Here is a 129,240-nt window from a genome sequence, read left to right as displayed (position 1 = left end):
TTTCACGCACAACCATTTCTAGGGTTTACAAAGAATGGTGTGAAAAGGGAAAAACATCCAGTATGTGGCAGTCCTGTGGGCAAAAATGCCTTATTGATGCTAGAGGTCAGAGGAGAATGGGCCGAGTGATTCAAGCTGATAGAAGAGCAACATTGACTGAAATAACCACTTGTTACAACCGAGTAATGCAGCAAAGCATTTGTGAAGCCACAACACGCACGACCTTGAGGCGGATGGGCTACAACAGCAGAAGACCCCACCGGGTACCACTCATCTCCACTACAAATAGGAAAAAGAGGCTACAATTTGCACGAGCTCACCAAAATTGGACAGTTGAAGACTGGAAAAATGTTGCCTGGTCTGATGAGTCTCGATTTCTGTTGAGACATTCAAATGGTAGAGTCAGAATTTGGCGTAAACAGAATGAGAACATGGATCCATCATGCCTTGTTACCACTGTGCAGGCTGGTGGTGGTGGTGTAATGGTGTGGGGGATGTTTTCTTGGCACACTTTAGGTCCCTTAATGCCAATTGGGCATCGTTTAAATGCCACAGGCTACCTGAACATTGTTTCTGACCATGTCCATCCCTTCATGACCACCATGTACCCATCCTCTGATGGCTACTTCCAGCAGGATAATGCACTATGTCATAAAGCTCGAATCATTTCAAATTGGTTTCTTGAACATGACAATGAGTTCACTGTACTACAGTGGCCCCCACAGTCACCAGATCTCAACCCGATAGAGCATCTTTGGGATGTGGTGGAACGGGAGCTTCGTGCCCTGGATGTGCATCCCACAAACCTCCATCAACTGCAAGATGCTCCTATCAATATGGGCCAACATTTTTAAAGAATGCTTTCAGCACCTTGTTGAATCAATGCCACGTAGAATTAAGGCAGTTCTGAAGGCGAAAGGGGGTCAAACACCGTACTAGTATGGTGTTCCTAATAATCCTTCAGGTGAGTGTAGAGCTGCTGAACTGGGCAGTACCTGTGGACTAAAGAAGAGAGTGATGGGGGAGGGGCATGGTCTGGAGGAACAGTGTGATTGGTCTAACAGGTATCCACACTTTAAACTTGACCGCAAAATAATTAAAGAAAACAACATAAACCGTTCACACAGAAACAGAAAATGAAAGACTAACTCACGTTGCTTATATACCCCCCCAACAGGAAGCGCCTCCCCCAGGTAAACACCATTTTCTCCACAGGTGCCATAGATTTTAACTTCGCCATAGAATTCAAGAACAAACTATGTACGGTTTAGGGCCTAAGTAACCAAAAGTGTTCAAAAATAAAACTATAACACTTAAACATTGAAACTAAATACACAGATATTGAAACAAAAACCTGTTCACCCCTCAACATGGTTTGACCTCACCCAAGGCTTTATAGATGGCCGACATAAGGCACGCCCACTCTTTGTCAGGACCGTGTGGAGACTCAGGTAAGAATAGATGAATGTGTTTAACTGAGATAAATAAGTTTTACCAAATACAATATCTAAAACAACTTGTGTGTGTGTGCCGTTTAACTGAATGGTGGACTATAACTAAAAAAAGACTAAACAAAACAAACCCGGGATAGTCATGTCTACTTGTTTAGATGAATATGGAAAAATTATGAGAAATTAAATTAACCAATATGTGAAATTAAATAAAATTATTGTAGGCTGGTCCAGTGTAGCAGTTTAGTTGACCCTTTATCTTGTACAGTTCGGAGAGGGTTTTTCTGTACTCCTCATAAACCTGTGTGACTGAGTCTGGAGAGACGGACATGCTGAGACCTTCAGTGAGGACAAACACCTCCAGCACACTCTGCTCCAGCCTCATGAGGTCCACTCTGTCTGTATGGGACAATCTTCGTAGCTCCTCACATGCGCTCTTCACCTTCTCCAATTCACGGTTTAGTAATGCAACCTTTCTCCTGAAGTCTTCAATGGATGATTTGGCTGTGCCCATGCTTTTTAGCCCATCTCCAAACAACATCAATATTCCAATGAAAGGAACGACAATGGCAAACATAGCCATTAACTTTATAGCAAAGGTACCCTGATCTAAAGCTATAGCAACAGCAACGATGACTGTCAATACTCCAAGCAACATGCTCAAACCTACACAGGCTTTGAGAGTGTATTGATGAAGTTTGACTCTTTCACTCATCCTTCCACAGCTCTGAAGACCTTCGACCATGCTCTGGTGATGTTGATTAAAAACTATGGTGAATAGTGATGCGTTAATATTCAGTTGTTTTATGGATTCTTCAGCTTGATCATAAGAAAACATTTTCTCCAAGATTCTTTCAAAGTTTAAACTTGGGGAAAAGTTGTGGCGGCTTGTGCTGTTGGTTAGATGACTGTGCTGGATCACATTATCTGCAACCACAAAACCACATTATTTTATTTGCATTTTGTTTTTCTAAACATGTCTGATGTTGAATTAGTACATTACCAAGAAATTGGTAGTAAAAATAAGGTTTTTAGAACTGCCAACTTCCCTGAATAGTCAGCACACAGCTGCACTGAGCCCTGACAGGCTCTGTAATTGTTAGACTGTCTTATAAAAGTGTTATAAATGTCTATAGGCTACTACAAAAACGGGATACTCTTATTAGTATAGACTATATAAAATGTGTGTGTGCGGTTCAGAACTTGCAGTGGGTGCTCTGTTCCATAGTGCTTTACTACTTGCTACTGGCCGCGGTCAGCCATTTCAAGGCAAATTTTATTATTGAAGCCCAGATAAACCCTTTTTTTTTAGCCATAACTCCATTTCCACTTTCCTTTAATTATTGAAATTCAGTTTCTCAATTCTGCATTTTATCCACCTTCTGCAGTTGTAACCTGTGTTTTAAGCACCATTCAGGTCACATGTGCATCCAGTCCATGTGCTCACCACAGCCTGCTGCTCCCATCTCTGTGGAGGTATTTGACTCCACCTTCAGCTACTAAAAACACAACACAGGTTTATAACTAGGACTGAGTAAGCAATTGAGCCATGTGTTGATCACTGACCATTACTAAAATGGCTGTTAGACTTTAATCTGAACCTTAACACAATTTGACCAGGAAGAGCTGACTTGGTGGGAACTACAACAGGTAAGTTGCGCTGTTAAACAAGTCTCCCACACAAGTTAGTCATTAGCTTGCCAGTATTAGCCAACAGTTTTTCATTTAGTCACTCATCTCATTTTTGTTGACCAACACCTAAACGGGGCCATGAACACTTTTTAAATGAAAAGTGAAAATGTGTGTGTTAAATCCAGTCTTAAACTGTTTCAGACTGTTTGTTATTGTGTGCATTGAGTCACCACGGGAACTGCTGAACTTTCTACCAGAGACATATATAGAGAACATCTCCAGCATGATGTCACTGCAAAGTATCAATATTTACAATTGTTTTAGAATGATTCATTTTAAACAAAGTCCTATATGATTTTTGATGGATTTAATTGGTTTATGGGCAATGGTAGAATCTATTCATTAAGGGGTTAAAATTTTAAGTTCTAAAATTGTAAATGATACCTATAACCACTGCTACTGTTTACTAGTTAGCTGCACCTCCACAATGATACCATGAGTAGCTGAGAGCGTCAACTTTACGTTAACAGCCCTTTAGCTTGGGAAAAAGAGTCACGTGCTCCCGGGCAATAAAATTAATATTTACAACAATAAAAACGGTGAATAGTTGTATAGATGAGTAATCTGGGAGTATCACGTCATCACATACTATAGAACCTCAAAACCACTGCTTGTCTCCATGGAGATAAAGGCCATCCAGGGTCCAGGTGACGGACCCTTCACTGAAAATGCAGTAGTAGTTAGGCTAAAATGTTATTAACTTCACAGCCTTAATGCCCCTCCCTTTGTCAGGCAAGAGGCAGACATCCCTATTTATAACATTGTAATTTACCTTGAAATATCTAAAAGTTAAATTAAAAAGTGTTGAAATACTTGATAGTTTCAGTAATGATTAGATTGATTAACTTATTGTATTAAAACAAAAATCTGTGTTTTAACTATATTCATTTTAGCTCCTCACCTTGCAGCTAACCATGCACACATGCTACATATTCAATAAATACATGTATTTAGCGTGTGAAGTGTAGTCTAATGGTGATTGTTTGGCTCCCTCAGGTGGAGACACTTGCCTAGGTGAACAAATCACATCAGCGGATTAAACCAGACTCTTATTTGGCCTGGAGTAGGGGTTTCTCCTGCTTCTCTCCATCGAAATGTTGTGCCTTTGGTTAGAATATTCTACAGTATGGCACAAAGCTCATATCTCTCCATCAAGAATGTTCTGAAGTATGGGTTTAACTTTCTATTTCCATGAAATCATACAGATGAGGTGTTTGGCAGCATTCCATATATGACCAGGAAATGCCCTATTTCCTATGTACTTATTTACCAATAAATAAAGCACATTTATGTATATACTCTTGAACAAATATATCAGTACATTTAGATGTCATTCAGATCAAGTATTTAAGCAGTTTTAGCTTAGTTTCTCTATTGAACTGCAAATGCCATCATTCGTTTATAGTCTAGCTTTAAATAATGAAATGATAACAGTATTTATTTTGGCTGCACACATATATATTAAATTTTATTGCTCTATACAATGTTGTGATACCATCTGAAACCAGCAATAATCCCTAATTTGATTCTGTGGGTGCTTTCTTTCCTGACAGAGTGAGAGCAGGTAGTGAGATTTAATGGTCATTGTGGTTCAGTCAGGACCATCTCAAATGGATGTCCTCAAGGGTCAGTGGTCTCTCCTGTCCTCTTTACATTAAACACAAACTGGACATACAATCTTTGAATTATGCAGAGGATACAGTAATTGTTGCCACAAGTAGCACTGACAGGCATCTACAAACATGCAGGATATTGCTGGCTGATGCAGGGAAAACCATATGGACTTGAATCTGACAGGTGTTTGGCAACATTCCGTATATATAAATAGGAATGTTTTTTCAGCAATAGTGTGTTACATCAGCTTTGTAGTATTTATTGAGTAGCACAGTCCCAGTTTGGACTTTTATTTACCAATAAATAAAACACATTCATATATATACTCTCAAATATTATATCAGTAAATTTAAATCAAGAGTCTCAAAAATGTCATTCAGATCAAGTATTTAAGCAGCTTTAGCTTTGTTTCTCTATGGGCCCCTACATCAATTGCAAATGTCATCATTAGTTTATAGGCTAGCTTTAAATCATGGACCTCACCATGCTCTCTTCTTATTCCTGTCTGCTGTTATTATATTTCTCTAAGGTGTCGCTTCGTGCCCGTTGTTGACACAGGAAAATAAGTTTGCTCATCTTTCATGAGCTTTAAGTACTTGTTATCTGAGGAGGAGGAGTCTGTAACCAATGAAAACTGTAGCGTACTTTAAAGGTACTGCACTTTCTAGATTTTCTGGAGGTGGAGCGACACCTGTTTGATTCCATGGAAATAGAAAGTTAAAACCATTCTTCAGAACATTTTCCATGAAAATAAGTTTTATGTCAAACAACATGTATTATGTATTGGTGGTTTTCAGATCCCAGAGTGTGATGCTGTCATTCTTCCAGATGGGGACAAGAGACAGATTTCCATATAGATAACATTGTACTTTGTCATGAAATATCTAAACGGTAAATACACAAATGTTTAACCTGGTCATTTCTTTGAGTAACAAAATGCAGGTAAATTCCTGTGTGTAAATGGGGCTTTAACCTCCTGAGACCTGGCATCCTCATATGTGGACAACGTGTTTTTGGCTTGTCTAAGCCACAGTGCAAATTATTAGATGAAGAATAACAGCAACAATGTAAATATATTATATATATTCATTTTTAACAGTTTAGAATATTTTATTTTATTTTGTTTTGTTTTGCTTCCTGCTCCTGTCAGCAGCTCTTCACATGAGACACATTGTTCCAAGAGGCACAATTGTTGTTTCTCATTTTGTTTTTACATTCAGGACAAATGTTGCTGTGTTCAGGGTCTTAATAAATAGGTTTTGCAAATCATTATTCAAATGTTTTATCAAAATGAGTAAAATGTCCACATATGAGGACATTTGATTTACATATTTTTTTCTCAGAAACACATAATGTAAAAATATAATTCTTTGTATTTAGACTCATCAGGTCCCAGCAAGCCCAAATAACAAAGAGAAATTAATAAAGCATGTCATGCAAGAGCTCGGGTCTCAGGAGGTTAATTTGTGTTTTGGCGTCATGGTGACAATTCCATCTGAAAGTTCATCAAATCTCAGGTGACAGTTTATATCTGTTATAGGATCAGGTCAGTCTGACAGTACAGTCTTATTTAGACATTTGTCTCTCTGTAGAAACTGAGAAAAATATCGATCTTTTCAAGACTTTTTAACACTTCCATATACTCCTGATGCACTTGGTTGATCGTTTGTAGAGTTGCTCTGTCTGGGAGAGCCACTAAGTCTTCGAGTAGGTATTTGATAGTGTCCTCAATCCTCTCCATGATGTCTTTTTCAACTCCATATTCCAAAGTCCTCTGGATGTCCTCACAGCGCTGCTTCAGTTTGCCCAGTTCAATGCCATATGAATAAACGCTCTTCCTAAATTCTTGAATGTTTAAGTTGATGCCATCTAGACATGATTTGTGTATAATTACCATTGCAACGACAAGGACAAAGGCTAAGCTAGATAATATATGCACCTGAACATATAAATCAAAACAAACACCCAGTACAAAAACAAGTACTGCTCCAAATACAAAGCCTCCAACAGCACAGTGAACATTTTCTATTCTATTTGTCATTAAATGACAGTTGTCCACATTTTTTTTCATCCCGTAGAAATCTGAATTGAGAAGCTTCATGAAGGCAGCTATGTTTACTCTGAGTGTGTTCATGATACGGTCGTTTTCTGCTTTCAAAAACATTTTTTGATCCTTTGTCAGTTGATGATGATAACAGCTGGGCCTTGTTGCCTCAAGTGAGATCTGTAAGTGCAAATCAAACGAAAAAGTTTCAGTGGACAAAATGTGACACGTTTGTAACTTAAAGACGGTGTGTTACACTGCTATGGGGTATTAATGATGGCTAACACATAACATATTTAGATCACCATCACCTTGCTATGGTATGGTATGGTATGCTTTTATTTGAAACATACTATCTATCTATCTATCTATCTATCTATCTATCTATCTATCTATCTATCTATCTATCTATCTATCTATCTATCTATCTATCTATCTATCTATCTATCTAATACTATCTTGTATTGCTTTGAAAATGAGTCCCCCCTCCCTTTGCTAAGTCACTCCCCCTTCAGAGAGCCATCACAACACAATAGGGAGAGCATCCTACTAATGAAACTACTGCACATCACATCAGGTTTTTGAAGTTGTAACACAGCGCTGCTTCAGTTTGCCCAGTTCAATGATCAGACAGAAAACAGACTTCCTAAAATCTCAAATATTTGAGTTTAACTTAATCTATATCTGAGTTATACTGTAATATGATTGCAAGAATGAGGAATCATGGCTAAAATAAATACTGAACAAATTAGTAAATGATTATCTGAACAAAATAAAGTAAAAACAAAAAATTCTTCAAGTATAACACCTGCTATTAAACAAATAAACTGCGCAATAAAACTGGAATAAATGTACCTTCAGTTGTAGTACTCTTGCGCTCAGTCCACAGTATCTCGAGACAAATGAGACTTTGCCCTTTATTTTATTTGATAAGTGCAGCTACCCCAGCAGAGGGTGGAGTAATGTAAGAGCAGCATTGAGGTTTGTCAAAGGTGAAGTGCCTAAGCAAACCAAAAAAAACAAAACACGGTGACACAGACAGATGTACTTCATCCTATTAACTAAAATACAGACTATTTTGTTTGTGAAAATGTGCAGAGAGAAGTGCTTTGTGCATTTGTGGACAAGGAAGATGTTTGAGCTTTTCTCTCAACTGGATGTAACAACAGAATTTTCAGCTTGTTCTGCTGTTGTGATGCTTTGACCATCAGCTTTAAATATTAGTCATGACAGTCTGTGTTTTCCCGACTGCTTTCAGCGAGGACCGTTCCAGAGTGATAAATGTGTAGAACTCATATCACATATCAATCTTATTTATAGATACCTATGCTATCTTCTAATTTAAAAAAAAAAATGACTTAAAACAAATATCACCCAGTGTATTGTAGATGTTGTCTATCTGCTTGTACACTTCTCTCTCAGAGTCTAATGTGGCAGTGTCTCTTAAGCTGTCCAAAAACAACTTTAGAATGTCCATTTCCAGATTCATCTATTTCTTCTGCTCATATCCGGTTGTGTGTTCTTGTAGTTCTTCACATAATCACTTCTCGTCCTTCAGCTTTCTGTCCAATCCTATACATCCCAGTTTCCATGTGTCCCAGTTGAAACCAGTTTGTTCCAGTTATCTGATCTCCTCAGACTCCACTCTCTGCCTCCATGACCAGTACAGACTGCTCTCACCTGGCAGGAGGTTCTCCTTTCTCGATCCCAGAACCAAGCAGCTTCAGTGTACTTACAGAAGTTGTTGTCACCTGATGAGCTCCAGTCCTCTGTTCCTTCTCACAGGACAGGTCTGTCTGATTAATGCAGTTATATTTAACTTGTGACATCATCTTATTACAAGCAATGGCATGTGGCCTAACCACCTGCTGGGCGTCCACACTGAGTTTTCAGTGGTATGTTTACACATAATTTAGTTATGTATTATATTTTTATTGCTAATTAAACACTCTCATTTGTGTGTTACCTGCTTAAACACATAGAAACATGAATTTATGTCATGAATTTCACAGTAATTGTAGGTCCGCTCCTTTACTCCTAACATTAGTCTATAATTAAGACTAGTGCACACTGTTTAGCTAGTCTCTCATCACTGAGCCTGGCAAAATACCAAATTCCTGTGGCTCCAATTTTTTTTAAGCAGGAACCTTTTTAGCCTTCTCATTTGGCTGTGTTTTCTTTGTCTTTCGCTTTATTTATACAGGGGAACTCAATGAGAGCACTTGGGTGCCCTGTTTAAAATATAATACAAAAACAAACAAAACAAATAAGTACATAAGTCCATATAAAACATTAAAAACAAGTGTAGGTGTGTGTATAAACGTTTGTTACCAGATTATTAAAATGAGACTGTCACCAGCGTATCCAGTTTTGCTTTTTATTGAACTGTATTCCTTGCTGTGCACAGGAAATATGTTCTTTTAATTGTTAATTTAAATGTTAATTGATATTTTGTTAAGGGAAGGTTTTAGTCAAAAATTACAATGCTTTCTTTGCTCATAATTGTCGTGCCAATAATAATGAAGGCCACTGCCATTACCTGTGTCAGAACTCACTGACTCTCAAACAGATCAGTGCTGCCATGATGGGCCCCTGCTTTGGGGCTTTTAAATGCAAAGGTTTGTCTTGGTAGTTTGCTAAAAGAGTGGAACTGAATTGACAACAAACTTTTCATAATGATACACCAAATGAACTACCGTACTTTATTAATTCTATAAGAACTGATAGATACAAGGAATGAAAATGTAGCACGTTCCTAGTACCAAAAAAATAACAAGAACAATCATTTTGAGACACATTGATTTATTTTACCTCAATCACACATACACTTATTTTAAAACAATCACACAATTTAGATATTTAAAATTGGACGTGTTGTAATAGCTTCATTTTAGCTCAGTGGCCTCATTTCACAAAGCATCTTCAACAGACTTAGAAACCATCTATCCATGATAAAAAGTAACTACAAGAGTGTACATATTTTTACCCCCATACTCCCATAGTGATTACCAAAGTGGGGTTTGGGGTGTTGTTAATGGGGCAGTTAAACGTTTGAAAAGAATTACAATGAATATTTTGATACTTGTTATGAATAAGGTTTGAGGTCATTTTAGCTGTGGTAATTGTTTGGATAAAGTTATTTTTTTAAGATACATCTAAAATTTCAGACGAACCTACAATATTCAGTTGAAATTAGGTGACATAACATAAAAAAAACACTACACATTGTTAGAGGAATTCCATTTCTGTGCTGTACTGAGGGCTCTCACTGCCAGCTCAGTCCTTGTTATCTAGGCCTGCATTATCAGAGGTATAATACTCCCTACAACGGAAGCATTGGCAGACTGGACTGTTCTAGACTAGAATGGACAACGTTATCACAATGTCTTGAGGGTTCATCCCTCCGGGTGCTGGGTCCCATACTGATGGTAAATAAACTTCTCTTGCGTAAAAACTCAAACGTCATGCCTCTTCTCTTCAACTCTCAGTCTGCTACATCTTATTCTACAACACATATGGCACTTGTAACTTGAGACAAAACAAACTGATATTAAAAACAAACATATACATAATTTAAACATTGAATGCAGCATTACTTGATTTGCATTTCTACTTGAAAAAAATCCCAGTACAACATAGAGAACTAAATTAAGGATTACAATTTTGAATATTAATCTTGATTCATTGGTTATTTGAATTGTTTCCATATTTTTCATTTCCTTCAATCAGCCATCAGTGTCAGTGAAGTTAGGAAATTACACTTGAAAATATAAATCTTGTTTCATTAGCACAAAAGTTTGAGAAAATACACAAACACAGAAAATTGCCCATTTAGTGAATGGTTGTCTCTGTGTTAATTGATACTTTGCAGCTGATGTCATCAACCTTCCCTGGGGGTGTGATGCTAACTGTTGGCACTGCTCTGTCTGAAGTTCTCTTACTCAAGTGAGACTGTAATCCGAGTTTTTTTTTTAACACAATCTGACCAGAAACAACTGAACTATAACAGGTGAGATTTTTGGACTGTTAAACCAGTCCCTATCGAATAACATTACAGTTACAGACCAACAGTTTCAGTCGGTCACTCCCGCCTTTTTTGTTGAAAATGAAACACATCAAGAGAATCATGAACGCTCGTATTGGTCATAGGCTCCCGTGTTGTTTAAATCAATTTTGTTTTTGTTTTTTCTTGAGTTTTCAGACACTTTAAAAACTTATTAGGCAGTGTTCACTAATGTGTGCATGCTGAACATTCCACCATAGACATGCAGGCAGAACACCCCCAATGTGATGTAACTGTCAACTTTGCAAGTGTTCATCCACTCACAAAAAATGTAGTGCTAATACTGTGCAGTCAAAAGTCTGTTTTTGCTGAAATGTGTGCAAAATATCCTATGAAAAAAAAAAAAAAAAAAACACAAACAAAACTGAACCATCTCCACAAGTGTGTTTTGTGGTAAAATTGTCCATATGCAAATAGCTTCAAAAGTGACACTGCATTTAGTAATACAGTTTTTGCAAACAAAAATAAAATTAAATCCAGCATTTGTCGTACTGTATAAAGGCATGACGGAAATTCCCTTTAAAAATGGAACATTATTCCTTAAAAATATTCACATTATGTTGACATTGAGCAGCACAAAAGTAAAAATACAAGCCTAAAAAAGGCTATGGCAAAGTTTATCGGCTGGTGTTGTTTAACCTGTGGCGAATGTGAATCTCCTCATCCTGAAAAATAAAAATAATAAACATTGATATTGACAATTCACAATTTGATTTTAATAATTTTATTTTGCTTTTGTTATTAATACAAATTTAACCCACAAAACAGTCAACAGTCTTTCTCCAAAGTCTTCTGTCTGCAGTTTGATTGTAGACCTCTCCATTAGACCTAAGACTGAATCTCAATCTTGCTTAAAATTCAATTAAAGGAACTGGAGGTAAGATTTAGATTATAAATTCCATAAAAAAGACATAACTCTGTCCCCAGATATGAGGTAAACATGTTCAAATGAAATTTTTTTTTTTTACTGATGACAAATGTAATGCTGATTTATTTTTAATTACAAAAATATTTGACAAGATGGCCAAGTCTGTGTTGGTGTTTTGGTTCAAGACAATTTTACAGCCAGAAAGCAGAATGAGTCTCATGAGTCTTTCATTTTGGTTGCCAGTTTCAGTGCTGAAATCCAGCTGGTTTCAGAGGACTCTGATCTGAATCCTCACTACCTAAACTCCAGCACGTGCAGCCAAGCTAAATTTATGTTTTGATTCTTTTAAAGACTATTAAATAAATAATAATATTAATAATTATGCAGTTTAGCCTAACATAACTCTGTCAAACTAAATAAAAACATCAACAAAATTCTTATTATAATACTAAACAATTATTATATATCATATTTTTTCTCATGTTGCACAGCCCAAATGCAAACGCCACACAAATAAAGCACTGTAGGTTCTTGGAATTGAACTTGAACCTGGGATCTTCCTGTTGTGAGGCGCTACCTGTGTTGTGTTTACTGTTCGGGAGAAATTAGTTGTTACTTACAGTTTCAGCAGTCTCCTCTCCCTCCGTGTGCTCGCTGCCCGCTGTAAAGGCCTCGTAATCGGACAGAGCGCTCTCCACAGTCTCCTCATCGTAGTCTGTCTGGTACTCATCTGATAGCTCCTCTACAACAGCAACAAGAGTGAGGTCACTATTTTATATAATATTTAGGCTCTGAGCACGAATGCAAGGGGCGAGTCAGTCCTATTGTATGTCTAAAATTTTGAGGAAAATCACAAAAATCAAACAGTAAACAATGACGTTGAATGATAATGGAAATAAAAGTTTAGTCCTCTAATTTCCAGTGAAAACCCAGATAAAAAATATTGAAAGACGTCTCAGTAGCGCCATCTCAACAATCGATTTACATTGCCCCAATGGGAGCCCAGCCCAGAAAAAATTCAACGCAAACAAATGAAATATAAAAAATAAATAATGTCAGGACATGTAAAGGCCCCTTCCTAAACCCTGCAGAAGTTGGCCATACTGGATCAAACCCGGGACTGACAAGATCACACATCATAATCTCCTCTAACTGTTTTCATCAAAAACACTTCAAAGGTCAAAAAGACATAAAACCCATGTGCAATGAAAGGTTATCAATTACATTTTAAATACTTTTTTTTGGCTTGGCCATGGTGATTTTTTTCACAAAATGTAAATTTTTGGAAAAAAAAAATAAAAATTGTACATGTACATTTCTGAGCTGGACGTAATAACATGCAAATTAGGGCTCTATAATTTAAGATGGCCAATGAAAGCTAATCTATTTGCTGTGGATTTGTGAAAGAATTTACAGAGGGGTTGTTCATAATTTCTTTCCGCCAAGTAAATCGACTCAAATTTAGGTTTATTTTTACCTTCTACGAGAACACTTTTCACCGGTTCAATTCTCGACACAATCTCTGCCAGGTCAGTGAAAGAGGCATTTGGACATGTCACCACCTGAAATATACACAAACAGCATTTTTAACCAAATACAACTTCACTCAAAGCTTCCATCAAAATACTCCAAATTTCCCTAAAGTTTGTAGACTAGTCCTAACACATTTGATGAAGATAAATAAACATAAAACTAGATTGCACTGCACTCACATGTCCAGTTTTGGTTTTGTGAAATTCCTCTTGATGCCTGTCTTTGAGCATGCTGTCGATCACTCCACTTCTCTGCCACACGTCGAATAGAGTCTTTCCGTGCTGGTACCCCACCTCCTACAACCACAACCACAACCACAACCACAACCAATCAAGCTAATGAGGCACATTTGCACTGTAGGAACAGCAATTCATCCCTGGTACTTTGTCTTCACAATAATGGGGACAGATACTGAAAGTGAGACCCACTTTCAGTCTTCACCTTTGCTTTGTAAATGAGAGCAAGGGCTTCAGGGTGGCTCCTCTGACTAAATAGAAATTGGTGGATTATAAGGCACTTAGTTCTTGGTACCTTTATGTGTGCAAACACCTACAGTAACTATCCATTTTCTTCCGTTTATCCAACTACTTCAGGTAGTTGATCTGCAGGAGGACAGCCCCACATCGCCAAGAGTAACTATGGGTTAATTTTTAAATTGTACTTTTAGTTCACCTATCCACCACAGAGTCTGACTGAGTATGTATGCATTACACCTACAAGTGCAATGCATCATTATATTTATTTAGAGGTGAGGAGAGTTATTTAGAGGGCAGTTAGTTTTGACTCACATAGTTTTGTTGGCATCATTTCCATCATCTGTGCTATAAATTAAGATTACCTAACCTAAATAAAACAGATGTAATAATGTCTGATGACTTACAGCGATCTCATCAAACTTGCCAAACTCCAGCGTGCCGTAGTGGTCAATGGGCGGGCGGATGTACTCGCAGTAGTCACTGTCCCTCACCAGTTCCAGTTGACGCACACAGCATACGTATGCCAGGCGGGTTTGGATCTCTGCCATGTTCAACACCTGCAGACAGAACAAAATAGTTTTGGTTAGTCTAATATTATTACTTGGTTGAGATGAGAGGGAGACAGTAAGGGCTGCATGATTTTGTCAAAAATGTAATTGCAAGTATGGCAAAAAAAAAAAAAAAGACAGGATATTGCCACCAAAAGACTTAGTTACAAGTATTAAAAGAAAAAAAAAATCACAATTTTACAATTATTGATGCCAATAAATTCCATATTAACTGTGACTGGCTTTATGGAATCCAACCTCCTGAATTAAATAGTATGCTAATTTAACCTAAACAGAAAAACAACTGATATTTAGCCTAATTAATACAACATAAAAGCTTAAATTACTCATTTATGCTTTTAATATGATCACAATTATATTTTAAGACTACTTATAATTATATTGTGACATAAATGCTCTTGACACACACCTACATTTAACATGATAAAAGTTCAGTATAATATTGTGTCTCTAATAAACTTTGAAGATGAGGTTTTGAACAAGACTTCTGAAATGGCTTCATGCGCACCTTGACTCTCTCAGCCAGAGGATTGAACCTCTTCCAGAGCAGCCACCATCCGTTCAGTGAGTCCCCGTAGTTTGTCAGGTCTGTTTCATCTCGGGTGCCCACATCGATGGCTATGACCACCTTCGCCCCCATGGAGCGAGCCACGTCAGCTACAAAACAAGTACCGGTATGTTAAAGAAATATGCATATTTGACCATTCTTAGCTGAGTGGTGTCAAAGTGTTAAGTTGGTGGTCAAACTCACCAGGCAGGTTGTTGATGTATCCCCCATCCATGAGTAAGTGTCCGTCTTTGGGGTCACAGAGAGGGGGCAGGTACCCGGACAGGGACATACTGGCTCGGACATACCTCCAAAGGGAACCTGGCAAAAGCATAAAATAATATTACATGAAAGATGTTGTCCAGGGAAGGGAGGAGCTAAGTACAACTCAATGTAGTAGTAACTTCCTCCACTTAAATATAAGGCAGTGCCCCATCAGCTCTTGACCAGAACTGAAGAAGCCACTTAGGTGAGTGGTGAAACATCTTCACTCTTAAACTTTTGCCCAGTAACAGAATTACATTTTCTAGTGCTATAATATTACATGATTCTTAAAAAATGTATTTGGTCATCAACATTAGAAATGAGTATTGTAGTGTACAAACCGTCAGTGTGCACTCTCATGGCAGAAGCAGTGATGTCAGTTGTGATATTAAAATAAGGCAGCCACAAATCCTAGAAAAGAAAATAGCTACTGATCAGGAAACATGTAAGATACAAGACAGATAGATGCCAAAATAACATGTATCTGCTACAGAAGTGGTGATGAACTGATTTAGAGAAAATTACATTTTCTAAAGGAATTCATCATAATCCAGATAAAATTATTTCCATTAACTAATTAGCCCCCAAAAAAGTAAAATCTAATAAACTGCAAACATATTATGCGATGCGGTATATCATCCCTTTAGAAAAATTAAGTTGCCTTACCTCATCTTAGAAGCCGAATTAGGGAAATGGTCTTACCTCTATTTGTTTTCCCTTGAAGACAGAGCTGACTCCAGAGTTAAAAGCGGCTCCAGAAAACATAGATGTGATCGGATATGTCAGGTCCACAATCTTTTTAAACAACGATGTCATGTCCTGAGAAACAAAGGGAAAAATCTGAATAATTAATGCTGTAAATGCTTATTGTACATTTGTCTAAATGTAATTCACTCTACTGCAAAGTTTTCTGACTTAGACCTTATTGTTAGCTTTGCTTTTAGAGCAAAGCGTCACTCTAAGAATGCTTATAATCTCTTCACGGTGAATTATTAGCAAACTGTTTTTTAAGACAGTAAAAATTAGGCAGAGCACCTTTAATACACTAGAGAGAAAAAATATGCAAAGAGCTTCTGCTGAATTTACAGAGGACATGCTAAAACTGTGAGGTTAGAGAAGTTAGGCACTGGTGGATTTGTACTCAAGCAACACATCTCGCACTCACCATGGACCACTCTCGTGCCCTGACCCTCATCCTGCTGCTGCTCTTCTCCTCTGCATACAGCGCCCCCATGAAGGAGCCAATGGAAGTGCCGCCCACCAGGTCAATGGGGATCCCTGCCTCGTTCAGCGCCCTCAGGATACCCACCTGAGAGCAGCCCCTGGTCACAGATACAGACAGAGCGGTAAGACCAATATGAAGAGAAAATATAAACCAAAATGAAATGCTAAAACATAGTTAACGTGATTATATGAAAGATACCAATAAGCAATATATTAGTTTTTGGTGAGATAATCCCATAAGTTACACAACAACTATACTGTAACAAGGGCAAAACTAGTCCAATAAATAAATAGTCACACATTGGCAAATAAAAATATATAACTACAGCAACAGCTAGAAAATCATGTTACTTGCTCCCGCATTTTGGATGAAATTTTGTGTGTTGATTTCATTTTCAAACTCAGCACTACTTTCTGTATTTTCACTTTTCTTCTTAAACTGCTACATGACTGGTGCAAAACTTTAAACTTTACTATCCCACCACACAAAGTAATAAGTAGATAAATATGAAAACATGTCATATGTATTTTAAACATAGCAGGTACAGCACACAGTTAGCACTCCACTAATGTATGTAAAGATTTAATTCGGAAAATAACAATTATGTGGCCAAATAATTTATCTAATATAATGACAATAATTTGATTTGATTAATAATTGGATAGGAAAGGACAAATAATACACAGACGATCTATAATCTAACATCTTCACTTGTAGTTGTTCACATTAAAGCCCTACCTGTGCCACTGCTGCAATAAAACAATAAAGAAAAACAAAAATCAGATTATAACAGACAATATCATGCTTTTGTCTATGTAAAAGTATATATATTTTTAAACCACAATTATCTCAATATTAATACAAGTTGCAGTACCTGGCACCGCCTCCTCCCAACACGAGGGCGATGCTGTTCCCGGTGAGGATTCTGGCTAATCGTGAAAAATCAGAGTGGCGGTCCGGACACTTTTCAAAAACACGCTGGTACAACTCCCTCTGTGCAAAAAATACAAAAATAAAACAATGACAACGGTCAGTTCAGTTGCTAATCACTGCACGACAACTGGTTTTAAGTCTTGGGTCTTGTGAGTAAGCTTGTACTGCATACAAGTTAGAGGAGTATTACTTTTGAAATGATGGATAAACTGTGCGGATATGCAGAAGGGGGGGAAACATTAATATTCCAATAGGGGGAGGATTATACAGGGGTATGTGAGTTAGGGCTGTAGTCCTTTAGTTGTTTAGGTGATTAATCGGTTGATGGTGTCTTAGTTGACCAAGTGTTTAATTAGTTGACATTATTATATGGATTTATATGCACAGCAGCAGAGAGGTGAAAGCATAGAATGAGTCTGAGAGTGACAGGACAGTTTAATTTGTCCATTCACTTATGAAGCTGCTGTGTATATTAGTACATCTCTGTATAGCGAGATAGTAATAATTTTGAGAGCTTCTGCAAGCCATTTCCCTGCTTTTAGTCGATTAATTGATGCAAAGGGGCTTTAGTCAACTACAGCCCTAATGTGAGTTAGTGTTAGTGGGGAAAGCTTTAAGTAAGAAGTATCACAGCTAACCAATTTGGGTAGACTGCGTCGAGAGAAAACCCTCCGAGGGCAGGACAGGTGATGGTGTCTAGAGATCCAGCTCCTCATGTTGAGCCACTCGGCTGTGCCTTTAGGAGGAGGCCCGTCCTCTCTGTGCAACAGAACCAACTGCTTCTGAGCACGTACTGCACTACCCTCCAGCATACGCTCCAACTGTAAGACACCACAGCCAATCAGAGAAGAGATACACACGATGACTGGAATCGCTAACTAACTACACTCATAACACTAATGTATGGCTACAACATTAAGTAGAGCTGATCAAGTGAGTTTATTTTGTTCTGATATTAAAAACATTGTGAACATAAAATTCCAATGTATTTTTTTTACTTACACATAATAAAAAAATAATTGCACTAATCCTTTTTTCGAAATATCAGGTAGTTTATAAGGTAGTTGTGTACTATAATAATTTAAACATGCATTATAATGTGAATATCATTATTAAATATGTCCAACCATAGATTTTTTTTGTTGAATTTTCTAAAAAAGGAAAAAAAAAAAAAAATCAAACTATTATTTTCTTGCACTGACCTCTCCCACAGTGGGCTCCTGCTCCCCTAGCCCCACGATGAGGATGCAGTCGGCCTGTCGGATACAGCGCTGGGTCCAGGGGGTCAGGCTGGGGTCAGACTGGTACAGAACAATACGGTGAATGTCCTCCTGCTGCCCCAACCAACTGGACAGCCGGTACTCATGCACACTAAACAGGAAAAATACAAAATTCAAAACAAATCAGTAAGATCAAGCATTGTTGATACCTTATTGTTAGAGTATCAGTGTTAATTTCTTTAACTGAACATAACTCAACATAGTTTTGGTCAATGTCATATTTATGCTAATTTAGATTAATAATAATAAGGGCTAGATTTACATACATTTGTGTTGACTAAACCTATGCCTAAACTAAGTTATGTTTTAAAAAAATTAAAAAAAAAATGAAAAGAACAAGTGGAGACCAGATCCAAGTTCCACTAGCCTCAAACTAGACCATAAACAAACTTGGTAGTCAGTACAATTTATCAAGTTAAAATTAGTTGTTGACAAAAGTTATTACATATTTATTCGACTAGATTAGCAAGATATTAATTCAGCACCTGTCCAAAGCTGCAGAGCCAAGTCGCTGTTTAATGTTGTCACTGGTCAGAAGAAGAATGGGACCTGCACACCAAAAATTTTATTAAAGATGATATTCCGCTATTTTCTGATCTGTGTTATAATGTTGTTCATCAGAAATACACCTAGTTTGTTTTGTTTCATTCACACATGTTTAACACAAAAACCCTTCATATTTAGGCTGAGTTCTTCTCTCAAATGGAAAACACTCTGTTCTATCTTGTGATGTCATGTGATAATACAAGTGCTTTTATTCACTGTGTTTTTCCACTCATTACACCTTCACCTTCTCTATTGAACTAAAAGTAAACGGTAATATAACAACATACTAACATAACTAACATTGTACATTGTGGCTTAAAGTTCACAAGAGTCAATTTTGTGTAATATAGGACCTTTAAGTGCTATTTTATAAGATACTCGCCATAAAAAGTGCTAGGCTAGCTATTTGTCAAAAAAATGCCAATTCAGGAAACCTAAAAAAGGTTCACTGACTACATTTAGTGTTGAGTAACAGTTAGGATAGTCATGATATATACTGTATATGACTTGAAAGCATTAAAATATGTGTGTGTGTTACCGATGCCACTGAGCGCGTGGTAGAGCTCCAGACTGAAGGCAGTGAGCGGGACCTCTTCAGACACAGGGAGGATGGTCACCGTGGACAGGTTTGAAGCTGGATTGCTACTGTCCCATTTACTGGACGGAGTATGGAGCCCCAAGCCACGAGCTGCAGGGACAAGAGCCACTGTTTCATAGACTAGATTTGTTCACATATATTGCCTACTTTTGCAGGTAGCATACATTCTTCAAAGATAAAGAAGTTCATGTTTTTCCAGCATTTGTGAAGTCATTCTGCAACTTTTTCTTGCCATTTTGGGCGCAATTAAGAGTACTCTTGACATTTTGTTTTGAATTGTTAATTAATATCGCAACAGTCCTATTTCTTATCACTTTGAAACCCATGGCATAATACAAAATACAGTACCTCTTATCTAACTGTAACACCTCTATAAGTTTTTATTTATTTATGAAAGTAACTCAAGTAAAACATATATGAGTACAATTAATAAAAATATAAACATTTTTTGGAAACCTAAAAGATACTCTCAGCAACCTATCCATGTTCTCTAGCCTACATGACCTACATTCAGGTATGTTTGGGTTTCAGCTTTCTGTTAATCAGGTGCTATTTTGAGGATTTTTCACCAATCAAAACATAGACCATTTTGTTTTGAATTTTTAATTAGTATGGCAACTGTGCTTATTTTTCATAAGTCTGACCCCCATGGATATCGTGATGGGAACAGTGTTTTTATTACCAGCCAGAGGTCCATTGACTTGCTGCATGTTCCCCAGGATCTTCTGGCCCAGTAGGTGGATGAGCCTGGTTACCACTTGGGGGTACCTGCGTTTGATGGAGTTCAGGGCTCCTTCGGGCAGTTTGGCCAGTTCAGAGTCCCGCACCGCATGGACTGTGGTGGCCCTGTTCATGTGGGTCAGAGCCTCCACCTGAAACCAGTATCCAACCACAAGTTGCTTTAAAATAAGGTTTGCCAGTTACAACATTTATTTTTGGATTCTTCTTTCAGGGTTCCTTACAAATGTTTTATATTATGGACATTCAAAAACAAATACAAATAAAAATAATTTAATAATGGAGATCTTCACATTTGTATTTTTTTGTGTTAAAGGAATCTACTGTAGTCAAAAAATCTGTACATTCTAAAAAAAATGATTTTGTACATTTGATATAATTATAAAAGACTTACAATGATTTATTTAATAAATTAAGACTTGCAGGGAGAGATGTTTAAGGCATTCCACTCACCACACCAATTAGATCCCCTCGACCGTACTCTCCCGCCAGCTCCTTTTTCCCATCATCCTTTGCAATGACCGATCGCAGCCGACCACTCAGAACAATGAAGGTGCTGTCAGACTTGTCCCCCTGTCTAAAAAAGGAAAAAAGATAAACAAATAAAAATTATATTATGGATACAAGAGTTTAAGATTTATTATGAAATATGTATATATATATAAAAAAAATATAATTTGCTCTAACACAAATCACATTAAATATACCGATAGTGTAGATAAATCTTCTCATAATAATGTGGTTAAAATGACCTGTACACAGCTCTTCCTGCCTCCAGTGCCATCCAGTCCAATGCAAAGTCAATCTGTCTGACAAATGGCGACACTCTTCTGACCACAGTGTGAGCTACGTTCAGCACCACTCTGGGCTCTTCACGCATGATCCTGAAAACATCAACACCATATCATGTCAAAACAATGAACCAAACACCAGTATAACAAAATAGTTAAAAGTAAAAAAAAATACAAAAAAATTTAAAGAAAAAAAATGAGGGAAAAATATTTAATTGGTTATCACTGTGGTCATGTAATTCAAACTAGGGCTACGCAAAAACACATTTAAATCAATCAATCTTTTTATTTGCTTGGATGTAACTTTAACTTAACTTTTTGACATATTGATTCAAGTTTGATAAATGCAGCTGACACCTGTTTTATGTGCTTGCTTTTTCTACAGAATATATTTTTTAAAATTTAAAACGGCGCTGCAAGTCTGCAAAGACTGCAAGAATTCACTTTCACTCACACAATAAATAATCACAAATATAAGGAGGAAAAAGCTACAATAAAATGATGCATACTCGTAGAAGTGAGCCTTGGAGATGGAGAGAAACGAGCAGTCTCGGTGTGCCTTGACGCTGAAGATGAGGGGCTCTCCAGTGAGAACAGCCAGATGCCCTACCATCTCCCCGGCATGAGCCACAAACAGCAGGGACTCCTTCTCTCGGTCAATCATCCTCTGGTACACGTGTAGTGAACCAGAGATCACAAACGCCACGCTCACATCCTGTTGACAAGACATTAAGCCAAATGTACTTTCCCACAGACCAGAGCGCAATTTAGGCTTTTGCTAAAAGCAGCAATGAGTTCACCGTTAGTGCACAGTGCTTTCAGTGGGGATCCATAGAACCGTAGTTACATTTGTAACTCTTATTTTAAGTTATACAGTTATTTCCTATATATCAAACATGTTGCAATTACATTTGCAATCTGTGTTTTAAAGTTAGTCTCTCAACGTGTGGACATGTTTAAACATGTACAATCTGAAATTAATCCTGATATGTTATAAACTGCTAACACTAATATCAAAACTAGATACTCACTTGAACAGGTATCAGGCCTTTTCCTTAGTATCAAAATCAAGCTTTTGTATTTTGTCATTTTTGTGACAATACTAGCACAAAACATTTTGACAGTATGCTATCCATGTGAGTGTTTGGAATCAATGGGAAAATATGCTAATTCCAAGAATATCTAGCTCCAAATTGCAAAAGTTTTCTTCTTGAGATTTTGCACTAAAAGTAACATTTATACATAGCTGTAAAAAGTGTGTAGGAAAAATTTGGGACATACCTGATCTCCTTGATGAGCTACAGTTGTCCCAGCCTTGACATGACGTAGATTGACTCTTCCCTCCAGTAAGTTGACATCCTGTTGACAGATAAGATACAAAGAATATTCAATTTTAGCTTGACCAGTCACACAAACAAACAACAAAACACTGTCCATGTACTTTTTATATCCCTGTATAGTTCATGGCTTGGTCAATGGTCAACAATATAAGTCTTCTATACTGAGACTTTGCAGCTGATGTCGTCAACATTCTCTGAGGGTGCGATGCTAACTGTAGGCACTGCTCTGTCAGAAGTGCTGTTAGACTTTAATCTGAGTTTTATTTGAACACAATCTGACCAGAAACAACTGACTTGGAATACAGCAGGAGATTATTTTATTTATTTATATTATATTTATTAAGTCTCTTGCATATAAAATTACAGTCACAAGCTAGCTAGCATTTTATTGAAAATCCAACATCTAAATGGGACCATGGAGGAAATATAAGGCGTGGGGGAAAGACGGATCCTAGGACAGCTGCAGGGGGTGGTAGAGAGATGTCCCTACCACTGCTCCACCACCTAGAAATATTCCAGGATTAAAGAAGTGAAACATCTGTGAAGGGTGGCTCCCGGCTGATGACCCTGCAGCTGGCCAAATGGCACTCCCAGTTTGATGTCAAGTCATGTCAATATCAGCTTTAAAGGGAAGATGATGGGAAGATATATATCACACTGTAGGGACGTAAATCTCCACACTTAATTCATGGTGAAAATATGTCCTTAGGATGTAATTCATTTATTATTACATCAGCAACATGATTTAAAGTTATGGGTTATCCTTGGTAAAAGTTAGGGCTTAGGTTAAGATTAGGTAAGTAGTAATTATGGTTAGGTCTACAGGAAATTAATGTAATTCACTGTTATGCATGCTCTGGTATATATTTGCTATAGTGTGTACACGATTGCAGTTTTGTACCTGTAATTGAATAACTTGGAGCAGGTCCTTTTTGGCAGCTTGGAAAATGGCACTAACTTTACTGTGTTGGCTGTGTCCCCCTCCACCCTCTGCGTAGTGGTACACAGCAGAGGGAGAGTGCACCATCGTCACGCTCTTCTTCAATATAGACTGAAGACAGAAAAGACAGAAAATCATTTACAACTACCACATTGGAGCAAATATAGTTTTTACTGATAACTAGTGTTGATGCAAAAATTTGAAACTAGAGTTCGATACTAAGGAATAGACTCGATGCACAATACAGATTCCAATATCACGATGATAGTTAAAAGATAATAGACAATGTAATTTTTAACATTAAATTGTTGTACTTCTTTATATTACCATGCCATCTTATATCTGTGTAATCCTCAGCGGTCCAGGTAGTGTATACTAGTCTATGTGTCTTATACTTGGTCTGACACAGTTCAAGATCATTCTAAATCTATTCAGGAAAGGTTCATTTCTGTTCAAGAATGCAACTTTTTGGTATCAATACTTGCTTAAATGAGTATCTTGTGTCGATTACTATCTGATTTTCAATTGCAATGTTGATTTATTTGTAATTATAAAAAAAAATTCCTCACTATCTAAACCCCAGTGGCTGCAGCCAATCATGAATCAGTGCTAGTGCAGCCTCTGCAGCTCAGGGAGTGAATTCTGGAGGTTTTGAGCTTTCGCAAGAAGCATGAGACCAGTAAGACAGCAGGATATATACCCTACCTTTAAGGTGGACATAAAATATGTATTAAAATTGGCAAGACCTTTAAGGGATTTGAAGCTGTGGTCTCATCTTTGGAGACTCGAGCACGTTCATACACTATGTTGAGTGTGGCGGACATGTCATCTGCAAGCACAATTAGGTTACTGAGATTGTAATGATTTTTGTCCTTATATTAAATACAAAAAGACAAGTTTGTGTACAAAAGTACCTGTAATAGCCATAGGTGTGGAGAGAGAGCGTGATTTTCTGTATTTTGTAGATCCCATTTCTGATCCGGACTTTTCTGTAAGAACAGCAATAATCTTTTAAAGGAGATTCTTGCTTTTATTTGTCTCCTTGGTCATCCCCAGTGTAAACGCCACTGCAGAGGCCCTTTTACTTCCAAATAATACTGTTCAAGTAGACGTAGACAGTAGTGGTCAACATTTACAAAAGTTTTAAAAAAGTATGAAAAACTACAATTCAGTTAGGAGTAACTGAACAATATAAACTACAATATAAACTACACTATGGAAATGTTTCAAACCTGAGTCACTCTTCTCGGTCCCCGTGTCATCTTGTTGTGACGGCTGACGACGCAGCCCTTTGTGTGGGTGAGTCTCGCCCAGGACATGGGCCACGGACACCAGTGAAATGGCTTGACTTTCCTTTGACAGAAATAATTTATTTAAAAGGTGCACAATGTACCCTTTTGTATCCATCACCAGCTTCTTTCCATGGGTAAAATATTGCTCTGTCAGGAAGTTCTACAGTATGACATAAAACATATCCTAGGCAGGTAACACCACCAAGTTATAGGTCAGATCTATAGCGAGGGGATGCAGTTCACTGTTAGAATGCATGTTTCGCAAGGTAATTTTAAGCAACAAACATAACTTGTTCTTGGTAGGTCCTGATTTCAGTCCAGTTTAGTCCTGAAGGTAGACCTGGTTTTGTCCTCTTATAGTCCTGGATTAGTTCCAAAATAAGTCCCAATTTACTGCCAATTTTGATGTGGTTTATGTGCAAGAGTGAACAAAAAATGTAATTGAATGAATGCAAAATGAATATGTTTAATGCCATACTGTGAAACATTCCAGGCAGAGCAGTAACATCTTCAGAGACAAGCGGGAGTTGGATCCCCAGCCAGAAGTTAAAAATGAAAAAGCTGCTTATCTGCTTAAAAACATTCAACATACCGGGTTAAACAGCTCAGTTGTCAGACCGAGATAGTTGTGTAAGGCAAGAAATGTGACTCTTTGTAGACGCACCATTATAATCTGCACAAGACACAACAACCAAATGAATACAACTGTAATACACATGACTACAATAGAACACTATATGGGGAGTCTTTACCTGAATGACCCGGACCAGCGTCTCAGGATACTTGTCAAAAACAGACTGAAAGGCCATTGCAGGAAGGCGAAGGATCGTGGTGGGAGCAGCTGCCCGAGCAGACACAGTCTTATAAGGAGCTGGGTAACCCTGAAGGCAGATATAAAAACATTGTTAGGACAAGTATATATTGTGGTTGGACTAATCTTTTTGGGACTTTAAAATTTTTGGAAGAGCCTTGCATGTTTACAATCACAAAAATAGGTTTTCAGTAAGTACAAATATTCTATATCAACAATCTTTAATAGAAATACTCTAATTACGGTAATAATAATAATAAATAATATATCCTTTTATTAGAAGAGAGATTTAATATTGGAAATACAGTGATGATGTCCAGTATACTGAGCAGGCTGTGGACACTGTCTCCTGCTAAGACATCCTTCACCACCGCCTCTGTACCATCCTGCAATAACAAAACATTCACACATCATGTTCACTTCAATACTTCATTACGTCCTTATTCCTGCAGCACTTACGTTCTCATGGATACAGAGCTCGAGGCGGCCATCTTGGACTACATAGATGCTGTCATCAGTGTCCCCGGGCCTGAAAAGCACCTCCCCCTGATGCAGCTGGATGGACACCATGTGACGACACAACTCCAGGAAGAGCGGCTTTTCAAAGTGACCAAGGACCCTAAAAACACATGTAGAGAATTAGAACATACAGTGACTGGATGTTAGTTTTCGTTAGCTTTAGCATTTCTGTTGGTTTTCTCTGGCGTTACTCTGCCTTTAAAACAGATATAAAGAAATGAATTATATTTACTCTTTATTGGCTGCTATTTATCTAGTAGGCTTGTCCAGACCAGTTGGGTGGAGTGTGCATGTTCTGCCTGTGTCTAAGTGAGTTTAGTCAAATTGGATGTGACCTTACTTTCTTGTGGGAAAAATGTATAGCTGTAGAGATCATTAGTTTTGGATCTAGATTTTCAAAACTATACCCAGTTGATCTAATTTTTACTGGAAAAGTAAATCTATCCACTGACCGGACATTCTTGAGCATGTAGAGCACCTCCGAGGGCAAGTGTGAGTTCTGGACGTCAAACTCGGTCAGATCGGCCTCCAGTAAAGATGGAGGGGGCTCTTTAGGCTGCAGGACTGTAGGCTCCCTCCGAATACGCAGGATCCTGACAACATTTACAACATTCATAGTTATTACAAAGTGGTAAGTTGTCAACAGTGATGGAAAAAGGCGTACTTTCGGGCTATTGATAAGACTTTGGGCCTCTTCCTCATCTTTTGACGAGATGCAGAATTTGAGATGGAGGAAGGTGGGGAGGATAGCGTTTGAACCTGTTGGAAACACAAAACACTTCAGATTTCTTGCTATAAATTTGAATAACAGTAATTAATCAAAATAATTGTTGACTATTGAAATAATCCCTAATCATTGTCTGTGCTATACAGGTTCTAAAACACAACAAAAAATGTTTTATTACAAAGTCAGCAGCATTGTTATATCAAAATGGCATGAAAAGATAAAACAATTTAATAATACTAATAATAATTTGTAATTAATTATTATCTCTAGAAGCCTATAGTCAGTATATTTCCACCTTCATCTGATTAAAGTTTTAAGTATTAATATCTTAAGTTGCAATATAAACAATAGCTGACTAGTCGACTACTGAAAATATCATTAGTTGCAGCCCTATGTCTTATTTCTTATATCTGACCTTTAATTGACAGGGGGGATTCCTACTGAACCCCATCATCCTACATGGGTCACTGATGGTGGAGAGGAAATACTTTTTTAATGATGCCTATATTTTGTCCGCTTGCTTTGTTTTTTTAATTATAGCTTACTATTTGTACAAAGTTTACAAAGTGTTTAGAAAAGCACTATATAAATAAAGTGTTTAGAAAAGCACTATATAAATAAAATGTATTCTCCACACAACTCCACACAGTCTAAAAAGCCACCCTAAGACAGGAAGGCTAACCATATTGAAGTTTTTTTAATGGAATTAAACAATTAAACTAGCCGTAGTCAAGGTAGATTAAATTATTAATACATTACACTCAAATGTATATATATATATATATATATATATATATATATATATATATATATATATATATATATATATATATATATATATATATATATATATATATATATATATACACACAGTAGATATATATGTAGTAGTTAAGGTGATCATCAAATTTGAAGGCAAATTTAGAAGAACAACCCCACCTTTCTCATGATCTTTCTTCCATAAAACATAACTTTGTCTCTTTTCCTGAAGCGGTAGTGAGGTACTCCAGCCTCCATCTCTAAAAGCACAATAACGCATTTTATTTTTAACAACTGATAATGTATATAAAGTCTGTTTGTATAGTTCAATTATAAATGAATGAATGCATGAACTTAAACAGGACAGGTCACTTACTCGACTTCTTGTATCTTCTGTAAAGTAGAAACACCACAGCCCCAACAACAGATACGACTGTTACAGCAGCGACCAGCACAGCCGTCCACTACAAAGATTATTATTTTTCATTAGCAATAATAAAATATGGTCATTTACCTTCATAGACTCCATAATATTCCTCATGTCTAATGCAAACTCCTTTCAAGTTTAAATGAAGTATCACTAGGGAGAGGACAACATCTCATGCCACAACATCTTGAGAGATAAACTGCCACAAGATTACGCGCATATGAGAAAGATTTTCATTTGTGTTTTTTGTGTCAATGTTTACACAGGAAAAATAGGGTCAACTTTGCATACACCTCTTGAGAAACTGCAGTTCCAAATGACATGACTACTATAACAGCAAATATATATAATAAAATAAATAAAGTAATTGTTAAGCCAAAATTGTGAAATGAACAGCACAATTTATTTATCATAAATTATGTCAAAGTCTTGTCTTGTTGACCCAATCTCGTCATCAATTTGCCAAAACGTTAAGTGCTCCCATGAGAAATCTGGCTAAAATGATTATTAAAATTCTTATTACAATTATTGCAACAAACAAGTTGAAGAGTAAGAATAGTATGTTGGCCTACTTGTAATGAGCAAATAAGAATAAGACAAGATCTCGTGCCACAAGATCTTGCAAAGTAAGGACGTATGTGGAAAATGACCTTGTGTGATTTTTTTCCAATGTTTTTACATTTGTTCTGGACAAAAAAAGCTATACTTCTTGAGAATCTATAGTTCAAGAATATTGAGATCAAAATTAATTTATTACAAATTATGACAAAATCTCATTCTCACGGACCCAATCTGCCTTGTGATAAACTATTCAGGCCCTGAGAAAAGTGTAGCAATTACCATATTAACTTCTGTCCTCTCCTCCATAAACTCCTGCATCTTGGCTGTGATCTCACTGCCAAGGGGCACCCTGAAGAGGCTCTGCAACACACAACATGGGAGGTCAGGGGTCAAAAGGTCAGGAAGTCAAAGAGAAGTAATGGGCAGCTGAAATGATGAATGCTGCTGTTGTGTCCTTGGGCAAGACACTTATCCCACCTTGCCCCCAGTGTCTGCATACAATGGTGTATGAATATGTGTATGAATGGGGGAGTGTTTCCTTGAAGGTGGAAAAGCGCTATATAAAAATGTGACTATTTATCATTGGTTAATAATTTTATTAATTCCTCTGGTGCCTTAATGCTTTAATAATACATAGCTACGATAAAGTTAATCGGTTTGATAGAAAATGACTTAACTACAATATTTCTGAATTTGTCAAAAGAAAATCTCCACAGAGCATATTTTGAAGTATTCACACTATAGAAGTACCAACTGCAAAACAAATACAAGAATCCCATACATCTGACAACATGTTTTGTGGAGGACCAAACCACAAACTACAAGGCTAACAGGTTTATGCATAATGCGACACCATATAGACAAGGTTTTGCATTCTTTTACCTAAATAACTGCAACTTTAATTTTGCAAATTGTAAACCAACAAAAAGACAAACAACTTACCGGATATATGGTACAGAGCCCCTCATCTTCATTGTCGTCCATACTTAAAAACACAGTTATAGCTTTGTTGTTATAATGTTATTTGGATTCAAGACAAGGTGAATATATTCGTGCTCAAAAACATAATAAGAAGCAAATGTATTTTTACCATCAATCTACAATTTAAATGTTAATCTAACTATAAATTCCCTGCTGTCTGCCACTGTTTAATCAGCTCAAACACAATGAATGAACCATTGACCAAAAAATCTGGGACAAAGATCAAGAAGGAAAAAAATGGGTCGCTAGTTGTAACCAGACACTAGAACTTGACTCTCCCCAATAGGATCTTAGTAAAGGTCAATATAAATACTTGTAAACACTACAGTTGAGCTGCTATGACTAATTAGATAATTTTGTACTTCTATTATTGAACTAACTGATAAGAAAGAAGTTAGCTACACTCAACTGCTAAATATAAGACATGCTGCTTGAAAGATGTTATCATATAGGTAGGGCTGTTAGACTTCTAGTATTAGTATTCATGGGTTTAAGTGTGCTGTTACATATTATGCAACATTTTGAGGAGATTTTCTTATTCAAAAACACAGAATATACTTTGTTTTTAGATGTTGATCGCATTTCGAAACCTATGGATTATAGCATCTGCTGTCTCTTTATGGCTTGTGATAACGTGTGATTAGATTGTCTTGTGAGTTGTGGTTTACTGCTGCATGTCAAAACAAGTACAAATTTCAGATATATAGTAAAAACAGGATGCATAAAATAAAATAAAATAAAATAGCTGTCCCTGATGGTAGCTGGAAGTTGTATTAACTGGTTCAGTGTCAAATTCAAAACCAGTTCCTTTCCAACATGCAATGCATGAATGTATATCACATGTAAATAGTAACATAGCCAGGTTTTAACATAATAAACTGGATAAATAAGCCCAAATCTTATGAAAGACATTTTATTGGGGTAATTTAGACCTAAATTACTCAGTCCACAGCCATAAATAACCAGTGTGCAGAGCTGCCTGGGTGAATGTCTAGGCATCAGATGTATTAACATATAAATTAGATCCTAATAGTAAGTATTTTTACCATTTACTTGCCCTTACAACAGAGTATGTATTATACAGTAGGTCAATACCCTCTTTTTGTAAACATACAAGGAGGCGTCTTTTAATAACCAAGATGCAAAAAGAAACATTAAAAGCGAATGGACACATGGTGCTTTCTAAAATCTAACGCTAAATTTACTGTAAAAGTTGTAGGTGGACCAAAATAAATCAGCGATTGGTGACCTTACCCGAGGTCTCCCCTTTCATCCCTCTGCACATTGTCAACATGCAATCGAAAGCGACCAAGAGCAATCGTTTAGTTTAACAGCAGACACAAATCATGAGAGGAATCAACAACTACTAATTAAGACGCGTTTTTCCATAGTTAAATAAGCAAAAAACACTGATCACGTACCTTTATTTGTCAAACTTTTTGTGTATACATGCCGCGTAGTAGCGTAAAGTCCACGTAATTACCTAGGCAACCGTTACTATTCGCCCTGTCAAAATAAAAGTAAAGTTGTAATGTTTACAAAATGTACACAAATGAGTAATTACTTAGGGGATTTTATCAATCCAATTTTGAGCGAATATAATGTAGTTTTTAATATGATGACTTTTTTTATATTTTTGGATATTATATGCCCCCTTCGTGAGAATAATAAAGGTTTTCCTTGAATATTTTAACAATATTCGTTTTATTTTGAAGAAAAACTCCCTTAAGTTCCGCTAACTCCGACTTCTTTACACATACAGGGGCAGAGTTGTGTGAGTATCTCGTTTTTTTATTGGTGGACTGCTATTCCTTTCGACCAATTATCAGCTCCGATTGTGGGGAGTCAACCACATTACCAGCACCAGGAGCCGTTCAAGGTGAGACAAATCTTTTTATAGCAAATTTAGCTCAAAATGGATGAAGATAAAGTTCTTGTGGGGATACCAATTTAGCGACCGTGCCCATTTGCGCTGTTGTTGTTGTTCTTGTTTTTCCAAAAGACTAAACACGGACGTAAATGCGGCATATTATATTGTGGTTGTTAGCTAACCGATGTGTTAGCTACATTGATCTATAAAAATAACTGTAACTGAAAAAAAAATTACTATGCTGTATTAGGATTGTGCTGCAGAAAACTTAATGAACGTATTTTGGAAGCCAATCCTGTTTTATCATTCGTTTTAAGCCATCCTTAAGGTGCACTGTGTAACTTTTCTGGTGAGGGATACCTGTTTGTCTCCATGGAGATGTTATTTCTTTGCCTGGAATGTTCCACAGTATGGCATTAATCTAAAGAAACTTTGAAAATCATGCATTCTTACTGTGAATAGAGTTGCCTCTGCACAGATCTGACGTGTAACTAGCCCTTGGCATCAACCATCACTTGATTCTCTTCATGGAGGAAAGCAGATGTCTAGCCCTCCACCAGAAAGGTTACATTGTGCAGGGTTAAAATAGTGTCTAAAATTCTGCCTCCCTGATTATACACGTACTGTACACATTTGATTAATGCATTCATTGTTACCTCTAAAAATTATGTTGGATTAATTGTTAACCACTGACTTGCCATTAGTTTCAGTTGTCCTAATTCTGTAGGTTCTTCTTAGATGCTACAACATTTACATTTATAATTAAAGCCACTATAGAAACAGCTGAATAACCTCTATGAATGCTGGAACTGTGCTACCAGGTGCTAATTGTACAAACCATAACTTTGTTTAAAGTTGCAGTATTCATTTAGTACATTTGTAGATTTTTACAATGGTTACTTACTTTTCACACATTTAAACTAGATTAAAAGGGCTTCATTTCTATTTGCAATACTAACATTATTATTTTTACAGGTTCCACTCTTCAGAAACAATGGGCGTCTTATCCACATTGTTGCGTGGAATTGTGCGAGGAGCTGACCGGATGTCCGAGTTCACCAGCAAACGTGGTTCAAGGACTCACAACAAAGGCAGAGGATCTAGACCGACTGGACGTAATCTTTCCAGCAAAAAGTTTCTGTCCATACGGGAGATGATTCCCGAGTTTGTGGTCCCAAATTTGGAAGAATTTAAACTGCGACCATACGTGTCCTACCGCGCTCCTAGAGGAACAGAGCCGCCCCTCTCAGCACAGAGCCTGTTTGACGAAGCTGTGGCCCCTCAGATCAAGAAAGACTTTGAATCTGGAGCTTTCAGCAAAGAGCAGCTGGACAAATATGGATTTGAACCAACACAAGATGGAAAACTCTTCAAACTGTACCCGAAGAACTATGTGCGATAGACTTTAAGATAGATGAGCTATAGTTCAATGTTTAAACAACTTCAACATTTATGGCATTGTAAATTATATGTCAAAATCAAATCAATCTATTGCAGAACTGGTTGTAAAAATAAAGAATTTATGTGTTTTGTTAATGACAGTGAAATTTGTTTGCCTGATACACATGTATAGATAACATGTTAGCAATATATTTCCTGAATGTCCAAAGAATAGCAATATTCATCTTATGTGGGGCTGTATACAACTAAAGACATGTCTTGTTTATCGATCAGTTGACTAAAAAGGAGGTGTGGCAAAAGCTCTCAAAACTATTACGTATCTCTAAGTACCTTCCCAAACTGCACTCACAAGACTACACTTGCTCTGGAGTTCAGACAAAAGTACAAGGAAACCATGTATTTATGTAAGGACATTAAACTTGTGAATCATGAGTTTAATTTTACAGTATATTTTGCAATCCAATATCCTTATAGTCCTTATAATCTAATTAAAATGATTAAGCAACTAATACATATTTTGGTCATTTGGCTATCGACTGATTAATTGAATATGCAACAACTTAACAGGGCTGTAGGATAATGTTAAGCTGATTGTACTATAAAAAAAACAACTAGACATGAAATGTGTGGTCTGGTCCACAAACTCAGAACTTTATAAATTAGACGCCAGCTTACGACAAATACACAATTATAAAGTTGAAATAAGCTTTAATAATCAACAGTATAATATTATTTACAGATCCAAAAGATTGTCCAGTGTATAACAGTTCTATCAAAAGCATTTATTTTTGTCTTTAATATTTGTATTTAAATTACTATTCCAAACATTCATTGTCGTCATGTATATAACGAAGTTCGTTGTATTCACCGTGGTCAGCCATCCACTCTTCACTTGTCATCACTCCTCTTCATCCAAACAGAAGTAACAGCACGATACAGATAGAGTTTACGCCGATCAAAGGCACTGAAAGGGAAACACAATGCTATTTAAATTAGCAACAGAACAGATTTTTGTAAAAATTAAGAAAGGAACCCTTGACATGTCTTAATATTTTCTTGCACTTGTATTTCACCATAGTTACTTGCTGTAAAGAATTGTACCCTTGCAGTTTTAACTATATATTATTTTATCATCCTTATTATTCTATCCCATTTAGTATTTCAGTCTTATGCAAAGTCTTTATCCTTCATAATTTTGATTTTGGATTTATTAGGGCTAGAAGATATGGCAAAGGATTTATTATTGTATTATTTTCCTTGTACTGATCAATCTGAAATTTCTATTACATTTTATTAACAGCAAATAATGACTTTCAATAATATTTTTTTTTGCATGACCCGAACAGGTTTAAGACCACAGGGACTAGTATATGCTATGGACCACTATGGAACCTACCTAGACAACTGATGGGTTACAGATATGAGACCGCATGGTAATATAAAAGAAAGTAAATAATTTAATGTTGGAAATCACATTATTGTCTAAAGAAAGAGTGTTTTTACATTGTGGCAGCAGAATCGGTATTGCATATCAAGTACAGACTGAAATTTTAGTATTGTGACAACACCTCTACTTACAGGATTGGCTGTAGACGTATGCAAAATAAAAAATCAAAAAAATCAAAAGCCTTAACTGATATTAAGAAAAGGACTTACTCTAAATCTGGATTAAATGTTATTAATTGCACAGGCCTTTTGATTTTACAAATGATTTCGCTTTTTGTTTTTACTTTGCATCACTCACCATTGTGGGAGAAATAAAGTTTCTCTACTTGTATCTTTTGCCAACGTAACTTAAGTATAATTTTTAGGCATCTGTACTTTACTTAAGTACATTTTGCAGTGGATACTTTTTCCTTTTACTTCACTACATTTGAAAGCAGATATCTACTTTTTACTCCACTACATTTTTTTAACTAGACTGAAAAGTAAAAAGTACTTGTCATACGATTTGAGGGGTTATTTTTACCATGTCTGTGGTAACATCCTCACTAAATGTACAATCACAAATAAATACCCAAAATTCATAAGAATGATTTGTGTTGAAATTGTTGACTAAAATATGTATCATTTTTATTCAATATCACTACATTTAGCACTTTAACGAATTAACAACACTTGTATGAAATACTGTTACTTTTTACTCTTAAAGTACATTTTTAAATGGGTAATTTAATACTTTTACTATAGTTTTTTTTTTTCATGTGATACTTTTACTTGACTATGTTTTTACCTCTGTATCTGCACTTTTACTTAAGTAACTACATTGAGTTCTTCATCCACCACTGCTCACCTCTCATGACAGTTCTGACAGAGCGGATCAGGTTCATCATCTGTGTTTTGATTCCTGGTTCATCACCGAAGCCCCCAACTCCCTGGTCCACTCCCCAGCCAACTGTGAAGTAAGACTTTGTTATAACCAACAGGTTATCTCACCAGTCAGTCACTCATTGTACAGGCCAATCAAGTAAACAAGCAAATATCCATTCTGCTATATTTATCCGATCATATGGAAATACCTGCTGAGCAAAATTTGCATGCATTCTGTGAAGTTAACCCACCAATTGTCATAATATTTAAATCATAAGAATGGTCACCCAAATAGTAGCCATTAGCGTTGATTGAGGTTACAGCAGATACAAATCATCTTTACAACAAAAGTGACTTACTTTTACTCAAAAATCTTTCCTCGTGAAGTACAGCGACGGCGTTTACACAAAGAATGGCAGCCTGAATCAGCGAATAAAGCGTAAAAGCCATTTTGATCGCTACTACACCGGATTAGAAGCTAGCTCAGTTAGCTTCCGTGTGTTTACTTCTGACGTAGCATACGGGGGCCGCAAGAGCTCAAACTAATAAGCGCGCAGAGGAAAGTCTCATTCTATTGAGCATATGCATGGTCACAGTAAGGTAAGTGATGAATATTTTTTAACCACTGCAGACTGTTTAAAATAAGTTAGTTCTGTTTTTCACGGTTTTAAGAAAGTAAAAATTAAGTACAGCCCCTTGAAATCCCCTAGTACATAAATAATAAATCGATAATTAATACAAAAATATAACACAAAAAAGTCCTAAGTGTAATGTAAACACTGAAATTAACAATATTTTTCTGAAAAACTCAAATTTGTACAATTAAGTCACTGTCAGTAGCTTCTATCTAATTCCTAGAGGCGTCTGACTGTGACAGGGCCTATGTAAATTTAACATTTTGCCGCATTTTTTTAATTATTATTATTTTTTTAATCATTTCTTGATAAAAACTAAATGCTGTGGCTGTCAAATCGGGGGGAAATCACAAAAAACACAAACTCATCTTCACTGATAGATCTTTATAATTAAGAATAATTTCTGGCAAGAAAAAAAACACAATAAATAAACATCAATGACCAGTAGCTGGCAACACTACTTAATGAGAGGTCCCAATGATTATAAAGCATTCCAAAGGAGAAAATCTGTTTTTTGCCATAGTCTGGAAAATGTATCATCTGATGGAGAGCAGTAAATATCATCACTTTTCAGTCAGAGCCTAAACATGCATGTATTATGTTTGCATGGGAGGGAAATAAAAAAAACTGCAGTTTGAATAGGTGTAAATGGTGCATTTTATCCCCTCAATGATACAAACATGAGTATTTGATAATACACAAAAAATTACAATGCACCAAAACTGCTGTTGCTTCCACTTATTGACCTGCCCTCCAGGCTGCAATAAAATACCTCAAAATCATCTGCTTTGCATTTCACATTCTGGAAAGCAATTATAATTTGTGTAATTTTCAACTCAAATCAGGGTTGATTCAAAACAAAAATGGCAAAACAAAAAAAAAAATTAAGGGGTTAAAATATTTAAAACTATATTAATATTTTATGTAAATATTTAGGCCAGAAGTAACTGACAATTATTCAATTTTCTTTGGGCTCATTCGTAAAACATTTTATGGATGTCCAAATGTACTACGATAGTATTTCACAGAAAAGAATAATGCACAAAAAAATATCAGTGACAATCACTGACCTGCCCCAGGCTGTAAGAAAACAGAATCATCTGCTTTGCATTTATATTGGAAACATATGGAATTTTGTGTTTTTGTCACCTCAAATGTTGGTCCTTTTATGACTGGAAATTGCCTTTAAAGAATCAAAATGTGTCAAACTTTTATACCAAAATTTAGCGCAGACATTGCTAAAAATAAAAAGCTAATGAACCAAAACTTTTTAAACAATACCAGAAGGTTAATGTTTAAACATTTCCAAACCCAGATTGTTATATCAACTCAGTTTGTTTTAAATTTATTTGGCAACTCAAACACACAAAATTACATTTGATTTTGAGAATAATCAAAGAAAATGGACAGATACGATGAAATGTAAAAACTTGATTTCAGTCACACAATGTATAACATTAACATTTTCAAAACAATACATTGTCTATATGACAGTGACTGAAAAGGCTCTTCAATTTAAATCAAGCAAAATTAAGGTGATTTAGTAGTAAGTAAGTCTAATTAAAAGGTTGGAAAATATTTTTGTATAGCCTCTCCACAGCCTGTGCAGAAAGTTGTCCCCTAAATCTACTCAATGCAAAAAAAGATGCAAAAATGACATACTGTGCATATTTAAAATCAAAGCGCATGCAAACAATGTCAAACTGGATGTGCAAACATGACACTTTGTGAGGTTCAGTAGCTGATCCATACAGTTTAAGTATTCCATTTTAGTTACAACTATGATGATCAAACTAATGACTTAGTTTGTTGAGAACATGGATACACCTTTATTGATCAACTTCTCTAGCCTATAGAGCTAGTCATAGAAAACCATACACATAGGGCCCAACAATGTCAAGTTAAAAGTATACACATTCAAAAACAAAAGCATTATATTCAATAACTGTCTCCTCTTGGTTGGTCATAGTGTGGAACTGCATACTGCGCATACTGAAACGTGAAGCAAACAGGAACCCCAGGATTGACATACACAGGCACCGGTTTAACCACAGCCATACGAGAAGCCTTCTTAACAGTTTGAGGATGCGGAGTGGCTACACTTGGGAGCACTTCTTGTTGCCCTTCTTGTTGCCCTTCTTGTTGCACATGTTTGGCTTGTGATGGCAAATCTGTAGCAACTTCCACAGCAGTGTCCATGTTTGGAGAAAGCTGGTCCGGAACCTGGCCCTTAACATTGGGATCACTGAGGGGAGGGTCAGTGGCGGGCACTCCTTGAGAAACATCAACACCGAGAGAGGATTGGGATGGTTCTTCCGGAAGCATCTGCACTCCATCCGTGGATGTTTGAGGGTCCATGGTGTCAGAAGGAAAAGAGGTGATGTCTATGGCTGCAGGCAGGGCGATGGTGGCAGGCGGGTTGGTTGGTTCCACGATATTGGGGGCTACTGTGGCGGTGGGTTCGGTCGCAGCCGCCTCTGAGAGATCCGATTCCTCCGCTTCTTCAGCCTCTTCAGCCTCTTTAACTGCAGATTCTTCAGAGGAGCTTACTTCAACAGAGTCGGACTCATCTGCTGCTGTGTTCAAAGACATCTGGAAATCGAAAAAAAAGAACATTTTATTTAAGGATTGACCCAGCTACCCTCCAGATGATTGGTTGAATTTCACATACATCACATATATCAAGTGCTCAAGGAGAGTTATGAAAAACATTTAGGCAATCAATAATAAATTCTATAGTTTGCTTTACATGCATACTGCTTGTGAAGTTGGGGGAAGTGACAATAGGCACCATTCATATCAATAATAATAATAATAATAATAATAAAACATCTTATGAAATTTCAAAAACTGACATTTGTTGTTCAGCAGAGTTGGATCTAATGTCCAACCACAGAGCACATTTGAGGTTTTCCAGATTCAAACTAAAACCGTCTTGTGCCAGTACCAGCTAATGCTACTTCAAGTTCTGTCAAATTCAACTTACCGGTTTAGACGTTACAACAGTCAGCAGGAACAATACACCAATCACCATCCAAAGGAGAGTCACCATTTTAACCCCCATTTTTTATGCTAGAAAATGATATATTGGTTCATGTTAGCAAAATTAATTTAGGGATTAATTTTTTTAATGTTAAAACAACTTACCTCAAGTCCTCTTCCACCAGTGGCGAACCTGATCAACGGCCAACATGAATCCAACCTCCCATTCTGCCCGGCTTATATACAGGCCAATGTGATGTGTGAGCACAAAGTGGTAGTAACTCATCCACTAACAAAGCCATATCATTTAGATGGTGGAGACACTCTGAAATTAGACTACGCTAAAAATTGTCAGCGGGTAATTGAATAGGCTCTCTTGTCTTTTTCTAAAGCAGAGTAAACATGCCTATTGTGGCTTTGGGGGGGGAACAATGGGAAGCATCTGTTGAGGCTTTAAATACAACTCATTTAACCTCAAGACACGCAATTCAAAAGACAAGTTTACTTTGGTATGCACGACTTTGCCCACAAGTTGATAGCCTTAACTCAATGGCAACTGAATTTAATGTCTGGAGGAAAAAAATTTGTGAAAATACCATCTTGGCAAAATTAAAGGTCCTATATTACCCAAAAAAGTACACTTAAACAGCATTCTAACATGGCTGAGATGTGGTTTGTTTGCACATGTTTGAGTTACCCCTTAGTTGAGTTGTGAAATTAACAGCTACCTTTTACACCTTCTGTTCACTAGAATCATTTGGATAATTTCAGCCCTGGAATTGCCTATTGCTTTTGAAGGGTGTATGGAGTTTAAAAACGCAGTGGAGCGCTTCCTGTATTACCACATGATCTCACAAACACTGTTCTACTATGTAATAAGAACTCAGCCTAAATATGCAGGTTTTGTGTGTTAAACATGTGAATGGAACAAAACTCCAGGTATGTTTTTGATGAGACATTACAGATCAGAAAAGGGCAAGTGTTTGAATAGTGTTTCAATACTACATAGAAATCTTTTATAATGGTGCCAATATATCATAATCTCAAAAACAGTAGCATTAGGGGCCAGGGGCAGCTTCCATAGTTTCCACAGTGATATGGAAACTACTACAGTAGAAACCAGAAGTTTACATACACGATATAAAAAGACATATGCTTTTTTCTGTCTTACATGAAATTAGACTGTTTTAGGTCAATTGGGATGACCAAAATTACTTCTATTTGGTAAATGCTAGAATAATGAGAAAAGGATTTTTTTAGACAATTTGTCATTACTTTCTCTAAAGTCAGAAGTTTACATAGAGTTTATTATTTGGAACCACTGCCTTTAAACTGTATGACATTTGAGAAGCTTATGGAAGGATATCCAAAAGGTTTGACCCAATAGTTGGCAGGAATTTGGCCCATTGGCCACCTTGCTCATGCATACATTTTCAATAGGATTGAGATCAGGGATTTGTGATGGCCACTCCAAAACACCGAGTTTGTTATCCTTAAGCCGCTCTCTAACCAGTTTGTCAGTATTTCCACATAATGGTCTTTCCTCATGATGCCATCTATTTTGTGCAGTGCACCAGTCCCTCCTGCAGCAAAACAAACCCACAACATGCTTGCAAGCTTCCCCCTTTTTCCTCCAAATGTAACAATGCTCATTATCACCCAACAGTTCAATTTTAGTTTGGTCAGACCACAGGACATGTTTCTAAAAATTAAGGTATTTGTCCCCGTGTTTATTTGCAAACTAAAATCTAGATTTTTATGTTTATTTTGGAGTAATGTCTTCTTTCTGCAGAGTGCCCTTTCAGCCCATGTCAGAGCAGTGCTTGTTTCACTGTGGATAATGACACACCAGCTTCAGCAGCATCTTCACAAAGTCTCTTGCTTGTTCTTGGGATGATATGCACATTTCAGACCAAAGCACATTCATCTGTGGGACACTGAACTCATCCCCTTCCTGAGCGGTTTGATGGCTGGACATTCTCATGTTTATACTTGTATATAATTATTTGAACAGATGAATGTTGCACTTTCCGGCTTCTGGGACTTGCCTCCAAGGATGAACCAGATTTTTGCAAGTCCACAGTTCTTTTCCTGATATCGTTGATTTGTTTTGACTTTCCCATGAAGTTACAAAGAAGCAGTGCAGTTCAGGTGTGCTTCAAATACATCCACAGGTGTCCAACTCAAATGTTGTCATGCCTGTTGAAGCTCCAGATGGATTTATTGACATAATCTGGGTTCTCCCAAATTGCTTAAATGCATAGTAATTTTACTGTATGTAAACATCTGACTTTGAAAAAATGAAATATTTCATTACCTTCATTATTCTGGCATTTAGCAAATCGAAATATTTTGGTAATCCTAATTGACCTAAAACAAACAGTTTAGTCTGATTTCATGTCGGTGAGAAAAAAAAAGCATGTGTCTTTTTATATAGTGTATGTAAACTTCTGGTTTACATACTATATAATGTATATGTCCAGCTTCGGCTGGTGTTCCCAGGCCAGCAGAGAGTGTCAGGTGAAGGATACTTTGACTGCTGCCCTCTGCAACCTGGCCCTGGATAAGCAGAAGAAAGTATGCATGGACAGTTGTTTCCAATTGTAGCCCAGCAGCCCCCCACAAGGAGCCACAAGGACCAAAACATGTTTTTGTACTTCACCACCAACTTTAATTTTGGCAACAGATTTTTTCTTGATTCCGCTACAGACCTATATTTTCAAAGATCATGTAGTTCTAACCTTACACCAACAGGGATCTGAGTTTTCTGTCTATTGTCCCATCTTTTTTTTTTTTTTATTGTGTGGAAGAAAATTCCATAAAACCTTCCAAAACATTTCATAACTTTTCATCCTCTTTAAGGGTATACATATATGAAGGATAGGATTATTTCAGTTAAATACATTTCCTAATGCCTAGCAAATTTGTTCAAGTTTCCTATAGCACAGAGCTCCCATTTCACTGATGTAAAGCTGCAAACATAAATACATTACTCTGTATTAGGATACTGTACAATCAAGACATAATGCCACCATGACACAGTGTAAACTCATACGGTTTATTTAAAATCAGCCATCAGTCTTAAATCACTGTCAGTCTACAGGAGTCACCACTTCCTGGAAGAGAAAATGCAGACGTTACACCCCCTCCAAGCGCATGTATATTTGATTTATGGTTTTAACTCTTTGGTCACCTCGGGTTTGTCTGGTTCAGTGGGGGAGGTCTGTGTGGAGGGGCTGGGCTCTGCTTTGGTCTCTGCTTTGGTCTCAATCTCTGTCAGACTGGTCTCTCTTACGGCTGGTGGGTCCGCTCCACTGCACAAAACAAATGTATTTTTATATTCAAGTTATTTGACAACAGCTGTTTGCCACCTGTAGTGCATTTGGATAAGACTTTATACATTTGAATGGCATCTTGTGTAATTGTTTTATAATAGTAATGTTATGTCATCATAAAATACTTTAAATCTGTCAGAATTGAACATTAATTTAGGGACCATATACTAGTCCTAAGTTGTTATTGGGTTGCTACATTTAAGCACTTTATAAACACTAAAATTACTGTTTGCTTAAATTATTAGAAATCTTAAGTGTTACAAATGATTTAATGACTAAATACATTAAGACCTTTTCACAAAGATCTGATTGATGACTTGCCTTTTACTAGTAGTTAAATAATTTAGGCTCCATTAAAAGGAACCGTAGTTATTAAACTAGAAGACTGTATTAACGCCCATTTTAGAGCATCTATGATGCAACATAGTTTAATGTTTACAAAAAGAAAAACTTATACACACTTTCACTGGCCTAAACACAGGTAGTCAGTTAGCAGGGACAAGACTTTGTATGAAATCAAGTTAACTTGATAACTGTTAGTTTCTGCACGGTCATTAATCAGACCAATGTTAACAGCTGACACATGTGATTTGAGGATAATTATGCAACAAACAAAGGTCTGCGGGCCAAATGTGGACCTCCATCATACCTTTTAATTTACCCCGTTGAGGGCCACATAAAATGTGGTCTTAAAATTTAATTTTAATCACAAGATACGCAGTTACACAGCCATAGTTTTACATCTAGGCAAATGCATATGCAATATTTGTAACTTGAATAAGTAATACATAAACAATTAACTGTTAGATTTATTTTACATCTGGCCCTTTGAAGGCAGCTAGTTTGCTGATGTAGCCCTCGGTTAAAATGTGTGATGACACCCCTGTCATAAATGTACAATAAGCTATGCAACAATCCAGTTAACCATTAAAAAATTAAATTACATTAAAAAAAATGCCTCTGGACAAAGTGCTGAACGGGCTGTAGAATCTTTACTAGTGATTGCACTCTTTGGTCAAGTCAATTTTTCATAGGGTTAATAGTTACAACAGGTCATCCTGATAAATAGTTCTACTGCTGGGCTTCAAATGACATAACATTCTATAGATATTTTATACATTTTAGCTGCACCCCTTCAGTATTTTGTTAAAATGCTGATTTTGTTCTAATAGTGACTTCTGGGGTCTAGCCACTAATAGAAATGATCAGGTTAAAATATCCAAAAGATAAATTCACAAAAATGCAGGGTTATCAATAGGAAAAACTGTCTCTTGTCCAATTTGGGATAATGACATCACATTGTAAAAGCTGAAAGACACTAATGGTGGCTGTTCACAAAATCGGAGGAGTTCACTTTTGATGAATAGTACTTTTAATACGACTTGTCTGTCAATCTCACCTGGTTTCATCATTTCTTCTTCTCCTAAAAATGACCAGCGCCACAATGACAGCCACCAGTGTGGCCAGTCCCACGGCCCCATAGACCAGAGGCTCCTGTAGGCTCTTCAGCAGGTTGTCCTCACAGGATTCACCTCTGTACAGTAGAGAACAGGCACACTGCATTTTCCCATCGACCACCAGACAGCGCCCCCTACCGCTGCACCGGGTGAAACTGCACTGCTCCAGGTCCACAGTCCAGAGCCCTTCACTGGTGTTCAGGGAGGTGCTTGCGTTTTTGGGGAGAGCAGGGAAAGACTGAGGAGGAGGATGATTGCGGTGGTGTGTGTGGCCAGGGACCATACCTGAGGACTTCTCATTTTGAGTGATGCCTAAAGGGGAGCACATAGAGGGTTAGCATGTTGAATTAAGGATTAGTTTTAGATGTCATCACAAATTCTGTAGGTCTGTTTTTTCGAGAGCGTCTTAATATGGAACAGGACTGAACAGAATCACAATGCTCGTCAGAAAAATTGCAAAGTTCACATTTCAGACTGTGCGGATCTAGTGTCTGTTCATATTTCCAAACATGTTCTGAAATGCGACTTATTCTGCATAAAAAATAACTAGATTATGAAGTGATACGATTTTATTTGTGAAAGAAATGGTGGTACTTCAAAACTGGCAACCTTTGAATTACACTGATTAAAACTGGTTTTGATTTGACTGCTATGGATAGCTACACATGTTCATCTTTTAGAAATTACTCACCATAATACCAGTGTGTAATATAATGCCTCATTTATGACTAAATAGATTTTAAATGTAGACTGTTAACTTTTAGTTTTTGTAAAGACCTACAGTTTTCGTCAGAGTGGTCGGGGCAGTCCACGTGTCCATTGCAGAACTTGTCTATGGGTTGACAGGAGAGCTGATCCAAACAGAGCCTGCTTCCTGTGGGACAGTGTTGGTGTGGGTGACAGTGGGTGGAGTTCAGGGGGGCATGGTCATGGGCGCATCTGCAGGATCGGCCCTCTGCGGTGGGCAGGCACAGGTGAGAGCAGCCCCCATTGTCCACGGAGCACTGATTTGAACCTGGTAAAAGGAGGGCAAAAGTGACTTAGAGATTTACCAGTGCAGTTATTGATACAAGAATACAGACAATATGTGCATAAAGTGTATTTTGCATAATGAAATACTGCTAAAGCAAGTGTAAAAATATTAATAACTTGAAGGTCTTTTAAATTGAAGTACGTTGATCCCTCAACATAAATTTCATTAGCCTCATAGCTCAACTGCCTTAGTTTTTAAGGGTTTTGGGAAAATAAACCAACTACAGGAACCTAGAAACCCACCCAGCCAGGGGGTGAAATATGTAAATTCCACTCAAATGCCCAGGCAACCAGGGGATAGAACCCTTTGTCTTATTGTATTGCTTCACAGCAAGATGATAACTTGATAAGCCGATTGTGTTTGACAAAAAGTGAATGACCTACAGATGCAGCAGGGTTCGGAAAGCAGAATGAGAGAAAAATTGCCCAGGTCATTTTTTTTTCCATGAGGCCAATGTTGGATTCAATATTGTATAGAACTGCATAGCTGAAATTTTAAAATGTATTAAAATAACATTGACGTACAAACATTGAGGTTTCAGAACCAGTAGAAAATTTGAACCACCAAAATAAATCTTGAAATACATAACTTGCCAAGAAGAATCAACAGAAAATACATTTTAGCAGTAATTTTTAATAGGACTGTATCAAATTACCTTTGTGGCTGGCTCTGCTGAACACCTTCAAACTGACCACTTTAGTACCCACTTCAAACCACATCTTATTTTGCTGCTGCTCATCCAGGAACCAAACTCTGGTCACATCTGAGGAGTAAATTATACAATACAGAAACGTAAAAAAAAAAAAAAAAAAGAAGTTTAATCATAAATTAAAGTATTACCTCCAGTGGTCATCCATAGCGGCACATCCTCATTCAAAGCCACGGCCGCCAAATCATCAGCGACTTTAAACTCTGTGTAAGCGAGCTCATCCAACTGCACTGAGCTGATTGTTCCCACACCTGTGCATAAAAACAGTTCTCATTTAGACACTAGCAACCTAAAACCAGTACAGAGAATGGCTAGAACTAAACTGGCAACATTGAAAGGTTTTACATTTCTGGGGTGACGGGGGGGGGGGGGGGGGGGGGGGGGAGTAAAAAGGATAAATATTTTCCTCAGTCACATGGATGGAATGGAGAACAATTGAGGAAATGTTTATTTTAATGAATTTAAAATAATCCACAACTACGGACCAAGTCATCAGTCAGCCCCATACATGTTTGTGGTTTATATTTCATCAAGTGTGAAAGGAGCAGGTTTTATAAGATTCATTTTCCTATGTAACTGTTGCATTTATGTCAATTGTCAAATTTTGTGTTTGACCAATCCCAACAAAATGAAATGGCATGAGCAACATTTACCAACAACCTACTTAATTTTAGTGGCAAAATGTATCAAATGCTCCATCGAAATTAATGATTCCCACTCAACCGGAAGAGCGACCAAGAAAAAATTAAAATTTAGAGGCAAAAGTCAAGGCAAAAAAGGGATAAGGTCAATTGGTCAGCCCGTCATGCTCAGAGTTTCACTGAACCAATTACAGTGAAGTATGAACTCTTTGCAGCAGATTGCTACAATGACCTCTTAAGGTATTTAAATCTCCAGAAAAGTTCCATGGTGTACCTTTTTTAGTAGGAGGGTACACCACCAGCTCATCTCCACGTTATCAGGCCACATTACAGGTCAGATCTTTGAAAAACATGCTCAAAAATAACTTGAAGAGGTGACCCAGCTCACAGAAAGAATCCAATAAAAACACTTTAATGCCATGCTGTGGAGCATTCCAAGCAAAGTTAAGGAATTTTATGGACACAAGAAGGTGGTGGAAGCCCCACCCACTCCAACTTTCAAGCTACAAGAATCAAGGTAGTGTCAAAATCCTGACCAAAACCCTGAATTTTCACCAATTTGCCCACCATTACTCACTAGTATCCGCCCAGTAGACAGATTTCCCATCGCTGGTGAAGACTAGTGACGTTGGGGTTACTGCATCTTTCCACACCACTCTCCTCTCCCCTCCGTCCATGTTTGAACACTCTATGGTGGCCCCAGTGTCCCCGGCCTCCGACACCTGGTTAGCAAAACAAGCACGCCCGCTTTGAGGATGCAACGCGATAGACTCAACTCGCCCGATGCCTTCTTTGAGAACAACAGCTGTGTACATATTTGTAGTAGAAGTTACATGTATCCTCTGCTGTTTACTGCTACTCCAATAGACATTCAAAGTGACCCAGTCCAAAGCCATAGCGGTAATGGTGTCATCCAGGATTCTAAGCAGCTGGTGGGGACGACTCAGGGCTCCATCTTTGATTTGGAGGTAGCTCAGTGACGTTGTGCTGTCGTCTGTTACAAATAAAGTGCTGTCTTTGAAGCTGTAGTCCAAAATGGCTGCCTGGTTGATGCTGGGGAGTTGTAGGGCTGAGTGTTCAGGCCAGTCCTTTAATCCAAATGCAGTGTGTCGGGACTGTAGGTAGATCTAGGAAGACAAAAAAAAACAAAAAAACATTGTATACTTCATAATTAATACTAAATTCAAATGATTAATAACAAGGTAAGGAGTAAGATACTTTTAGTTGACCTGGTGACGTCACCTGCTTGTCTCCATGAAAGTACATTTTATGACGCACCGTGGAACATTTCAGTGATGGTGAAAAGTGGCGGAAGCTCCAGTCAAAACTATCCAGACAAGTCCAGTCTTTAAGTAACAGACCTTGCTTTACTCATTACCCGAGTAATGTCTGTGTAATCCCTCAGTCATCCAGGTCTGATCTACATTTAATTTCAGCTTTTACCATTACCTGAGTGACAGTAGAAGGAGCCAGCATGAGAAGAAGGGCTGTGTTGACTGGACTGGAGCATGCGAGTCCATCCTCAGACAGCAGGAGGCCAGGGGGGCACTTGCACACGGCTCTGGGGCCAGGGGCCAGCACACACAAGTGGGAGCAGCCTTTAGCCTCACAGGGCCACTCTATGGAGGTCTGCAGCAGCGGGTGCATTACCTGTCAAGACATACAAATGATTCATTTTAGAGCCATATCTTGAAAGAAAAAAATGCATATTTTTGCTACAGGACAACATAATTAGAAATGCGAGTCATTTACCATAAAAATGATGCCATACTGTGATGCATTTCAAGCACAGCAACAAACAACTCATAATTAAATAGATGATCCTGCTCACTGGAATGCTGAATGTTTTTATTTTGGGCCAATAAAATCTATCTAAAATGTATTCCAACATCTTGACCTGTAACCTGGCCATATGCTGTCACCTGCCAGTCTCTAAACCAATAATATCTCCATGGAGATGAGCAGGTGGCATACTCGTCCATAAAACTCACACTGGACCTTTAAACTTTTAGTGCTTGAGCCGAGTTAGGTTTAGTCCTTCTTCCACTTAATTATGAAGTTTTGACTAGAAAACTGACACATTTTAAATGATAGAAGTATTTGAGTAGCCAATTAAAAGCATAATAAATTATTTAGATAAAATGTAATTTTACTCACCTTCACTCCAAAAGGCTGTCTGGGCCGCTTGAGAAGCACTCGTCTGTTTTTGCCTGTGAGTTTAGTGGCTTCCTGCACCACTCTCCTTTTCGTGTCAGACCAGTACATCATGTCATTGAAGACTGCTAAAGAAAATGGGTTGATGGTCTCCATCTGTAGGATCTAAATGCAGAAATATTTATCACATCAGTATTGAAAACACATTTAATCCATCCAATACCACTGACAGAAGCTACTCATTGTTAACCAATAGCACAGCACATTTCCTTGAAACGGTGTGAGTGACACTTTAAAAAACGACAACCATTTGGGGGAATTTTAATAGTTATACCATGACACTAATGGGTATGAAGCAATTGTGTACGATAATACTATTTGGTGAAATATGCTAAGCAGCAGTAGCAATTTTGATCAAAAACTTTGTGTCAAACTAAATCCATAATATTTTAGTCTACACATCCCATGAAGCAATAAAGCAAAAATATATATATATATATATATATATATATATAAATAATAGTTTTTATTGGATTTTGAGTTTATGGTCAGATAGTCTCCACTCTTTACTTTCATGAAAGTTTTCATTAATATGAAAAACCACATTGCCTAGTATGAATGGTGTGTGGGAATGCTGGTAAAAAGGGGCCAATGGCACAAATTGGGAGCCTCGCTTCTGCCAGACTGTGCCAGGGCAGCTATGGCTACAATAGTAGCTTATCGACTGTGGAGTGAATGAATAGTTGTAAAGTGCATTTGAGTCTAAAAAAAACAAACATATCTTTTAATATATACTTTTACCATAGTGTTAGTTGGTGAAAATGCTATTTAAGTCATTACTACCGATTTTGAATAGTCAGTAAAAATATGACATTAAGAAAAAAAATAGCACTTATGCTGCATCTCATTTTTAAAGATCTTTCATAAATGAAATTTTTATAGTTACACCCCCCCAATCTCTCACCTGGATGTCCTCCCCGTCCAGAGTAGCAGACCCTATGGCCCTGAGACGCTGGTCAGTCCAATAGACTCTGTTGGAGATTGGGTCCAAGGCCACTCCCACAGGCCACCCCAGACTGGAGGTCACCACAGCCCTCCTCTCTGACCCGTCCATCCCAGCACGCTCAATCTTCACTATGGTGCCAATCTCTGTCCAGAACATCAACCTGCTCAGGAGCAAGACCTGATGATAGACCTTTCAGTGACATTTTTTTACTGAACTAAACCAACAAAGAACAGGCCTAAACCAGAAGTGGTCAAAACAGAACAATGAGAGTACAATTGGCATCAGTACCACACTTTAAAATTTTTCAAATACTACAGACCCTTTTTGTGGGAGCAGAGCCAAAGATCTTGGTTGGTCCAAGTCTTCGTCCAGGATCACAGTGAAGTCCGGTCTTGTCACAGTGGGTGATGGGAGCTGAATGGCAAAGATCTGACTCTTTACTCCATCAATCCAATACAGGTTCCTCCCAAGCCAGTCCACAGCCACCGAATCAGCTCGGACCCCTAGGGAAAAAAGATGTTACCATTTTGTTGCTTCACACAGAAGTAGTATCAGATGCAGGTACCTTCAATGAGAGTGCCGGTGATCTTGTGGTCCAGTGAGGACCATTTAATGCTGTCTGAGTCCAGGCTGTCCCAGTAGACCCGCCGCTCCCTCCAGTCATAGTCCACAGAGAGGATAGCCTTTTTGGTAGACGATGGCAGGACATTCACGCTGCCACTGCGGAGCCCCACCACAAACAAGTCATTCAAGATGGATGACAACAGAAGCGGCTCACCTGGAACAAACAGTACATCAGATTTTCTTCAATTTTCTCCCCCCACAGTCAGACCTACAGCCAATGTTTGTGTCAAATATAGGCCATGTATTAAAAAAATATACATCTTTGATAGTCAATATAGCAACATTGAACCATTTACAGTATTGTGCTGGATGTCCACCCCATCCTTCTGTACATCACCCCCAGGAAATCAAATGTGTATACAATTACTGTGTACGCAGTGTTTGTGTGGCACAAAATGCACTATTAAATTAAATCTCTTTAAAAAAGCAAAATAAGATTGAGCAGAAAAATCCATTTTGAAATGATACAGAGCTTTTAGTCACTTATAAATGTAATATTCATTTCTACAAACATCTACAAACAGTGCCATTAAAAAAAACAACATTAGTTTTAACCTATGGCAATGGGACTCCATTGTGCTAGCAATAATAATTTCATATAAACATATCTTTTTAATGGGTAAAAGTAGTCAGATCAGGAATGCAATGATATTCAGTGTATCATCACCAATACAAATTAAAAAATATATATATTAAAAAAAGACCCTAATTTAAGTCACCAAAAAGGAACAAAGTACAACCAGCTCCACAAAACTCATTAGCTTTTTTTTACCCGTGATCTTGCAGTGTCGTCCGTCTGGCTCCATGATATATCCTGGATGGCAGTAGCAGGTGAATGAGCCGGGGCTGTTTGTGCAGATGTGGCTGCACACAGGAGTCCTGGCCTCACACTCATCCACATCTACACAAGTGACACCATCCTCCAACAGTCTGTATCCTTCAGAACAGCTGCAACGCTACAACAAGACCATTCAATATGATACACTTTGCTGGGTTTGACATCACCACAGCGTTCTATAGGACACTAATATTTAATACAAATTAAGGGGCAGCTAAATTAATATTGTTCAGATGCAATTTTTGTTTTAATACAACACTTTAATAGGCCTATAAACTGTTAGAAATCAAGTTGAACAGATAATTCATGGCAAAGCATAGTGTAACAGGGAAATTGAAAAGGTAAATTTGAAACATTTTGTAAACGTTATGCACTAGCAGCTTTGTACTCACGGGTCCCTGTGGTGTATTGAGGCAGGTCTGTGAGCAGCTGTGGCGCTTCTCTTCTGTGCATTTGACCCCACAGCTTCCTCCTTCATCTGACCCATCCACACAGTCTCCAACACCGTTACAGACCAGACCAGAGTCTAGACAGCCCCCTGCTCTGCACTGAAACTGGTGAGAGGGGCATTTCACCACATCACCTGGAAATACATGAATTGGGTGTAAACGACAAAATAAATTCAAAACATACATACATACTTTTTAACCATACTTTACCTGGTTGTTTGTGCCTTAAGTGTATAATGAGGGGAAAAAATGCACACATAGTAGCATCAAATTACCACTGACGTAGTCAGAATTCTTTCATGAATAAAGTACATTTGAATTAGGCCAAAAGTTAGTTTAATGCAAAAGTATTGAAAATCTGATACTAATCACTAAAACCACTATTGAAACTAGATGCTCATTTAAGCAAGTATCAATACTAAAAAAACAAAACATAACTGGAAAATATTTGATCTTTCAACAGTTTCATCTTAGTGTGGTCTCTAGGTTCTGATAAAACCCAAGATCACATACTAATAACATTATGTGTTGAAAATTTAATCAAAAAAAAAAAAAAGCTTTTAAAATTGACTATGAAAAATTTTGTACTGTGACAATGCTAGGCAGAATATATCTTGGGGAAAAAAAAACAACAAAAAAACGGGTAACAGCTCAAATTTGTCTCACATTCAGTCTCATCACTGCCGTCTTCGCAGTCTCTGGAACCATCACACCTCCATGATGCAGGGATGCACTTAGTTTTGGATTTACAGGTCCACTGAAACTCTCCACATGACACTGGAGTCACTTGACAGTCCTTAGAATAGAAACAATTCAATCAACTGGTAAAAAAAAAAAATAAAAATAAAAAAAATAAAAATTACAAGCAAAAATAGTTGATCAATGAATGTTCCAACCTTCTCATCGGTGCCGTCCCTGCAGTCCTGGTCCCCATCGCAGAGCCACTCCTGCACCAGGCACTCTCTGCTGTGAGGGCAGCGCAGTTTGGTGGCGCACACAGGAGGCTTGGAGCAGCGCTCCTCGTCCGATTGGTCGATACAATCTGGATGTCCGTCACAGTGCATGGAGGCCACCACGCACTGACCACTGTTACACTGGAACTCACCGGGGCTGCATGGTTTCTCCACTGGGAAACAGTTTGTGGAGCGTGAATAATTTTGGGCTGTATTGACAATCAATTTCACTTTTTTTTTTTTTATCTATGAACTGAACATGATAAACCAAGTATTTACTTTTAAATATAATCAATTGCCAACAACCCTTTATCTACACTTGTCAAACCCACCTGTACCTTGTTTTTAGTAAACCCCAGGTGAAATTTTTAGCAGCTACTTTTCTGCATAGACCTCAGAGTCTCGTGAATGTAAATTTGAAAAATTGTAAAACTCAATCTTTGCATTTAAAATCTGAAATATGCCATTCTCAGGGGAGAAAGTCAAAACACATTCAGTAACAAAAGTTCTAAAGTTGGCGCATCCTTCGTTCCAGATCCAAGCCCAGACAAACATATGGGGTTAGAAGGTCATCAGATGCAAACCCTTTGATTAACTTAACTGAAAAAGTGACTTAACTACTACTGTAATTTAGCAAAGTAGCCAGGCCAGCCAAACCGAACCACTTCATGCCGAGGACTTGCATTTCACTTTCTCAAAGCATTACACCAACTGTGGTCATTACTCATTTATTCCATACCTCAAATGGAAAAATGGGTACAGCGGCTAGTCAAAGTGCGTCGGAAAACAAACTTCATCTTTTGATCAATATTAAAATCCCCATACCACAGTTGAGCTCGTCGGTTCCATCCTGGCAGTCCCTCTCTCCATCGCAGAGAAAGCTGGATGGCACACAGCGGCTACGGCCATCACACTGATGAGAGCAGCCCTCCACCAGCCCCGAGCAGTCCCGTTCATCTGAGCGGTCCTGGCACTGAGGCACCCCATCACACACCTGAGTCTGCTCTATACACTTACGCCCATGGCCACACTGGAACTGACCTGAAGGGCAATATGAACAGGGGGTAAAGCAATAAGCCTAAGAAAATGTTAGTATCATTCTAGACAGATAATTGGTATGTATGATAGACAATTGCATGTTGAGACTTCACTTTTACTCAATAAAAATCTGATACATTCACATTATTATTCAAAACTGACTGGACTAGTTTCACAGCTATAAGGAATTTTAAAGCTGAACCAGTACAATGCAATACATTTGTGAACTTTGTTTTGCTATGGTGGCTAACATCTGTCACAGCCATTAAAAAAAAAGTATATACGTTTTTAAAATGCATTTACTTTCAAGACCATTTCTTTTTCAATTTTGTCTTGCCTCATTAAATATCTTCAAATAAATATTTAAATCACAGATGTAATGTGAAACGTCTGCCGTCTCCCTCTGCTCGGAAAACCAGTCTTGCAACATGGTGGACATCCAACCAGAAGAGGTCTCTTGGAAAACCCTGGCTTTTTTTTTTTCCATGTCGCAACGTTATACTTTTTTGATTAAAATGATTTAGGTCAATTAACAAGTCCTAGACAGCCAGCCCATTAATTGGAGTGGATTTCTACTTTTCCCCCTTCCCATGCTTTTTAAGGTTTTCTTTCAGAAAAGGGTCTACTGGCTTTCTGGTTGCTTTACTGGTCGATTGTGAAAGCTTTATAGAAAAATGTGATCAAGCAGTCAAGTGTGATATTTGGATAAACTTTCTTCTATATCAGTGGTTCTTAACCTGGGTTCGATTGAACCCTAGGGGTTCGATGAGTCAGTCTCAGGGGTTCGGTGGAGGTCAAGACACGCACCCGACTCATGATTCACGTGCTGCGAGCGTCTCCAGACACTGGCTGTGTCCAAATTCGACAAATGCACCTGTTAATGTGCCTATCGAAGTACCTGCCCGACTTAAATGAGCTGTTCCAACGGCATAAAAACATAAAACGAAATAAAAACGAAGAAAAGGAACAGACTTTGCTGTGAAAATGACATGAGTGGCTAAGGTGAAGCCATGCATTTCTGAACTGGTCTCTCAAAGGCAACAGCAGAAGTCACATGGATTTGCAGTAAATGTTCATTATTATTCTAGCCTGATGGAAATTAGGTGATGTAAAAATTATATATATATATATATATATATATATATATATATATATATATAGCATAAATACAATAAGTTCATTATTGGAATACATAAGGTTAAAAATTATTTCAGTGTGGTAGAATTTAAAAAGGCCAAGTCTTTGTAAAAAGGTATATATGTAATTTGTTGTGAGTTTATGCATTGTACTGGTTTTATTCTTTGAACACAGTGATGTTAATGCATGGTTCATTTTGTGCACCAGTAAAACATACATGTGTCTTGAATTTGAAGAAAATAATATTTTATTTTTCAATAAAGGAGGGTTTGGTGAATGTGCAGATGAAACTGGTGGGGTTCAGTTCCTCCAACAAGGTTAAGAACCACTGTTCTATATGTATAACCAAAATCAGAATGAGTACAGTCAAATTGCTAACCTTTACTATGTCCCCAAGAACCACGCACTGCCCTCTTTACCTTTAGTACACTTCGATTGGCAGTCCTCTTCATCTGACCCGTCCCTGCAGTCCACCTCCCCATCACACACATGGTCATACAGGACACACTCAGAGTTGTCTTTACACGCTTTGGATGCCAGAGAGCAGCTCAGTGGAGCAGCAGATGGCGCTGATAAAGTGATAATATTTTTGTCTTCCTTTTCTTCATCTTGGTCCTCTGAAAAAGGGTGAGCAAAGAATACAGAACAGAAATATAGTTAAAGAGAACTATATTATGGGATGCCACATAGCAGGAGTTGTGCATAAGGCAATTTTCATAAAAAAGGAGTATATATTGCCTTTGTTTAATGCACAATTTTAAGTTACTACAAATACATCCTGAATGTGACCAATAGATATTTCACCCCATGAATCACCCAGGAAAATGTGAACAGACGTCAACAAGGTCAACATGAAATGACTAGTGTAGTAGACCTAAAAGGAGGAAAAAAAAACAGCACGAGGGCATTAAGCGTACTCTTTCAAAACTATCACAGATTAGAATGGACCAAATTACAGAGTTATAGATATGCAATGGCTTCAAAAGTTTAGTGTAGAATAAAATAAAAATTGGACACAGAAGTGACAACATTGGTGAAACATGTGTAAAAGTTCATAGTTAATTAGTTATTAGTTTTACATATTTCTTATTTTGTTAAACATATGAACTTTTATATTTCGCAAATTGTTGTAAAGCACTTTGAGTTGTCTGTGTGTATGAAAGGTGCTCTACAAATAAACTTGATAGATTAGAAAAATATTCCGATTAAGTTCACTGGTGGAGTAGGGTGAGAAGATTGTGTTCTTTAATGTCAATCATTTTTATTAATTCTGTCATTTATGCAGATTGCATCGTTTTATACAGTTTGCGCATTCTGTGTTTTTGCCTCAGATTTGTCTTTTTAAAGAGACTCATGAGTGAAATGTGAATTTATATCCCAGATAAAAATGTGTTATATTATTTTTCACAAAACCAATAAGTACATTCTTGACTATAACTTGTTAAACTTTTAAAATCCATAGAAGGACCAAATGTTTGTCTTGGGGCCGATAACTGATGCAGATACTGATGTGAAATATCGGACATCGATGTCGGTTCAAAAAACCCACAACAGACTGTCTGGTAAATAGCAAGCATTGAATAAAATAGTTAAAAGCACTACCACATGCTGCCTCGTCTGTCCCATCCAGGCAGTCCCTCTCGCCGTCACACAGGAAATTGAGTGGCAGGCAGCGGCTCTTGTTGTCACAGTGGTGAACACAGCCATCGCTCGTGGTTGTACAGTGCTGCTCATCTGACCGGTCCTGGCACTGAGACTCTCCATCACACACCTGCTCCTTGTCAATGCACTTCCTCCCGTGGGCACACTGAAACTGGGCTGGAATTGTTCAGATAATAAATATTTAGTGGGTCATCACAGAATCAATTTCAATATGAGTGCTCCATCATTGTCTTGAACTCAGCCAAACCTTTCAAGTTTTTCAGTTTGTAATGGCTTTAACAAATAAACTTTTCTTTTTGTTTTTTATGTAGATGTATCAATGCATTATATAAACAATAAAAAAATGGACATTATCCATCGGTATAATATTATCAGTGTAATATATTCTAAGGTTCTGAACCCAGTTGAGGGTTCATCATGTCCTTTATCATTACTGAATAGTGTGTTTGACAATGCTCTAGCATTTCTATACAACATCAGTTTTGTCAAGAATAAATAAATAAATTTTTTTTTTTTTTTTTTTTTAAATCCTCATTTTCATTGAATCTATACTGTAATTGGCATTACCTTCAGTGCAGTCTGAAGCACAGTTTTCTTCATCAGATCCGTCTTTGCAGTCTGGCTCCCCGTCACACACATGGTTGTACAAGATGCACTCGGAACCATCGGCACAAGCTTTAGATCCTCTGCCACACTTTAATGGAGCCGTCCCAGAAGAAACAACTGCATATATCAAGATCATTTATGTTAAATAATGTAGTTACAAAGCAGGTTTTGTACATGACTAATATTTAAGAACAAAGTATAGCTTAAATATTAAGGGGCGTTTTTATCCACTTGTCTCACCTTGTAACAGCCCCGATTGCTGTAATAAGGCTAAAGAAATTAAACAAACTAATTGCATAGTTACAAATAAAAATAAAACGAATGAAAGGGGCTGATTTGCCGCTACAGGAATTTATAAGATAACAGGTGAGTCCAATGCAGGTTGATTGATTGACACATGAGTGGGAGGGGCTAAAGGGTCTATTTGGAACGTTCTGTCAACAGTGAATTTTGAGGGTTTCTGGGAAAAGATTGCGTGATTGCTACATTTGATTTACATTTTTAAATTAATACTTACATTGTTGAAATGTATGTTGAACAATATAGTAGTATAGTTTTTGGGTTGGGTCCAAAAATCCAATATTAATTGTGTCTTTTCCAAACATCTACATTTTTCAGGTAAATTCTATCATGGAATTCACCTGCAGTCTAGCTCAATATAATATTTAATATAATTAGAAGAAATGAAAAAAATTGAAAATTTGAAGCACATTTTTTTTTAGATAGACATAAGGCAGAACATTGCTGTACTGTAAAATAGTCATCTGAGAAATTTTGACAGAAATAAATGTATACTTTGAAGAGTGGGAGGAGTTAAGAGTTCCTACGTAGGCAGCACGTTTGTTGTTTTGTTCCGGTCTACCAAACCTACAGCTAGCTCCTGTAGCAACTTGAGAAGAGCCTTGTCAAAATTAGCCGTGATTCAGAACAATCTTTCCACTTTTATGGGAATCATAGGACTGGCTGCATCGTTCCTACGAAAGGGTGGAGTTTATGAGCACGCAAACACGGTAAATATCGAAACACACTCGTATTTTCCACGACTTTTGATCATGTTGTTATGCATGTTAGCATCGTTAGCCAGCGGGAGCCTATTTAGAAGTCCGAGATGCTAACTCGTTTCTGCACCTAAAACTCACAGTTCCATGCAAATAAACCGCTCCTACTTGCACTCTCACAACAGTATGACATATATTTTTTGTTAATCTGTGTGCTGGTGTAAATAGACAAGCTGACGATGCGTGATAAAGTAGCCCGATCTGTCAAATGCGCGCTGAGGGTTTTTCGTGGATCACAACAAAAGGATTTTGATAACAAGCTGGAGCTAACTCGGGACTCGCAAAATCCCAGGCATTTCGCTCGCAGTTGGCGTGCTAATCATGGGTACTGGTGAATATTCGTGATTTGCTTTGTGATATTTACATCGATTCTAAATTTAAGACAATCATTTTGTATTTTTTCAATCCAAACAGAAAGCTATGCCTTCTATTATCAAAACTTCTCCATTAAATAAAAAAGCAAGCTCGTCTTTTCAGCACTATTGTCATTAATTCACTGCTAAAATTAGTCCAAAACAAACTTGTCAGAAATGTGACAAGTTTGTTGCATTAATATGATTAAAAATGTGTGGTTTTAGTAGGAAACCTCAAGAGACCCCGTTGCATAATTCTGTATAAAAAAATAAACTTTAATGGCCAGACTCCTTACGTTTGGATCATGTTTTATTCAGTTCTTTAAATTTACTTACTTTTGCGTGTATTCCGTCTTTTATTTATTTATTTTTTTACTTGTAGCTGCTCGTATGAATATAGAGCCTAAAATACCATTGAATAGTAATTCTAACCATAGATAACAAAACACTAATTAGTAACATCAATTCATCGTTTACAGATAAATTTATGTTACTAATTTGACTAGGGGTCGTCTTTGACTTGAACTGTATTAATAACTGGAAAATGGCTCTTTATATCAGTGAGGTTACGATTAAATTATAGATAGAATTAATTTGCCAATGTGAAATGATAAAATGGCCTTGCACCTCCTTAACACTTAATCTAACGCTAATGACAATCTACTTTATCGCGTTTAGAGTTTTATAAAGTTACGTAATGATCAACAACTGAACGAATGACATAGGACGATATGCCCCGCCCCGAGCGAAATGCCTGGAATCTCGAGCCCAAGCTAACGCCATTTTAGCCTCACTAGCCGCTTGATGACCCCTCCTTGAATCGCTTCCAGTGCTCCTGAAATGACCAAAACCATACCCCAGATTGTACACAGGCTTGTTATTAATCCCCCTTTGTGGTTGTCTTTAGTTACAACCGGCGAACACCGGCAAAATAGTAGAGTTTTGGGTAAAATGTCCCACTGTTGTAGCTAGCACCCAGCCTGCTGCTGTTAATCAGAGTTAGAATCAACAAGACTATATACTATTTATTGAACCCTGAGGGAATATAATTTGTCGTTACGAATAAATAAGCAGTTCACTCGTTAGGATATGAAATTGATTTGTGTTCATGCAAACTGTTTTATACATTTTCATTTAAATGTGTAAAATATCGCATTTAATTAAGTAAAAATTTGACTGTATGAATAACATGGATATACTAAAAGCAGTGTTCAAATGTCCGCTTGTCAGTGAAGTGCTGTGGGCCTGTGTCACAACATAATAACATGGTTCTGAACGGTTTGACAGCTCACACTTGTTGAAGTAATTCATTATGTCGGACTTGCCCCAAATATTTGTCTTTGTGAGTGAATATGCAGAGTTTGCAAGTTGTGAAGCCTGTAAGTAAAAGCAGTGTTTGCCCAATCAGAAATGCTCAAGCTAAAAAAAGGCATCAGGGATATTCAACATGGTGTTTAACATTTTAATTCGCCTATATGAAGTAAGGCTATCAAAATACAGATACTAATTGATACTAGTTATGCAGTGATGAAGCTAGATACTAATTTGAACGAGTATTAAACTGGAAAAGCCTTAGCCTTTCCCTCAGTATCAAAATTGAGTTTGAATTGAAATTGTGACGGCATTAATATTAAGTTGAAAGATATTGTTTTGGGAACAATTTTTTCTTTATTACATTACTTTTTACTCCAACTTTAGGTCTTGACTTGACTAACTGCTGTAGACTTCAGTAGGCCTGCAGCAGCTAGTTTTCTGGTTTTTGATAACCAAACCAACGCTTACTACTACTACTACTACTACTACTACTACTACTTGTTACTACTTGTATTGTATCCACTATAGTTGCTTTAAACATTTTACATTTCAACTAAATAACTAAATCTTTTCATCACTCTCCCCTCAGGCATACATCAAGTCCCTCCTGCTAACCCTGGCTTCCACACTGTGACCCTCTGAGACGTAGACGGGCCCCTCGAAGCAAGGGCCCAAAGGTTTTTTTTTTAAAAACGTCACTCCTCCTTCACCTGAGTGAGCTTGGACATCAGCTGAGAAGACATGTCCTCCATCTTGCCGTTCACCCCTCCGGTTGTGAAGAGGCTGCTGGGGTGGAAGAAGTCGTCCAGCGGGCCGGGCGGAGCGGGCGGAGGAGAGCAGAATGGTCAGGAGGACAAATGGTGCGAGAAGGCCGTCAAGATTCTGGTGAAAAAGCTTAAGAAGACGGGACAGCTGGACGAATTGGAAAAGGCCATTGCCACACAGAACTGCAACACCAAATGTGTCACCATTCCCAGGTAAAATGGATAGACATTTAGTGCAAGTAGGGATTAGAAATATTATGAAATTATAACATGTGCAAAAGGCAACATTTTCCAATGGTTGCTTCTGATCTTGGAGTTTAAAACTTAAATACTAAGTAGGCAGAAGGGCATCTATTTTACTAATACGTAGACTACATTCTCCAAACATTTTGTTATTGTTGAATTGGTCTGGATGAGTTTGTATTTTGTGGATTTATGCTAATGAAACCAAATGCAGTAACCTAAGCATGCACACTAAGCTAATCCTTTTAAGTATGATGTATTGCTGCAGAAAAGCTCACAACAAGTAAAAATATAAAAACTTACTTTGTTACATTTGCCTGCTATGGGGTCATTGTGTCATTGGAATAATGTGGAGAAATTCAGCTTCTAAAGGACCCATATGATACTGTTTTCTGATTTGTTATAACACCTTCACTAGAATAATTTTTTATACAGTTGTCCCTCACTATAAATGGTTCACGTTTCACGGTCTTGCTGTTTCACAGATTTTTTTTGTGCCATTTTGCATGCTTTTTTTTTTTTGTAGCGTATGAGCACGCATTATGTTCTGTGTCCTGATTGGCTAAGGAACTGTAGACCATTGTCTCCACTGTGCCGTGTCTTCTGTACAGTACAGAATGCATTCAGCTTGCCAAATTTACATAAATGTTCGATCGTTAGCAGTGACTCTGAAGTGCTGTATTTTTGCAAGTTTTCACAGCGACAGACCACAATGTCGATGAAATGTTCTGCACCGACAAAGGCACCTACAAAGGTTTGAACTTTGAGAGTGTTTAAACAAGAGAGAAATGTGAGAAAATGTTAATGCCTGTCTGAGAAAAGTGTATAAAGTTTGTGGTGAGGGGTTTTACAGCCTTAGAATATATATAATAATTGTAAAAAATAAAGCTGACTACTTTAAGGATTTCGCCTATTACGGGTTACTTTTAGAATGTAACTCCCGCGATAAAACGGGTACCACTGTAATTTATTTAAATTTAATTATTTCAGGGACAGTGCATATTAATCAACATTTCTGTAAATATGCCAGAATTAGCCAAAGGCTATTTTTCACCGTAGTCCCTTGACAGCAGATACTGTCCACCTAAAACAAGAGTAAAAATTACAATACAATAAATACATAGAAAACAGTGTAGAAATATATACACTAGTACATAAGATGGCAGCTACATACCACCTCTCATAAAGAGAGCAAATACATACACACATGACAAACGCACACAGACACAGGGCAATTTCCTCTCTGGAATAGCCAATCTCTAAAATGAATTAATCTTGTTATAGGTTTGTGCCAGTGTTTTGTAGAGCCTTTTGTTCTGTTGATGACCTTTCCTTTTCCATGCATCAGGAGAAATTATACAAATAATAGCATGCTACAGGAAGTCTAGTTGTAGATGCAAACCATGCTGCGATAAAGTGAAGCAGATGGCTAATTTGCTCAAAACAACATGTACCCAACTCGTGGCACTTACCTCATGCTACATTTGTTGACTTTCATTATAGTAGTTCTTTAGTGATCCGGTTCATTACAATCAGAATACATTCATAAAAAGTTAGGAGTTAATTTCTGTGGATGTTATGGTCAATTTCTTAAATACACATTATATTCAGTACTTAAAACTGCCCGGTTTTGCACTGTAAGTGCAAATGACAGGTTAGATTACTGATTTCACCAAAACATAGTTAACATAATTTTATTTAAGATTTTACAAAAAAAAAAAACTTTCCTAGTTTTTGCTAGTTTTTCAATTTTGGCAAATTTTGAATTTTACTTCTTGGACACGGGCAGCAGCTGTAACATGTGCAGAGGTAATTACATTAAGGGCCAAAATATGTCTAAATTACACAATAGTTATGATTGGACAATAAAAATGGATGACAGCACCACTTTAATTTGCCTTAAAGTATTAACCCAACTTAATTTGCTGTATTGCTCTATTTTTAGTAGTGCTGCCATGATGCTAAAATTTCAAACTTGATTTCAATACTAAGGAATATGCTCGATACACAATACCGATGCTGATAGCATGTGGATAATAAAAACACAGTAGAACTGGATTTTGAACATTAAATTGTATTACTTTGTTTTATGTTACTGTTAGGGGTGTGCCAAGATATTGAAATATTAATACATCGTTATGCTATCGTCAGCTGCTGTATCGGTGCTTTTTGGTATATTTGTCATTTGTGTTGTTACAGTGCTACGATGTTGTTGCTTGTTTAAGAAAAGAAACTTGTTTATGCAATTCTAATTATTATGTGGTGTCATAACTGGATAATCCCTCAGTCGTCCAGGAAGGTTCCATAGTGGTCCATGGGCGTATACTAGTCTATGTGGTTTTATACTTGTTACACCTCAAGATCATTCTAAGGTTATTCAGGAAAGGTTTATTTAAGGCAAGTTTATTTGTATAGAACAATTCGTACACAAAGTAATTAAAAAGTTCTTTACAGAATATGAAGGACATTCACACAAATCAAAACATAAATAATTACAAATAATCATCATAAAATTAACGTTAAAACAGAAGAGTGCAGAATAAAAACCTTTTAATCGTATGCACAGCTAAACAGAACTGTTTTGAGCCCGTATTTAAACATTGTCAAAGTAGAGGCCTGTCTCACATCTTCAGGAAGATTGTTCCAGGTTTTAGTTGCATAAAACTGAAACTCTTCTCCATGTTTAGTCCTGACGCTGGGCACCAACAGGAGGCCTGTCCCTGAAGTTCTCAGAGTGCAAAATGGTTGATGTGGCTCTAACATGTTGGAGATGTACTTTGGTGGTAGGCCATGGAGAGACTTATACACAAGCAGAGCTGCTTTAAAGTCTATTCTTTGAGCTACAGGAAGCCAGTGCAGAGACCTGAGGACAGGACTTATGTGCTCGTACTTCCTAGTTCCATTTCTGTCCTGTGAATGTGACTTTTCAGTATCAATGCTGTTCAGATGAGTGTCTAGTTTCATTACTAGTTTTTGCATCGTTTTCTGTCCGATTTTCAATACTTTTGTCAACCCTAAAAAAAATTTCTGATTATAATCAGAATAAGACCAGTTTCAAGGGTGAAAAAAGGTGTCCTCCTTTTAGCCTGGACTCAATGAACTTGCTGTTGAATGAGAAGATTATGTTGCAGACTACTTGTATGTCTGTAGACTGTTGCCTCAGAAGTGACTGTTAGAATGATTATAGTCTGTAAAAGTGATCGAGACTGGTTTAATTATTGCTTAATACATAATTATGGCTCTCAAATTCAGGATTAATTGTAAGATCTCAGCGGGTTCCTCCCAAGGGATTACAGGCCAGGGCAGGTTCACTATTTTGTCATTCATATAGATTTAACTTGTTTGCCTTGCTTCTTAATCCAAATAGGTCATACTGTAATTCTGTCTGATGAATACAGTCCACATCATTGAACAATAAGAACGAGAGAAGTAGAGCTGAATGATTTTGGAAAAATAATTAATTCCAGTGTTTTTGACAAGCATTGCAATTAGATTTGCGATTTATGTTTTGATTTTAGGATTCTGTTAAAGTAAAAAAAATAAATGCATCCAGAAGAATTGACAAAAAAAAAACAGAACTGTGAACTGACAAACTATATGCAAGCTTTTCATTTCAGAACATGTTTGTACAAATCTAAACTACAGGGTTAGCAGTTTATTTGCAGAGCAAGTTTGTGGAGGAGTTTGGTTTTTTTTATATATATTTTGATATGTCGCCTGCTGCTGTGGCCAATAACTGATATTTTAAGTTGAAGTAAAGATCCTTAATTCACTTTTTTTGGAATATAAGTTACATGGGTGTGTGTAAAAATACAGCCATTAAACACTTTTCTATTTCCATTTTTACTCAGTCTGTTTGAATGGTGATATCGGCCAATACCAATACTGGAACCGAAATATTGCCCATCCCTATACGAACCTTCAGCTTTTGTGATTTGCCAATTACATCCATTTAAATTACGATTTCAATTTGATTGCAGTTAATCTCGCAGCCCAATATAGAAGTACGTAATAATGTGCAAATTGAAGTTGCTTTTTCATGGTTAATTCTGACCGTTTTGCTTTTTCTGTTCACAGTAATTGTTCTGAAATATGGGGCCTGAGCACACCAAATACGATAGAACAGTGGGACACCTCAGGCTTGTACAGCTACCCCGACCAAACCAGGTGAGTACAGATGTAGTTCTTAATACTACTACTACTGCTGCTCCTACTACTTACGAGTAGGTATGGGAAGATATAAGATAATATTGTTAATCGTTATTAAAGGTCCGCAATTAATCGTTTGTGGCATTTTTTAAAATAATTGTGATCACGGCACCAGACTGCCTCATGTTTCCAGTTTCAATACAATGCTTAGATGTTAGTTCTGGTGTTTGTCCACAAGGGGGCCCTCTGTCAAACTTGTTAGCTTCTGTGCTTGTTCTTAATTGGGGATGGTTCTTCACCTCAGTCACCGTCATGGCTAGTGGTCAGGCAGTGGATCTGAATCCCAATGATGGCACACATTTATATCCTTCACTTAAGAAGGTGTCTGATGTCTGATGTGTGGAATTATTATGGATTTGAAAAACAAGACCAACAAGATGATCAATCTGCAGAGCTTGCCAAAAAAAGGTCGGGACATTTTGGTTTGTCTCGGCCACAATACAGTTTGTTTGTTTTTTCTCTACAAATTTCTGATGTCCACATATGAAGACATTATTCTGCCTTGGTTTAATAATTATCGTGATAATATCATTAATTGTGATTATTTTGGTCAGTCTAAATTTTAATATCATCCCATTCCTACTTATGGATTACAAATATTATCACACACTGTGTCAGTTTGACTCATCATTGGTATATATGGGTGATTGACATATACTGTAAATTAAATACAGCAGACAAGGCAATTGATCACATTCAAATAGTCTGTCTTAAATATGAATCATACCTAACAGAACTAGGTGTGGGCATACCTAAAGTAGTCGTTTTTATGATATATGGACAATGCCTAAAGTTGTAGTATTGTGTAATGTTGCATGTTGTAAAGCTTAGTTTGCTTGTTGCAACATAATTTCTTAACCGATTTGGACAAAATTAAAAGTGACAGAAGGGTTACACCCTCCACTACCGTGACCTTTGTGCAGCAGACCTGCTCCTCTGCTTGATTTCACATCTGCACAGTGAAAATTGAGAACTGGTCTGCTGTATATCATGTGTGTGTTTCTAATGATAACTGCAACAAGTTGCCTTTCAAGTGACTACCATAAATTTCGGACTATAAGCTGCTACTTTTTTCCCCACACCCTGCGGCCCATACAGCGGTGCGGTAATTTATAGATTTTTTTTACTGGCTAACTGCCACCGGGGGCACTCTCTAGCAGTAAATGCCAAAGTGAGACAGACATGGGGAAAGATTATGCACTGAAGAATGCACTAGTTTTTATTTTTTTCAACATGCAGGTATGTTCATCCTGTGTTGGTGCCATACTGCCAATTTTCAGGCACACTTTGAAAAAAAAGCACGCCTTAAAACTCAACAAACCTCCGTGCACTGTCCTTTCTTTGAAAATATCTCATGTTACAACATATTTAACATGCGGCTTATATTCAAGTGTGGCCTATATATGTACAAAATGTATTTTCTTGTAAAATTTTGCAGGTGCGGCCTATATTCAGGTGTGCTCAATAATTTGATGGTAATAGAATTTTGTGATTCTGATTGAACTAGATCCCTGGATGGTCTTCTCCAAGTGTCCCACAGAAAGACCCCCCCTCATGTGATCTACTGCCGTCTGTGGAGGTGGCCCGACCTGCACAGTCACCACGAGCTCAGGGCCATCGAGGCCTGTGAGTACTCCTTCCATCTGAAGAAAGATGAGGTGTGCATCAACCCCTACCACTACCAGAGGGTCGAAACCCCAGGTGAGACCAAGCATCAGTACTACTATGGAACTTAACTTAAGACACCTCTCTAATATTTAGTGCCTCGACTTACAATTACAAACTCCTATCTCCATACTTTCCAGTGCTGCCTGCTGTTCTGGTGCCCAGGCACTCGGAGATCCTGACTGAACGACCCCCTCTGGACGACTATACCCACTCCATCCCCGAGAACACAAACTTCCCTGCAGGAATTGAACCTCCGAGCAACTACATACCAGGTCAGTGACACTTAACAAGATTGCAGATGATACAAGAGATGACAATGGTGTGGTATGAAAGAAAAAATGTGTCTCTTGTTACTGCTCTGATAAAATTATATCATGAAATGTGGATATTGTTATATCCACTGGTAATTTAAGACGGGTTTGCTATTTGCTTTTTGAGTGTGTGTGATTGTGTGCTTTTTATGTTTGTCCAGAAACGCCTCCCCCCGGATACATCAGTGAGGATGGAGAGGCCAGTGATCAGCAGATGAATCAAAGTATGGACACAGGTATTCTAGACTAGTTCCTGCTTCCTACCTCCTGCTCCTATCTCCTTGTTCCCTTGTTCCTTAACTGAACGTCTTAATAACAGACTAACAATCGCTTTTTATGCACTTGAAAACCACTTTGCCTCTAATTCTGGCTGTTTTTGTAAAAAAAAAAAAAAAAACCTTCTTTAAATGATTTAATCTCATTTCTGTTATGGTCTACTAACTCACTTACTTGCTACATTGAGAAAGAACACGTTATATCATGGAATACATGTTTTAAATATGGGCTGTTTGAATAGGCAAAACCAAACAAAACAACGAAAGACTGGGAATTTCAGGGCTAAAATTATACAAATCATTCTAGTGAAGGTCTATAGAGTTTAAAAACACTTCCTGTATTACCACATGACATCACAAGGTGGAACAGACTGTTTTCTGTTTGAGAGAATAATTCAGCCTAAATATGCAGTTTGTTTGTTTAACCATGTGTGAATGAAGAAAACTCCTGAGATATTTTTGATGAGTTAATGTCATTATAACATAGTTAAATAGCCCATATTACATTATTTTCTGATCTAATTACATTAAGCTTTTTGATCCTGTGATTGATACATTTGGGTAATTATTGTTTTGTTGCTCTCAGGTTCTCCAGCGGAACTGTCCCCAAGCACTCTTTCTCCTGTCAATCATAGCATGGGTAAGACCTTTACATAAAAACCTTTTGTTAGGTGAGTTATGGTGCCAAGATGGTCAGTATACTGATGTTAATCGGTGATGTCTATACACTGCCAGTCAAAAGTTTGGACACACTTTTTTTTTTTTGTCTTGGGCAAATGGACATCTTTTCTCTTTGCATAGCCTAGGCAGCCACAATCGATATCAATCAACACAATGATACAAGAGACAAGGAAACAGACAAGCAAAACACACACACACAAAAAAAAAGAGTATCTCCGATTGCCCAAAAAGGAGTGGGAAGAAGAAAATGTATTTAATTCCACCCCCACCCCCCTTATTTAATCCCACCCCCACTTTTTCATTTTTGTTTCTTCTTTATTTACAGTAGTTGTTTGGCTAGTTAATGTGCAATAGTTTAATTAGTGAAATGCTCTTAAATAGTAATATGATCACGCCCTGAAGGATGTGCGACTTAACCTGAAACTTATCAAACATATTAATATGTTGTTTTTAGGTGAATATAACATTTTCGAAGCAAATACAGGCAAAATGTTGATCTAAATGTTATGTGTTAGCAGTTAGTACCCTTCTTAAAGTTGCCATACATTTATACCACACTGTCAGTTTTAGAAAGGCACAATCAAAAATAATGTTGATGAATTATCTTGGCGGTTTCTTTTCTCCAGACCTCCAGCCGGTGACCTACTCGGAGCCGGCGTTCTGGTGCTCGATAGCTTACTACGAGCTGAACCAGCGTGTGGGGGAGACGTTCCACGCCTCCCAGCCCTCACTCACGGTGGACGGTTTCACGGACCCCTCCAACTCAGAGCGCTTCTGTCTGGGCCTGCTCTCCAACGTCAACAGGAACGCCACGGTGGAGATGACCAGGAGACACATAGGTCAGGCAACTCATCCAGCCGTCATTGTTACACAATTACAGGGCATGACTGTAAATGTTTTTGCCTTTTTCTCAAGTTATCTACTTGGTTTTGGTACAGCCATAGTTGTAGTATAATACTTTTTATACTTTTCAACTGTAATCAATATTTCCTGGGAATGTGATTCTAGCTAGAGGCACTGCTCTGTCTGAAGCTCTGTTACTCAAGTTGGACTTAAATCTGAGCTTTGTTTCATCACAATCTGACAAAAATAACAGACCTCACTGGAACTAGAGATGATTTGTGCTGTTAAACAAGTGCCTCTCAAATAACATTACAATCACAAGCTAGCTAGCACTAGCCAACACTTTTTTAGTTTGTCACTCACACCTTTTTATTTGAAATCAAACTCCTTAACGGGAACATGAACATTTGTATTGGTCACAGGCTCCTGAAAAAGTGTTGTTTGCTTGACAATCTAAACTTTTTTGACGATGTGTACATTGTGTCACCATGGTAACTGCTGAACATACTGCCATAGACATACATGTAGGGCTCCCAGCATGATGCCACTGCAAAGTATCAATTGGTTGACAAGCTTTGTATTCCGAAAATATCTAATGGAGGAATGCAAATGTGATAGTGCAGCTTTAGGTCCAAGATTTTAAACAATTAATATCATGAGGTTTAGCCCAAAACCACAAGCTTTCCCCAGTGTAGCAGCTTTACCTGGAATGTTCGACAGTATGGCATTAAACTTGTCTATTTGTCTTTCTATTGCAAAAATACTTGGAGTATTATTGTGAACAAGGTCACCTATCCACTAATCTGACCATGACCTGGTTGTCTCTATGGAGATGTAAAAGTTTAATGCCATACTGTGAAACATCCCAGGCAAATCAACACGTCCATTGAGACATGAGAATGGTGAGCACTGCACCAGAAAAGGCTATTCTTTTTTCATGAACTGACCAACTAATGCAAGAATCACTGTTTTTATGCAGAATAAAACAGGATATTTGGTTATTTGTGGAGGAAATGATGGCACTTCAAAAATGTTAACCTTTGCGATTTGCTAATTGTGTCCATTCAAATTTTGATTTTATTGTGTTTAATCTTGCAGCCCTACTTCTTTTATTGGATATATGTTCCTTTTATTTATTTCCTTTTGTGTTAATTGTTTTGACAGGAAGAGGTGTTAGGCTTTACTACATTGGAGGAGAGGTGTTTGCAGAGTGCCTGAGTGATAGCGCCATCTTTGTCCAAAGTCCAAACTGCAACCAGCGGTACGGTTGGCATCCGGCAACAGTGTGTAAAATACCTCCAGGTAACAGAGTAGTCCTTCTTTCACGATATCACATTCTAGTGTTTTGTTTTTCGCTGCAATTTATAATCACTGTTAGTTGTAATTTAGCCTCTTTTCTGATTCTACCTATAACACATTTTCACTTGAAGTTAATTTATAATACATTTTCATAAGATCAATTCACATGTCTAGAAATATTCTGTAAATGTATTGTCAGTGTACGGTAGAACTGTAACAATACAACTTAAAAACATTACTATACAATGTTTTCAGTATTAATACACGTTCAAATGAGTACTTTTTTTTTTTTTAGTTTTTACATAGCTGAGGGCATGTATCTGTGTCTGAAACTGCCAACCCATATCAGATGCAACAACAATGCCGCAATCCAATTGGCTTAGAGAGTCTAAAAGGACTCTGGCTTTAGGTGCTGGAGTTTAGGTAGTAACTATTCAAATCAGACAATCATTAATCAGTGCTAGTGCAGCCTCTACAGCTCAGTAAGTGAATTCTGGAAGTTCTGAGTTTTTACATAAGGCATGGCCAAGGAACTGTCAACCCAAGTTCAGATGTGATTATCGTACCTTTTAAAACTATAAAAGTAGATTAAGAAGATAAATAAGATGCAACAGCCATACATAGAAAAGAAGTACTTAAAGGAACTGTGAATGTATTATGCACTGTTATGTTTTCAGTATTTAAAAAATGCTTAAAAACCCAGATGAAATGATAAATAAAGATGATGATGATGATGATGAATATCGACTAACATGTATTTTCACTACTCAGGCTGTAATCTGAAAATCTTCAACAACCAGGAGTTTGCGGCTCTTCTGGCTCAGTCGGTGAATCAGGGCTTTGAGGCGGTGTACCAGCTGACCAGGATGTGCACCATCCGCATGAGCTTTGTCAAAGGCTGGGGAGCAGAGTACAGGTGAGGCCATGCAAATGAATGCCTGACAAAACAACGTAACAGCTTGATTCATTTACCACCAGGTTGTGTTGTAGTCACGCACAGACTGAATTTCATTGCTGTAATCAAATTGTTGTTATTTCATGTACATCTTTGCTGTTTATAAATTTTCCTATGTGGCCTTAGTGAGGTAAATGGTTGGCTCAAAACTATTCAAATGTAGAGAAACTAGAAATGTTTCAGTCTAATATCAATTGTTTATTTCTACACAATTTTTTTTATTTTATTTAAATGAATGGGCAACAGTAGCTGAGTTGGTGAGCATTTGTCCACTGATCTGAAAGTTGGCGGTTTGAATCCCACTCTTGACATAAACATCATTGGTAGAGTGGTCAGAAACACTGACCCACAGGTTGGCAGTGCAATTCCAGCTCTCACAGATGAATGCTGTTGTTATGTACTTGGGCAAGACACTTAACCCACCTCACCCCAGTGTCTGTGTACACTGATGTATAAATCTGTGTGTGAATGGATGAGTGGTTCCTTGATGTAAAGCACTTTAAATGCCTTGAAGATGTAAATGGCCAAAGGATAAATGGTCACATTTTTATATAACGCTTTTCCATGTGTTTGAACTTCATCCCGCACTTATGACTTGTTTTCAGGTTGTCATAAAGCCTTTTAATTTAGAGCTCCAACTAACATTTAAATTAGTAGTCTACCGGCACAGTAATTAATTTTTTGTGATCAACAATAATTTGATAATTATTAAAACTTAATAATTTGATATTTATAAAAGCTTCACTTATAAAATCGTGTGGATATTAATTATACACTTCCAGCCAATGGTTTGGACATGCATTCAATGTTTGTTTTGTGTTTACTACCGTCTGCATGTTGTGTACATACAGAAGACATTAAATATGTGTCCAGACTTTTGACTAGTTGTGTATTTTTGTAGTCAACTAGTCTATACATCTTTTTCAGGTAGTCAAATTATTCTTTGGTGACTGAAGGTTTCTAGTTTGAGATTTTTTATGAAGTGTATTATTAACAAAATCAAAAATTATTTATTCAATTTCGATTTAATAATGCCACTTCTTCATGATATAAGCTCTTTTTCCTTGTGTTTTAGAGTCTAGTCCAGTTGGTCAAAATACAATTAATCATGGGAAAAATAATTGTAATGATAATATAACAGTTATTATTAAAATTTCTCAGGTTAAAAATCATATTGATATGAATTTTTATTTCATTTAATATTATGAATATGTTGCATGCGTTGTTTTCACTTACAATTCTTGTATCACTATATTCTAGTAATACAATGGCGATTAGCACATTTGTACAAAATGTACGACAAACAACTATTGTCAACCATTTTCATATCGCTTTTCTTTTCCACAGGCGGCAGACGGTCACGAGCACTCCATGTTGGATCGAGCTGCACTTAAACGGCCCGCTGCAGTGGCTGGACAAGGTTCTGACCCAGATGGGCACCCCCTCTGGCCTCTGCACCAGTATGTCCTAAACGGCTATGAGAACACCCAAAAACGAAACCCGATACAAAGATTTTACCAATTTCTTAAAGGGAGTACAGTATTTTGTGTCTTTTACGATACATTCTTCGAATTTGTATGGAGCTATTGTTTCCTCCACTGAAATTGGCTTTCTTGATTTGGAGAAGCAGTCAGGAACAGCGGTACACAGCTCAAATTTTAAACAAACTTAGCTTCACTGTGTAACTTTTCTGGTGGAGCTCTTTGCTACCTGTCTCCATTTAGATGTTATTGCTTTATCTGTATGCCATTTAACTCATCTATCTCCAAGCATGCTGCTACCAGGCCAAATTACAGGTCAGATCTGCGGACAAGTGACCATCTATACAGTTAGGATACATGTTTGTCAAGGTATTAACCCACCTGGAATAAATCTAAAATGGATAGGTTTAATTGTGTCTGTATTTCAGACAAAGCAAAGCCTCTCTATGGAGACAAGCAGGTGGCCCATAGAGCATAATTACAGTGTTACAACATATAGCAAGGCCTACAAATTGAAAATGACCCCCACATAATAAGGATTTATATTAACACAAAAGGATCTTGTTTATATTTCTCAACAAACTATGGAAACCAAGATTATACTGGGATTAAACCAGTTTTGAACTAGGGCTAAACCAGTTCTCATGTAAGAACTAAATTGTGCAAATATGCTATTCTTACCACTCATGCAAAAAACATTTATTAATTAGCAGCATTCCTATCATTAATGAGAATATTGATTGGTATTTATTAGGGATATTATATCGGTTATCAGTGATATGTGAGGATTTCCCCAGATATTGTATTGGTCAAATATTTAATATTTATCTGATATTTGACCCCGATATTAGTTCTATCTAAGTCTTGATGTGCCCATGTGTCATTCCCTGTTGGGTCAGAATTACTCATCTGATGCACCGAGGACAGATTGAATGAATAAAAACTGAAATCCCAGATAAACACAAATTAACTGACAGCTTTTGTAAAAATGATTTTTTTAAATGTAAATTTCTTAACATACATTTGATCTGTACTGTCCTGTCTGCTCCTCCAACTTGGGCTATGCTAACATTTGTGAGCTTAAATGAAGCTAGCAGTCCCAAAGCATATCAAAAAGCCTAAAATACTGGACTGACCCTTGTAAACTGCGAGTCCTTTTTTTGGAAATCATATCAACCCAAGAATTCTGTAAAATAAGACAATAGTATTTGTGGCTTGGCTCCACATCCCTCTTTTAGCAAAATTACAAAAAATAAAGATCACTTATTTTGCACTCATCAAACAAAACAAAAAACACATTTTACAATTTGGCACTTTCTTACCCCTTTTATGTCATGCACCTTGTTCAAATGGCTCTCCCCCTTCTCCAAAAATCCTTTTAATATTAGCTCTATTTGTGGTACAGATGAAATGTATATTAATTTTTAGTCAAATAATTAGGGGGAATACCAAAAATATGTATTGAAGTTGGCTTGTATGAGTAAAACAAGCTTGAAAACGATATGTTCTTTGCCCAACCTAACCATTGTTCTAGCGTTTGAGTTAAATTTTTAGGTAAACTTTGCCCCATATTCTGTGTGTGAGGGAGTTAGCTTGAAGACGATCGCCTTTGGTGGCCTTTTGAAAAATGACCACAATGATGTTTATATGAAATTAGGTTGTGGAAAGGACTCTTCTTCTTTTTTTTCCTTTTTTGTTTTTGCCATTACGGCTTTAAAAAAAAAAAACAACTTGTTGAAGTGTGTCGTTATAGGACATACCGCTTAAATGGACAAATAGGAATGTTAGTTTAAGAAATCAAAAATCTTAAAATGAAATACAACAAACTGAGCCTGGCTGCAGTTTAGTACTCTGTCATTATATGGCACTCGACCTTCTAGTTTAGTTGATTTGCATCCCGGATTGGAAAAAGCCTCGTTTGAAAACTTAAAGTGCATTTGACAGATTAATATATTTTTCAAATTATTACTTGGTTTGTTGAGATAGTACCTGTGGTAAATATTTATCACAGATTTACATCTGTCAAGTGGCAGTTTGTGAAGAAAAGTAGAAAACAAAGTTGAAACATACAGGATGTAGGGGTGAGTTTTAAAACAGAATCCCTCTGCTAATGTCATTAACTGTCATCAGTTTCATCCAAAACACAGGGACAGTTTATGCATTGACTGTTTTAAAGATCCTATATTATGCAAATTTGACTTTAAGCCATGTTATAATGTTGTTTCCTCATAAAAAAAGAAACATACTCTGAGTTGTTTGTTTCATTCACACATGTTTTAATAATCCCTTATTATTAGTCTGTCCACATCTGCAAAGGTCAAAATGCTCTGTTGCCACTCGTGATATCATAAAACTGTAGTTTTCAACTTTGAGAAAGTTTCCATTCACACGTTTGTGGGAATGGAACATGTCTGAATGAAACAAAACACAACTCCAGGTATGTTTTTGATGAGGAAGCATTATAACATAGATCAGAAAATACTGTTATATAGACCCTTTAATCATTGATTTAACAAAATAAAGAAGTTGACGTTTATTTTTATTTGCCTAATCATAACTATTGTGTGATTTAGTTGGTTAAGTTTTGGACCTTGTTACCATAATCAACCATAATGTTAACAGTTGGTTACCTCTACATATGTCACATCTGCTGCTCATGGCCAACCATGAAATAAAATTATAAACATCTCCAAGATAATAAAACTAGAAAAGACTAAGCAAGATTTTTTTGTCAAATCTTAAATATTGTTTTCTATGTTTTTGTGAAATGTGTTATCTAACCTGTCATATGCACTTTAAGGCTTGAGTTAGCCTGGCTTTAGGATGCACTGGGCAGGGACCAGAAAGATCAGCTCTTTTTTTTTTTTTTTTTTTTTACGACACTGGGGGGGTGACGCATTACAGAGATATCGAAGGTATCAACAAATTCATCTTGTTCTTAGCCTATATCCCCATTGTTTTGCTACTTTTTGTATTCTCATGTATTTTTATATATAAATATACTTAAATACTTTCTGTCGTTCACTTTTTATTATTAAAAGTAATATTTTAAAAAAAGACCACAGCTGTTTCTAAAAGTGGAGGGCAAGGACCATTCCTCGTTTCACCCCATGGGGTTAAGTTCCGTTCATTTCACACGTTTTTTGTCTCCGTTTAACAAAGATATCACTGCCCTGTACTGTGTGTGTGTAGCCTCCCTCTGCTTTGTTTTTCCAAAGAAATACGGTGGATTTTAAAGGAGAAGTTTGTCATTTTGTTAACCTTTCACTATGGGTTTTGCAGTCAGCATTGTATTTGCTGTGAACCAAAGCTGTAAGAGTTTGAAGCTCATTTACCTCATTCAAGTACAAACAATTCAACCACTGGCAACCGACCTAAGCTAAAAATGTCCCAGCGGCGACTGTCTGCTCCCCTTCAGTCTTTTATGGTGCTTTGTGCTTGTGGTATTACATTTTTAGTATTATTTGTGAACTGAACGCACAATTGGCCAACCGTCTTAAAAATGTGAAAAACAAAAGCAGTTCAATTCAGACAGTTTACAGTGGTCAAGTTATTCCTCTTAACTTGTGCATTTGGAACATCCTAATTATTCACCACAATGAGTTTATAAGCACTTTTCACAACTTTCAGAGACCAGAGCGGAGTTTTGCAGTGACGGTAAAGCTAACAACTAGCATACTAACACACAGTTCCTGAGTATTGGACAATAAACTGCTTTCTCATTAGATGCAGACAGGATGCAGTGGACTTGTATTGATCTTGAGCTTTAGCTGTACTGGGACAACAATTTCATTCAAATAAAAAAAATTTAATAGAGGTCCTTTTAATCGTTCCTCTTTAAAATCTACTTTTATTATTACTATTCAAAATTTATTAGAAACATGTTTTAACCATTCATTTATTGGAACTTATAAACCAGGACAACAGTTGGAGCGACTTCTGTGTGTCTCTAAATCTGGACTACACCACATCTTAAATATTATTGACCTGTAGAATTTGCGATCCAGGAATAACCCAATTGGAGATCTATATTTTTGCCCAAGTGTCCCTGATGGGCTACCGTAGACCCATGTTTAGAAATCTCCAAAATATTCAGTTCAGTTAAATACAAAATGCCACAAAAAGCACCTTGACAAACTGCACCCATTCATTACAACTGGACTATTAAACAAAATACTATTGCCTTTTCAGAAATCCATCAACTTCTCCTTTAAAGTGCCCAAACCAAGCAATGTACCCGAATCGTCATTTGAGGCTTTTACGGATCTTGTACTGTAGGCTCGTTTTAAAAGGTGGCAACGATTTCATTCATCTCTTTTTATATAGCGTTTATTTTGAAGAACACATGTGACCTCTAAGAGCATTTTGGTGCTTAACTTTAGCGGGTTTATAAGGTCAACTCTTGAACTATTGGCTTTTTTGTAACATGGGAGTAAAACCACTTTTCTTCCATGGATAATAATAACTGATAGAAAGGTGAATGTGCCTGGTCTGCACACAGGGACATCGAAGTGTTAATGTTCGTATCGTACTTGTTCTGTCTATAAAATAACAGTATGTACAACAAAGACTTATTACTCCTAGCTTAAACTCTGCCATTCTTGTCATTACGTGGCTGTTTGAACATGTCCCCGCGCTCCTATTTTGATGTAAATGTTGTTTACTATAAATACTGGCACTAGCGATTGTACTTAAAGTGCACCTAGTGAGGTTGGATCTCGGGCAGGCGCTGTCACTTGTGGGCAGGGTCTAGTATTACATTGTTTCTATCTTTGGCCTACTACAACATATGAATGTGAAGTTTAAAAAAAATGCATTACAAAAACTGACGTGGACCAGATGTTCATATACATAACAGTAGTACAGTATGTGTGTATTTAATAGTAATCTTTTGCAAAGCAGTCAGTACAGTAGATGTTGCAGTTGTTTTACCAGTAGAGGGCGGTATTGATAGAGCAGTTCCTTTTTTTTCTGACTATAAGCTTCTCAGGCGTGTGGCATATTATGCAGACTTCATAAAACACTAATAAAGATTTTTATTCTGATGATCTTGTGTGGGTTGTTTTATTTATTCATATTTGCAGGGGGTGTTGATAGTCTTGGGCTGAACGATTTGGGAAAATATGTAATAGATTTTTCTGATAAGCATTGCGATTGCAGTTAGATTTGCTTTAAAAACAGGATTCTGTTCAGTTTCCATTGTGTCCATCCAGATGAATTGACACAAAGACCGAGAATCACATTTCAGATCATGGTCCTGTTTTAAGAAGCAGGTTTAGGCCAAACTCAGACTTTGTTAACCTTTAAAAGTGGTCAACTCAGAACCTGGCCGATATAGCTATAAAAATCGTGCTCATCCCTTTGACGATCTGCTGTTATGGTGATATTTTTGTATCATGAGTCAGTAATTCACCATTTAATGCAGCTCGGACACTTTTTCCCACCCACATCTCCACTTGGTCAGCCTCTGTCCTGCTATGAGACAGATTTAACCAATCACTGTCAAGAGTGAACTTTCAAGAGCTGGAGATGACTGGAGTTAGCTCTTCCAGAAAATATAAACATACTGTAGGGTTTATTAGAGTTATAATTGACATAGTTAAATTAGATTAAGTTTAGTTCCAAGTTAAAGCAGAACTCGTGTGGCCTTTGAGTGTTTCGGCTTTGACTCGAATAAGAGTTTTGAGGCACCTCTCAGAAACATTACCAGTCCGGAATGATCAGTTCTGTAAATTCATTAATTATTTAATAAGTAAACAACGCACCAATGGTTTGTACATTCTTTTACCATATTATTGACCCATATCTGGAAATAACATCACTATTCACCAAAGAAAATTGTGGTTTATGAATATTTATTGACCAAGTTAAACAGAGAACGTATGAATATTAAATATGCCAATGACTGAGGCTCTAGACTGGGGTCTGAAGATTACAGATTAGATGTGTTGAGTCTAAATTCATCACGTAGGTCAATCTGTAATATGTGCTGGCTTTAAGAAAATACTTTTTTTGACACATCACCCACCTAATGGTCAACATACCTCAGAAGGTACAACAATTGGGTGTTTGGTGCAAGTTAGTAGGACACACTCAGAAATATGTTTGAAATGAACATTGCATCATGGATACAGACTTCCAAAGTGGGTCTGACCTTATTTTATGGCTAATCTTAGTTCATTTGGACCAATGGTGATGTATCTTAATATGTTCATTGTACAGGATTTATAGTATATATACTTTAGTAAATAACTATAACATATCTATCTAGTATCTTTTAAAGTATTTTTGAAAATTGACAAAAATAATTTGTCCAAATATATTTTTTCCATGTTTGATATGGGGTTTTTCTTGGGTATATTTAAAATAAACAATCTTTACACTTTTAGAATTTAGAAAAAGACCCGGAAACATGAAATTTAAGTGCGCCGACGGCTCTTTATTAGACACATGTAAACTATCCATTCCATTTTAGCATTAGCATAATGATACTTATCTTCCTATAAAACTGTCATCAAGGTTCATTCTCTAATAGTAATCATTTTAAAGAAATCTTAAACAGCATCACATAAACAAGGCTCTGGATGGAAAGAATGCCAATAATCATTCTATTACATTTCTGCAGCATTTGGACTTATAATTATACACAATTCAAACACCTATTCAACAGCCCTCTAGTGGCACAGTGGTGGCGCTACAGCATATATCCATAGCTATGTAGCCAATAATTACTTTCAAATTAATACTTACTTTACTTAGGCTAACATTTGATTAGCAAGTTTGAACTGTGTCCTTGTGCCACTTTGTAATTGTAAGACCACATTTCAAATAGAGCTGCTAAACTGGGCAGTACCTGGAGGTCTAAAGAAAAAAAAAAAACAGTTCAAACCAAAAATGACTACGAACAGTCAAGTGGATTCAGTGTTTAGTTTCAGTTTGCATATTTAAGCAAGATAACGCTTATAACATTGAAATCTGTTGTATAACATTAAACAAGCTATAATTTACAGAATAACTCCTATTGGACAGTTGGCTCTTCCTGCTCAGGCTGCTCTGATTCGGTATCAGTCTCTGGCTCTGTGTCACTGTTCTCATGATGCTCCTCAGGCTGCTCCACGTTGTTATTTTGAATTAGACCTCCATCTTGTGCCGTGTTGTACGAGCCACAGTTCCCACACTTCATCCCCAGAACATGAAAAGACGCAGTGGAATGAGCTTGGCAATCGTTACATATTATCTGTAAAGAAAAAAAATCTACTTTAGATTTAAAGAAGACATATTGTGCTTGTGACTGTTATATAGTCTATGACACCCGTGGACCTTAATGTTATAATTTGCACATTTTAAATCACAATATTCACCTAAAATGACTTAAGTTGCGAGTCCACGGACTTCCATGTTAAAAAAAAACTGCGGTGCCAAATGGGAGCTGACATTGTGGTAAACAAGCAGTTGGCGCCTCTGATGGATAACTTCAGATCACATTAGCGAGGAGCAGCAGAGTTTTTTCATTCGTACCAAAATGATCCTTCTGGTCTCATTGACTAAGAAAATAAAATTTGAGAAAGAAGTAACTACAGAGCAGTGGGCGTTTGCTGGTGGGGGTGAAACCGGGGGTTGATTGGCAAAATGGAGTCTTGAAAATAAGCAATTAAAAGACTGTTCAAATATGCATGAATCACTCCAAATAGAATTTCAGGTGAGTAAATGGTGAGGGGAAACAACTAAAGCACGGTTAAAAGCTCCAAAAAGTCAATTTTGCAGAATAAGTCCGCTTTAAAGTTAACTATTCACACATACATAACTTAAATATATTTCTGACACCTCAATTTTATCAGTTTTTTTCAACCAACTGTAGGAGTGGGTGGGGAAAAGTAATTACAATTTCTTCAGATTGTAATATGGTCTTGTGATCATTTCTCTTTTAGATCACATTTTAGACCTTGCAGAGAACTTGTACAAAATGAAAACCCTAGTTTAGCTCCAGAGGTCACGGAAACCCCTTAAAACTCAAATTTAGTACAACTTTTTAACATCTTTAATCTGAGTGTGCTTTTAACTTTTATTGATTTCATTTTTTTAAGTGAAAAGTTTATTTGTCATCTTAACCACAATTTTACTTCAATTTGTGGACCTTGCCATAGATACAAACATTGATATAGAAATATATATAGATATAGATATACCATCGGTCATCGCTATTCACTGAAAACATCCATATCCTAAACCTGATGCTACTGCAAATGTTACACTCCGCAAATAATCTTGATTAATTAATGGAAGATGTTAACTAGAACTAGAGAAGCACAGAATAAATATGCCGTATTATCGAAAACATACCCTAACAGTTGTACTCCTGTACTCAGTGGGCATTGGTGACTGAGCGATCTCTTGGTCTATCTCCTCCCAGTGGTACTTCATTTCCAAGGCTGAGTGCATACATAACGGACAGCGATATGCGCTAGAAAATAAAAATGATAAGGAAAACAAGATGAGGAAAAATCAAGTACTTTAGGCAGGAAAAAGGAAGAGACAGATAGAACATACCTGTTTCTGATCATATCGTCAAAGCAAGTCCTGAAGGAAAACAACATTTATTATTACAGTTTATTATGTGGCAAATCAATGTAAAATGTAAATATCCTTTTTATACAAATCTAAAGACATTTACTTTTACTGTTTAATTATTTCACTTTATTTTTATATTTATTATGATAGAGTTTTAAATGGCTTTTCGGTCCCCAGGAAGAGTAGCTGTCAGTCTGACAAGGATCCAAATGATCTAAAATCAGGCTGAATAATAGTTATTTTTATTTTTTGTCTCCATTTAGTTTTTTATCTTATTGTATTGTAATTATAATGCCATTAATATTTCTAATTTTATAATATAAGCTCTTGACCATTATCAGTTAATTGCAGGTTAATTGTATGTTCAGTTATGAACATACCTTAATGGTGCACTATGTAACTTTTCTGATGGGGGATGTGTCACTTGTTTCCAAGGAGATGTTATTGTTTTTGCTTGGAATTGTCAGCAGTATGCCATTACACTTACCTAATGTGCATGTATTCAATTCCAAGTGTTTTTAGCTCAAAAATAACTGTGACTGGGCTCACCTCTCCACAGATCTGACCTATAACTTGGCCTTGGGCCGTCAAAAATTTCAGGTACAGACCCTTCATCAGAAAAGTTGCATAGTGCACCTTTAACAATAAAATGTCTTACTTGTGCAGAAGATGACCACATGGAAGGACGTGTGCCCCAATCCTTGACGTGTGAATATCCTGTAAAATCAACATTATAAGGACACTCTTGAAACTGTTATGTAATATTTGTATCAGTAATGTCCTACCTCCATACATACTGGACAGTTCTGCCTCGAGACATTTTCAACACACTGGAAAGGACAAAAAGTAAGAGTGTAAATAATTATAATGGTAATAATAAAAGGTAATAATAGTGAATAATAATAACAATAACTTCATGGTAAAATCTTTTTTTTAAAGATTTGCCTTTCTCACTCAAAAGTGTCAACTCAAAAATAATATTTATAAATTGTATTCACCTTATGCTTTCCTTCTAGTGCTCGAGCTAAACACAAATTACATTTATCACAGTGGAAGTATTCATCTCTGGGGCCAATCCTGTTTTGGGTAAAAGACTTTATTACTTCCAGAAGAGTCAATAGCTGCTGTTACATATATTACATTGTCATGACTGCTTACCTGCAAATCCCACATGGCTGACAATGATACTGCTTCTTATCTTTGTCAAATAAATGGCAAATATCACAGTAATATTCCCCAAACTGTACACTGCACTTTTCACACATCTGTTGAGCCTACAAACACAGCTAATGAATATATGACATTGATTTAATAAGTAAGTCAATTTCATATGTTACACAGGTACCTTTTGTATTGTGCGACAGTCTGAGCATTGCACTTCTTTCACTTTAAATCTGTCCATTTGGTGGTTTTCCTCTGCATCATGGCATAATCTACACACATACAGCTTTCCACAACAAGGTGCCTTCAAAAAAGAAAAACAAACATAACATATGCAACTAACGAATTAGAGCTGCAACAATGAATCACAATGACCATGACTAATCAAATATTAAAGGCCCTATATTACACAAAATTGATTCATGTTAGAATGTTATCAAAAACATACCCAGAGTTGTGTTTTATTTCATTCACACGTTTGAGTAATTCTTTATTACTACTCTGTCTACATCTCCCAAGCTCAAAATGCTCTGTTCCAACTTATGATGCCATGTAGTGGTAGTTTTCAAGTTAACAACTATCTTTTACCTTATGTTTAGTACAGATTGGCAATTCCAGAGCTGAAATTATCCAAATGATGCTAGTTTAAAAACACAGTACAGCACTTCCTGTATTACCACATGACATCACAAGGTGGAAGAGAGTGTTTTTTGTTTGAAAGAAGAACTCAGCCTAAATATGCAGGGTTTGTGTGTTAAACATGTGTGAATGAAACAAAACACAACACTGGGTATGTGTTGTATGCTAACATTATAACACAGATCGTATTATGTGCCCTTTAAAATATGTTTAATAAACTTCATTAGTAAATATTCTGCAACTTGAAGCCTTCAGTTGCCAAATTTAAACATTTATATTGACAAACATGCTTTAAAAATCATAATGTATCAGTCGACTAATCGAACAAATATCGTGGACTAGTCAAATAATCGTTAGTTGCCACCCTAAAGTCTCGATCTATAAATATTAGTTCAATAAAAAAATTAAGTCTCGATCTATAAATATTAGTTCAATAAAAAAAAAAAAAAAAAAAAAAAAAAAATTAAAAAAAAGACCAGTGACAGATTTTCCAAACGTGGATGGTTTAGCTTCTTGTTAGCCAACAGTCCCTAAACGAGGTAAAATCCTGAATATCAACATGTTTGGGGCTAAAGGACATTGTTTAAGTGAATATATGACTTACTTTTAACAAGCAGCTGCGCACATAATGTTCGCAGCCTGAAGATGAGGCCATTTTTGGAAGTAAATGCTAATGCTACAAGAGCTACTTCTTCCCTGTCTCTCATGGATCCATAACGCAGGAGTCGTGGTTGCCAGATCGAAAAAACAGATTCCAGCACAAGAACAACAAACATTAGGCACTTTGTTAATATAGTTTGAACAAATATCATAAACTGTTTGTTAATTTATATTTATTGACTTGAAGTAATAGATTATCAGATTTTTATATCTAGAAACTAAAAAAAAGAAACAAACAACTATTTATGTGATTAGATAAAATACGCACATTTGGCAACTTTGGTACATCCTTGTATTTGCCTTTTAAAAATCCCAAAACCTGTATTTTATCGCCATCTAGTGGGAGTTTACGTGCCATAGATAGAATTAATAAGCATAATTAAAAGACATGTTAATTAAAACAATATGCCTGCAGTTTTATAGGTTAGTTGTAATGTTGTAATGCCATTTAAAGTCTTCTTTCATTTTAACAACAAAACTGGATTTATGCAGCGAGTCTTTTAAATGCTGATGAGGACAGTAAATGCGTTTAAGAAAATTTAATAAAAGATCATGAAGCCAGGATAGGGTGATACCATATAGTGTTCATATGACTCAGATCTACAGCAAACATGAGACACTACTGTAATCACTTTCATTACAACTAAGAAAAAAAGACCCTAGTTTTTTGTGTTCTAGATTTCCAATTCGAAATTCGAAATATTACATAACAAATCATCTAGCAAGTAGTAGTATTAGTTCAAATACTTTTTTTTTTTGTTTTTATTTGGAGGTCTAAATCTGTTTTGGTGGTCCTCGCACACACCGCGCCGCTGGTGTAGTGGTATCATGCAAGATTCCCATTCTTGCGACCCGGGTTCGATTCCCGGGCGGCGCACGAGCTTTTTCTTTATCGCTAATTAGACAGACTTAAAAAAAAAGTATTATGTATGGTCCGAAAATAACAAAATACATGTATTTATCATAGATTAATGTAAAGTATTGTCAAAAACGTAGTCCAGTAATCATCTGCTGTTTATGCGTCCATGTGCGCTGTTGTTGTCGTTTTATTTATAACAGGCTACTGAAAAATGCTAGATATTATTCAATCGTGGTTCAAGTTGGTAGGTTTACTGGATTTGTGATATGACGGTGCAGCACAGGGAGGTGTATCTTTCTGTGTGGGAGGAAAGATCGCTTTGATTTGGCCACATTTCGCCGCAGATTGACGCTGCTGACGCCGCTCCTCCGCCATCTTCCACTTCCTATTGTTTGGCTCAGACTGGGGCTGTCTCTGTCTGTGAGAGCAGCTCTGATACACTCCGGCCTGTACATAAGACACCGTGTGCTTTTCTGTACAGATTTAACTCTTTTTATGTCTTTGGATTAAGCGCTCTCAGGACGTGACCACTGCAGCTCGACTATGGAGGACGAATCGCCCAAAACACTGTGAGTATTTGTGCGCCTGTGTGATGGTGATGATGGGACGGTGTAGAACGGCGCGGCTCATGTATTTCCACGTTGTTTCGGCGTGAAAAACCGGGGACTGTTTTAGCGTAAAAATGCGTTTTTAATCCCCGGGCGAAATAAGACTAGGGTTTTATCGCAACGAAAATGAAAGTAAACAGCGAAGATGGCTGATTTTCCAAAGATAGGAGTGTTAAATAAAACGATGGCTAACAAATGCTAGCAGACAGTAGCATCACGTTAGACGCTGCATCGGTGTTTGATAAACGTTCTGCCAATCCATTTCCATTTATATTTTTAGTGTGATTTTCTATTAAATCTATGAATATGGCTTTCAATAAGACAGCAACTTGTATTTTCTATTCACCTAGATGTATCAAATTGTGTTCTCAAATGTAACCCAAGTGCTAGCTATTTAATGCTAACTATTGTTGGCATTATTTGGCAAGCAAACATCTGTGGCTGCTATTTGAATGTGAGCGAATGGTATCAATATGCTCGTGCTGTGAAAATTAACAGGGCTGTATTGTGATAGCATTGCCTAGCCGCAAATGGAGTTTTTTTCTGTTAAAACACGTATTTTCATACAATACAAGGCCCGTGTACCCGGCTAGCATTATCTTTAGCATAGTAGCAGGCGCAGACCAGCCACGTCAACGCTGAATGGGCCTAGCACGGCTCGGTAAAATGTGACTGCTCGAAATGACCGCGGAGGTCTCTGGGAACACATTCTGTTGATTTAGACTGCGTAGGTCATGTATGGACGAAAAATGAAAATAGGTGTAGCATAAGGCTAACCGGCCTTTGTCTGGCTGCTACTTCCTGTTCGACAAAGGCGCATTTAGTCATTCTGTTTCCTTGTCCGCAGGTATGTGGGAAACCTGTCCAGGGATGTTACAGAGCCCCTCATTGTCCAGGTGTTCACACAGATAGGACCCTGCAAAAGCTGTAAAATGATAATAGACGTGAGTATAGAATTAGTCAAATTATCCTTTAGACCTTGGCTAAAATTAAATAGGCCCTATGATATCATGTAGAGATACAGCTGTGCTAAAGTTTTATTGTATGACTGCATTTCCAGCCCACGGGGAATGACCCTTACTGCTTTGTGGAGTTCTATGAAAACAGACATGCTGCCGCAGCTTTGGCAGCTATGAATGGAAGGAAAATTTTGGGTAAGGTAAGCTATCGTATCTAAAGGGTGAGTGGGGATGGGTGGGTTCTGGGTATGGGAAGAGCTGCATATAAACTACCTCCATAAATTTAGATTTTTGGACAAAATATGGTGCGATAAAGTAAAATGGTAACATTAACAGAATTAATTTGTACAATTAATATAATTTAAAGGCCCAATTGCAGCTCATATAGTTTAAATTCAGTGTTGGCAGTTAATAACATCTGTCTCTTTTTCTTTCTTCAGGAGGTTAAAGTTAACTGGGCAACGACGCCAACAACCCAGAAAAAAGACACAAGTAGTGAGTATGAACAGATTGTCACTAAATATCTACTGTGTCATACAAATTAATGGTTGTCTTTGTAATATTGATTTGTTCTGTGCTGTAGATCACTTTCATGTCTTTGTTGGAGACCTGAGCCCAGAAATAACAACAGAAGACGTCAAGGCTGCCTTTGCACCCTTTGGCAGGATATCGTAAGTGCACAATCGAATCGACTGCAAATTCAACAAGCCTTGTACTATAAACAACATACCATTTCTCCTTTTACAGAGATGCTCGCGTTGTCAAAGACATGGCTACGGGGAAATCCAAAGGCTACGGCTTTGTCTCGTTCTTTAACAAATGGGTAAATATTGTGAAATCAAAACTGTGATGATTCGGCATTGTAGTATTGTGCTACATCTCTTAATTTTTTAGGATGCTGAGAATGCCATCCAGCACATGAATGGACAGTGGTTAGGAGGCAGACCAATCCGGACTAACTGGGCCACGAGGAAGCCCCCTGCCCCCAAAAGCAGCCATGAGAGTAAGTCGTTAGTTGAACATTTCTTTTAGTTTTTGTAACCTGGCAAAAGTATTTTTAGTGAGATGTGTATTCCATTGTCTTTTGTTTACTTGTATTTATTATTTTTAATATGTCGTAATGTGTTATTTTTGGGGGTCTGATATATCTACTGTACGTCTACTCTGGTGTTATTCTAAAATGAGTTGCATATATTTAGAGAATGGAATGATCCAATTGTGAAATGTTTTTTCCCAACAGATAACACAAAACACCTAAACTTTGAGGAGGTTATGTGCCAATCCAGCCCCAGTAACTGCACCGTGTACTGCGGCGGCGTCAGCTCAGGACTTACAGGTTTGTAACACAATTTAAAATGGTTAGAAAAAAACACCTGATATGATGCAAGAGCATTTTAAAATTTCAAATTAGTATGTATATGAAAGACAAAAGGCCATAGCACCAAAGTGTTAATTAAACTGGCTTGAGGTGTGTGTTGAATTTCTAAATCAAAAGTTTGTGGACATACATTAAATTGTAGCCAAAACTCACCATTGTGTTCACTCTAGATCAACTGATGAGACAGACCTTTTCCACCTTTGGACAAATCATGGAAATCAGAGTGTTCCCAGACAAAGGCTATTCATTTGTCAGGTATTGAGAAATATTATTATCTAAAATTCAATGTTAAATAGTGTTTATCATTGTTTGCTCTGTAGCAGTGCGTTGCTCCCATTGTAATTTTTACATTTTTCAAACCTCTTGCTATTTTTCGTGTACCTTTTTTGTTCAGGTTTAATTCCCATGAGTCAGCAGCCCATGCCATTGTGGCGGTGAATGGCTCGTCTATAGAGGGCCACACAGTCAAGTGTTACTGGGGCAAAGAGACCCCAGACATGATGAACTCCATGCAGCAGATGCCCATGCCACAGGTACAGGCAGTAGTAACTAGTATCACTTAAGCATGTCATGTATTATTTATGGTATATTATTATTTTAAATGCTTTTACTAAAAAAAAAAAAAAAAAAAAAGATTAGATAGTAGATGGTAGAAAATTAAAATGGTTTGACACACACAAAAATATTTTGTAAACTGCCACTTAAATTTGCACATGTTTGACAATACTTGAAAAAATATGAATTAGTTTTTGTTTTTGTTTTTTTATAACAAGTGTGGCATTATATTTACTTCTGCTGGATTGTGTCTTGCAGCAAAACAAGGTGGGCTACGCAGCGGCCCAGCCCTATGGTCAGTGGGGCCAGTGGTACGGAAATGGGCCCCAGATCAGTCAGTACGTCCCCAATGGGTGGCAGCAGGTCCCCACCTACAACGTGTATGGCCAGGGCTGGAACCAGCAGGGCTATAAGTAAGTAACAACCAAACAGGGCTGCCATTCACCATCATCCTTCAAGAGTCCATCCAAGACTGTGCCCTGTCAGCTGAACCAAAACCACCTCATCCTCCAACACAAGCTCATCTGTGACAAGAACATTATAGACTTTATGTGCCCCCCTCCTCCTGAACAAGCTTTAGCCATTACAATCACAAAAGGATCCATAATGGCAACCGAAAACCTGGGGGTGAAAGGATTTTCATACCATCTTACTACTGCCTGATTTGGAGGGGACATGTTTGACTGCTCACAGAAGAAAAAAAACATACAAAACCAAGATATTACTAAATGTAATCCTAGAGAGACCTAGCATTTATTTGGCTTCTATGTAACTATAAATTTCATGTCTGGCCTATTCATTTTTTTATGTGTAGTCAACATTTACCTCACTACAACTGTTGTATATCTATAGTTTTTCTACATCATCTTTGAGCTGTGATTGGATGAGAGGCCCATCTAAACCCAGTTTTGAGCAACACCAAAAACTACTTAATTTGGAAAATTTGGGTTTGCCTGACTTGATATGGTCCCTTTGAACTATAGCATGTTGGAGACATGCCCTAAAGCAGAGCTGACCAAATTGACTGAACAGAATTAACATTTAAAGTGTTTCTCATTTGTCCCATTTGAGTTGAGAGTAAAGTCTAGTTTGGTACCCTATTTTTAAAGGGTGAATATTTGCAATGTTAAGGTCTTTTACATTTTGCATTGAATCGAAATGGTGTGTGGAGGCCCATTTAAATTGTTGGAACAAAAAGCCGTAGGCAAATTATGAATATTTAACTACAAAATTTCAAGCAGAAGGCAAGCACAGAATAGCTTTGATGCATTGATGGTTTCTAGTTTCTACTTTGTATATATTAGCTTTACTTGTTCATTGTCATGAGTGTGACAGGAGGGAGGGGGATGGATCTCCAATATTATTTAGCTCTGCTCATCTAAGCGCTTTGTCTGCTTGTCCACCCACGTAATCATGTCATTTACCTTAGCCCCTTAAAAGTAAGGCTGCACAATAGTCTGTCCGCATTGCATGACCAAACTCATAATTAGTCTCATAAAGATCAATACTAACTGCTTTAAAACTAATAATTACTCAAATCTGTTGTGTACATAATCTGGACAAAACATCTTGTTAGAAATAGGTTGAAAAATCATAGACACATTCTTAACTTCCATACATGATGTAATCTGCGTCATTGCTTGATAATTATACATATCATTTTTATATTTTAAAGCAGTTATGACTCTTAAGCATTAAGTAATCTCCCACCCAAATGTTCAAATGAAAATGAATCTTCTCATGCAGCGGCTCCTAAACAGTATCTCAAACATGCATGTTTGTTATATTGTGCCCCTGTACTTGCTTGACGTTGCCTTACCTCCCTTCCTCTCACCACTTTTTATTATTTTGCTTGTTCCCACTTAACTACATAGGCTGAAACCTTTATACATCCAAGTAGCCTCACCTTAATGCCTCACTACTATCGCCTTGTCTTCTCTAACCTGCTGGCTTTTGTTCTGTCTGTGTGTCTTTCTGTACTTTGCAGCCAAATACCGGCCAATGCTGGGTGGACAAACGTGAGCGCCATCAGTAACGGTGGGGTACTGGAGACACCTCTCAATGGGACTATGATAGCCAACCAGCCAGGTATGGGAGCAGCCGGATACCCCACTCACTGATAAACAGGAAAGGAAGGCAGGGAGAATTTTGACAACCTACAACAAGCCAAAAACTGGCTTTGTTACTAAGGAGGTGTTTCGCAGGGGTGTTTAATGGCACCGCCCAACTTTCTTTGGCAGGACTTTTCTGGGATCCCATCCGGACATCTGTAAGATTTTGTAAATGTTTTTTTTTTGAGGGACTTGAATTTGAACCCACACAGGTATCGACACACCTTCTATGTGGTATAGGCAAGACTTTTAGCCCCACCCCCAAAAAACAGGGCTCCTACCATTTTTAAGTTAACTGTAAATTATCTGTAAAGGACAAATGTTTTGGATTGTTGTTTTTTTTCTGGTTTTACAAAAATTGCTTCCACGCATTCTTTTGACTCAAACACAGAGATTTTTTTTATGGACGTTTTGAGTCATTCTGAGTTAAAAATATTAGTTGTGATGGAGGAATGAAAATCCTTAATTTGTACTCATTTCTCACACCAATTGCAGGGATTGTTGCCACTGCTGTTTCTCTGTAAGGGCAGATAAATATTGCACAGTTTTTCTCTTGTAAATGGACACATTTGAAAACCAAGCGTTTTCCTGTTGCATTCCTGTTCACCATATCTTCTGAACAGCCTCAAACCTTTTGCCACCTGTAAATACCCATCCTTTGAACCATGTATGTAAATGCTACTGTTGACTGTGGGTGCTTGCTCTTCTGTTTGAAACTCTACAGTTAACGCGATGTGTACAGAGCAGAGTGGCACTCTTTCTGTGACTCTGGCGAAGTACAACTCGATTCTTCCATGCAGGGATAAACCGCATTGCCATGCAGTGCATACTTAAATTTACCACGATTCACATGTGAAAGGGCCGACCTGATGGACACTTGTGATGTTTTTTAATAACCTATTGAACCGCCAGTATTTTATATCAGAAATCTGAATGATTCAATCTTTACACTCTTTTTGATGGAGAAATGGGAGGCCTACAATGTAACTGTTGCCTTATAGAGCTGGTTTCTTTTAGCTGACAAGATACTCTTTTTAAATTAGGCAGTGCCTACAAACCATTTTCAGACCCTTTTGTTTAGAAAAAAGGTGTTAGCCCTGAAACTGATGACTCTGCTACTGTAATCAATGTTTTCTTGCTTTGTCCAATTAAAATGCTAATGCACATCATTGGATTCATTGTTGTTCTTATTTAGTCATTGTTTGTGTTAAAATGTACTTGAATGTTACTTGTCGCAACTTGCGTATCACTTTACACAATCAAAGTCTTTGAGAGTCATAATGGTCATAAGTCTCATTGTTCATTGGTGTATAATGTACAAAATCCACCGTAGACCATATGTGGGCAGCTGTATTCAATCTTTAAATTATTTTATTTCTATGACTGGAGTTTAAGCTTAGTTGTTCAGTACATCTTAAGCCCCTCCCTTGGACAAGTTGGACAGGTTTATTCTTCTTGTCATGTGTGTCATTATATCTTCTACGGTAATGTCACAGGAAGGCATTTCATAAAGTACACACCAACACTTGAGAATTTGTTTTTTAAGCTCTTTCACACTTTACAATGTTATTTTAAATTCCAAATATGATTTTAGAAGCCCTGATTTTGGTTCTCCATTATTTTTTTTGTATGTTCAACAATGTAATGAGCCCACAGAAAGAAATCAAATAGTGAAAATAGTGGAAATAATAAAAGAATGATTTCCAGACAACACATGCCATATCAATGACATCCCATGCATACCATGTTCTGCAACTTTGTTTCCATGGAGATGTTATTACTTTGCCTAGAATGTTCTGCAGTATGGCATTACATTTCTATTTCTACATGATGACTGGCATGTTTTAAGGTATTGTTTTTAGCAATACAATGCCTATGTTCAATTCCATACTAGTAGTCAGAGAAGTTTGCAGTGCACCATTAAAGGAACTGTATGTGAGGTTTTGATTTTAAATTCCATTTTCATGACCTATCTGTGTCTCCATGTTCAAATCAATCATTGTAATGTGGAATTATTCTTGATAATAAAAGCACTGGACATGATTGCCAAATTGTTATAATTTGGCGTTTTGGTTCCCAAGATGAGTATCCAGAAAAAAGCAGAAGTCTTTTATTTAGGTTGCCAGTTTAAATGCTAAAGTCCAGTTGGTTTACATCTAAAGTGCCTTTCTCTGATCGAAATCCTCACTACCTAAACCCGAGCACCTGCAGCCAAGTAATTAATCAGTGCTAGTGCAGCCTCTGCGGCACTGCAGTGCACAGAATTCTGGAGGTTCTGAGATTTCACATGAGGAATGGACTGTCCTTATATTGAGAATAAAACAAAACATGTGTTCTCTTCTATATGCAGGTTTAGGCATTGGCAACTCAGGTTCAGTGGTGAGTGCAATACCTTCTTAACAAACTTTAAAACTACATACAGTTCCTTTAACTCATTCAGATAGCTAGGCCAATACTTTCCTTAGGGACACAACCTCTCAATGTAACAGTGCAGTGTGAGCCTCTTGTATATATTTACTAGTTATTAGGCCAGTACAAATGTATTAAAAACATACCTTTTCTAAACACACTTACACAGTGTTTATTGAGTCCTGTGTTTTTCCATTTGGTCCACCAGATGGCGACCTTGCTCCATATTTTCCCCTTGTTCTGCAGCTTGTCAGTCTGGTCTCATGTCTCTTTGCTGAATGTTACAGATCCCGTCACTTCAGACTGACGACCCCGGAGCCACGTTTAAAACCATATGACATAATTCAACCTTTGACTCTTCATCTTTTCTCCTCAAAACCAAAGTATTCAATAGTCAGTGGCGCCCTGACTTATAGGTCTATGCACCTTTGTCAAGTTCCAAATTTGTCAGTTTATTTTTAATTGGGGTTTTAGACTACAGTTTAGTCACATTTAGAAATTTTGCCTAGTCCTGTTTATTTTATATATGTTGTGTTTAGTCTTGATATGACCCAAGGCCAAACTTTAGATAGGAGTCTCTAACCTTTTTCCTCGGGCGAGCTACTGAGTTACAAATTTTAGCGCTAATTGAGTATATATAAGAACCATGTCAAGCTTTAAATGTGGTACAGTTAGATGTCTATAAAACTTTAAACATTATCCATTTATTACAGCAGAAAGTTACACATCAAAATGATACACTTACAATGGTATTTAAGTAAATTTTAGTTATTCGGTAGCTCCCGTGCTACAGGATGGAGACCCCTGCCTGGTTCCTCATCGGTTCGTGAGCTCACAGACTCACTGTCCAATCGTGGGGACATGTCCACTTTGATAATGCACATCAGCTTCAATAATATTGGACTACAACAGTATGAGGTGTTGGAAAGTGACTTCAAATCCCTCATAAACACAGGGCTAAAGTCGGGAAAACAATGTGTAATGTCTGGTCCAATTCCATCTCCTAGTTTCCCTGACATGAAGTTTAGCCAGCTCCGCCAACTTCACGTCTGACTGAAGGTTTATTGTAGTGCTCTAGGAATTTGGAGGTCATATAACTTGGTTGACATCAATATTACTAACAAATCTAATTCCTAGGCGTCAAATCGATCCCAGTTAAACTCAAGTAGGCCTAGGATCCCTGAAGAGTTAGGCCCATTTGATATCCAAAACTTCAAGACAAGAAGCAACCAGGCATTATACATATGAATGTGCATATTATCATCTCTAAACTAGATTACATTAAAGTCTGGGAAAATCAAACAGATCCAGATCCAGATAAATTTGTAGATTCTGAAACCTGGCGATCAAATAAAATAAGTTATAAGGAAATTATTATTGAAAATGACAAAGATTGGTGGTGTTGCCATTTATGTTAAAACATGTCTGGACCTTCTATTCTTCTGCTCAAAGCCTAAATGAGTATCTGTCTGTTAGCTATGTTTAAAAACTGGCTATTGCTGGAATTTATCGTGCACCTTCAGCACCTAAAAATGCTCTTCATGATCTGTTCATGACACTTTCTAAACTGGAAAATTACAAGGCTCTAATAATAGGCGATATAAATATTGTCTGTCTGGGGACAAAATATCTTGTTTCTGTCTGGGGAAAGAGTCAGAAACTTTGACAGAGCTATGCAATGGCCTGAATCTCACACAACTCATGTCTATTCTAACTAGATATAAAATAAACCCCATAATTATAAGGCAAATGGTGTTTTCCAGTGACACCGTTTGCCATATAATTATGTAATGTTAAATGTAAATGAAATTAAAGAAAAAAATATGGACACTATGGAGTGATGGTAATGGTTTCCACCACAAGTACCTCAAGGCTCAATTTTGGGCCCACGACCTATGGTCATGAGCTCTGGGTAATGACCGAAAGGACAAGGTCGCGGATACAAGTGGCCGAAATGGGTTTCCTCCGCAGGGTGGCCGGGCGCACCCTTAGGGATAGGGTGAGGAGCTCAGTCACACGGGAGGAGCTCGGAGTAGAGCCGCTGCTCATACACGTTGAGAGGAGCCAGCTGAGGTGGCTCGGGCATCTGCTCAGGATGCCTCCTGGACGCCTCCCTAGGGAGGTGTTCTGGGCATGTCCCACCGGGAGGAGGCCCCGGGGAAGACCCAGGACACGCTGGAGGGACTATGTCTCTCGGCTGGCCTGGGAACGCCTTGGGATCTCACCGGAGGAGCTGGAGGACGTGTCTGGGGTGAGGGAAGTTTGGGAGTCCCTGCTTAGACTGCTGCCCCCGCGACCCGGCTCCGGATAAGCAGAAGAAAATGGATGGATGGATGGATACTTTTACGATATTTATTAATTCCATTGTTTGCAATTTAAGAGAAAGCCTCATACATTTGCAGATGATGCTGTTTTGTAAGTGCTCCTTCTGCTGATCAGGCAATTTTAAAATCACAGCAATATTTTAATGAAAATTATGATTATCATGATTTTTTTTCAAATTATTTTTCAATTACGTGCAAGCTACACATTTTATACACTAATTGGTACATTGATTGATTGAGTCACTACCTATAAATATCTTTGGTTTTGACTTATAAACAAATATTGTATCCCATGAAATTACAGAAAAGAAATTCAAGCTACATTTCTTTCAGTACTAGATTATGGAGATATGATATACAGTTGAAATGAGACGTTTACCTACACTATATAAAAAGACACATGCTTGGAGTAATGTCTTCTTCCTGCAGACTGGCCTTTCAGCACATGTCAGTACAGTCCTCGTTTCACTGTGGATAATGACACACTCTTACCAGTTTCAGCAGCATCTTCACAAAGTCTTTTGCTTTTGGGTTGATATGCACATTTTGGACCAAAGCACAATCATCTCTGGGACACAGAACTTCTTGCTGAGCGGTTTGATAGATGGACATTCCCATGGTGTTTATACTTGTATAATGTGTATAATTGTTTGAACAGGTGAACGTGGCACTTTCAGGCATCTGGAAATTTCATCCGAAGATTAACCAGACTTGTGAAAGTCCACATTTCTCTCCCTGATTTCTTTTGACTTTCCCACAATGTTACACAAACAAAGTGTGTTTCAGGTGTGCTTCAAATACATCCACAGGTGTGTCTCTAATTAACTCAAATGTTAATAAATCTATCAGAAGCTTCCAAAGACATGACATCCTCATCTGGGTTTTCCCAGATTGTTTAAATGTGTCATCATTCTGTATGTAAACCTCTGACTTTGAAGAAAGTGATAAAAAAAAATGTCTAAAAAATCCTTCTCTCATTATTCTAGCATTTAGCAAATAGAAATAATGTTGGTAATCCTAACTGACCTAAAACAGGAAAAGTTTAGTCTGATTTCATGTCAGACAGTGATGAAAAAAAGCGTATCTGTGTTTTTATATAGTGTATGTAAACTTCTGGTTTCAACTCTGCATGCTTTGCTACTGAATCCTTTAAATGTGCTCTTTCACTCAGTCCTACATTTCATAACAGGTGATAAATTTAAAATCCATCACTGCTCACTCGCTATCTGTCAGAAGAGAACAACACTGTATGAAATGTATTTATACTGCTGAATATCTCACTTTATATCCATAATACCTGATCTCATGATTGCTTACGTCTAAAAAATTGCCACACTCGAACTGAAATGGGGAAAAAGTTTGAGGTTATTTTGCTTCCCAAAAATGGAATTTCAAGGACATGCAAAACTAGATACACTGGTACCACTAATGCACTTAAATAATCTGGTGATAAACATTATATATATATATATATATATATATATATATATATATATATATATATATATATATATATATATATATATATATATATATATATATATATATATATATATATATATATATATATACATATACATATACATATATATATATACATATATATATGTTTTTTATATTGTACTGTGTTTTAACAGGGTGTGCATGAAAAAGAGAGTCTGGTACTCTCATTGAGCTCCCTGTATAAATAAAGATAAATACTGTCTGCCATGATGCTGTCAACACGTCACTACACAGCCCCAAAACGCAGGCAGGGAAAAGTCAAGACCGAAAAACAGGAAAAAATATTGGGACATTTTTCACTGCGCTGTCAAAAATCTCTTTTAGCGCTGACATTTTGGATTTACACATCTCATTTTTCTGATTGACAAAGTACATAAACACATGGATTCAAGCGCTGGGTTTTGGCAGTAAAGATACACGGATCTCAGTCTACTCTGGATTTGGGACGAGCTAGGTTTTTTTTATTTTTTATTTTTTTGACAGACTGACTTTGATCCTTTTTCAGTGTCAGCGCTGATGATGAGTGAAGGGGTAAGTCAGATGAGAGGGGAGACATACAAACGGCAGGGCTAAAGTTAGTGTTGTGTTAGCTACAGTAGGTAAAATTTACCTCAAGTGAACTGTGTATTTTGTAAAGTGTCATGTAATTTTTTAGAGAAAGTGGGTTTGTCAAGTGGAGAATTATTTGGTCTATATGACACAGGTTACATATTAACAACCTTGTCAAAGCCTGATCTTATTTGATCTCAAAAGCTAAGCAAGACTGGGTGTGGTTAGTACTTGGATGGGAGACCACAAGGAATACCAGCAGTGACTGTAGACTAGAGGAAATCTGTTGTCGTGTCCTTAGGCAAGACATTTCACCCACCTTGACTAGTATAAATGCAGTGAGTGAGCAAGTGATTGTTTCTGGTTGGAGAGAGGAGAGCTGTGAGTACAATAGTAGCTTACCTCCTCTGAGTATATGGGATGAATAAACAAAGAACAAAATTGTCAAGCAGCTTTGTGCATATTGAAAAGAATTATATAAGACTAAAGCATTGTTATTATAGCTTCAATTAATCTTCATGTATATTTTGATAATATATAGGCCTATTGTCTAAGTCACATGTGTCAAACTCAAGGCCCGGGGGCCAAATGCAGCCCGCCATGTCATTTTACGTGGCCCGTGACAAGTTAAATTTAAATGTATGTATGATAAATGTGTTTATCAGGAGTTACGCAGTTACACAGACATTTTTATATCTCTGCAAATTTGAGACAAACCATTTTGCTGATGTGGCCTTCGATGAAATTGAGTTTGACACCCCTGGTCTAAGTCCTCCAAACACCCACACACCATGTTTATTCTTAAGCAAGGTGCGTTAGGTGTCTTGCAAGGACAAACCACAACCACACATTCCAACAACCACATTCACAACATAGCTTCATAATTGACTACCATTTTACAAATTACCAGCAAATTCAAACACAGGGAGAACATGCAAACCTCTCGCTAAGTGGTGAGTTTAGGTTCTCTGCATTTGACCCATCCATCCATTCAATGACACTTAGGCAAACCTGTCAGAAGCAGTAGGCGCCACAGTGCCACACCAGAGAACCCATCTCCGTTATGTTGTCGCTAGGCTTGGTCGGGACCACCTTCTGAGGAATCAAACGTTCTGAAATGCAACAACTTTTATTGCAACTTTATATATGGTAAGTGATGGTTGATGATCGAAGAGACCACCTGCATAAATCAAAGTTTTGTTACTATCGGGCTACAGTATCCTAGTGAACCTACTGTACCGCTTTGAGAAGGTTGCCAAGCTTGTTTAGAATAACTCCACCCTACTATTAGAACTAAACAAAAACAAACCCTTTCATTCACTCCACCCTTGAACTTTTATTTTCTACAGCCTTTTATATCTGCGTACGAGTCAGTGTCACTCATCACCTGGCCCCTCCCACCTGTCGACGGCACCTTGTACCTGTCAGCACCCGAACACTAACTTCAGCCAGAGTTTACAGAGCACAGCCGTGTCTTTATTTAGCCAGCACTCATGTTTGACGTCTCCGCCCGTAAATCCATCACTGCTCCCTCTCCCACACCCCACCAAATCACCTGCCAGTCCATTCACATGTGCCAGGAATCTGCCGGAGAGCTCAGAGTGCACAATAAACCTGTCAAACTTATGGACAGGGTGGCAGCAGTTGGCACCAAGGCTAGCTGGTTGGACGAATAGCGAGACAAGCCAATGTTGAGTACAGAGCTAGCTAGCGTTGGTGTGTTTTGTTAAGCGTGGATGCTAGCCAGGCTGAAATGATAAATGTATCAGACGCAACAGGCCCGTCAGACGAAGATGTACTCTGTCACTTGTCCCACTGGGCATCAGAAAAGACACTGGACACGTTTCAAAACAACATTGTCGTTGTTCTGCTGTGAACACGTGGGTAGAGTCTGTGGAGATAAAGACATGAGCTAAAATATTTTTTCAAGACTGTCAGATTGGTTTGAAATGGACTATTTTAGTAGGCTTCGTATGCACTAATTGAAGTTGGAAAGGGTTGCTAAATATTTTAATCTGGACAACAACAAAAAAAAACAACTAGTATTTGCATCTCAACTCTTTTGGAAGCGAAGAGAAATTAACCAAGAACAGTCCTATTGAATACAACCTCAAAATATCTTGGCCTACTAAAACTATTTGGAAAAGTAATTTGGCATTTACAAAAAAAATTTACAACAATAATCAATAGTCTTATGTATCCTCTGTATTTCTTTTCCAGACCCACAAAGCAGTGTTATTTATTCGCTTCCCATACATACCTGCCCTGGGGTAGACTGTCAGTAGCAGCTGCCGATCTGCAGTAATGGCTTTGGAGACCATCACCAATCACTCATTTACAAGTTCCGTTTTAGGCAAAGTGGGTGAAGTGTCATATGGACTAATCGGAGCTATAAATCAAACTGTTGACTTATTAGTTTAGGGACAAGCTGAGCCACTGCCGCCAATAACACTGATATAAAGTTGATGCTATAAGAATTTTACCACCTAACTTTACCATTAAATGCTTTTATTAGGTTTATTAATGTCATTTTTTCCAGTTGGACATGTTTATTAAGGGTGCACATTTTAAAATTTTTAAATGTGAAAAACTCAATTTCAAATTCTTAGCAGTCATCCAAACTTATTCCTCGCTTTTCCTACGCATTCCTAGCATCTTAATTGTTCACTGCAATGAGTTATGTACTTTTCACAACTTTGCCATCACAGTCATGCTAAAAACAACTACCATGCAAACAGCACGACTTCCTGATTCTTGGACCGTGAGATAAAAATGCTTTATAATTATATCTGGACATCACACGACGGTCTCATTTTGACCTTAAGAGCTGCTTTTATAATATATCTGTAGTGGACTGGAGCGAAATTGTATTTATTACATGAAAACGTTTGGTATGCCCATAGATTGAATAAAGAAGTGGACTAAGTGAGTGTGACGTTACCCATAGCGTTCGGCTCCAGTCAAATGAAGCTCATCGAGGCTAGAAGTTATATGGGTGAACATGAGTATCATAGCAACCAAAGAGCCAATCACGATACCAAGATCAGGTAGAGCGGGTAAATACAAACATTTTAAGACCAAAATGACGAGGCTCACTGCAGCGGCTACAGAGCGAGGAGTGAAAAAATTTCAATGGTCAGTGAATTGAAGCCAGAGTCTATGGAGCCGGAAGCATACGCATGAGCACTTTCTATTTGAACCGTAGTGGCTAGCACATTAGCTATGTCCATTTATATATACAGTCTATGTTACGGCCTCATACGTTGGATTTTTATGTATGAAGTTGCTATTTGACCTGGAATCTGTCAGGCCAATAATAGGTAGCTGGTTTCATCAATGAATGCAACTGAAAAGATTGTCTAACCTGAATAAAAGCTTTGTTTGTTGTTGGTTGACTGCTGTCCCTGTAAAGTGACACATGACGCAGTGTTTGGGTGCGTGCCTCCATCACACTGGCGGATTATGGAAGTTAAGGGCCACGTGTCAAAACAGGTCTGTCAGTCTGCCCTAGGACGCCACAACAACAACAAACCCCCATGTCTGCTCCAATCCACCTGCACCACTCTCCTGTGTCACTCACTGATTATCCACCGACCAATCAGAACACTCAGCTCCAATGTGCACTGATAAAACATAGCACTTTCAAGACATTAGTCAGACTATGGCTTTATGGTTATGAGGTCTACTTTTGGCACTGACATGTTTGGCATCTTATTAAAAGTTCTATACTACTGTTTTTAGCACAGTGCCAAAAACTTAGAAGTATGTTTTATGTTCATGCGTCTTGTCGTGATCCCTGTTTGCTGTCCTCCCGTGCTGTGTTCCCCCCTCCCTCACCTGCCTGTCTCCAGAGCTGGGTGGAGTCCTGCTCCACCTGCAGCCCATCTACGCAATCAACACCACCTGCTGTGGATAAGAGGAGTGAGGACCAGACACTTGGTGCCGGAACGTCCGCATGTTTCACGTGAATATTGCTGCCTGGCTTAGTACCTTGATATTTTTGTAAACTTCTTGTCTCATTGGAATTTTGACTCTTCCCCAGACCTCCGCCCGAGAAACAGCTCCGGACCCCCTGCACCTGCACTTCTACCCCTGTATGGTCTCGTGTTATCCTCGTCCTGCACTCGTGTATCTCTCCGCTCATGGACCCGCACCCACACTCCCCAGCACCTCTGGATTCCTGAACTATGTTTGTCTTTTGAACTACTCTGTGCAGCACCATCGTTCCCCGGCCTTGTGGATCTATGAACTTTGATTTCTATGTACACATTCCTGTGAATAAAGACACTGTTAAAACTTTCGTGAGTCGCGCAGTCAGTTGTGTGCTGTCGGCATCTAATTATAAAGTACATTACTGTCAAAGAATCGGAAAAGTGAGCTTAGCATGCTAGTTGTTGTTAGTTTAACTCTGATTGCAAACTGTGCTCTGGCCTGTGAATGTTGTTAAAAAATGCGCGTATAATCTTGGTGAATAAGGATGCTTCTGCTGTCCATACACTTATTAAAAATTCATACAAAAATTGTTTAAATATTAGGAATTTGCAGAATATATTCATTTACACTGTGGTCTAGGCAAGTTTTATGTGACAAATCTTTCTTATGCATAACGTATTTGTGGATTTAATATATGATACTATCTTTGTACTTCATTCATAACACGAATTTCAATGTTTTGAACTTGAGCTGTGATGACAGAAGCAGACAGAGCGGACTTATGCGGCAGATAAAAATGATGGACAGTACGTTAAGTGGGTATTTCACTCTAGTGTACAGCTCGGTGGCAGGGAAGATTACTGCAGCTAAAGGCCTGAGTGGCACATGTCAAAACTGTGGGTGCGTACATAGGCCCCATTACATGTCAGATCAGTCAGGCTGGGGGCAAGGGCACTGTCATTCTAATGGGGATATGCATTTAACATGGGGTCCAAGGCAGCAGCTGTGTTTGAAAAGAGAAGAAGCTGGAGCCAGAGGGCAAAGATGGGACAGAGGATTACGACAAACTGAAGTGAATGGAGTTAGCTTTTTTATCATGATCAAAACACACAAATTGAAATCTGGATTAGGTCATAATTGGACCAAGAGAATTTACTATGGTTTACTAGGCTGTTTCCTGATTGTAGACAACATTTTGAAAAGTACTCCATTCAAAACATATAATATTTCCCTGGATGCCCTGGATTGTTATGTCACAGGTAGAAATCCTGCGTAATTAGCTTTTGTCTAACCATTATGTGCTTTTACCCTGCGCCCACTGCAGCAGATATGAGTTCTTCAGTTCAGATAAGGCCGTGAGGTATGCCGTGTTTGTGATTGCGATGAAGTGGAGGGTTAGATTCCCTGTGACCCAGACACAACAGAAACAGCCCACCCCCTCGGCCCCCCCGTCTCAGATCTGATCAGACTCCTGCAGGTGAGAGGAGCATTCTGGGTGGTATAATCGTGTACGGGCTGGGCTACGTGTTTCTCTGCACACAAGAGAGTCAGGCAGGTAGGAGCTGAAGTATTTAAGGTGACATCGGTGGTTAGAAGTACTGCATACTGCTGTAGTGACCTTGAGCAAGATACTTTTAGCCATTTTTCTATTGGGAATGTGAATGTTTCAGCTCTGATTACGTTTTATTTTGTTTTCATCAGTAATTATGTGACATTAATAAAAACAATGACAGAATATTTAATTAGTTAAGTAGTCATTGGATTTGAGTCACCCAAAGTGCTTTATAGTGGATTATTCATTCACTCCACACTCAGTCGTGCTAAGATACTATTATAACCAGAGCTGTCCTGGGACAAGCTGACGGAAGTGAGGCTGGCACTCTGTGCCATCACTAACATTCACACACACACACCCCATTCATACTAGACAATGTGGGTAAAGTACACCTGATATAAGTTGATAATGTTAAGTAGTATATGATGGTATATAGGTCCAGTACATTGACTAATTTTAAAACAGTTCATATGAAGGTCCTATGCATTATTCACACGCACTCACTTATTTCTCCATGTTTCACAGTTTGGCATTAGACTCCATGGCATCACCAGGACAAATTACAGGTAAGGTCTGTGCAGAGGTGACCCTGCTGACTGTAAGACGGTGTGTTTTCAATATATTTTTGGACAACAGTTGAAATTGATTAAATGCAAAGTACATGAGCATTTAAAGGTGCGCTATGTAACTTTTCTGGTAGAGAGCCTAAAACTAAAACTATCTTACGGACTAATCATGCAAATATATTGGTCTGGGAGTGTCACCTACTTGTCTCCATAGAGATACTTACTGCGGAACATTCAAGCGAAATCATCTCCATAGAAACAAGCAGGTGGCGGACTCTCTACCAGAAAAATTGCATAGTGGACCTTTAAAAAACACAGACTGGGTTACCACAAGATGACGCATACCGGGGTAATACAGTTTCAGCCTAATTTAGCACCTTTAATGACATACAGCAGTGGAGAATTATAGTTGGACATTTTCATCTTTAACCCTGATTTAGCCTTTTATCTACAAGAAATTAATTATTAAAATATGATCGATGCATCTCAAAGTGAACATTTATAACGCGCGTTTGCGTTCCCACTCTTTTCACTCTCTCTTCGCTCTCCTCTGATGTCCTTCACTGCCTCCTGCTCCCTCTCCTATACTCTCTCCTCACTGCGGCGTTTTGTTTTTTAACGCATGACTTATTGACTTAAGCAGGGCCAATTAATCAGGCTGTAATGGGGCAGCGGGGAGGCCTGGGGAAGCAATGCATCATGGTCCAGTGATGAGCTGTGTCAGGCGCTCATACCGGGCTCCTCCATCACTCCCACATTAACGCCAAGCCCAGAACCCAGTCACAAGAAAAGAGGATTCGCTCAGCTAGCCAAGGTAAAAGGTAAAGGTGAATTGTGTGTTTAATTTTGGCTTTGGGTGTGTTCTGTAGAGGGAAGTTAGAAGTTAGCATATAGCATAACATATACTTTCATTTGCCTACACTTAAAGGTCCTATATTATACAAAATGTACCCGTGTGAGTTTTAAGCTAAGTTATAATGCTGTTATCTCCTAAAAAATATACCTAGGGTTGTGTTTTGTTTCATTCACACATCATTCATTGCGTAATCGTTTATCATTAGTATGTCTAAATCTCCAAACCTCAAAATGCTCTGTTCCACCTTGTGATGACACGAAGATGTAGTTTTCAAATTAACAGCTTTTATCTTTTGTTCAGTAGAGATTGCCAATTCCAGGGCTGAAATGATCCAAATGATTCTAGTGAAGGTGTACGGCGTTTTAAAACTGTGGAATACTTCCTGTATTACCAGATGACATCACAAGGTGGAGCAGAGTGGACCTTTTTTCTGTTTGAGAGAAGAACTCAGCCTAAATTTGTAGTGTTTGTGTGTTAAACATGTGTGAATGAAACAAAACACAACTCCAGGCCTGTTTGTGATGAGGAAACAACATTATAACAGATCAGAAATCAGTGTAATATGGGCTCTTTAAAGATTGTCAATATCCCTGTTTATTCACACTGTGCAGACCACAAAGACTGCAAAGTAGATTTCTATGAACAAACAAAACTATTTACATTCACTATAAAATTCACCAAAAGGACCTGCACTCAAATGTCTTCATGTAACAAAATAAATAAATAATACTTGTTTTGCCCCAGTACAGATTATAAGAGCTGTCTGCGTTTACGGAAAAAGCGTTTTTATCACCCACAAACCAGGAAGTAAGGCTGGTGCACTGTTACCGTACTCATTGTTGTTAGCAGTGGCGTGATGGCAATGCTCTGGTCTCTGACAGTTGTGAAAGACGCTTATAAACTCCTAGCAAAGTGCAGAATACATTTGAACCACTGCAAAAAAAGTTCACATTTTTCGCCAGTAAAAATACGGTAGACTACTGCATGGCGCCTTTAGAGGATATATGGACAATAAGGGGAAGTCTATTTCACTGTATTGTCAATATAGTTGAAATCTTGCCTGAATATCTGGTTTCAAAGTCATGAATTAACTATTAACTTTAAACATTTTAACTTTAACAATTTTGTCTCCACCGTAAAACAACTTCCTTTATAACCTGAACTTCTAAAACTCCTCTTCTTAATAACATGCGCTTTTACTTGTAGCTTGAGTCAACCTGATCTGACATGCTAACCGTGGATGATGGCTCCATGACGTTGGCTCGCTGTAGGCTCTCAGGGCAGAGAAAGGCCAGGCCCTTCCGGAGAGCGCCCCCTGCAGGGTAGTAGTGAAGAGTGTGTTTAAACGGTCACAATATGAGCCCTAGGTGATCTGTTTGTGCACTTGCTGTTGTCCGAAGACATCAAATAAAAGCAGACCGGTGCGAAAGTTCATGACAGTTCACAGTAGGTGCAGTTGTTGGATATATCAGAGGAAAACAGGATTAATGTCAAAAATGTCAAGGGGAGGAGGCATTTCTACGGGGTATTCATTGCTAACACATAACATATTAAGATCACCATATGACCTTTTGTTGGTTTGAAAATGCTATACTGTATTTGTAGAAAACAACGTATTAAAAAAATCTGTCTGTTTTTCTGCCGCCCGCTGCTTCTGCTGGTTACGCAGACTTGTGGGCTGAGCCTTAGACAAAACGTGTGGTCTCGTATACCTAACCAAAAGAGACCGCAAGATAACTCAAACATGCACCGAATGATTCAGAAAACCACTTGAGGGATGTTTTTGATGAGGGAACAAGGTTATAACATGATGGGAAGCTCCAGAAATGTGATTTAGCATAATACCCTGCTATGCAACTTTTTTCCGCCACCTGCTTGTGTCCACAAAGATGTTATTGCTTTTTCCTGAAATGTTCTGCAGTATGGCATGGACATTATCTATCTCCATGGAGACAAGCAGACAAGCAGATGACTCCACCAGGTCTATGTGGTCAGTGGTCAGGTCTATGGAGAGGCAACCCCGCTCATAGTAAGAATGCATGTTTTTCAAGATATATTGCGCAATAAAACTTCGGTAAATTAATTGAATTGCAGTATAGATCTGTTTAATGATGTGGAACGTTCCAGGAAAGCAATCACAGATCTCGAGGGTTGGTCAGGGCTACTTTAGCTGAAAGATTAGCCTGTTCATGTTGTGCATGTTTTGTGTCATGCCCAAGAAACAACAATAGCATGCACTGGCAGAAGCTAGGAACGAACCACCAATTTCACTCTGAGAAGTCCATGTAAGATATTATAACCTACTGTATCATTACGTTGTACAGTCCCCATAGCCTACTCTCCATCTGTTCCATTCTCAGCGTTAGACGGCAGATAAGCCTTTTAGATTTTGATCAAACAACACTGGCTGGTGTAATGTCAACAGGCCTGCACAGACTGATGCAGCTGTTGTGAAGGATTGGCCCCGGCGATGTGGACCCTCTTATCTGGGCCGTGCTGTGTGGAGCGGCAGACATGTTTGACAGGGCCCATGTAAGTAGCAGTGTTATGACATGTGTGAGCGAGCGTGAAAAAAGCCAAACACTGCAGCCCTGAGCAGGCCCAGATAAGAAAAGCCAACACAATGGAGCACGCGGATCGTATTCATTCATGGTCAGAGGCGTACAAGGACTAGGTTATGTAGGGAGAATTTTGGGCATGGCTTTATAGATGTTTTTGTTATAGTGTGAAAATATATTAAGATGATGGAAATTTGTCCTCTACATACTAGCGTCACTTATAGTCATAGCGATCACAGTGTAGTGCCTGGAGACACAATTTCAGACATTGTGCTATAGGCTTAGTCAGGACTACCAACATGGAGGATTAGCCTATATTAAAGAACAAATATTATGCTAAATTAACTTTTTTGACCTTTAAATCATTATAATGTTCCCTTGTCAAAAACACATCTCAGCTTGTATTTACAAAAATGAACCTGTCCTCTATAGCTTTAGAATGACCTTGAACTTTATCAGAACAAGTATTGGACCACAAAGACAAGTGCACACCCCTGGACCACACTATGGAACCTACCTGGATGACTGAGGGATTATAAAGCCAGATGGTAATTTAAAAGAAAGTACTAGTATCCGGTATATTCCTTTGTATTGAAATCAAGTTTGAAATTTAAGTATTGAGACAAGATTGATTGTTTGTTTTCTAAATGTTAATTCCCATTGCAGACAGCAGAGGGAGCTCCAGCTTCTGAATGCCTAATTGGAAATGGCGATGTTGTTTATAGAGTACATCTTCCATATGAAATATTTTAAATTAGAATATGTGAAGCGCTAATGACCAAAAGCATGTTTAAAATGGAATTAAAGCCACACGAATGCATAAAATGTTTACAATGCATTATGTACAATAAGATGTGATTATCTGAGATCTGTAAAAGTCTCTTTCGGGTATGGAACAATATTAAAACATGAGCAAAAAAAAACAACAACTTTTTTCCTGCATTCAAAAGGTAAAATATTTTGTTATAAATTCTTAATCACTATGACAACAATTCAAATTTTTGTATAATTCTGAAATTTGGGGAATTTTCATCACCCAAAAGACAGGATATATAGTTGTACTTTGGTAATCGCTATGGCAGTGGTCCTAAATATTCATCAGTCTGTAACCCATGGATAAATCCTTTTCAATCTTAACAAAAAAGCTACAAAGTTTTCCAACATGACAACACAATATTCCACAATAAAACAGCAAACAAACCCTTTAGTCCAAAGACATACGATTTCCCATTTCTCCACCATCTTTCTAATCTGACTGCCACACTCCGGGCGCAGACATTTGGGCACCGTCCTCGTCAGCTCTCCGATAGGCCCAATATCGCGCATGGAGCTGTCACCATCCTCTACACAGGGCCGGGGGAGGAAACCGCTGTCCCCGCTCCAGTCATAAATAATAATGGGATTGGCTACATGACATGTTGAATGATGGGGCCTCTCTCAGAACTCATTTACATGGCTTTGTGTAGCAATCATCGGGCCCCTAATGTAGCGCTAAGCAAATGAGGCCTTTCTGGATATTGTGCAATTTATCGCGAGTCAACTGGCACCAGACGGCCTCCCCATAAATCACCACGCAACACCAACCCCCCGCACCCCTCCGTGATGACAGCTAAATCAACATGGAGTAATTGGGTGGAGGGAAGAGAGGGGGGGGGGAGTTGGGATTAGGGTAAGGGGGTTGGAAAGGCCGGACAAAATGCTAACCTCGCGTTGACTCGGTAGATGTATTGTGCAGATGTTTTGGTGAGAGAACTCTGGGGAGATGGATAGAAAAGCGAAAAAGGGCCAGGAGCAAGTGGGAAATGCTCTGAGTGGCCACTAGAGGGGGTACATATAAAACGTTTAGTTAAAAGTAATGGAAGAAATTATGATGATGGATTAAGTGTTAAATTTTAGCTATGGTTAGGGGTGTGATTCCCAAATGGAGAGCCAGAAAGTCACTGCTATAAATACACGTTGCTCATATGCCTGGGTGAGTATATTTATTTAATTATTTATTGAACTGTATTTAACCAGAATCGTCCCACTGAGATTAGGATTTTTTTTTTTGAGGGGAGTCCTGACCCTAGAGGGGAGCCTATTGTACATGTTTTAGTGGTCAAACTCCACACGGAAAGGCTCTCTGGAGCGATATTCATATTAAATAGTTTCATTTGCACCACTAGATGGAGTTGTGAGCTATAATTGTGCCACAGTCATCCTCTGTCTCTACATGGTGGTAGACCGGTCCTCTTATATCAAGGAGGTCAGGGGTTTGATCTTTCTTCATCTTCCCTCCTCCCTTGCTCATATCTCGGTGACAGCACAAAGACAGCATGATGTAAGTTTACACGTGTGTCTGTTGTCTTTGCCTCACGTCAAGACTTCAGCATCTTTAGTCTGCAGAGGGTGACTGCTGATAATGAGAGAGGCTTCTTTTGCCTTTACTGGACGAGTGAATGACAGGCCGCAGTGTGCTTGCATCTTTGTGCATGTTGATGAGCTATATGATATTTTGCGTACATTTGGGAACACATCATGCACATATTACTAAGGTTAATCACTAGCTAAGTATTTGTGCCGTTTTTTGATGCCTTCCTCTATTTATTGAACACAAAAATGAGATGATCCTAGAGTGAAACTTTAACGTTTTCATGGCAGTGCGTAATCATATTATGAAAGGGAGTGAGAAAGAGAGAGGCTTGTAATAGTCCTATATAATGAGTAAATCAAGGTGTTATGTTGAAGTAGTAGTAGTACAGTAATACAAGGCTTTATAACATTACAGAATCCATAAATGCAATCATACTTCAGCCAACTTGAAAATATGAATGTTCTAGAAAAGAGTAAAAATGTCCATAATATTCAAAATGTTCTTGTTGATTGATTTGACTTGACTCAAGCCCATTTGTTGTCCCGTTAGCCTTTGTTCTCAGCCTCTATACTTGTCTTTGTACTTCACTGTCTGATGTGGGTAATACACACACATCCAGTACAGATGATGACAGCTGTGTGTCATGTGTGGAATGTGAAGAATCACTTGAGCCCGAGTAGCACAGAGGTGACGAGGACCCCCAGAGGTTAGATCTGGCTCTGTTTGTTCTGACCAGCAGTGCATGCTGTCATTGTGCTCTTGGGCCAGATGCTTCAGTTGTATAGGATAACCTTTATTGTTCTGGAAAATTTTGTAAATGTTTGGCAGTTGAAGCTGCAAAACAAAGACTACACAATAAAAAGACACCTATAACTAAAGCAATATGACAAAAAAATTGTAACATAGCAACTGTCTAAACATAGTACATATCTAATTTAACACCAGATAAACCTATTGGCTTTGTGTTTCTGTTTAATTTAGCATTACAACAAGCTATTACATTTGAGTGTGATCAGCTGCTGAATGAATAAGTCAGATGCCCATACGTCAGACAGACAGAGAGTGAGAGAGAGAGGGAGGATCTGTCAGCGCAGTGAGTGTGAGTGAACAAACCCTGGCTGTCCATCAGTGTCTGCTCCTGTGACACAGAGTGAGATTAATGACACAGGGTCACACACTCTCAGCCCTCCTCCCACTGAGCTCTCACTGACCCAGCACAAAGAGGTAAATATGTAAGCCCCAATCTGAATGCACCACCAAGAGAAACAAGCCATGTGTGCCGTCTTTTAGCTTTAGGAAGAGTGACATGTCGTTTATCATCCGGGGAGCAAGTTAATTATTAAAAACTAATTGTTGTTAGTCTAATCATGTAAAACACTACAGGTTTGGGAGAATGCACATTTTTTTAAGTATGTTGGCTAGTTTTGCATGCTACAAGATTTTTGAAAGTTGTTTTTTTTTTTACAAGATTTTGACAAAAAAATTTGCCACCCAACAAAATTTTGAGTTGAATCAGTTATGGGAAATAGAATTAATTAAACAGAATAATCTTAAAGCACAGCAGCATGCTAGCTCTCTGTGCCCCAATGCCAACAGTCACTTTTATTAAAATCAAAAAACACAAAATAAACATAAAAATGAAAATTAATTAAAATAAAGACAAACTTATTATTTTTATACGTAGAATATGTCATTGTTTTAATATTTATAATACCTCAAAATTAGCATTAGCATTAGCTTTGAGTCACAAACATTCCTCTTTCTAAACAGAAGTGTCCGGTGAAGTATCCATTTTATTTGTGTAGTGTTTAACATGTTGTCAGTGACATTCACACACAGATTCCTGTCCACTGCCTCATCTTTAAATATTTATTCATTTTAGCATGACACAGCAAAAACCTCATAGAGATACAACTGGACAGGAAGTACTGACACTAACAGTGAGGTTGCCAGGTGCTGGGGAGTCAATTTGCTTACTTTTTTGGGCAGTTTATCTACTGCAGGCACAAAGAATATGATGACAAGTACTTCATAGGTACATGCATAGTTCATATTTGTAGACAGGTGCTGTTTGGAGATGGAGTTCTTTTTAACTAGAAATGATTTCAGTAGTGTTCTGAGGGAAAAAACCTGAAAGTGCATAGAAAATCGAACAATAAAAAAACAAGGTGCTCCATCTGTTTAGAAAAGTTAAAAAGCCCTTATTGCATTAAGGATAAAAACATATGCACCAACAAAGAATCTTTTTTGTGCATTTTTCTAAAAATAATTTTCCTTAATAATAGCTTTAAAATTTGAAGAATAAACTTGCTAACCACTTTGCTTTATATGTTTATGTCAGTAAAGTACAGAAACTCTCCTTCAATGTCTCACCTTATAAAACAAAAAAAAAAAAAACAACAACTGAGGAGCATGTCACTGTTTAACTTTTTTCCAATGTAATAATGCAGATTTCTTTGCGCTTTTTCTGTCACTTAAACCTCAATTGACTTTCCTATCCGAGCTTTAGTCCATACACCGTCACTCGGAACAAAAAGCGCTAAAAGTGTGGGCTATAAGCGACTTCGCCTCTGCTCACCAATCTCAATGGCATTAGCATAATTATCGGGCTCTGTTTCACCACTCATCAGCACTAATGGACTTGTTTCATAAATTAAAACATCTCATTCCCGCTGCCGCTCCATCACGCGCGCCAGATGGTTGTCGTCTCTCTGCTGCTCGTCACTCACGGCCCTGACACCGGCCCATAAAGGGTTAGTTAAAATGACGGGCACAGCGGTCCGAAAGGCAGAGAATGAGGTATTGGACATGGCGCCCCTCCAGCACTTTTAGATGAGATGAAGTTTGAATGATAGACTTGTGGATTAGTGAGTTAGCTGGGACTAAAGTGACAATTTGGATAATTTGTAGTTATGGAGTGGGATGTTAAGATGTAAGTGAAAGTAATGAGAATGGAACGTTTTAAAAGTAGGGGTGGGTCCAAGCTTGAATCCACTGTAACCTATCCAAAAATGCTGCGTTGTAGTAAAAGAGTCATTTCGTATTGTCTAAATGTACAGTTTGGTGATGATAGAGTGCAATCAAAAATTCCCACAATGCATCATGAAGCAGTGGAAAAGCATTGGATGATCAATGGTCGGCTAACTATATAGTATATATAGTAGTAGTACAGTGTAAATACATTTAGAAATATAGATGCAGGCATTTTTTGTAACTGCTTTAGCTTTTTGTAACTGCTTTAGCTAGCTAACGGGTAATGTGTTGACGCTAAACTGGTCAGAGCACACTTCTGAAGCAGATTTGAAAACAACACCTAGTCTTTCTGGGACACTGTATGAGGAAGAAGAGGATGGACTCGCTCATCCTCACTGGAAAGATAAATGAGTAGCGGGAGAGAGGATGCCAAATATGAACTTTCCTCAGGAGTGTCGCAGCCATAGATTGTATATATAAATGGACATAACTAACCTGCTAGCCGCCGCGCTTCAGATAGGAAGTAATCATGGGCACTCTTCTGGCTCCATCGAATCTGGCTCCAACCATTGCCCGTCTCTTAGTAAATGCTGCTATTAGGCTCGCCATTTTGGTCTTAAAATGTTCGTATTAACCCGCTCTACATGATTGTGGTATTTTTATTTCACTATTGTGTCCATAACTCAAAATATGAAAATTAATAAGAGACAAATTAGCTGCCCTCTTTCCCCGAGGTTGATCTCACAAGTGGTAGCAACAGGTTTGATTGGCAGCGTTGCTAAGTGGTGTGGGAAGGGGGCCTCACTCCTGATTGGCTCTATGGTTGCTATGATACTCATGACCAAAATTCCAAATGTGGAACTCGGCCCTATAACTGCTCTAGCCTCGATGAGCTTCATTTGACTAGAGCCAAAAACACTATGGGTGACGTCACACTCACTTAATCCACTTCTTTATACAGTCTATGGTTCCAATTTGGGCGACATTCGATTGTTGAGATTGACAAAGAAGAGAGGCGATTCTCCTGCGTCATGTGATATGGCAGAAGAAGATGAAGAAGATAGGCCAGATCGAATGTCAAATAGCGCATGTCACTGGCAGCTGTGCGTGCTATCTGTAGAGAGGCCCTAGTGTACTACATAAACAACATCAATCCACACAGATTACAGAAGTAGAAGTAATGAATTATGAATGTCTAGAACAGTGGTGGGAATATCTCAACATTACGCATTACTTACATAGACGGCCTCTATCATTCCACTCCCCTGTGTCTTCCGTGTTCCTTTTCACATCACCGCAAGTTCTGCCTCCCATTATATTGACCTAAACACACACACAAAATGCCTTTGGGTTCAGTTTGTCCATGAAGCTTGAACCTTGAAGCTGACGTTTGTACTTACATTGACCTTTCAACATGACATCTATATATAACACAGTACACTTTATTACATAGGAACACTTCACAGCTTTACACAGGCAGAGATCCATGGCGTACTTGTGGCATTAGTACTCCGTGTGGTTGGAGTTATTTTAATATTAGCTTGCGCCGGGGTTAGCGGGACATTAGCCACGACTATTTTCTTTTCTTAGACACAGATGAGATTTGAAGGCTGTGGTCTGGGGCCCCGGGTTCAGTCCAGGTTGAGTGCGCAGTGACTTACGATGGTGACATTTGGAGTTTGTGTCCGGGTTACTGCTCATTTCCTCCCTGTCTGTCACGCACTTTCCATGCTCCTCACAGCGATCAGGCTGACAAGCTAAAAGAGATGCTACGGCTACATTTGAACACATGTAGAAGGTAGTGAGTTGTTTTTGTCCTGCTATGTACTTTTTAATGTTGATCTTTAAAGTGTCAAGTAAATGGAATCACAGTATCCAACATGATGCTCAAAAAAGATACATATTACAAAATTGGCATAGTCAGTATCCTACACACATAGACTGTATATACAAATGGGCATAGCTAATCTGCCAGGAAGTGAGCATGGGCACGCTTCCAGGTTCATTGACTCTGGGTCCAATTAACTTTCTATTGAAAAACTGTCACCTCTCTCTCTCTAACTGCTGCTGTCAGGTTTGTCATTTTCATATTAAAATGTTCATATTAACCCGCTCTACATGGTCCTGGTGTTTTCATGTAGCTATTGTGTCAAATCAAGAGCCTTCTTTCCCCGAAATCGCCCCAGCTAGTGTTAGAAACAGGTTTGATTGACAGCGTTGTGCCTCGCTCCAGATTGGCTCTTTGGTTGCTATGATACTTGTAGTCGGAATTCCAAATATGAAACTCGGCTCCAAATTTGCCTTTGTAACTGCTAGCCTCGGTGAGCTTCATTTGACTGGAGCCGAATGCCATGGGTGATGTCATACTCACTTTACTCTACTTTTTTTTAACAGTCTATGCTTATACATGATGATCTGTGACAAATCATTTAATCATCTGTTCTTTTTAAAGCACAACTTTATCCGAGGAAATACAGTAAGTCTTTTTACATGCCATCAGTAATAGCATATTGCTTGCTGCGGCATAGGCTATATCAGCAATTTTGTCCATGCTCTGTTCAAAAACTCATCTGTTCGCCCTTAACATAGAGTTAATGAATTTGTATCCACATTTTTTTCACATTTTTCCACGTATTTCAGCAAAATATGTCTTGCCTTAGTACAGATATATTGTATATGCAGCTCTGCATATCTAATTAGAAAGCATTTAATTGTCCGATAATCAGGAAGTGAGTTAGCATGCTACTTGTTTGCTTTACCACTAGAGCAAAACTCCACACTGGTCTCTGAGAGTTGTGAAAAGCACTTATAAACTCATTGAGGTCAATAATTAGGATGCTCAGATGGCATAAAGTAAACAAGTAAATAAAATAATAATAATATCTTATTGTAGATCCATGATTATATCTGATGAAATGAGCCAATGTTGTCCCCTAAACTAAGAAAAGTGGGTCATACAAAGCCGTCGACTGATAGAGAGTCAAAATTCCAGACATTCTGAGGTAATTTTGAAATTCCTCCCAGACATCTTTTTGAATTCCAACAGGAGGACGTCTCTGGGAAAAAGAGGACGCCTGGTTACCCCACACTATTTGTATAGTTATTGTATTATAAAACTGCATATAAAACTATGGCTGACAGAGTAATGACTTACTATTAAATATGGTACAGTACGTCTAAGGATCCCTTGTCTGACTGGTCCAAAAGTAGCTCATAAAAACTGGGTGGTCTATAGCTTGAGGCAGTTTGTCTTATAAGTAGCGCTTATAGCTCCTGCCTTTAGGATACAAGCCCAGTGCAGTGCAATGATTTTGAACGGGGCAAATACAGGCATCCAGACAACATCATGTCCACAGCAACACCTGGTAATTGTGGCTCGTTCAGTTCAATCTAACTGTCCAGTCCATTTAGCGTTTAAACGAGAGAGAGAGGGGGAAGGAGAGAGGGAGAAGAGAGAGAGGTTTTAACGCCTGATCCGAACTGACAGATGAGTTAAGGTTACAAGTCTGACATCTCCAGTTTCGTTCATGTTTAGAAACAAAATAATCTACGATAACTATTTTACATGTTCAAAAAAATACATGTTGTTCTATACAGGGGATATTTTTTTAAAGTTTACACACTTAAGAAAGAAAATAAAAGACATCCCTTTACTGTGCATTATTTATTCATTCCATACGATTGATTGGGTAAATATAGCCAGAACCGCCCTGGGACAGAGTAACGCAGATGTGGCTCAAATTCTGCCCCTGCCCATCGATAGTTATTGATGGTTTTCAGATTCTATGATGGGTGGATGTCATACTTCCAGACGGGGGGGCAAAGGGCAGATTTTTATATATTGATAACATACTACTTTGTCATGAACTAGCCAAAAGGTAAATGCACATAAATGGTTATCCGCAACATTAAAGGTGGTCTATGTAACTTTTCTGGAGGAGGGTTTGCCACTTGATTGCCCCCATGAAGGTGTTCCGCCGAATGGCATTATACTTCCATGTACTATCTATCTCCATGGTGACAAGCAAGTCGAAGCAAGCCTGCCAGTCTGACGGTAGGTTATGTAGATATTTTTAAAGCAATACTGTAGAACATTCCAGACAAAGCAATAACATCTCCATGGAGACAAGAAGCTGGCAGACCCCCACTACCTAAAAAGTGACATAGTGCACCTATAAGCAAACACACACATGCATTGTTCACCTGTTTGACTTTCTACCAAACTTAACTCAATCGCTTTGGTAACATTTTCACCGCTGTTGTATCCCAGTCTGTTTTGCCGTCTCTCTCTTTCTCTCTCTCTTTTATTCGTTGCTTTGAGATTCCAATTAGCCTACACTCCCACTTCTTCCTCCCCCCCCCCCCTTAACTCTCCCCCTCTCCACTGTCAAAGCTAATCGAGCCACTGCCACCTCCCACAGCCACAGACAGCCCTTGTCACCACCGTGCGGCGAAAGGTCAGAGCCTGGCAATTAAAGCGACCCAGTGGGGGCGCCGTCGAGTGGAGGGAGGGAAGAGAGAAAAGGGGAGAGAAAGAGAGCAGAGGGGGACAGTAGCAGTGCAGCGCTAACCTCTCATCATGATAACTAACAGGATTAGCTATGGGGCGCCCATAGCTTGACATGCACACACACACACAAATGCTACAGGCTAACGCTACACACATGCTACCCAGAAACACCGTTCAGTGGGAGTCAAACATGGCCTCTGGATGTTTTCAGTGGGAAGTCCCGGCTCATAGTGCATGATTTACTATAGGAATGCATACTCTCAGATTTTTTTGTTTTTTCATTCTTTGTAATGAAAGAGTTATGATTTAACTTGATGTTTGTTTCTAGATATTTTGTGCGTTATTTTTAGGGTTTATGTGATATTATTATATATTATGTTCAGCACTATCTCTATTTAGTGCTTCCCAAAATGTAGCTAGTTTAAATCCCAATAGAACACATCCTAATCGTGTGTCTATTTGTCCCACATTGGTTTAGAACATTAAACAGTAAGTGTGGCTATAATGCTATATTGCTGCTTACGACAGAAAGGACATCAAGTGTAAAATCTCTCAAAACGCCACACATTTTCTCCCTAAACTTTCACCATAGACAAATTATCTTCAATTATATGTGGTTGCTGGTTTGAATCCCTCTCAAGCACGTGCTATTCTCGTGTCTGTTTGTACCACATTGCTATAGGGACCTCTAAAGGAAGACCTGGTTTGAAATCTCCCAAAAAATCACATGTTCTTTTCCTAAACATTTACTCACACAGTGCTTGATCAAAAGATTATTTGTTTAAATCGTATCGTAGCATATACTATTCTCATGTCCATTTAGCCCAGGGTAGGAAGGGCATCTGCTGCAAAAATCTTCCCCAAATACACTTGTCTTCTTCCCAAACTTTCACCACACACTCAGCACTTTCCCTTTTGCTTTCTCTCCTCTCCCTTCCCTCCCTCCTCTCTCTCTCTAGTCCACGCCACCCCCCCCTCTCCTTCACCCACCCTCTCTGGCCCTGGCGCTCCCCGCACTTCCACAGTCTAATCGGTGCCATCGGCCCCTCCTCTGCCATCCGTCAGGGCGCTCACATTGTTTTGACGTGGAGTTAATTCTGCTGCCGATGATTTATCAAACTCTTATTACGAGCCGCTGAAAGCCTCATTTATTGTCCTGATGTATGGTAATGATAGCCCCGCGCCCGCCGCCTGCCCTGAATCTTAACCAACGCACTTTTGTCCTCTCCCTTTCTCCTCTCTGCACATCCTCCTTCCTCCCTCTGCATTCATATGATGGCTGCTATTCTCTGCACTGGTCCGCACGGGTTTGTTTTATTGTCTTAGTAACAAGGGGTTAGACGAGCTATATCTGTAAACAAATGACAAAGTTCATAGTATGGATGAAGTTGCAAAAGTATTATTAAATGTCAAGTTCACACCCTAGGGTAGTTCAATGGACTTAACTGATAACAGATACTTCTTACTGTAAACAACTAGGGTGTGTTAGCTCCACCCTTTGGACAGATATAAGACAGTGACTTATCTGGTACCCCGTCAGAACTGAAGAAGCTACTTAAAAACATATTCACTCTTAAAAATGTTTGTCTCTTTGCATTCATGTCATGGCTGCTATTCTCTGGCCCGGTTCGCATGGGTTTGTTTTATTGACTTAGTAACAATGAGGTAGGTGAGCTATATCTGCAAACAAATAGCAAAGTTCATAGTAGGAATGAAGTTGGAAAGGAATTACTAAATGTCCAGTAGCCAAGTGAAGGTTCACACCTTAGGGTAGTCCAGTGTATTAACTAATAACAGGTGCAACTAGGGTGTTTAGGTTTCAAGGTAGTTATATCTTTCCTTCAAAACCCCTTAAAAACCTGTTAAAAACCTTAAAGATAAAGTTGCAAAAGAATGTATGCCCCATAGTCAGATGATAGTTCACACCTTAGGGTAGTTCAATGGACGAAACTAATAACACATACTCCTTACTATAAACATCTGCAAGTTTCAGTGTAGTTAGCTCCTCCCTTCAGACAACCATAAGGCAGTGACTTACAAAACCCTGTCAGAACTGAGGAAGCTACTTGGATGAGTAGAAACATTGAAAAAACAAAAACTAGCAATTTGAACAATGTGAGCGTCATTAATATAAGCATACAGTTGTAATGAATGCTATTTGATGATGATTTATGGACTTAAAAACTGAGCAGGAGCCCTTTGAACTTCTACCTATGATGCAACTATCCTGGAAAATTTTAAAGAAAGTGATTTCTAAGGCTCAGACCATGACAACCTTATAAGCAGGATTAATAACAACAAACATGGTGATAATGTTTTTGATAATGGAATATCAGAACATGGTTAAGATAAAAAAAAAAAAAAAATCATGACGTGTTTTGATGAAGAAACGTCCAACGATCCCTAAAGTATATATGAAACAGTATACTTTTCCAACATTTTGTTCAAGTAGATGACTCAAGTATGTATAAAAAGTATTAGGCCTGATAAGACTTTGAAGTACCTGTATCTCTTGTAACAGAGTAAATGCCACTCATTCCTACACCTCTGTCTCTCTGTCGTCTGCGTATTGTTTTCACCGAGCTGCTACTTCATCACTGCCTCCCTTAATCCCCCTGTGATAGCGTCGAGCCTTTTCGTCTCCCGTTCGCTCTCATTCCACATGTCTGTCTGCCGCCTTCCTCAAATGAAAAGCCCTGACAAACTACCGGCACGACGCCAAATACGCTAAATATCACCGTCAGGCTATGGATAACCCGTATCAGCAGACAGCCCATCAAACTGCCATTGAAAAACAGTCCGTCTGCGGCTTGAAGAATGGGTATTTCGCTCTGCGCTAGCTGTACATCATCGAATATCGCCGATCTAGAGTTACCTCGCCGTCAGTCCCGGACACGAAAACAAAGCACTTCTGTTGAATAATTCAGGATCTTTGGGGCATTAGACGTCGATGGGCTGCAATAAAAGCTGCGGAGAAATCAATGGAGCGCGACTATATCCATTGTCCACAAAAGCAAGATCTCTTCCTAATGTGTCTGCGGCCATTTGAGTTGAAAGCACAGTATTTCTTACACTGACGGCTGATGTCTTACTCGGTCTCGGGTTTATGTTAGAGGTTCATTTGGGGAATCGTAAATGGATTTTAATAGTGATGGGTGAGACCAGTGATTTATATATAATACAAAATACATAAGCTTATATGGTAATATCAGAAGTGATTCTTCTGGGAATCACCAGGTTGACATTTTTACCACAACATGATTAAGTTTAAAGGCGCTGTATCTGATTTCTTAAGAATGTGAAAAACAGAATTAGTTCATTTTAAAGGGTTTGTAGTGGTCCAAACTTAGTCCTTACTTATCCTTTTGTACTCCAAGCATCTGAATTATTCAAGAGATGCTCGGTGCTTTTCACAACAGAGTAAAGTTCTGCAGAGAAGGTAAAGCTAACAACAACGAGCATGCTAACATGCACTTCCTGATCATTGGACAATAAAATGCTTTCTAATTAGATTCAGAGAGCATGCAGTCAACTTATTTTGACCTTTATCTGTACTGGAGCAAGACACATTTTGCTCAAATATTTTGAGCAAAATACAGATATGTTCTATTGTCCCCATGGGGAAATTTGTACTTAGCATTTGATCCTTCCTTCAGTGCTGCTGGAGCAACCTGTTAGGAGCAGTGGGCCCATCTCCAGATTTAGAACTAGATGATGCACAAAACAACCTGTAATAACATGTAACCTAGATGTAATCTACAGTGTGACCGAAATCCCAAATCCTCTAATTTAAAAGTCCTATATTACACAAAATGGATTGTGGAGTGTATGGAGTTTACAAACACAATGGAGCACTTCCTGTATTATCACATGACATCACAAGGTGGAACAGACTGTTTTCAGTTTGAATTCAGTGTTTGTGTGTTAAACATGTGTGAATGGAACAAAACACAAGTCTGGTTGTTTTTGTTGAGAAAACAACATTATAACATAGATCAGAAAATAACCTAATTATGGGACCTTTAAACACCTAACCTTTACAGATACAGTATGTAACTTTCTGCATGACTCCACAGAAACAGAAAGTTAAAACCATATATATTTTGGTGCATTCTAAATGGAGATGGAAACATTTAATGCCATACTCTAGATCAAGGGTATCAAACTCAATTTCACTGAGGGCCACATCAGCAAAATCCCCTCAAATTTGCATAGATGTAAAAAAATATGTATGTGTAACTGCGTATCTCCTGATAAACCAACATTTTAAGACAGTCATACATTTATTTTACCTTGTCGTGGTCACATAAAATGACGTGGCGGGCCGCATTTGGCCCCCGGGCCTTGAGCTTGACACATGTGATCTAGATTAATATAGCCAAATAAACAATATTTCCATGGAAACGAGCAGGAGAAGACCCTCTTTCAGGTACAGTAAGTCAGGTTTATGGAGATGCAAGCTCACACACAATAAGTATGCATGCTTTTCAGTGCAATAAACGCAATTCAAAACAAAACATGCTTCTATTTTTTGTCTATTCAATGGCTGGGGCTTTCGGTTTTCACACATTTATACTATGGACTACACTTACATTACTTATTGAGATTGGTACAATGTATCAAGTGCTTTGTAGAGTAAAATAATCATAATTGTAGATGGTCAACAAGCATTTGATGAGTTATGTCCCTAATTTGGACAATATTCAAATGCATTTTCTTGTTGTGACAATGTAGATGTTTTGTGTTAGTTCAGTCATAACATCCACTTTAAATATCAGACATCTTCCCAAACAAACATAACTTGACAGACTGCTCCCCTTGGGCCTCCTTCTGTGTCCTGTGTCGCCCCCTGCATTGCCACCGGGGGAGCTCTAAATACTTTATCGGCCTGTAACACAACCGTAATGTCTCTAAGCATCTCCGTCTAGATCAGAGTACTTCAGAGTGAAGGTATGTGACTGTTTTGTCATCTGATATAACGAGTTTATGAAAATGCCACTCTTCATCATAGTCCTCATCAGATAATCCTGATTGGAGGCCTACATATGGTAATGCTGGTGGTGTTTCATCTGCATATTACCTTAATAGATTGTCACTAAGCGGTTACTACGTCTTAATGGAATTAGCTTGATTGTTCTCTACATATTCTACTCAGAAGATCTTGGTTTGGTACCTCCTGTTCACCGCAAAATTTTACCAGGTAAAGTAATATCTGTGTAATCCCTCAGTTTTCCAGGTCTGATCCATAGAGCCTAAGTTAAATCTGTCAGCTGGACAAAAAGTTGTAGGAGTGAAGACGTTTTGCTGCTCATCCAGGTCTTCAGTTCTGGTCTGCCTTATATCTATCTGAAGGGAGGAGCTACCAGAACTATCAAGTTCACACAGGAAGAGGCCAAGGAGAACAAACTGAGATTGTGCAGGTACTATAGGAGAGGACCAGAGACTCCAGGTAGAAGTTTTCAGGAACCCCCCACACACTGACCAATACCGGCTGTTTGATTCACACCATCCACTGCAGTACAAACTCAGAGTTATCTGTACTCTACAACAGAGATCAAGTGGTGCCCACCAACACAGAGGGAAAAGTGAAGGAGGAACAACACGTGGAGAAAGCCCTCTCTGCTTGTGGATATCCAAAATAAGCCTTCAATAGATCTAAGAGAGCTAAAAAACAGGACAATAGGGAATCTGAACCTAGAGGGAAAGGTGTATTCCTTACGCAGCTGGTGTGTCTGAAAAGCTTCAGAGAATTTTCAGACAGAATGAAAATCCGGTCTATTTCAAACCTACAAACACTTTAAGACAGTTCACCCAAAGGACAAAACCCCGAGCCACAATCAAAGCAATGTGGTCTACTCCATTCAGTGCAGTGAGTGCAGTGAGTGCAGTGAGCGGTACATTGGAAAAACTAAACAGCCACTCCATAGTAGAATGTACCAACACTGTTGAGAGAGCTCCTCTGGACTCCAGTCCGCTGCACATCTCCACCTCAAAGCCACTAACCACTCCTTTGAAGATAGTAAGGTACAGATCTTAGCCAGAGAAAATAAATGGTTTGAGAGGGGAGCTAAAGAAGCTATTTTTGGTAGGAAAGGATGCCAATAGGTGTTAAAAACACCCATTAAGAGTTATATGAATACACTAAGTATGTCTCAGTCACAGTGCACACTTAGTGTAGCTCAATAGACGTATCCTACATACAGAAACTGTAATCTGTTTCCATTTTCAGTGTACTTATCTCCTCCCTTCAGATAGATATAAGGCAGTGTCCACCAGCAACCTGACCAGAAGTGACTTGGATGAGCAGCGAAATGTCTTCACTCCTACAACTTTTTGTCCAGTTGACAGATTTTACTTTTGGCTTTTACAGGGAAAGTAATGTAGCACACTGATGTCAGGAAAAACAACAAATTTCTTCTGGTTGTTTATTTCCTGAACACAAGGGCTACTGTAGGACACCAAAACAAAAGCAAAACAACAGTAGTCTCAACAAAGTAGAGCCAGTCTCCAAAATGGACCACTAACTGACCAATAGAACCTTCACATCATAGTCAGGATGCAACCAAGTGTCACATACATAAGCAGTTACATTAACAACAACAACAACACATAAACAACAACAAGAAAAGGTGTCAACTCTGGACTAAACTCACTATATCAGCTCATTACAGTAATAACATCTCCATAGAGACAAGCATCCAGCAGACTCTACACCACAAAAGTTACATAATCTCTACTTGTCTGTTGTAAAAAGTGCTTATAAGCTCATTGTGGAGAGTAATTAGGATGGTCGGAATGCGTGAGAAAAGTTAGGAATAATCTTCTACTACTGCAAACTGTTTAAAATGAATTAGTTCTGTTTTTGACGTTTTTTAAGACGGCTAAAATCAGATACAGCTCCTTTAACTCCTTGACCCCAGTCCTCGTGTATGTTATTGTCCGTCCCTGAAGTGAAGGCTGCTGCTGATGCTAATAGCTCTTGACAAACTGGGCAGTGAGAAATTGAGATGGTATCGCGTCGACATGCCAGCGACCCACACAGACTCGCACACAGAGTAGTTTTTCCTCCTCCCCTAGCTTTCACCCCATTGACTTTCCTTGCAGCTCTGTGAAGGACGTGCGTTGAGTGGGTATGGAGCATTAGGGCTGTTATCTGATGGCTGTGTGTGTACATGTCCCGAGCCGGTCATCCGTCAGCACTGGTCATTAGCCCAGGTCCTGACTGATGGTTTCTCCGGTGGCCAGCTCTCTGCCCCATGTGCCGATAAATCAACCCCACGCATGAATATTGGCTTCTACTCCTGTCACTGTGTATGGTCTATTTAAAGGCTTTCTCAGTATAGAAGGATTTTGAATGGGCATTGAAATGCAAGTACAAGTACAAGATGTCAATGGCCAATGCTTACTGCTAACACAATAAAATGGATGCGAAAGTTAAACTGAATGACGTATTGTTTCATATATTTTTGTGCTGTAATCAAGCCTGCCTCTGACGTTCAGGAAGTAAAATCCCCATTTATTTAGTTAAAACTTTAAAGCTCACTGGAAGTCGCTCAACAATGTGGTAATGACCTTAAGACATAACATATAAAGGCGCTATACCTCATGTTTACCATCTTAAAACATGAAAATAAAACTAGTTCATTTGAAACGGTTTGCAGTGGTCCAAAGTCATCCTTCACTTACCTTACGCATTCAGAGCATCCATAATTATTAAGCGTAATTAGTGCTTTTCAGAACTCTCAGAGACCAGTGTGGCCATGACAGTAAAGCTAACAACAGTTACCATGCTAAGGCGCTCTTCCTGATTATCTGACAATAAAATGCTTTCTAGTTAGATGCAGGCAGTACACAGTGGACTTATTTTGACTTCAAAAGTTCCTTATATAATGTAACTGTACTGGGGCAAGACAATCTTTGCTCAAATACATAGAAAAAGCCAGATATGGGGCCTTTAAATAATGATAAACTTCTGAAACATAAAGAAATAATTGCATAACCACTTACCTACTAAGACTATGGGTAAAATTGAAATTTACTTTTTTTTTCGCCCAGATGGGCGAGGTCTATAGAACTGTTGCACTCCAATTATAACTTAATTTATTGTATATTACTAATTATTTTAACACCTCAAAAAGCATATACATACTTTGTGACACTACTGTCTAGTGTTATACAGATACAGGTATTATCACATAGCCAACACCATATCCATGCTTTTATAATCACCGCTCATACTTACCGTGACCGCTCTCTGCTTCTGACTTCATTAAAGAATATGTATGGTGCCATTAGCTGGCTACGGGGGTCACCTTTACTGTCTGGGCTATAGCTAACACTCTTATCGCCCCACCTCCTCCTCTTTCTCTCTCGTTTTTCTCTCTCTCTCTTCACATAAAATCCAATCATCTTTCTGTCTGAGCCCTGGTCCATCCATCACACCTCGCCCGTCTCTCCTTGACCCAATTAGTCCCGGACATCTGATCTTTCACCCTTCACATCGCGTCACTGCGACTCCAAATACTCTGTGAGCTGTCCAGCCCCTTATCCGACCTGGGTACTGGGGATGCATCTACACTTTTACTCGAGTACCCTTTTCAATAAACTGTATGTGAGTACTGCTTCTTGCTTATTTTTGCAATTAAAGGCAAATGTACATATGTCTGTGTTATAAAGCCATAAATTATCTTCCATTTCATTTTTTTGCCAAATACTTTTACTGCTGTACCTGATTTAAAAACCCCCAAAACAAAACAAAAAAATAGCCCATGTATTTTCTAAAGTAAACATTGTCAACTCTACAGTCTACAGTCTTCTTTTTAGTTCCTCGCCATCACTATCCAGGACCCATCTTCAGACCTCGCTCTTTCTCACCTGCCCCTCTCCATCCCCTCCACTCTTCTCCTCCGCTGCTTATTGCTCTATCAATCTGGGGGACAGAAGATCGATACAAGCGCAGTGGCTTTACTTTCCTCTCCTCCGCCCGCTCCTCTCTTCTTCTCATCTTCAGAGTCTCGTCTGCGTCTCGGTGAGAAATGTGGACATCAATTAGTATGTGCGAGCTCAACTGCCTCCGCTGCAGGAAACAGGTCTGATCCATGATATTTGGACAATCATAAATACAACTATATCAATGCATGCAGATCATGGCTGGAGGTGGATTAAGGTGTCATGCCCAAGGACACAACATAAGAAGGCTTAGGTGCAGGAATTGAATTACCTACCTTCAGGTAAAAAAGTGAAAGCTTTAGTATCTACAACGAGCTCATAAATCTTTCCGCAAATATAAACTGTTTGACAATTGTGACAGTTTTGAGTATTTATTAAATCATGATAAGCAAATTAAGGAAAGGAAGAAAAAAAAAGAAAGAACTGCTAGTTTGACACGTTCTATGATTAAGAGATGACAATAATGCTATTAATGACTAAAACTCAACTTTGGTAGTAATGAAAATGCTACTATATTCCACAAGGTAATAGAAAACATACTTTTTTGTATAATAAAATGTCATTTTTAACACAAAATAAAAGCAGTGGTCTCATAATAGTGTCAGGATTTGGGTTTTTTTTTTGTGTGTTCTGTGCTGTTTTCCCCCATCCTTTCTGTGTTTGAGCCTGGAGCTGGGCAGAGACTCTGGCACCACCTCCACACACCTGCTTCTGATCAAGCAATGAAGGCTTCACCTGTGAGTACAAAAGGACTGAGGATCAGACACTCAGGGCCAGATCGTCTTGTCATCTCTCGATATTTCCACAAGTCGTCCTTCATGTCACGTTCCAGTTTATTCGTCTGTGTATTCGCCGTGGTCCCTGTCATGATGTCAGTTTTCCCTGTCCTCCCGTGCTCTCTCCCCCTCCCCTACCTGTGTGTCTGGAGCTGGGTGGAGTGCCTGACTCCTCCCGTGCACACCTGGGGTGCATCAGCCTAATCACCACCACCTGCTGCTGAGTACAAGAAGGCTTGGCAGTCTACACTCGGTGCCAGACCGTCCGCGTGTAAAACGTGAATGTTTCTAGCTAAGCTTTGTTATTTGGTACTTTCCTGCAAATGCTCATTTGGATTTATGCACCCTCCAGATTCCTGCCTCCACTCGCCCAGCTCCCGCCGTCACGTTCCAGTCCCGGTATCGTCTCCTGCTCGTCTCGTCTCCTGCTCGTCTCGTCTCCTGCTCGTCTCGTCTCCTGCTCGTCTCGTCTCCTGCTCGTCTCGTCTCCTGTCCGGTCCTGGTCTCTGGTTTGTCACCCGCTCCCCGCTCTGGTCTTCGTCTGCTCCGCCCGCCCTGGTACCGCACCTGCTTCTATCCCCGTCCTGGTCCTGTCCTGCCCGCCTCTACCTGCACCGCACCCGCCTGACCCGTCTCCCGCTCCCCGGTTCCTGTACCTGCTCTTGTGACCTGTTTAAAGACTGCATTTTCACCGCTGTAAATAAACACTGTTAAAACTGCTCTGGTCTGCATCCTTTGGTCCTATCCGCACCGTTACGACAGAACGGTCTGGCCACTATGGACCAAGCAGGCTCAGACCCGGACCAGACGCGCCGCCTCACGCACTCTCACCCCGAGGCGGTGCTGGGTCAGCATGAACAATCCATTCGAACTCTATTGGAGCTAAATCAGACATTGTCCCAGCAGGTGGCACAGCTTAACCACCAGGTGGCCGCGCTCCTCGTCACCCCGCCTGCTGCAGCTGGAGCGCCGCCACGCCTCCCGGAGCCGAGAGGCACGGATCCGGAGCCGTATGCTGGACAACCTCACCTCTGTCGCGGATTCCTGTTCCAGTGCGAGTTCATGTTCCAGCAATGCCCTTCTCGTTTCAGCTCGGGGGCCACCAAGATCCGGTATATATGTGGATTACTCCGGGGCAGAGCTCTCCAGTGGGCAGAGGCGCGCCTAATGAAGACGTCTGTGGATAGCCTGGATTTTAATGAATTTGTGTCCACGTTTAAGCTGGTGTTTGACCACCCGCACTACCAGGACAATGCTGCCTCCCGGTTATTGACTCTCAGCCAGGGCTCCAGGACGGTAGCGGATTATTCCATTGAATTCTGGACACATGCGGCGGAGCTGGACTGGACGGACAGCGCGCTGCGGGCTGTGTTTGTGCGGGGCCTGAACGAGACTTTGAAAGATGAATTGGTTTCCCGGGACGAACCTCCCGACCTGCGGAGCCTCATCTCCCTCACTCACCGTATTGACAACCGGCTACGGGCTCGTCGCCGAGAGAGACGCCGGTCACCGGTCCCGCCGGAGCCACGCGCTGCCCCGCCCCCGCCAGATGAGCCCATGCAACTCGACAGGACCCTTGTGTCGGCCGAGGAGCGTCAACGGAGGCGTCGCCTGGCCGGGGCTTGCCTCTACTGCGGTGAGCGCGGACATTATGTGGTCACTTGCCCAGTTCGGCCAAAAGGGGGGGCCCACCAGTAGCGCTGGGAGTACTGGTGGGCGAGCAACACATCCTGGACTCTACTAATAGACTGCGGCTCAGCGCCACCCTGTGCGTTCGCACAGAGACTTTATGCGTTTCCGCCCTTATCGACTCCGGGGCTGAGAAGGACTTTATTGATGCCCAAGTCGCGGAGCAGCTCGGGGTCTACCTGGAGCCCCTCGAACGCCCCTTAAATGCCCAGGGGCTCAATGGACGTTTTCTGGGGCACATCACCCACATCACAGAACCTGTCACCGTGATTCTGTCCGGCAACCACCAAGAGAACCGTCAGTTTCATGTCCTGTCCTCCTCCGCTTCTCCTCTGGTCCTTGGTTACCCCTGGCTACGCGCCCACAACCCTGTTTTCGATTGGGCCAGGGGCGGAGTTTCGGGCTGGAGTCCCGATTGCCACGCCAAGTGCCTTCGGTCCGCCCTCCCTCCGGCCGGGAGGTCCGTTCCTGTCGCCGATCCGTCCCCAGACACCCCCAATCTGTCCTCGGTGCCTGCTGAATATCACGACCTGGGGGAGGTTTTTAGCAAGAGCAAGGCCCTCTCTTTACCGCCCCACCGCCCATATGACTGCGCCATTGACCTCCTGCCGGGTGCCCCACTACCATCTAGCAGGCTATATAACCTGTCTAAACCTGAACGCGAGTCAATGGAGGACTATATCCGTGGGTCCCTTGCTGCCGGAATCATCCGCCCGTCCACTTCACCCGTGGGAGCGGGGTTCTTCTTTGTGGCCAAGAAGGACAAATCCCTGCGGCCTTGCATTGATTATCGGGGTCTGAACAATATAACTGTAAAGAATAAATACCCGCTACCCCTACTGGACTCGGCATTTACGCCCCTCCACGGTGCGACCATCTTTTCCAAGTTGGATTTGCGGAATGCGTACCACCTGGTGCGCATCAGGGAGGGAGACGAATGGAAGACGGCCTTCAAGACACCCCTGGGACATTTCGAATACTTGGTTATGCCCTTCGGTCTCACCAACGCCCCTGCCGTATTCCAAGCCCTCATCAACGATGTGCTCCGTGATTTCCTTAACCGATTCATCTTTGTTTACTTGGATGACATCTTGATTTTCTCGCGGTCCCCCCAGGAGCATCACCAGCACGTTCGCCAGGTTCTCCAGCGCCTCCTCGAGAATAAACTGTTCGTGAAAGCTGAGAAATGCGAGTTTCACGCAGAGGAGGTCAGCTTTTTGGGCTTCATTGTGGGGCGGGGCCAAGTAAGAGCTGATCCTGAAAAGATCCAGGCTGTCACTGAGTGGCCCATTCCTACCAACCGGAGACAGCTCCAGAGATTTATCGGCTTTGCCAATTTTTATAGACGTTTCATCCGGGATTTTAGTAGGGTTATCTCGCCCTTAACTAAACTCACCTCTCCTGCTTTGCAGTTTGCCTGGTCCCCTGAGGCGCAGACAGCCTTCGAGAAGCTTAAGAGACTATTTACCTCCGCTCCCATCCTGCACCAGCCCGACCCTTCACGGCAATTCATCGTGGAGGTCGACGCCTCCGACTCGGGAGTGGGGGCCGTGCTTTCGCAGAGGTTCGACCCCCACAACCGCCTCTGTCCCTGCGCCTTCTTTTCCCGGCGATTGTCCTCGGCCGAGGTCAATTATGACGTGGGGGATCGGGAGCTCCTTGCCGTAAAGCTGGCCTTGGAGGAGTGGCGCCACTGGCTCGAAGGGGCGGAGCAACCATTCATCGTCTGGACCGACCATAAAAACTTGGAGTACATCCAGTCCGCCAGGCGCCTCAATCCCCGTCAAGCTCGTTGGTCCCTCTTCTTCAGCCGCTTCAACTTTCTCCTCACCTACCGCCCCGGATCTCGGAACGTCAAACCAGATGCCCTCTCCCGCCAGTTCGCCCTGGAGGATAGCCCGGTCACCGCAGAAACAATTATCCCCTCCTCGTGTGTGGTGGCCGCGGTCCATTGGGAAATCGAGGACACCGTCCGAGAGGCCCAGACCAACGACCCCGACCCAGGTAACGGCCCTCCAGATAAACTGTTTGTTCCCGATTCTGTCCGGTCTCAGGTGCTCCAGTGGGTCCATGCCTCCCGTTTCGCCTGCCATCCTGGTGCCGGTCGCTCTCTCTCCCTCCTCAGGAGACGCTTCTGGTGGCCCACGATGGACACAGACACCCGGGCTTATGTCGCCGCCTGCCAGGTATGTGCTCGGGCCAAGGCCTCCCACTCACCCCCTTCTGGTCTCTTGCATCCTCTCCCAGTTCCTCGTCGCCCTTGGTCCCACATCGCCTTGGACTTCGTGACGGGCCTTCCCCCTTCCCAGGGGAACACGGTGGTTCTCACCATTGTGGACCGCTTCTCCAAGGCCGC

General features: G+C 38.7%; 8 protein-coding genes and 1 non-coding gene across 10 annotated transcripts; 4 read left to right on the top strand and 5 right to left on the bottom strand.

Annotated features, from left to right (window-relative positions):
• Nucleotides 1-9,589: 9,589 nt before the first annotated feature.
• pnpla7b (patatin-like phospholipase domain containing 7b) lies at nucleotides 9,590-31,060 on the bottom strand. Its single transcript, XM_033972388.2, has 35 exons — nucleotides 31,011-31,060; nucleotides 29,551-29,594; nucleotides 28,888-28,968; nucleotides 27,997-28,084; nucleotides 27,801-27,880; nucleotides 26,799-26,893; nucleotides 26,587-26,727; nucleotides 26,075-26,234; nucleotides 25,921-26,001; nucleotides 25,557-25,685; nucleotides 25,397-25,477; nucleotides 24,745-24,865; nucleotides 24,427-24,501; nucleotides 24,259-24,341; nucleotides 23,474-23,623; nucleotides 22,514-22,591; nucleotides 21,742-21,947; nucleotides 21,194-21,325; nucleotides 20,895-21,018; nucleotides 20,386-20,575; nucleotides 19,644-19,793; nucleotides 19,045-19,108; nucleotides 18,482-18,650; nucleotides 17,918-18,100; nucleotides 17,221-17,339; nucleotides 16,287-16,443; nucleotides 15,824-15,940; nucleotides 15,463-15,532; nucleotides 15,062-15,178; nucleotides 14,819-14,967; nucleotides 14,146-14,298; nucleotides 13,445-13,561; nucleotides 13,210-13,294; nucleotides 12,353-12,474; nucleotides 9,590-11,529 (listed from the first exon to the last, which is right to left on the bottom strand). Exons 2-35 carry the CDS (start codon nucleotides 29,590-29,592, stop codon nucleotides 11,482-11,484), a joined length of 3,957 nt encoding a protein of 1,318 aa, XP_033828279.1. The 5' UTR covers nucleotides 29,593-29,594; nucleotides 31,011-31,060; the 3' UTR covers nucleotides 9,590-11,481.
• Nucleotides 31,061-31,422: 362 nt separating this feature from the next.
• Nucleotides 31,423-34,161, top strand: mrpl41 (mitochondrial ribosomal protein L41). Its single transcript, XM_055224177.1, has 2 exons — nucleotides 31,423-31,468; nucleotides 32,435-34,161. Exon 2 carries the CDS (start codon nucleotides 32,454-32,456, stop codon nucleotides 32,859-32,861), a length of 408 nt encoding a protein of 135 aa, XP_055080152.1. The 5' UTR covers nucleotides 31,423-31,468; nucleotides 32,435-32,453; the 3' UTR covers nucleotides 32,862-34,161.
• On the bottom strand, nucleotides 33,628-35,686 carry LOC117376551 (immediate early response 3-interacting protein 1). Its single transcript, XM_033973063.2, has 3 exons — nucleotides 35,530-35,686; nucleotides 35,154-35,255; nucleotides 33,628-33,824 (listed from the first exon to the last, which is right to left on the bottom strand). Exons 1-3 carry the CDS (start codon nucleotides 35,618-35,620, stop codon nucleotides 33,769-33,771), a joined length of 249 nt encoding a protein of 82 aa, XP_033828954.1. The 5' UTR covers nucleotides 35,621-35,686; the 3' UTR covers nucleotides 33,628-33,768.
• A 1,538-nt stretch (nucleotides 35,687-37,224) lies between these two features.
• On the bottom strand, nucleotides 37,225-38,877 carry LOC129456518 (uncharacterized). The gene is made up of 2 exons (XM_055224175.1): nucleotides 38,792-38,877; nucleotides 37,225-38,397 (listed from the first exon to the last, which is right to left on the bottom strand). The coding sequence occupies exons 1-2, from the start codon at nucleotides 38,867-38,869 to the stop codon at nucleotides 37,744-37,746; spliced, it is 732 nt and encodes a 243-aa protein (XP_055080150.1). The 5' UTR covers nucleotides 38,870-38,877; the 3' UTR covers nucleotides 37,225-37,743.
• A 2,947-nt stretch (nucleotides 38,878-41,824) lies between these two features.
• lrp13 (low-density lipoprotein receptor related-protein 13) lies at nucleotides 41,825-56,805 on the bottom strand. The gene is made up of 21 exons (XM_055224169.1): nucleotides 56,670-56,805; nucleotides 56,391-56,546; nucleotides 55,764-55,979; nucleotides 54,581-54,778; nucleotides 52,812-53,027; nucleotides 51,930-52,159; nucleotides 51,700-51,829; nucleotides 50,977-51,167; nucleotides 50,519-50,702; nucleotides 49,688-49,900; nucleotides 49,442-49,625; nucleotides 49,081-49,282; nucleotides 48,120-48,281; nucleotides 47,412-47,612; nucleotides 46,540-47,089; nucleotides 45,453-45,572; nucleotides 45,268-45,375; nucleotides 44,361-44,594; nucleotides 43,522-43,891; nucleotides 41,981-42,101; nucleotides 41,825-41,903 (listed from the first exon to the last, which is right to left on the bottom strand). Exons 1-21 carry the CDS (start codon nucleotides 56,725-56,727, stop codon nucleotides 41,880-41,882), a joined length of 4,068 nt encoding a protein of 1,355 aa, XP_055080144.1. The 5' UTR covers nucleotides 56,728-56,805; the 3' UTR covers nucleotides 41,825-41,879.
• Nucleotides 56,806-57,258: 453 nt separating this feature from the next.
• LOC117375688 (mothers against decapentaplegic homolog 2) lies at nucleotides 57,259-76,928 on the top strand. 2 transcript variants are annotated; one of them, XM_033972001.2, is made up of 11 exons: nucleotides 57,259-57,439; nucleotides 59,744-60,131; nucleotides 64,239-64,328; nucleotides 65,878-66,071; nucleotides 66,176-66,310; nucleotides 66,511-66,585; nucleotides 67,211-67,264; nucleotides 67,932-68,144; nucleotides 69,313-69,450; nucleotides 70,219-70,363; nucleotides 71,750-76,928. In XM_033972001.2, exons 2-11 carry the CDS (start codon nucleotides 59,896-59,898, stop codon nucleotides 71,871-71,873), a joined length of 1,404 nt encoding a protein of 467 aa, XP_033827892.1. In that variant the 5' UTR covers nucleotides 57,259-57,439; nucleotides 59,744-59,895; the 3' UTR covers nucleotides 71,874-76,928. The 2 variants fall into 2 exon arrangements, with proteins under 2 accessions (XP_033827892.1, XP_033827893.1); XM_033972002.2 differs by having other exon boundaries at nucleotides 57,272-57,439; nucleotides 66,511-66,573.
• A 1,375-nt stretch (nucleotides 76,929-78,303) lies between these two features.
• rchy1 (ring finger and CHY zinc finger domain containing 1) lies at nucleotides 78,304-82,980 on the bottom strand. Its single transcript, XM_033972003.2, has 9 exons — nucleotides 82,856-82,980; nucleotides 81,797-81,916; nucleotides 81,610-81,725; nucleotides 81,450-81,528; nucleotides 81,237-81,281; nucleotides 81,110-81,168; nucleotides 80,431-80,460; nucleotides 80,224-80,344; nucleotides 78,304-79,120 (listed from the first exon to the last, which is right to left on the bottom strand). The coding sequence occupies exons 1-9, from the start codon at nucleotides 82,904-82,906 to the stop codon at nucleotides 78,902-78,904; spliced, it is 840 nt and encodes a 279-aa protein (XP_033827894.1). The 5' UTR covers nucleotides 82,907-82,980; the 3' UTR covers nucleotides 78,304-78,901.
• A 737-nt stretch (nucleotides 82,981-83,717) lies between these two features.
• trnag-ccc (transfer RNA glycine (anticodon CCC)) lies at nucleotides 83,718-83,788 on the top strand. The gene has a single exon. It is a non-coding gene; the product is annotated as a tRNA-Gly (tRNA).
• Nucleotides 83,789-84,067: 279 nt separating this feature from the next.
• Nucleotides 84,068-90,550, top strand: LOC117375675 (cytotoxic granule associated RNA binding protein TIA1-like). The gene is made up of 12 exons (XM_033971987.2): nucleotides 84,068-84,339; nucleotides 85,226-85,322; nucleotides 85,439-85,537; nucleotides 85,778-85,832; nucleotides 85,921-86,008; nucleotides 86,085-86,160; nucleotides 86,232-86,340; nucleotides 86,578-86,673; nucleotides 86,886-86,970; nucleotides 87,110-87,248; nucleotides 87,529-87,683; nucleotides 89,258-90,550. The coding sequence occupies exons 1-12, from the start codon at nucleotides 84,314-84,316 to the stop codon at nucleotides 89,388-89,390; spliced, it is 1,158 nt and encodes a 385-aa protein (XP_033827878.1). The 5' UTR covers nucleotides 84,068-84,313; the 3' UTR covers nucleotides 89,391-90,550.
• Nucleotides 90,551-129,240: the final 38,690 nt, after the last annotated feature.

This window comes from Periophthalmus magnuspinnatus, chromosome 9 (genome assembly GCF_009829125.3).
Source record: "Periophthalmus magnuspinnatus isolate fPerMag1 chromosome 9, fPerMag1.2.pri, whole genome shotgun sequence".
Taxonomy (NCBI): domain Eukaryota; kingdom Metazoa; phylum Chordata; class Actinopteri; order Gobiiformes; family Gobiidae; genus Periophthalmus; species Periophthalmus magnuspinnatus.
The sequence above is the reverse complement of the archived record's forward strand: the minus strand, read 5'-3'. Positions and strand labels throughout refer to the sequence as shown.

Bases quoted from the DNA above. Each gene is read 5' to 3' on its own strand.
- pnpla7b (XM_033972388.2), bottom strand. From the start codon at position 29,592: ATGGACGACAATGAAGATGAGGGGCTCTGTACCATATATCCG. The intron at 25,686-25,920 runs GTATTTCCAATA...ATCTGCCTTCAG, and splicing joins GTATACTGGACATCATCACT to GGTTACCCAGCTCCTTATAA. The intron at 24,502-24,744 runs GTTTGAAACATT...CTGTTCTTACAG, and splicing joins GACCGAGAAGAGTGACTCAG to AAAAGTCCGGATCAGAAATG.
- mrpl41 (XM_055224177.1), top strand. From the start codon at position 32,454: ATGGGCGTCTTATCCACATTGTTGCGTGGAATTGTGCGAGGAGCTGAC.
- LOC117376551 (XM_033973063.2), bottom strand. From the start codon at position 35,620: ATGGCTTTTACGCTTTATTCGCTGATTCAGGCTGCCATTCTTTGTGTA. The intron at 35,256-35,529 runs GTAAGTCACTTT...CTTACTTCACAG, and splicing joins GGAAAGATTTTTGAGTAAAA to TTGGCTGGGGAGTGGACCAG. The intron at 33,825-35,153 runs GTGAGCAGTGGT...TTTCCCTTTCAG, and splicing joins TGTCAGAACTGTCATGAGAG to TGCCTTTGATCGGCGTAAAC.
- LOC129456518 (XM_055224175.1), bottom strand. From the start codon at position 38,869: ATGGGGGTTAAAATGGTGACTCTCCTTTGGATGGTGATTGGTGTATTG. The intron at 38,398-38,791 runs GTAAGTTGAATT...TTCGATTTCCAG, and splicing joins CTGTTGTAACGTCTAAACCG to ATGTCTTTGAACACAGCAGC.
- lrp13 (XM_055224169.1), bottom strand. From the start codon at position 56,727: ATGCAATTAGTTTGTTTAATTTCTTTAGCCTTATTACAGCAATCGGGG. The intron at 56,547-56,669 runs GTGAGACAAGTG...TGATATATGCAG, and splicing joins GCAATCGGGGCTGTTACAAG to TTGTTTCTTCTGGGACGGCT. The intron at 44,595-45,267 runs GTAATTTGATAC...TCCTTTTACCAG, and splicing joins CAGCAGAGCCAGCCACAAAG to GTTCAAATCAGTGCTCCGTG.
- LOC117375688 (XM_033972001.2), top strand. From the start codon at position 59,896: ATGTCCTCCATCTTGCCGTTCACCCCTCCGGTTGTGAAGAGGCTGCTG. The intron at 66,586-67,210 runs GTATTCTAGACT...TGTTGCTCTCAG, and splicing joins GAATCAAAGTATGGACACAG to GTTCTCCAGCGGAACTGTCC. The intron at 67,265-67,931 runs GTAAGACCTTTA...TCTTTTCTCCAG, and splicing joins TCCTGTCAATCATAGCATGG to ACCTCCAGCCGGTGACCTAC.
- rchy1 (XM_033972003.2), bottom strand. From the start codon at position 82,906: ATGGCCTCATCTTCAGGCTGCGAACATTATGTGCGCAGCTGCTTGTTA. The intron at 81,282-81,449 runs GTGAATACAATT...TGTCCTTTCCAG, and splicing joins CACTAGAAGGAAAGCATAAG to TGTGTTGAAAATGTCTCGAG. The intron at 81,169-81,236 runs GTAGGACATTAC...TTGATTTTACAG, and splicing joins ACTGTCCAGTATGTATGGAG to GATATTCACACGTCAAGGAT.
- LOC117375675 (XM_033971987.2), top strand. From the start codon at position 84,314: ATGGAGGACGAATCGCCCAAAACACT. The intron at 86,009-86,084 runs GTAAGTGCACAA...CTCCTTTTACAG, and splicing joins GCACCCTTTGGCAGGATATC to AGATGCTCGCGTTGTCAAAG. The intron at 86,341-86,577 runs GTAAGTCGTTAG...TTTTCCCAACAG, and splicing joins CCCCAAAAGCAGCCATGAGA to ATAACACAAAACACCTAAAC.